The 144179-nt window shown below is 38.6% G+C and overlaps 2 protein-coding genes across 2 annotated transcripts; one reads left to right on the forward strand and one right to left on the reverse strand.

Annotated features, from left to right (window-relative positions):
• Nucleotides 1-9833: 9833 nt before the first annotated feature.
• Nucleotides 9834-36133, reverse strand: KIF18A (kinesin family member 18A). The gene is made up of 16 exons (XM_054390580.1): nt 35806-36133; nt 34969-35126; nt 33816-33920; nt 32695-32805; nt 29915-30112; nt 28505-28681; nt 27681-27755; nt 27317-27426; nt 25738-25900; nt 23958-24122; nt 22703-22824; nt 21164-21402; nt 14352-14835; nt 13797-13898; nt 11452-11561; nt 9834-9967 (listed from the first exon to the last, which is right to left on the reverse strand). Exons 1-16 carry the CDS (start codon nt 36131-36133, stop codon nt 9834-9836), a joined length of 2781 nt encoding a protein of 926 aa, XP_054246555.1.
• A 2901-nt stretch (nt 36134-39034) lies between these two features.
• On the forward strand, nt 39035-107711 carry METTL15 (methyltransferase like 15). The gene is made up of 5 exons (XM_054390744.1): nt 39035-39442; nt 72211-72347; nt 99514-99705; nt 101711-101889; nt 107163-107711. The coding sequence occupies exons 1-5, from the start codon at nt 39035-39037 to the stop codon at nt 107606-107608; spliced, it is 1362 nt and encodes a 453-aa protein (XP_054246719.1). The 3' UTR covers nt 107609-107711.
• Nucleotides 107712-144179: the final 36468 nt, after the last annotated feature.

Here is a 144179-nt window from a genome sequence, read left to right on the forward strand (position 1 = left end):
CGACCATTTCTTTTGTCCAGTCGTGTATCTACTCAAAGTTTGTTTTCCACTTTATACAGAGGCCTATGATCACTCTATCCAGAGTGAAAAGTGACAATGCTAGCTTACAACAGAAGATAGGGATATAGTTTAAGACTTATTTCTTCCCCCCCAGTTATCTTAATATGAAAAATTAGAAAGAAGAAATGTCCTCAAGCTGTGCCAAGAGAGGTTTAAATTGGTTATTAGGAAGAAGGTCTTTACTAAAAGGGTTATCAGGCATTGGAATGGCTTGCCCAAGGCAATTGTGGAACCCCTGTCCCTGGAGATATTAAAGAGTTCTGTAGGCGTAGTGCTTGGGGATATGATTTAGTCAAGGACTTGTCAGTGTCAAGCTAATGATTGGACTCAATGATCTTAAAGGGTTTTTCCAATCTGGGCAATTCTGTGATTCTGTGAACGAGCAGAAAACAATAATGGTTCATGAACCTAAACAGAGTCAGTATGACTGAAGTGTCTTTAAATGGATTTGCAAGCAAATAGAAGAAGGGGTATAAACGATCCTTTTTGAGAAAGGAGAAAAAGTACAATATATGAAGTTTTAAGAGAGTATTCAGACTGACTTCAAAGACAAAACTTTCCCCACCTATGAACCAGTTGTTATGCACATAGGAGTCAGTTTATTAAAAAAATATTTAATACTAACACTATATTTTATCATATTCAGTAGATATATCAGTGAGTTTCCACAGCCCCTGTGATTTATGGATGCAAGAATTGTGACAGAAATGCAGCTCTTAAAGTTTCCCAGTGGAATCTTCAGTGCTTAAAAATAGTTACTGTGTATTTCATTCTTCATTTCTTAATGTCTAGGTGAGTCTCAGATTAAATATCCTAAAGCAACCACACAATCTCCCTCTATCTTTCAAGACATCCAACATCCACATTCACTTTTCATTTCCTCTAATATGTTTGCAAGAGCAGAAGAGTGTCACAGAATGTTAGGAAGGCTAAGAAATGCATGATTTAAAGGTCAACAGGAGAGAAGAACTCTGTGACATAGATGAAAAAGCAAAGCCAGACTGTGAAATAAAAGTACATGAAAATCACTATTTCTAAGTCCTGTATCAATATGGGGATGCTTGTAGATTCTGTTCTTTAGTGGGTTATTATTTTGGTTTTTTAAGATTTGGTTTCCTTGTTCTTCTTCTCTTTCTCCAAAATGGGCAATACTAATTTACACAAAAACATCAGAGTGCTGAGATCAGAGGCTCTGTCACTTGGTGCCCACTATGGTTCCTAGAGCTATGGGTTGAGGGTAGAGTCTCACCTAAGATTTCAGATCTCAGAGAGATACCAGAAACAGGGATAAAAGATCAGAATCTTTAATCTGCTCTTCAGTAGTTTGTAATTTTAGAGACTATCTGGAGAGTAAATACAAGCTTCATGTAGGAGGCAATATCCAGCATGCTAAACTTCAAGGTCCTCAAGGAACAAGACTTACCTGCCAGGTGAACGTATTGCCAAAGAAATTCAAGGCTCTCCCTATCCCTGTGGACTACAGAGTGTCAGCAAGATCAGCCTCTTGGCACTAAGCACCTAAAACATTCAGGAAAAAAAAAAACACCTCAAAATTGCCATGCTAGAGTTGTAAGTCCAGTGAAACCAGACTCCTCCTCTTAGTAGCACCCTTCAGCAGATACTAAGGAAAGAAACAAACCCAAATATACTAATGACACTGAACTTACTGCCTCCCCCACCTGCTCATTGCTCTGAGTGCTTGCTGAACCGGTGTGTGTTGAAATAGCTCCCCATAACCATTCATCTTCCAGAGGTTAGCCTAATCACTTTTGAACTCCGAACTTTTGGCACTCGTCACTTTTTAAACTACAGAGCTTGCTGTCACAGAAATATGTTATACAGGAAAGAACTTTCTTCTGTTTTCAACCTGCCCTTTACTTCTTGTACAGTAAGAAACAGTGAATAATTGTTGTCTAGTCCGTTTTGCCATGACTCATTATTTCATGTGCCTTTATCATAAGTCCTCAATCACCTACTTTCCAGGCTGAAGTGTCCCAGTCTATTTAATCGTTCCTTGTATTCAGGCTGTTCAGTACTTTAATCACTCCTCTCATCCTTCTTTATACCTTTTGTAATTCTACTACATTTATTTGAAATGTGTAGGACAACACTGCAAGATGCAGACTTACCAAGGATTTAGACAATGATTTGTTCTCTATTCATTTACTTGCTATTTTGACCAAAGAGCTGATGTTCTAATGGTATTTTCACAATAACTCCAAGGTCTCTTTCCTGAGTCATAATTCTATTTGAGAACTCATCGTCGTGTATGTACAGTTTGGGTTGTTTTCCTTCTTGTGCATTATTTTGCATTCATTGACATTCAGTTTCATCTGTTATTTTATTGCCCAGCCTAGTAGCTGAGACGCTCCTACAACTCTACATAGTTAGTTTTTGTTTCAACTGCTTGAAGAACTCAGTATCAATAATTATCAGTTTACTTTAGAACTCCTTCCTGATATAATTTGTGAATATTAAACTCTATGTATCAAGCATATGAGGCTGTCTACTTCAGTCTCCTGCTCAAAGCAGGGTCAATACCTATTTTAGAAATTGTCACCCAAGGTTTTGTCTAGTTCTTGAAACCCCCCCAAGTACTGAGATTCCACAGCCACGTGGGCAACTTGTTCCAGCGATAAAGTATCCTCACCCTTAGAAATATCTCCAGTTTAATTTAGGACCATTGTTGCTGCTTCTTCCACACACACCTCAGCAGTCTTGTCCCTGGCTCCTTAACCTCCTCTGATGTATACAAGGCTCAAATGAGGCCTTCTGTTTGCAAGGCTAAAAGCAAATCCTGCTCCCTCAGCAGTGGTCTTGTATTCCAAACCTTCACCACACAGGTTGCAAAGATCATTTTGCTCGACAAAAAATGGCAGAACTGCCCTCAAGCAAGTGAGATGTAAACATTCTGCACCCCCCCACCCCCAAGCTGGTGGCCCCTGCATAAGTTGATTAGGGCACTATTGATCTCTTCATCCTCCAATGATAATTTATTCCTTGTTAAGAGAAGCTGGCAAGCAATTCTCATTTAACATAGCTCAGGAATTCCTCTAAGATTTGTACCTTCTTTAACATCTCTACCATGGCCTTCTCTTTTTGACTTCCCTTTTACTGAACCTCTATGAAACAAGTCCTTACACAGGTGGAAAGTATTTAACTTAACTTTTAGCAAATGATTCAAAAACTTGCGTATTTAAAGTTTCTCTGGTTTTCCGCATACAAACAGTTCGCACATTTTTATTTCCAATATGCAAAGGCACACATTTTGACTAAGGGTTTCTTTTATTTAGCTTTAAGTATTTGTTTCCCCATGAAAGCTGATTTGATAGATACCTCAAGGTGAACAGATTCAGCATTTATCATCCCCTTCCAGTTTATTTTTAAGCATTTACTTCAGGTTTAGTTTCCCCTTCCCCAGTTAAATACCTTAGTGACTACTCTGGGCTTTGCACTCTTATAGAGGCTGCTTGATAAAAGCACATTAGAAAGTGATGGATAAACTTTGAGGCATCACCTATGTGCTGCTCGGGTTGAGGCAGGTAAAGCATTGGTTTTGGCACCTAGGAGTGTAACCTGCATCATAGTCCCTCCTGATTTCATTTTATTTACTCACAGTTAAGTCTCTAATGACTACGCTGTTTCCTGCTTTGTAAAGACCGTTCCCCTGTAGGTCATTGTCTTGATGCAGGTTGGGATGAACAACAGGAATTTACCTGTCACATTTCAAGGCAAGTATGTTTCATGTTAATCATATGGTCAACTCACCCACTGATTTCCCTATCTTCAGAAAACAGAACCTCTACTGTCCAAAGTTCACTTATCTGAGTATCTTTTTTCCTTCCTTTAAAGACATCTAAGTAAATCAACCAACTGCTTCAATGAAAGGCAACGTACAACAGCCTCTAAGGACGTTCGCTTGCTAGGTTTGAAAACAGTATTTTCATCACCTTATCATAACACTTCCTGAAATATAACTACAGGTATTCAGTTAAAAACAATGCCAGCAATGAAGTAGGCTAAAAACTCGAATTACAAAATGAAAATTATTGTAAACACTTTTAAAGCTTGATTTACTCTACTGTAGCTTCTAATAAATGCTAGATTCAATCACTCCCGTGTAGAACTTAGATGCACAACAGTCATGCTACATAAAATCTTATGACCCAATATGTATAGCACAATTAAACTTAAAGCAACAGGGAAATCAGGAATGATTTTCCCAAGAGCACTACACAGCAGAGAAATAAAACGGGCCATTTACTGTTACACATCTATTAAGGCAGCTCTTGGAATTTCCTGCAGGGAAGACTACGTATTTTACACTTCCAGTGCATGAATTGTCTAAGAATATTTGCTTTCTCTAGTTGTTAGAACTAATTTGCTCATGCGTGTTCACAGAAATACATTCTTAAAGCACCAATCAAAATGAAAAATGAGGCCAGATGATTTTCAAGGTGCACCACTTTACACACACAAAAAAAAAATAGAGTTTATTAGCAATCTTAATCGTCTGTATAACCAGTAGCAATCTATAGATGTCGCTGGGTATAAGTTTGCACGAGTCTGTTTATTACCAGGGTAACAGAACTTGTTAACATTCTACACAAATCAATGGATTGGCTTTTAACACACCTAGGCAATTGGCACAAAGGTGCTGAAGCATAGCTGTGCAGGCTCACAGGCATGTTTAAAAGTAGTTACTCAAAAGAAACGGCTCAAATATTTGCTACTTCATAGACTCAATCATGAAAACCATGTTCTGCAAAACTGGTATGAAGATGCAACAAGTCCATTATAAATGGCTCAGTCTCTATAGCCTCACTGATAACAATATTGTTCTCATTTTTCTGTATCAAACTCTATGCCCAGCAACAAATATTCACAGCCTCCCAAGCCTATGCTTCAGAGTGGCCCTATAAATTCACTTTCCTGCAATGATAAAAAAAAGTAAACAATCACAATCCACGCTACATCCTACAGCCTTTGGATATTTTGCTAAGAATTTCCTAGAGGGACAAAAGCCTTTAACATCCTTTTCACACAGCAATTTGCTTTTCAGGAAAATCTCTGCCCATTTGGTCAGGGGAAATGTAAACCTCCAGGTAAAAGTCTGCAATAAAGTTTTTTTCTCAAAGTGATAATAATGAACTGTCCTGAAAGCCTTGCCAGGGACCAGAAAGATGTTACTAGGGCTCCCAGCTTGTAGTAACAGGGGTTCAACAAAACAAAGAGCAGCTGGATGACGTAAAACACAGGGATCCTTATTGATTGCAATTACTTTCAGAACAAAAAACTGGTATTGCTCCAGGGAGAACTAATAGTGGCTGTCCAGTACCTGAACAGAGCCCAGAGAAGGCTGCAGAGGAACTGTTTCCAAAGACATGCAGTGACAGGATGAAGGGCAATGGTTTGAAATGAGAGAAGAGATTTAGACTGGGTGGTAGGAACAAGATCTTTACCAGGAGGGTAGCAGAACACTGAAACAGGTTGCCCATGGAGGTAGTTGAGGTCCCATCCCTGGAGATATTCAAGGTCAGGCTCAATAAGGTTCTAAGCAACCTGATCTAGTGGAGGATGTCCTTGCTGTCTGCAGGGGAGTTGGACTAGATCACCTTTGGAGGTCCCTTCCAATCCAAATCATTCTATGATTCTATGACATACTCCTAATGACCACAGGAAAATGAACTTTTTTGGCTAAAGAAAGCCTGGACAACACGCCTCTGGGTGTACAATGTTGTGTTTAGGCATTGAGGGTTTCATGACTGCTTTAGTTTGATGGAAAAAACAATGATAATTCCAATATTGAGTATTTTCCAGGCAGAGTGTTCCAATGCTCCCCCTTGAGCTACACAAAGGCATTTATAACACTAACATGACAACTGCCATCTTAAAGCCAGTACTATTCAGACCCAATTTCACAGAAAGGGTATTATGGCAGCAACATATATACCTCCTCTTATTTTTAAAAGGCTTAAAATTTGTATTGCAAAATACACTGAGGAATATTCTAAAAAGGAAAAAAAAAGACTATTAAAAAAGAATTGATGTTAGAAGATATTTTTCTTCTCACCCTTCTCCAAGACACATTATACGTCATATCATGGCAATTTATCTGTCTCCAGATTCTCTGAGTTTCGTACTCTGGCACTTTAGCACATTAACTTTGCAACAGCTACAATAAGTGTACGAGGGACTGCTTTCCACAATGCTGATATGCAGCACTAAATCCATGAATGTTCTGTTCATTAGAGGCACAAACACCAGGCTCAAATTTCTGACTCAGGTTGTTTTAAGCAAGTTAGCTATCTGTACTAAACAAGAAATCAAGACAAGTCAAGATCAGTGGCTTCTGTTGCCATATATATGCTGAAACATACAGAAGTTAACATGTGTCTCACACAGCAAGTGTGATTCACTTGGTAACTATGAGGTATTAGGTAACCAGGACGTCAGACTCCAGAATAGTTAAGGAGCACATTTTCTTCAAGTGAATTTATTTTAAAACTACTGCTATATACTTTTTTTTTTTTACACTACAGATTAAATTGACCCACATAATTTGAATTCTTGATTCAGCCTGAGTCATGTTATGTTGTGCAATATTCTTTTACATCCCATCTGTCATGATTTAACACTGCATGGTACAGCAGTGTGAAATCAACGAAATGTATACCTCAGATAAATGTTATTGCTTCAGTTAGTAAAGGCAGACCAACAAGTAACAGGCAAAATACATTGGTGAGCAAATTAGAGTTAAATCACACCTCTGCTTTCCAAATACTCATTGCTTTCTACAGAAGAAACTGGCAATCTGACAAAAAACTTATTAGGCAGTGAGAAGTTCTGTGACAGCACTTTATGTGGAATGTGCTCTGAAACATCTCCTGCTTATGAAATGTAGCTATGTTTATAGTATGTAACAAAATAAATGCACAAAGAAGAGCAGAAGATTAATCAGTAGCAACCAGAAATATTAAAAACTTGCTTCAGTCTGGAAGCTTTTAATTTATGCTGCCTACAGCTGGTAAATACATACCTAGCTAAGAAAGTTGTAATCATCATCTGGTTAGCAGATAGGGACAGGAGTCACTTCTCATCCCACTGTGCTAATTTTCTCAACATACTTTTTTTTAGTCTCTGGAAGTGTTGCAATTTGATTGAATCAGTTCCGCTCAGGGGTACGGAAAACACATTAAGAAAAGATGAGATTTCATCAGTTCCATGTTTTGACTGAGTATCAAAACGTTGCATGCACAAGCTCATCTAAAACCCTTTCAGAATTGCTAGGATCATTTATGTGTAAATCTTATATGCCACAAGAGCAATGCAGACTATAGCTATATTTATAAGCCAAGCCCAACATTCTTCTTGCAGATGTGAAGCAGTATGAACAAAAGAAGCTCCCTGGGCACATTTTATATTAAATACTGAGGGTCTGAAAAAACCCTCATAAATAAAAATTGTATGGTGTCTACAATTTTAGCTGTACCAGGTGGCAAAACCACAACTTGATAAAATTAATTCCAAAAAACTTGCTTTTCGGATGCTTGGAACTCTGTTCATAAAAACCTCTTCCATAGCTAATGCTTCCTCAGTCCTCACTGCCATCAGCATGACCCCATGGTCACAACTTTACCTACACTCCCTTTAGAAAGCAGGTAGAGAATGCACTTTTATTCATCTCATTATCTAGCCATTCCTACTCCTTAAGGAATCATTCTTTCCTCTTTGAACTTCCCTGATGACGTCAGTCTTTGCTGTGCTGTCCACTGCTCCCACAAGTAGTCTGGCAAGCTTACACAAGCAGTTAACATTTCCTCCTTCACAAGCCTTCTGAAAAAACACCCCTCCAATATGTCAAGAATAAACATCTCCCCAAGCTATTAAATGTTGATATAAGTGGGAAACTTTAGATTAGATTATCAAAACCTAGAGGAAAAAAATGTATAGAACTATAAACATTTGGAATAGTGAAACAAATTTAGCAGCAAATATGATAAAAACTTTTAGATCCTGGAGTCCAGTTCCCTGCTATCACAGGAAACCTTGTAAAAGAATTATAAGCACCTGTGAAGAAGCTCTTTTAAGCCCATTACTATTGATGAAAGATACAAGATTCCTCTGCAGCATACTTCATGTTGCTCAATTTAATGGGTTGCAATCTCCTTGCTTCAGGCAGTTGTTTGACATCACTGGAATGAGTTATTAGATGAATTCTAGTTCTTAGTTTGGGGAAATTTTTTACACACTTACATTTGCACATTCCAAACACACCAGAATGTTCCTAAGGGTGGGCAGGCTGTCAAGGCTACAACGCTACTAAGTATAACCAGTTTGTCTCTGCTTATGGTTCATTTATAAGAAGATACAGTATGAACTGCATGTACTTATAACTATACTTCCCAAACTTGATTCAGATGGGGGGCTTTTTGTTTGTTTGTTCACCACCCCCTCCCCCCAAGAGAAGAGTGCATTGGTTTAAGCTGACTGAGCCTACTAGGAGGGACGAGGCAACCCCCCGCAGTGGCTCAGAGCAAGCTGGATCCTATATTCTACACCATGCTGATGTCATGCTCACTGTATGACAAGAAAAGGGTTGGCCAAGGTTTATGGGACTTGTAATGTATTCTATAGTTTATAAAGTTTCCTGTTCTGGGTTGTGTGTGTCCCTTCCCCAGCTCTGGGCTGGAGTTTGCCCCTTTTGTTCTGGTTTTGGCTGGCACACGGTGGCAGTGGTTCTCACTGTTTCCTCTGCTGTGCACACTGGTACCTTTTCCCCTTGTTTTTTTCCATTTTCCCTTTGTGTTATCTGATATCCCTGCAACAGAGCAGTAAATTGTTCTTATCTCAATTGACATTTCAACTTTCCTGGATCCTTTCCTCCTTGCCCACCCAGAGGGGGTAAATGCCTCTGTTGTAACTGGACTGCCAGGCTTCAGCTGCCAGCTGAGTTAAAAAAAGGACAAAAAGGCAAAAAAAGTAAGTTCTTTTTCTAGAAGTTCAATTCATATTATATTGCTCTTATTAAAACAAACACTTTATTAAAAGAAATTAATGTTCTTATGCTATTTACAATTGAGAGACAAACCAGCCAGGAACATTTACAACCAAGTGACAGACCAAGAAAAGAAAAGCCAAAAATCTAGATAAAAACACTTCATTAAAAAAATTTCTGTAGCTATTTGCCTGTCTCCTGGTACTTACATTAGTAATATCTATCCATAACATATCTTAGAATAAACTGGCATCCTAATGCTAAGTATGAAGCATTGTATTAACAGCTTTTTGACTTGCTTTTAAATGAAAAACAATGTTAACATTAGGAAATTTCAGTGAAAATAAACAATTTCCCTAACATTTGTATCTCAAAATTGTAAGACTGACTGCAATAAGCACCTAAAAATTACAGCACCACTGATCTCCTTGAAACACTTGCATATCTAAAGTATTAATCTGTTAGTCATAATCACAAGGAAATGCTCACCAAGATTAAGGCAGAAGCTATGCTCTGCACTGCTCCAGTCCAAAGTCCAAATGACATTTGTATATGAGCAAATGAATAAATAAAGACATTCATAGCCTTCAGCAAGAGACTAAAAAGAGCTCAGTTTATTTCACAAAATTCTTGTATTTCCAAAAAGTGGTTCTTCCTGAATTAGTGCATTACTGAGATACCTTTGATGCAAAACAATCCACAAGAGGAAAATGGATGCCTCCTTGTTCTCATTTGCTATCCATCAATCTTGCTTGAAATATGGATGAACTCAGAACTAAATTCTACTTTTTTTCTTGAAGACAGGAAGCAAAATTTTTTTTGATGTTCTTGCTATGTTTCCCTCAGAAAGGCTTTTAACTAAGTTTCCTGGCATATCCTGTTCTTGCTTCCAGCTCCTTGTTTTATTTCCTAGTGAAGAAAGAAATGTTACTACAAATAGGATACACTCATTCAATAAGCAAACAGAACTGGCATAACTAGATTCCCTTTCAGAGCATGTCTAACAATTTTTACACACATTTCTTGTCTCTATTGAAAACCCAATTTCAATATGCAAAAAATAAACACTCTCAGCTTAGTTACAGAGTGTGGTAATTGCTTAGGAAGTCCAATGATTGAACCCTCAATTGGCACAGACTACAAAAATGTAGAAATGTGAAAACTTATTACAGAACAGTATTGAAAAATGAGCACTGTCAGTAGAACAAGTTCTTTACCACGAGAGTGGTAAAACGCTGCAACAGCTTGCCCAGGGAGGTAGTTCAGATCCTATTCTTGGAGATATTTGTCCAGTTCTCAGCCCCTCAATTTAAGAAGGGCATTGATATACTTGAACGTGTCCAGAGAAGGGCAACGAGGCTGGGGAGAGGCCTTGAGCACAAGCCCTATGAGGAGAGGCTGAAGGAGCTGTGATTGTTTAGCCTGGAGAAGAGGAGGCTCAGGGGTGACCTTATTGCTGTCTACAACTACTTGAAGGGAGGTTGTAGCCAGGAGGGGGTTGGTCTCTTCTCCCAGGCAATCAGCACCAGAACAAGAGGACACAGTCTCAAGCTGTGCCAGGGGAGGTTTAGGCTTGAGGTGAGGAGAAAATTCTTCACAGAGAGTTGTTAGCCGTTGGAATGTTCTGCTCAGGGAGGTGGTGGAGTCACCATCCCTGGAGGTGTTCAAGAGGGGATTGGATGTGGCACTTGGTGCCATGGTTTAGTGGTCATGAGGTCTTGGGTGACAGGTTGGACTTTGACAATCCTTGAGGTCTTTTCCAACCTTATTGACTCTGTGATAATCAAGATCAGGTTGAACAAAGTTCTGAGCAACCTGAACTAGTGGAGGATGTCCCTGCTCACTGCAGGGGGCTGGAAGAGATGATCATCGGAGGTCCTTTCTGACTCAACACATTCTATGATGCTATTAGAGAAAGTTTTGTCTATTTAATCCAAAAGCATATTTTCCTTTTTGAGGTTTGGTCATATTTCATTCAAAAGCCTACGCTATAGGAGAATATAAAGTGCATCTTACGTTCAGTTAAGCTGATGAGAGGATTTTATTTCTTGATAAGCCACACTTGGCAAAGAAATTTGATAATAAAGATCGAATTTCTCAGCAAGAACACAAACAAGGGAGACTTTAAGGAAGACCTTAACTCCTGGGAAAATGCCCAACAAGCTTATAGTAATATTGAGTTTTGTTTAGATACCATCTAGATGACTACTTAAATGTTCAGGTTTAATTTTCTTTGATGAATAAATACATTATTCAAATGGATGGCTTGGTGCACTGACCAGAGCAACACATGCTGTTAAATTGACAAAACTTTTGAGTACCAAACTTAATTTTGGACCTCCTATACAAACAGTTGCCAATACAGTGTCATACATTGAAGTTGAGATGCTTACCTTCAACTTTGGGTACTCGCAAAGCTCTATGGCTTAACAAGACCTCTTGTCGACTGCGTTTGGCAGGAATAGGTTCGTGGGGGTTGCCTAACACAGTGTTGGAGGTAGAACTGGAAAACAAGTCAGAAAAGAGAGCTTGCTTTCAGAAAAAGTTATTATGCTATATTATAGTACTTAAGGCCTTGCAATGTAGAAATGCATTAAACTGTATTATCCAGTATTGGTGGTTCATAACTGAATGTACAGAATAAACTAATTTATTTATGATAGATATATATATGGATATTATTCTCCTTGTAAAAAATTTACTAGAACATTTCGATGTGAAACTAAAAACTAATGTTGCCACTTATGTTAAAAGGCAGGCCAATATGCCAGAGTTTTTTCAGAAACCACAGAAGGCAGCTGGATGGTCATTGCACACAAATAACACTAAGAAATCTTAACACATGCACAAAATCCTTGGAATGATGAAGCTATGTTTATGGAATAAATTACATTTTTTATTGCTACAATAATTTTTCTACAGCCTCCACCACAGTTAGAGAGGGATGGTTTCACAGGAGACAATGCTTTTTAGTTAAGCTGTAAGAAAGCTATTAGAGCCTCAAATTCATTAAGACAAAACCTATATTTTAAATCCTTTTTTGTGACGGACTTAAAACACAGTGAAAATTATGAACCTATCTGATCTCACCCTTTCGCACTTGCCTTGCCAACCTCCCCACTTCCATTCTAAGACAGCCCCATAAACAACTAAATTCTATTTATGTCTTAAGTTTCTACAGTTTTCCCACTCCTTTAATGATATTGTTTTATTCTCACTTTATAGTCCCTTAACTTACACTAGTTTTCTTAATAATGATGATCTGCCTAAAGGAAATAAATAGCAAGCAGTAAAGACTAAGACCTGCCTTGTGGCAGCCCTCAGATCTATTCACATGTGTCTTAGAAGAGAGTTTAGGCAAATAAGAATGTATTGCTGTTTAGTAAAAGCACCCTCTGTATTACAATTGACCTGTTATCTTATCCCTTGTCCTAGCAATGAGGCTGTTTCAATTTACATTTCTAATGCAGAGAACGCATGTGAAATCTGTATCTTTATTCTGCCATTATAAGATGATTGACTGGAGTGAACTTCTTCAAAGCAGAGAAAGAATGGAAAAGGGAGAAAAGAGATAAGAAAGGAGGTGCTATCCAAAATGCAAGAGCATATTCCTTTCCTCCTTCACAAATAAGCAGCTTTCATTCTTTCTCTTCACCACCAACTGCTAGACAAAGCCATAAAGAATTTTGGTTTACACAGTTTAGTCTGTGAGGCTGAAAAAAAATAACGCCCCTGAAAAGGAGTAAATGTGTTTCTCTTGTTGTGTTATTCTAACTTGAAAGTGGAAAATGGATGTTTGAGACATAGAAGGAACAAGATAAAAGAAGAAAAAAAGTAGTCTTTTAGGAAGAGATAAACATACTTAAGTTTAGAAATCATTACAGAGCAATTACATAAAAGGTACTCCTAAAGTCTGTCTTATTTCCCTCAAGATAAAATAAATGAGGCTCTGAAAGTTCCCATAATTCCCTAAAAAGAATCTAGAAAACTAGCTCAGTTTGAGAGAGCAGGTGATTTATTTTTCTAAATTCATAATCAACTATTTGAAACATTGAAAACGTGGGATGTCTCTTCTCACCCTGGAGTAATTCTACCAAAACGATAACTAATAACAGGAGCATGAAATTGGATCAGGTAAATCTGTGGTCTTTTAGGAAGGTTTTCTATTTCAAAGATGCTAATAAACAAAAAAAGTACTTAAGTTTCTTCTATGTTCTGCGATCTAGCTGTTGGAACTTGTTCCAGCAGACTATAAAACAGCAATAACCAAATGGAAGCTCTTCTCAGAGCAGACCACAAGAATGAAGTCATAATAACTAAGAGTGAAAATGAATTATCAGAAAGACAAAGACACTGGTCACATATATTGTTAAGTATTTTCTCCACTTTCTATTTTGGTAGTTTCTAATGTGTTCCAGCAAAGGCATAACATATTCCAACAAATTAGATTTTTAATTCATGATGGAATTTCTGTGTTCAGAATTGTGTGTCATCTTTCTATTTTGAGTAGACTGCAGATATGAAAGACTCGATAATAGTTTGCACTTGTTAAAACAGTGATTCTACTAACTTGCCGGGAAAAAAAAAGGAAAAAGATTTGTCAAAGATATTTGAGTCAGAACATCTCATATGTAGGTTTAGATGATTGAAGAGGTTTGAAATATAATCCTGAAACTAAAGTGACAATGGAAGAAGTTAATACAAACTCATCTGTATAGAAGAGGTAGTTTAACCTTACCCGGGAATCCTTCTTTTTCTCTCAGCAGCAGAAGTCATTGCCATATATGAGGGCTTCTCAAATACTGGAGTAAGATTTTTGTTTAATGTAGAGAGACCAAGTCTGAAAACAAAGAATTAGATTTTTGTCAAATCTGTTCTGGGTTCTTTTAACTGTAAATAAATATATCTTAAGCTGAAAACAATATCAGAAATGTATTAGCAATATTACTTCAAGTAGCTTTGCCAGACTTCCTGCATACATGGCAGCTTTAGTAAAGGCATCTCACAATGGCAAAGAGGTTAAGGTATCCATTTTACAGACAGGAAATGTAAGGCTTAGAGATAGTAACTTGCTTGTAGCATCACAAACATTTCAAAAGCACTGTGATAACCTTTCACCTATTGTCATTAACACACCACTAATTTCAAATTAAGCCTGAATTGAATTGGATGCCAATTGAAATTCAAGGTTTGAACCTCAAAATGTTGGGTTTGCAAACAAGAGGGACATCAAAGCTACAAACAGGACTGAATTCTTAGGGTAATATTCCTTGCCTATATAAATGGAAAATACCTTTGCAGAAGGGTGTTGCTGCATGGCTGTGATTCCTTCAGAGATAAATCAGTAGATGTTTCAGCTGTTTCATCTGTCAGTTCATAGAGGATCACTGTTGAGTTCATGTCAGCTCCACCATACTGTGAGATTGTGTCACACGTAGAGTCTGTAACACTCGGCTTTTTCACTGGCCTATCTGTATTACACACATCAACTTCCTGAAGGCCTGCAAGGTGTAAAGCCTTCTTCACCACAGTCTGTGTGCAGTCGCTTTGTTCTGGCTTTCTGCTAAACTCTGGTGTGTACACGATAGGGCGGACTTCCTTGGTAAGGGAATCCTCCAGATGGTGAAGGCTGGACAGCTTGGATGCAGCAGGACTTGGAATTGTGACTGGAGAGTCCATTAGCTTCCGCCGAGTTCTTTTCTGTTGTGGTACTGCACATTCTACTATTTGTTGTGTATTTTTATTTGTTTCTTGTGATGGTGTACCCAAAGTTGTACCTGTGCAGTACAGGAAGCAATGGTTAGCGTATTTAGCATATAAGCCTGCTTCAATGAAGACATATTTCTGATGGCAACAAATAAGAAACTTACTTATGAACCATATTCAATATGTACTTGGTGACACTATCAACAGCACACTTCATTCGTGTGCTTGCTCTTCAATTTTGGTTTCCTGAGAACAACACTATTCTTCCACTTAAAAGACTAATATTTCCTTCCCAAAAAAAAAAATCATTCCTAGTCATCAATAACTAAAAATTGAGGCCCAAACTTCCTCCTAAATAAGATACCTTATATTCTTAAGGTACACAAATAAAACATTATCCAAGGATTCAAATCTGGTGTTTGAAGTAACTATCCATTAAACATTTCAGGACACATTTTAAAATATTAATTTATTAGGTTTTCCTCCTGCTTCCATGCATCTGAAAGTGTGTGTTTCGGGAACACAGTGGTTAGAAGTCTATTTGTCTGTTGCATTAGGACAGGGAGGTTCCAGTTTCAGAAAGTTTGCTTACTGTAAGACACTGAGGTTTTGCTAATGTCCTAAAGTTACTAAGAAGGAAGTCTGATGAAGAAGCATTTCAGTGAGTGCCAAGTTTTAGAAGCTTCTCCAGGTCTAAATACTGGAAGCATTTTTAAATTAACTGTAAATGTGAGCATTTAAACCATGAACTAAATAGGTAAAGAACATGAAAGTCTTGCCAACATCAATAATTTGTTGAATTGCATCATAATGAACAGTAGGTCATACTGCAATACATTAATAAAAAGACAGTGGTAGCAAGTCTAAAGACGACAAATAAGGTGTTAGTAAAAATTATTTTTAAAGTCTACTTGATTCTGGAATTAAACTCACCATAAACTAAAGAAAAACAAAACTAGCTTTTCTTGGCAGTTCAGCACTAGAAATCACATAAAATATTGAAGAAGTGTCCCTTCTCATAGCTTTTTGTGAAAGTATTAAATTGCTTCTAACACAGTAAACAAGAAAGTAAACAAACACATCACCAGCAACATCATATTTAACTTAGTTTCACTAAATAAACAAAATGTGACAAAAACCCCAAGCAACACCCCAATGCCAGGCTAGCTTGTCATTATACACTATATATCTCTCTAAACAGTTATGATTTAATGTAAACAAGCACAGCAAGAAAAACATTTAAAACCACAAAATACAAGGAATGCCTCTGGTTTTATTTCCATCTCAGCAAGGAAGCAAGATATTGAAGCCAGTTACTAATTTGTGCAGGTGATTTCAATAGCTTACATTAAACAAAATGGGCTCAGGTAACAGTTGCCTCCAAACCACTATGCTTATAGATTTCAGGTGAGTTGAGGTAGAGGCTGAGGGAGCTGGGGTTGTTTGGCCTGGAGAAGAGGAGGCTCAGGGGTGACCTCATTGCTCTCTACAACTACCTGAAGGGAGGTTGTAGCCAGGCAGGGGTTGGTCTCTTCTCCCAGGCAACCAGCAGCAGAATGAGGGAACACAGTGTCAAGTTGTGCCAGGGGAGGTATAGGTTGGCTATTAGGAGGAAGTTCTTCACAGAGAGAGTGATTGCCCATTGGAATGGGCTGCCCAGGGAGGTGGTGGAGTTGCCATCCCTGGGGATGTTCAAGAAAAGACTGGATGGGGCACTTAGTGCCATGGTCTAGTTGATTGGATAGGGCTGGGTGATGGGTTGGACTGGATGATCTTGGAGATTTCTTCTAAGCTGGTTGATTCTATGATTAGTATTTTCTTTCCAGGAACTTATTTTCCATTACTCCCAAGGTTACTCTATTACTAAAAACATTGATATTTGGAGGCATACTTTGAATGGGGTTAGTTCTAATTGTTTGGGACAAGATAATAGCCAAGACTTCTCCTGTTCTGGAATTAATGTTAATACATACATAAGGGGATTATTTCTGGAAACTGTGCTAAATTAAGTCTACCAGGTTCTTCTGCTAAAGTGAAATCAAATATTAATGTATTTATTTCAATAAACATTTCTGGGCTACCAATGATTGATCCAATTCCAACACTAATTGTACATTTTCATTCTTTTAACAACTGACTCATGGAATTCCAAATTACAAATGAGGCTTAGGCAATGTGTTTCAGTTATTTAATATTCATGTGACCCCATGGCATCACTGTTATGGTCAGTTTCACAAGGAGCTGTGAACTGAAAAAGGCTAGAATACAGACTCTTCTTTTGAGTCCAGTGGCCAGATGTACTACTTTACACACTATGAGGGGAAAAATAAGATCTTAAGACATCAAGGGCAGCTTTGTTTACTTTCATGACAGGAAAAAAACCTGCTCATTAAGAGAAATCTTTCCCATGTACAAGACACATGCTTTTCCTGATTTAAATTAAGTCTTCACTGTTTACACAACTACTTCTCACTTTTTCCTGCCATGCAGAATAAGTTGTTGACTTTCAGACATTTGTGACAAGGAATAATGGATGCATTTTCTTTTTTTTTTTTTTCCTGTAAATCAATTCCATTCTCTCAATGGTAATGTACAGTAAGGCTTCCGGAAATGGGATGCCTGAAACCATGCCAGGAACTTTTCCATTCACAGAAATACTGACAAATACCAGTCAGAGCTCTCCACCCTTACTCTATGAATACTGTGTGACTCCACATTAAACTAACATTTGAGAACAGGGGGCTGAATACCTTTTTAAATGAACTTACATTGTTTTCATAGGTTATGCTTTAGCTGATACAAAGAATTGAGTCGTTCATGAGTTTGCACAAGCCTAATCTAATTTTTTAACATTTTTGCTTACAACAGCTAGGGGAAAAATGGTATTTCCTCTACAAAACAACAACTCTAAAATTAAGGTCAGAATAAATATGGGTGGATACCTAAACCTAAAAGTATATATTGATGAAACAACTGTTTAAAAAATACCTTCCTTATTAATATACAGTAGAAAGTATGGTTAACATGGGATTTATATAACATGTCTGAAGACTTCATGATAAAAAAAAGCAGAAATTCTGAAAAATCTTGTTTTCAATCATATTTTAAGTAACAGGTATCAAATTACCAAGGAAAAGTAATATTTTAAGCAGCATAATGTGAGTACCCTTAGTGGGATAAAATAGTTATGTACATATTTAAAAAATATTTTCACTTGAAAAATTTGAAATAAAGATAATTCAGATATTTTATTGCGGCTTAAATACCTTCCAATTGAATTTTAAAATTGCTGAAGTCGTCGTGGAAGGAGAACCCCATCAATTAACTGCAACCAGAACTTCAAGATGCTTTGCTTGTTACTGGATGTAGTGTGTTAGTGTGCACTGCCAAACAACTCTTAGATAAGCCACTTGTGATGAACAGCTGTGTTAAGAAGGCACTGTCTAAACAACCCAGAAGAGTTTTCCCTAATCTAAAAAAAGTGGTTTAGCTGCTTCAGCCTTTTGGGGACAGTGCTTAATCAGAAAAGTCATTCCTGTGACTTAAAGAAAATCCATCTGCAAAAATTAAAATTATCTCCAAAAAAGTTTCAAGTGCATTAACAGAGGTTGAAAAGCAATACATCATGTTTGTTACCAGCAGACCTAGTACACTGTCCACCTCTAAGATGCTCTAGACTTACATTTCATGAAAGAAACATTACACTGCCAACAATTGTCTACACTCTCCCCCAGATTATTTAGGAAAGAAATCTGAGACAGTAACACAAGGTGACATATTTATATTAAATGGGAGATTAGAAAAAAAAAAATACTGCTCCCAACTTATAGCATGAAAAACAAGAATCAAATCACAAGGAATGAAGCACATTGCTCTTTCCTGCTGACATGAAGTCGTGCAATTCAGTTGCATGTGAACCAGAAGTATTTTTTTCATATAAGCAATAATGACCAGTGTGTAGCACGTGGCTAACCTTTTGGTTTTTTTTTTTTTGTTTGTTTGTTTGTTTTGGTGCACAATATTTCTTTCCCAACATCTTGAACAAACGATAAATAATAAAATATCCATGGGCCAAAGGTGTGAGGGGATCTATATAAATCTTCTTTTGCATTTGTCCACAAAGTTCTTAGGTCAGCTCTTGCTAACGTTTGCAAGCGTGCTTCTGAGATGACTTTATGGAGAAGGAATTGGATTCTTGAATAATTTATTTTGTCTTTAAAGGAAAAAAATTACTGCATCCTTCCTATTTCTGATAAGGATGTTGCCCTTCATTTTCCCATGCTAATGTATTTTTTCTGATTTATATTTTTTTTAAATAGTTTATTACATGTTTTGCACAAGAGAGAGAGATTTCCATAACAGAATATCAGCTAATATTCAATATATTTTAAGTGAGTTCAACCAAATAATAGAAGAGCTACCTCACTGCATTTCTTTTGTGTTCAACAGAAAGAAAAAAAAAATTAAGTACTGGGAAGCAGATGACTTTTGTCCACCTTGCCCTCCAAGATGACTGTGTCAATACCAGTAGTAATTCAAGTTCAATAGTTTCATTTCATTTTTTATGAGCAGAATTGCTACTGTTCAATTTTAATGATAAAACTTTTAAGATAAGTAAGTAACTTAATACTGAATTAATTTTTAGAATTGTATTAGGGTAGAGCCTAGAGAAAAGAATAGTCTGAGGGGACTTTAGAACTGTCTTTTGATACTTGCAAGGATGCTACAGGAAGGCTGGAGAGAGACTGGTCATAAAATAATCTCTAGCAACAGGACAAGTGGAAATGGTTTGAAGCTGAGCAAGAGTAGGTTTAGACTGGATCTTAGGAAGAATTTCTTCAGTACAAGGGTGGTGAGACTCTGGAGTAGGTTGCCTAAGGACATTATGGATGGCTCCCCCATGGAATTGTTCAAGGCCATTTTAGATGAGGCCTTAAGCAGCTGAGTCTAGTTGAGAGGTGCCCTTGCCCATGGTATGGAAGTCAGAGTAGATAATCTCTAAGGTCCCTTCCAACCTAATCCATTCTATGATTTTAACTTCTTCCTTTCAATTCCAACTCAATTTCAAAGTTGACTGTCTAATGTCAAGATCTCAGTACTTCAGTACCTAGCAGCATATATTTTATTTTGTACTATTACTTATGTTTAGAAGTTTTTGTACAGCAATAGCTGCCTACTGAACATTAAGTTCAGTAAACACTAACAAGCAGTATTGAAGAAAAAAGCTGCTGAAGAAAAAACTTATTTTATGTTAGCTTAAGAACTTGAGCTGATAATGAGAGAAGATTCCTTGTGAAAATTAAAATCTTCATCAACTTATAGAAGCAATTTGGTAATATCTGCTACAATTGTCAACATATTTATACAACTGAAAAAAAAAAAGGCAAATGGAAAGGCCACACAAGATGAAGAGCATAAAAGCCTGAGAAGTGTCTTGTTAGAAATCACAACCTTTATAGGAAAGGTCACAAAATTTGGAGAAAAGTTGTTTCCACTGTGTTTTCTCCTGCAGAGAGGGGAAAACAGTGAAAGTAAAAGCTCTTACTTCCTTTTACAAAGAGCAAGCAAACTACTAAAAATATCACAAAATATGAAGCATGGCTGCATTGTTGTCTTGCATGTACACTTATGAGGAAAGGCTGAGAGACCTGGGGCTTTTTAGTCTACAGTGGAAAGGACTGAGAGGGGATCTAATAAATGTCTATAAATATGAAGGCTGGGTGTTAGGAAGGAATGGACAGCCCTTCACTTGCACTCTGTGAGATTCCTGGCCAGCCTGATCTAGTATGAGGTGTCCCTGCCCATGGCAGTGGGGTTGGAACTAGATGATCCTTGTGGTTCCTTCTAACCCTGACTGATTGTATGATTCTGTGTGCTAGGACAAGGGACAATGGATGTAAACTATAGCACAGAAAGTTCCACCTCAACATGAGGAAGAGCTTCTTTAAGAGTCACAGAGCACTGGAATAGGCCCTCCAGAGAGGTTGTGGAGTCTCCTTCTCTGGAGACTTTCAAGACCTGTCTGAATGGACTCCTGTGTGACCTGTGCTAGATTATATGGTTCTGTTATGGCAGGGGGTTAGACTTGAGGATCTCCAGAGGTCCCTTCCAACCCCTAATATCCTGTGATCCTGTATACAATACCAATCTCAAGTGAAAACTTCATTGCACATGTATTTTGAGTTCTTATGTTACAAGTGACTTTGCAATTGAAGAAGTAAGCTTATTTCCTATATTGAATTAAGAATGGTATATAACCTATACAAAGTAGGTCTAAGGCTCAGTTTTACATCTGGCTTCAGTGTTTACAGAAGTGTGCCTCTACTGTGTTCACAGATGACATGCAGCTTTTGCAGGAGAGAGTTAAAAGCATTTCCATCAGTGAAAAAATATACTTACCACACAGGGTGTTTTGTCTGGTCACAAGTTGTGGGAATGCAAACATAGTTGACAATTTTAGTTCACCATTCTGATTTTGTTCCTGCTCCTCAGTCTGGTCAGCCCAAACTACTGATTTTGGTCTTTGAATCAGCTGCTCAACCTCCCCAAATTCAGCTTCAGTTAAATTATTTGTCAGCCCATATTGTTTCAAAGTCAGGTATTGCTTGCGAAGAACTGGAAGCAAAGTATTTAGTACCCTGTAAAACAAGAGGCAAGAGAAACATGATTAAGTCATAACTGATCTGATCTTCACTAGCACTGTCATTATTAGCCCTTCTCTACTCCTCCCTCTAGTCCTGATGGGAAATTTACTTTATCTGGGGAGAAAATCATGATACCGAGAGGAAATACTCATGACTGTCCCTGCCCATGGCAGGGGGATTGGAACTAGATGATCTTTAAAGTCCCTCCCAACCAAACCAATTCTATGATTCTTCTCTTTTGCAAAAATCTCATCTTTTACCATAAGCAAGAATAGTTTTTCATTGGCATGTAAGCTCTTCACTCCCTCAAACACCACAGAAATACAGTCAGTGTATTTTGATTGAGTTCTGACTTTCTGAAATTAAGTATCAGATAAATTAAGAAGAATATAGACCAAATAATGTGGTTTAAACCAAGACTATCTTAATTGGCTATGCACAGAATCTTATTAGAAACCTAGTCCAAACAAATTTACACACGAGGATCTCCAAATAAAGCATGGACTACATTAAGACCCACTTACAACTGCAAATCAAAGTAACAAGTTTTGAAATTCCACCCAAACACTGGAATTCATTACCTAAGGTAGTCAGTTGCAAGACTGGACAGTAGGTTCAGTCAACAGGGAAAGGGTTATATACAGAAAAAGCCAAGGAAGCAACTTGAACTGCTAATGATGAAGATTTCAAAGTTTTATTCCTAGCTCTGCAAGTCTGAGCTTTTGTAATGTTTACAGTAAGAATATTTTCTCCCACGGAGAAAGAAAAGCTGGTTATTTAAGTTTAATACACTTATTTACTGAACAGATTTGCAATTACTTACCACTCCTTATGTCACACTCTGAAAGCTAGTCTCCAATGTTTTCTGGAGACTGATAACAAAAAGCAAGCTGATGCTCACCTGTAAATCCAGCTTTTTTTTTTCCCTAGTCTGACTAGCTACATAGGAGCTTAAGAGCAACAATTTTTGATATGGATAAATGAATGTCTATACTGCAAGAAATTGAAAGAACACAAGCTGATAAAAAGTCAATACTGCTGAAAAATTTGTAAGAAGTATGCAAAGAAGAAAATTAAATAGAAATAAGAAGCATTAGCAGTTTCTGTTAAAGTGGATACAGAATAAGATTTATGAAGTGATTATTTTATGCAAGAAAACACAATTCTAACCTTTAAAATGCTAAGAAAAAAAATCTTGCTTCTGTTTCAACTAAAGCTAAATTTTTTATATAAGTCTTCTGAAGTTACCAGTGTCAGAAGAGATGTTTCATGCCTGCTGTGAAACCATACTTACTTTTCAGTCTGCTTATAATGCTGGTCTTGAAGGGACACCAGAGACAATGTGTGCTCCAGCTGGGCTTTCAGATCCTTAACTTCTAGGTTTAAACGGCAACATTGCAGATCTTTAGAGAGTTCCTTGGGAAATGAGCAAGCAAGAACCAAACAAATAAACAATTAGAGAAACTATAGTGAGAAGCCAAAATTTAAACTAAAATTAATTCATCCAATAATCAAAAGTAAAGATGGAGTAGATCTATATTATTATAAGAAAGTAGAAAATTATGAATTGTTTGATTTTTTTATTTACATGCTTAAGTACTCTTTCTAGAATCCTTTAACCATTAGTGTGTGTGCTGCAATTATCATTAAGAATTCAAAAGGCACATATGTATGCTTATCTATGCATGCCCACAAATGTTTGCCTCTTTTACTATATACTTGCTCCATATCTGAATTTCAGTGACATTATCTGGGACAAGCCTTTGTTCTATTCAAGCACCTTCCTGAGATACCACTACCCTGTTTGACACATCTTAAAGCTAATGAAAAGTATCAACACATTTTAGCCATCCCAATAAAAACACAGGTATTGAAATGTGACTTGCATTATGGAAAATATCCCTCATGACACTTACTTAAGCTACCCAATTGCTGTCTGAAACTAAAAGACGGGGAGGAACAAGCCCTCAACATTCTTCTCCTTGTTCCTGCATAGGCCTTCATCCCTTCTCTTCTGCCAGCCCTGGTGCTTCTGAGGCTGCACTGAACTGACTACTTGCTAAAATATATAGACAATTTCACAAACTGTCATTTCTTTGCCCCTTCCTACTCTTCCTCAAGAATCCTCCAAAAAAGATGCGGGTGTTTTGCCAGACTAAGAATTAGGTTGTCACGCAGTTCAATGAGCACTGGGAGTTACTACAAAGGCAAGACTCAAAGTGCATAGCTGGGAGTAAGATCAAACCAGCAGCCATCTGAACTGCTCATCCATAGCATACTTGTCTCCCTTCTAGCACACATGGTTGTATGTGATAGCACACTTTCATTGCATAAACAATGAAGTGCTTATAGGACAGAAGAAAACAGAAAATAGCTAATACTAGAGTTTGAAACCAGAAAGCCTGGCAGAAATCATGAGCAAAATCAAGATGAAGGGTAGAGGGGGGAGGAAAAAAAAACCTAAAAAAACCCACAAATCAATTTTTCACTGCAGTCAGATGTTTCCTACAGTGCATGGAATTCACCCTAGAAGTAAAGAGGCATCTTACCTTTGGAATACTCCCATCTTGACTCAGAAGGCGCATTTCATTTTCAACACTATGCAGACAATTGGTGTTTTCCTCAAAATGTTGGACATGCTCTTCTTTCTTCTTCTGCATGTGTATGTGGTGGGTTCTAAGCATTGCAAGCCTCTGATCCCGCTTGCAAGTGGCCTAAAAAAAGCATCATTTAAGGGGTAAACTTTCAGACTATGTTCACAAACATCTATCTACTATCATACTTTTATATTCAACTGGCCATAAGTTGCAAACGTTTTGCATTTTCCCTCGGTTTACTGAAAGAGAAGTAGTACATGCTCCTTACAGGCATTACTGAACTGTATTTACATAATTTCAATTATTCCCCCCCCCCCCCAGAAGCCCTTCTAACAGAGCCAATAGTCATCTGTTTGCTCCTTTAAAGGATAATACACTGGAGTCAATTTCTGCTCTAGGCTATAGTTATCTCAAGCTGGAGAGACTGGAAAAACTACATGTGCACATACAAACATGTCTACATACAACACAGCCTAAGAGGCTTCTAGAAATTCAAATGTGAGCAGTCACTTTGAAAATCAAATGACTGGATTCCTAAAAAAAAAACAAAACCAAAAATGAACAAACAACCCAATTTGTTCCAAAGTAGTTGGAAGAGGGCATATAGGCACTTACAAGACAGTGACTCTGGATCCTTAATAAATCACGTCTGTAAGTGAAGTATGGGCATACCCAACCTTGAGTGCAGCACTGCTAATGTTCAAATAAGTTAAAAATCAGCTCCAACTTTTGCAAGAAGTAGAGTATATGAACATGTAACTCCTCATTATGAGTACAAATGCAGCTATGCTCCACTGTACCAGCACTTAAGTATGGCACAGACAGAAAATATTACTTTGGATTTTCTATGGCATACAAGAGAATTCTGGAACACATTAGTCACTTGAAATATCTTCATTAATGACATGCAAAAACAAGTGATATTTTCACTGACATTTATCTAAGGACCAAATTTCATGTGAATCACTTGGGGAAAAAAGAAAAAATAAGTCATATGGTGAACTCATTTCCAGCCAAATACAGTTACTGTGACTAAGCAAAATCAGCCTCACCTTCAACTTCATATATATAAAATATATATTCCTATAAGGCTACTTTTATCAGAAAAATTAAGATAATATCTAACCATGCTTACTTATTAGTTCCTGGGTTCTTCTAGAAAGACACAAACATTTAATATTGTACAACAATTGTTCATACTTGGCTGCTAAATTCTTCTCTTAAATTATATTACATTGCCTTGAATTTATTTCAGTTCATATGACTCTGGTCCTTAAGCAGCCATTGTCCTCATGACAACTGAAAACACTAATAAGAATCTGTCTTGTTTAGCACATGGTTCAAAAACTTTTCCTCATTAAAAAAAGGGATTAATCAGCTTGACAACAGCTTCAATGGCTGTACCATACAGATGTTAAATATACTCTGAACTGAGACAAGAGCACCATGAATCTAAATCTAGTTAGGTCTTAATTATGACAATCAAGCCTACATAAGGACAAGTTGAAATGTTTTCAGAATTAAGCATCAGTAAGCACATCAGTTTTATGTGCAGCGTGAAAAAAACCCAGCATGCCTGGCATTACTACTCCATTTTCTACATTAATGTTAGAAAATGTTATTTAAGGGATAATCAATGTGTCCCACTTCAACTGAACATTTAAGCAGAATTCATACATGAGTACACCAAAGCAAAGAGATGATACTTTGTATGACATCACAGAAAACTCACCCTTTCGACTCTTTCCTCAGAGCACAACAGTTGAACTTGCTCATGACACTGTTTCTGGTAATGTGTCTTCATTTCATTTTCTTTCAGTTTCATTTCCAACCTGAGGTATTCTTTTCTAATTTCCTCACGGTTCGCAAACAGATTTTTAAGGATTTCTTTGTATCTATTAGAACCAAAATAGAAGAATAATCAATTGATTACTTACTGAAGAATTTATGGCCATCTCTTTTACAAGGTGAACTTTGGATTCCAAGTTGAACATATAAATAACTATTAAAAAATAATATAAAGCAAGCAAAGTCTGTAACAGATGAGCACTAAACAAGGGGTCAGAACATGAAAGTGAAAACCTTATGTACTTGGGCTGGAAATGAGAAGTGACATTTTGAAGGGGTCCTACAAGAAGGCTGGAGAGGGACTGTTTCCAAAGGCCTGCAGATGAGGGGCAACGGCTTGAAATTACAGAAGAGGCAATTTAGATTGGATGTCAGGAATAAGTTCTTTAGTATGAGAGTGGTAGAACACTGCATCAGGCTGCCCAGGGAGGTTGAGGCCCCATCCCTGGAGGTATTCAAGGTGAGGCTCCACAGGACTCTGGGCAACCTGATTGAGTGGAGGATGTTCACTGCAGGGGACCTGGAGTTGATGACCTTTGCAGGTCCTTTCCAACCTAAGCCATTCTATCATGCCATTATGAATTATGATTCTATGAAGATGACATGGAATTCAGAAGAAAGACATCTGGAACTCCTTTGCACAAGTCTTACCTCAACCTCCAAAATACACTAGCTATATTCTCTATTACTTATACCAAGTTTAACAGGTCAGATTGCTGTTGCCATAGACACATGAGGTCTCCTTCAAGAAACCTGAATAAAACCAGCATGAAATATTCACTTTATGACTGAGATCCAGAAAGGATAAGTCAAGCTTGCATGTGTGCCTATGGAAAATCCAGAACATCAAAATCCAAACGTTCTCTGACCAATAAATTTTGGCATAGAACTTGTTCAGCATTTTGAGAACACGTTTTAGAGACCTTGCCCATGACCAATTCTTGACATGCATAGAATGAAATGAAGTGCAAATCACAGGAAACTAAAGTATATGTGCAAGAGTGCAAGAATATGCAGGAAAACTGTTGGAACTATCAACATGGCTTAAGAAACCTCTACTTCCTTTGAAAATTGAGTTTTAATAACCCAAATGAGAAGTTTGTGTAATCTGTGGAATAAGAATAAAATCCTCCAATTAAGACTATTATGTAGATAGATGTATTGCTGTTATAGTCAGCTTTTTCAGCTTTAATTGTATTGTATTTCTTCCTTACATAATACTCAAATATATTTAACACTACATTTTGTTACATTTGTAACTCTGTTTCAAGTACAGAGTATTTGTTTTGTTTCAAATCCACCAAGCTGTCCTGAAAAGAACTAGTAAGTTACACAAAACCACATTAGTCAAGTAAAGCAACATTAAAAATGAGGAAACCAATACTGAGAAGTTTTTTCCAAAAATGTTTCTACAAGTTAGAGAAATTGGAGTTTTGAAGTAAGAGGGCAATATGATTATTTACCTGTCTATTTCCACTTGCTGGCTGTTTGAAAGTGTTGCAGCATTACAACTTCCAGGAAGGCTTGCTTGTTTTTCTTCATATTCTCTCAGTTTCTCTTTCAACATTAGGATCTAAAACAAAACAGGTACCTTCTGGTTGGAATACAGACTTATACTTGTGTTTATGTCTTGAAAAGCTTTACAAATGGCAGTAGGTGATATTCTTCTTAGAAGACAAAGTATTTTTCTTGCCTCAGAAAGACTACGGGAGAATTAAAACAATATTGCCTTATAGGTTCAATCCCATAAACATTTTTCTGTGTTCAATCTTTCAAACTTTAACAAAATGTTGGGTGGTGTTTTGTTTTTTTTTTTTTTTTACATACCTCTTTCTTTTGTTCATTACAAATTTTAGCATAAGCTTCTATGTGACTGTCCAAACTAACCACATTGCTCCTCAGCTGTGAAAGAAAAGAAACAAGTTGAAAATCCTGACATGCACAACAAAAATATGACTATGAGCTTCTGCATACCCACAGCTATGACATTTTCCTTTACAGAACAACAAAAAGTAATTACATTAACACATGCAAGCACATTTTGCATTTATTCAAGCTAACTTTACTACTTAATGCATCTTGTGCATTTTTTTTAATAAAAAGTATTTTTAACTATGCACCAAAGGAGAATTGTAGTCAACCCCATATTATGTTAAAGAAATCACGAGCCACAATCCATAGGATTATGAAAAAACCCAGAGTAATAGAAAACAGAAGACAAGACACCCCAGAAACTTTTTCATTTGTCAGTATAATCTCACTGATCATCTTGGCTCTAACTGAATTATACCTGTTACAAACCTGGACTGACTTTGAACCACTGCTCAGCCATTTCTTTACTATGCTTCACAGTTCTGAGAAAACAATAGCAAAATACTGAAACTATCTGTGAATTCTACCAGCTGGTGATTATTTCTTAACTTGATGGTCCCCAAACAAACTTTTTCAACCTGGCAGCATGATCCCCTTAATGAAGCTATGTTGCTTTTAGGCCAGAACTAGTATCTACTACATATGTCACTCAAGATGACCATAAGAAGCAAGCAATTTTGAGACTGAAGTGAAGAAAATTATGATCATCTAAAAAAGTACTCTCCTTTTAATGCTACCTTATACTTGGACAAAAGATCAATAAACACCAACATACTCACAGAAGACTTAATGTCCTTTGCTCGGTTTGCATACTTCAGAGTATTGTAGGTGTCATCATAGAACATGGAAGATGGACTAACAGCAGCTATCATTATTGTTCGGCAATTCCCTCCCAGAGAGTCTTTCAACAATCGAGTAAGTTTGCTGTTTCGATATGGAATGTGCTGCTTCTTGCTCTAGAAAGAGCATTTAAATGGATTAGTCAACTGCACTTAAAATATTTACCTATCTGTATCCTACAAAAATACAACAATGCTACAAAACACAACAAACCGCTCTGGAACTTTTCCTTGACATAAACATGCAGATTTCAAATGGATTTAGTTCCAATTGGTTTAAATCTCTCTATAGTAAATGTATTAGCCAGGTTATTTACTGACATCGGAATATGTAACAACTATTTTTGTGATGTGGACAGCTAAGCTGGAAAAGCTGGACTGCATTAAATTATTTTCAGTTTACAGAACAATCAAGGTTGGAAAGGATCTCTCAAGATCCAGCTAGTCCAATCCCTCTGCTCAAAGCATGGTCAGAGTGAGCTGCCAAGGACTAAAACCATCTGGATTTTCCAAGGATGGGGATTCCACAGTCTTTGCAAGCAACCCAAAGCCTAACTTTTTTTCAATTGAATCTATAGAATCTTCATATTATGGTACAGTTAGGTGACCAGAACCCAAATCCCACACCAAATCAGTCATTGTAAAGAATCTTACTCATGTTCATGGTACAAATTCTGCCTCCCACTTCAACACAATGGTAAGAATGTGAAGCACCATGAAGAGAAATAAAAGCTCTACTCATTTCACCCAGGGAAAATTGCTAGATGACCAGAAAGACAAAAAGGGTTTAGTTGTAGGCCATGGACTTTGACAAAACCTTCTGAACTTCTGCAGTTCTCCCACACAACTGTTACCAATCCTTCCCTTTGAGCTGGTGAGTCAGATCAGGAGATCTGTGAGCACGACGTAAGGGTGTGGTGGGAGACGTGTGTGTATGCATGCAAGAGCACAAAACCCCAAATTCAGAGAGATGTTTTCTCTTATACAAGCCACCTCCTCCTCTAACATTAAAGGGCATAAACCTCTGCAAAATTTTTTTTTTCCCTTGTAAGGCTATATACTCATGGAAGCTTCTTCACATATACATGATTCTGAAGAAGGTAATAAAAAAACGCAGGTAAATTAATCTTTTACACTATCCTTTGGTAGTTGCACTTTATTGAGAACTTTTTTCCATTGGGACTGTCTTTCAGCTATCAGAGAGGATGGTGGAGACATAAGTAAACTTAAACAGAAGTTGATGATGAGAGAAGCATCAGTGCAATTACCATTTCTCAACGAGAGCTTACCATTTAAAGCAAGCTCTCAGAACGCTAGGAGGTGAAGAGTGCACAGAAAAGCAGCACATACCTTTGGATCTGCCAAGGCATTAATGACATTTCCGAGAGCTAGGAGGGAGCGGTTGATGTTTGTTCCTTCCCTAAAACGAGCCCCCTTGGCATTTGTCGCACTGGCACGTTCAGACCCTGCCAGGTCAATGAGAGACATTTTGGCGATGCGAACGTTCTGAGTAATGCTAGCTGTTTTATCTTGCTGCCTCAGATAAATCTACAACAACAACAAAAATAATTAAGTAACCACTAACCAGTCCATTGTTGCTCTAGCCTTAATTTCACAGTATAACTACTTCTAGGAATTCTCATTGGAATCCTTCTCAGAATCCAAGTTGAATCTTTCAGTGCATATCTAACACTCAACAGGTAGTTTGGCCTAATGGAAAATAGCAAATCCATTTGTGACACCTCAAACTCACCTGTTCCAGGTGTTAGTAGGGAAAAAGCAGCAGAGTAGTTGCACTAGTTTTGGCTGCCATGGAGACAATTTTCTGCACAGCAGCCCACATGGTGCTTTCAGATTTGAGAGTGCCAATAAGCCAGTTTTAGCTTTTACTGAACAGCTGTTGTGCAGTGTCCAGGCAGTGAGTAAGAGTTTGCAAGGGGACAACTGGAACGTCTAACCACAGGTGACCAAGTTTCTCCAAAGCAGCCCTTGCTTGAGGATTGGTCAGGCATCAGTCTGCTGGTAGCAAGTGATTGCTTGCTCTTCGCTCCCTTAAGCGAACCACAAGGTATTTCTCTCTCATTTTTACCCTTTTGTTTCTTTCCTTCACTGTGATGCAGGCTGGGGCTCACAACAGTGGCAAGACTGGTGAGCTTCAAATGAATTTCACAGCTGAAGTATCTCTCAATTCTTCTGCACTCAAGGTGTGAAATGCTATTGCATTTCAAACTGAAAAATGGTGTTCTTTCTTAAAGGCACCTTTAACAGTGGCCATAAAGGGCTAAATCTTGAAAAAGGCTGAACTTTCAGTAATTTAGGCTTCACTATCATCAACAGAGGAAAGCAATACTCATTTTCTGCTGTGAAAACAAACTACTCCAGGGTCTTTTGGAAAGCTGAGACACTTGCAACCCCTTGTTCCCTTTCATCCCTTTTTTCCTAAAATTTTCACAGTACAGGACATAGAGATAAGGAACTAAATACTTTTGCTTCCTTTTGCTTGTGAAGGTATTTCTTCAAGCTTATGAGGAAGCAGGCAGAGCATGCTTCACATAGAATTCTGGTTATCCTTTAATGGCTTTTACTTCATACATAAATTTCCCTTTCTTTTGTGCTGAGTGCCCTGGCCACATGTAGGGCTAAGGGTTATTGATGCTTTCATGAATGCACTTTCGGACACTAAACCGATTGACTAATGAAGACAGTATCTCAGCAGTTCTGTAGCTTTAAGCTTTGTGCATGAGAAATGAAGCCTTCATAGTAATTTGTAACAGAATAAAAGTTTACAAGTATTGGGAGCAAATAAAACACTTATGACTTGCCACAAAAGGTATCTATACCAAGCAGATGTATTTCTGTGTCGAACAATGCATGGTAAATTCTGCTGTACTATTTCTAGAACATTAATCAAAAAAGTCACTTACCTTGGTAAAATGGTTATGTGAAGCTGGTAGTGGTCTAACAGAACCCAGTAACTATCATTAGTGAAGGAGGGAAAAGTGGAGTAGAGGGACAGCCAGTGTACATTGCATGACTCAAGCTTTCATAAAAATTCAAAAGATACAGGAAATGCCCCAAAGCAGAATCTTTCCTATTTTTTTGTCCGTCAGCAGAACGCTTTCAATAGAACTGTGAGGCAACTGGGATTTTACTTTCAGATGCAGTAATTGCCTGACCTAGATAGAGATTTCAAACCTAAGACAGATGGTACAGTAAGGCAAAATTTTCATTTGGAAAATCAGCTCACAATAACCTGGGCCAAGATTTTCACTACTTTGAGTAACTTCCAGAAGACATCTTGCTCCAAACTTAACAAGAACCAAGGCCAACATAAGAGATAACTGATCTCTATAAACAAGAGCAACTCTTTAGCAGAAAACTTAAAAATTAAGAGGAATCAAATGAGCAAGTGGGATTTCTCATCATGTATATCTGTGAAGCCAAAGAGGCAATAAAGGAAAAGCAGGTGAGGCAGAATCATAAAATGGTTTGGGTTGGAAGGGACCTCCACAGATGATCTAGCCCAACCCCTTCTACTAGATCAGGTTGCTCAGAGTCTCACCAAGCCTGACCATGAGCATCTCCAGGGATGGGGCCTCAACTACCTCCTTGGGCAACCTGCCCCAGAGTTCCAACACTCTCATGGTAAAGAACTTGTTGCTAACATCCAATCTAAATCTGCTCTCTCCCATTTCAAACCATTGCCCTTCATCCTATCACAGCAGGTCTTTGGAAACAGTTCCTCTTGCAGCCTTCTTGTGGGCCCCTTGTGAAGGCCACTACTACGTCTCCCTGGAGCCTTCTCTTCTCCGGGCTGAACAGTATCACAGCTTCATGGAATCTAAGGATCCACTCCAAGAAAACCAACACTATGGTCGCAAATTTGCTTAGCTTCAATGAGTACTCAACAGAATTTAGTTAAAAACTTCCAGCTGCCTTCATTAGACCAACCTAGTTAGCAACAGTGATATTCTGTTAAAGCACTACATACTGATGCAGCATTTGGATTAAGCATTTATTTACTCACACATTTTTTCTAATTAAATTATATAATTCTTTCCTTCTCAAGCATAAAGTCACTTCTGCAAAAAAAAATGCTTAAACCCCATTGACTTTTAAATGCATCTTACCTGAAAAATGGCATGGGACCGGGAAGAGGAAGCATTTACATCTGTGGGATGCTGTGTTCTATTTTTATTTCCATAATCCAACATTTGAAGGATTTCCTCTGCTGATTTAGGCTTTAATAGTAGAGCACAAGATAAATGCATGTTTTGGTGGGGTTTTTAATTTTTCATCAATTATAGGAGATTCTACAATGATTCTAAAATACATTAACATTCATCTTTAAAAGAAATAAAGAAACATAATATTTTAGTTACCTAGAAATAAGAGAATTTCCTGCTTTGGAATTGAGGCACTTCAAACAAACCTTCTCAGTTAAACAATGCATTGAGGTACAAAATGCAAGCCCTTAAGAACTACAGAAATTTAAATCAGAATTTTTCTTTTTAGTAAAGAATTTTAGCTAATCTGCAAAGGTTCTCCATAGCTAGGAGTCACTTAAGATTGACTGACATATTTTTACTTGCACTAATGCGTGAAACAGCATTCTTTTTTTTTTTTAACCCACAAGACCCAAGTTTTGGGAAGGATGGTGTTCACAGAGGGAGCCAAACTAGTAACACTATTTCCTGTTGAATGCTATTGAACCTAAAAGCTGGAAATTACGTAGAATGAAAGGTATAGTAAAAAGGTGCAAGGAAATAGATCCACAGAAGCTGATTTTCAGACTGGAAAACTAAGTTCTGCCATGGACTCTGCCAAATACTTGCTATACTGGCATGGAGAAGTAATTTAACATGAACCTTTTCAAACATGGTTATTTAAAACCAACCCTCGAGATATTGCAGTCTCTATGATGGCACTGAAAGAAGTGAACTTCTTCACTAAATGCTGAAATGTCTTAGCCAAACCCCCAAACCTTCCAAAACCTGAAGATGATAATCAAACCAACAGTGCCCTTTACAATAATAAGAAATTAATGCTTTTATCCATTTGTATCAATATTATGATTTTCTTCCACAACATGCTTCTGAATAAATAATTAGGTTTGCAAGTTAAAGCACTTGTGACTGTGGTCAGGAAAAAGCCTACTAGAAAGTTACATACAACTTTCTGTAGATAAATGAGAACTTCTGTTTTCCTAAACATTGTGAGGCTTCCTGAATTCCAATTTTTCTTTACATACCTGATGTAACGTTAGCCCTTGAACTACCACCCCTTTTTGGTCATCTTCACGAACAGCCAGAGGTCCTGAGTTTACCAACAGATCACGGATCTGTTCATTGTAGACCTTCAAAAGGCAATTTAAAATCATTTAATAAAATTATCCTACCATACCTGACAAGAGTAAGCTTAACTAACCAGAAATCGGTCTTCTCTAATATTTAAGACAAAGCAAAATGTTCATTCTGTGGAATTTTTGACACCTTTCATATCTGAGCTTGAAATACTCAGTAAATACAATTTGCTTTAGTAGCCATTGAAGTGGGATTTAGTTCTTCCTAGAAAATAACCTTTATTAAAACAGAATGTTTACTTGGTTTACAAGAAAAACTTTTGCAGCAGTCACTAATCTGTTTACTGTTTATTACACTTCATAAATCAGAGAGAATTCTTAATCCTAATGTGCTACTGTTAAAACTCTTAAATATCTTGTCTATGAACACACTTGAAATGACACATGGCAAAGCAAACTTTTCATTCCCTCCTTCCTCCCCTCCCTCAAATATCAACTTTTCTTCCACTAAGACTTTGAGGGAGCTAGAAGTAAAAATTTTACTACTACTGTCAAAACAGCTACTTATAAACCAGAACTGCAATGCAAAAAAGTTAAAGCAGGGAGTGAAAAGTGAGAAAACCAAAAAGAAATACTTGTAAAGAGGTAACCAATGTTATAGCAGTTCTAATTCAAGTAGCTGTACTGAAGCTCAGTTATGTAAAATAACCTGAAAATATTAAAAAAAAAATGAAGAGGGCTTAGATATAATTTTGTTGTGCAGTTTCACAGTGCTTGTAGGATTTTATTGCAAGGTCCTTTAAATATAGCCCTGAAAAGATATTTTTCTGGTACACATCTACACACGTTCAGTGGGATGTAACTGATCAGCAAGACAGAAATCATTAGAATTCTTTATGAATATACTAAAAGAGACTGTCCTTTTGGGGCAGCCTTCTGTAAAATTGTAGCAGGTGCCTTTAAGTAACACCCAATGGGTTAAGTACAGTTAATTTCCATTTCTATTAGGGACAGTTTGTGAAGTCCCAGGAGAAGACAAAATCAGCTTGTCTTTATCAAAGTATGCCTTATTAAAAGCCACATACCAACTGCAGAAACTCACCTCTAAATAAGAGACAGCAATATTGCATATCTTATCTTCTTTTATTTGATTTATGCAATTATAAAGTGCCATCATGGTTAAATACATCACTCCAGGATCTTCAGGGGAGCCTAACATTGTATAAGTCTTTCCAGCTCCCGTTGCACCATAAGCAAGCACTGAGTTTTCAGGAAAAAAAACAAACAAGAAGGCAACAACAACACACAGAGATGTAATTCATATCAGTAAGTTAATCAGAAACACATGGACATTCACACATTCCTGTCCTTCTGCACAGCTGTTTTCATAAACAGATCAAGTTTCTTACTTAGGCTTTACTTCTTACAGCTGTAATCAAACACTAATTAAAAGAAAAAAGTTACATTTATTTTCAAGTTTTCAGTTCGAAATTTGTTCACTATCAATTCACATGAAAGTATTATTTGCTTACACTCATATCTCCCAACTATCAGCTTATTGCAGGTAGGTATTTAATTTCCTCACTGCATTTGCCAATTTAAAAGCCAAGCTGTCTTTAAGAGAGTTCAGAAGGCAAGTGTCTCACAACACAGCTGCTTCCGGTTCAATAACTCTTCCCACAGGACTCCCCCCATAAAAATGTATATTTCAGATAAAACTATGACATCTGCTATAACCCTAACATGAACTCATTTGAAAAATAGAGCAGATAGCTAACTTCCATACACTAAGACATCAGCGTCTCTTATCTATAAAATCAAAACGTTTTACTTACACATCAGCCTTCAAGACCTCAGCAGCAATCCGATAGATATAGTGGTAGAAATTTTGAGGAATTTAGTAAAGTTTTCTAATTGAAGAAATTAAAAGGCAAGTTACCTGTGCAGTTATATCCATTTAAGAAGCCGTCAATGACACTTTTTGTAGTATTCTCAAAAACTTCCAGCTGAGATGAACTTTCAGCAAAAACAGCATCAAACATAAATTTAAGATCTTTGCTTTTTCTTTTATTAATATCCCTATGAGCTGGTTTCTTCCTATGAAAAAAGCTAACTTCTTCCTCCTTCGGATCAAAAACCAATACATGCTGATCAACAACACGAACAACCTTGCTGAAGTTGCCATTTTTCTCCTTTTGAGACTCTGGACGCACACGGACCACCACTTTGACGTGATTACAGACATCATCTTCCTTTGCAGCAGACATAACAATGCCCCTTTTGTCTCTCTTCTTCACTTCCGGGGCTCTTTCAGATCAAGCAGATTAATCTTTTCTGCAATGGCAAAAGCCTTATATTTAAAATATAACCTTTCAAATAATTCATGCCTCTAATTGGGACTAACACCTTGCACTTGTTGTGGATCTATCTATCCTTTGTCAGTTAGCCCTCTGGACTATTAAACAACAGCACAACTTTAGACGGTGCTATAACTGGCCTGAAAAGGCTGTCCTACCAAGTACAACTTTAGGAAAATTAAGTAGCATTTCCTTCGAAAAATTTCAAGCTTATAACAAAGATTTAAGCTACTAATTCATCAAGTGCCTTTTCTTTATTTCCTCCAGTAACTAACAAAGACTTTTTTCTCTTTTCAAAGCAAGCTTGCAAGTGAGTTACCAGGTTTCTGCAGACCGAAGTGAGCTGTTTTTCTTGTCTTTCAGTTAAACGCAGAGTTGCGGCCTATCTGCTTTGAGCTACCGGTTTAGCCACCCTGCCTTTCAGTTTAGAAAGACAAAGGGGGATTTGCCTCAGCACAATTTGCACGAATAACAGGCACGCATCCCACAGATATTAAAATAAGATTTCTTTCTAATGGGCCATCCTTACTGATAACTGAAGGTCGCTCGATCTTAACAACGGACAGTAACCTTCATAGTAAACGCGCTTGGTGACACTTCTTTAGCCTCAACACACATTTTCTCTCCCTCAGTTCCCCGCCACGTTCTCAGCCACTGGCGTAAGGAACACACAGCCACAGCTAGGCCGTACCGCGGAAGACACACAAAGACAGATGAGCAGAAAACGAGAGGGGTGCCAAAGCCTAGCTCAAACCTGCCTTCACGACCCGCTCCTCATCCCACCACAGAGAACTCTCTCTTCCGTAAACCATGGCCGAGGCCATGCCCCAGTGAAAATCCATCCTGGGTCGCCACTCACCCGCCCGCTGCGCCTGCACAAACCGCTCTTTGCCGCGGCCGCCAAATTCAAATACAAGCGCTCGCCCCCCCACGCGCTTTCTCATTGGCCACCGCCTCGTTTCGTCATCAGCGCGACGGCGCCGACGGTAAGCGCGTGGGGTGTAACGGTCGCGCCGGCTCAGCTGCAGTTGGGGCCTGGTGGCCTCACCTGGGTCGTGGCGTTCCGCAGGCCGCGCTCGCCCATAAGGCTCATTCCCACTTACACCTCGTGGAGGCTGTAGGCAGTTGTTGCTGGGGAGTGGGGGTATCTCCGGAGTGGTTGGCCTCGCCAGGGTGAAGCGGAAGTAGAAGGTCCCCTACAACTGGGCGGTGTTTTCTACTTTTCTGAGTCTGTTGCAGAGGGAGTTGAGGCGGGGGGCGGCCTATGTGGAGGGGAGGTGCGGTAAGGTGCGTGTGGGGAGGACGGTGTTGAGAGTAGGAGTTGGGGGGCAGTGGCTGAGCCTGAGATGAGGGTTCCTTTCTCCTGGGCCTGACGGGCAGCTTCAACCCCGGCAGTAGTCTGTTTCTTGTCGGCCTGGCCTGAGTGGGGTGCGGGGAGTAGCCTTAAGACTCTTTTCTCCTGCCTCACCACTTTGGGCTGCTTGCCGCTTCATGGTTCGCTTCCGCTAAAGCGCGTTATGGAGTCGCGTTTTTGTTCTGGCTTTACTGTTTGCTGCACTGCAAGTTCTGTTCTGGAGGCGGCTGCTTCTAACCGTGTCCGAATGCTATTGAAGATGTGTGCTGTAAGAAAGTACGCTCTACTAAGGGGAAAAAAAAATCTGGGGGGTGTATAATGAGATTGGTTGTAAAGAAAGTGTGTTCCTGGTGTTAAATGTCTCCTGGGCTTATACCAGTGCAGAACAGTGTGAGCAGGATGGTGATGGTTGGTCTTCATCCCGTTCATGAAGTATCTTCTGTGGAGTTACTGTGGTTCGTTGCAAAACCTCAGGGCTTTAGTGTGTCTGTGTAAGGTTAGAGAGAAATGCACTTTCAGATTTGAGGCAAGGGGAAATACTGGCAAGATGGGGCTTAAATCATCAGGAGAAAAACTTCCCAGAGGTGAGGAGTTCACATGCTCTTACCCATGCAGACAAAATGTATGAAGCTTTTGGTTATGTAAATCCAAGCAAAGCAGTAATAAAAATCTGATGGTTAAAATAAAGTTTATCTTCTATTAATGACATAAATGAAATATGAATTTTTTCAAATTTTGCAATTTGCCTCCATGGCTGGAATGAGTGGGGTGCAGTATTAAACGGGGTCTTGACTCTGTAAGTGAAGATACAAATCCTTATCATCTTTGCTACATTTTCAATTCTTTTTTCTTTATGGAAGGCAAAAATTTGCTGAAGTCATGCAGCCTTCTACTACTAGGTTAGTGACTTGATTTTGGAGTCTTTTGGGCAGAGGAAAAAATCAGTTCTCTGTGTAGTTAAAAGACAAGCTACGTAGCTAACCACTTTGATGCTTCTAGGGTTTTGAGTATTATTTCAGTTATACTCTGGGGATTTCTTGCCTCTGGCTGTGCTTGGTGTAATGCATGATGAAAACCACGTTTTTACTACAGATGTAACATGAAGTTATAATACTGTTTTTAATACAACTGCGGTATTTGATTTGTCTATTTCTATTTTAACTAGAAATATGGAAAACTTGGCATCCAAAGCATTGCTGTTCAGAGCAGCTGTCTCATGTTTGGCAAAACAAAGGGGAACAATGTGAAAGTAAAGTTACCCTTTTGGTTGTGTTCGGATTTGGTTCATCATTTAACATTAGCATCTCTGAGACACTAATGCTATCAGAGTTGTGGCAGTGAAAAGGAAAAGAAAGTGTTCGTTATGAAAAGGAAACTATTGTTGCTTGAATATGGTTGATTGTTAGATAACATTTAAATTCTGAAAGCAAAGTAAGAGATTGTCACTTTTTGCTAGCATGTCTATAAAACTGCCCATCTTGCACTGTGTAATGCTTTGCTTACATCGTTTCTGCATTATTTTTTTAAACAAGCCTACTGTTATAAATATTTACTTTGAAGTAATTACCAACATCTGTTTTTATAGGTTGATCAACTCCAAAATGTTATCTCAGTGTCTCTGCCAAGTTTACAAATGTTTGTTTCTGCGCAATTTAAAACTGAAATCAATAAACGTGACTACTTTGCCCAGAAGGATCCATTCTTCAGCAAAAAAGCTTTCTGACTCTGAGGTAAAAGAACAAACTCTCCACAAATGTGAAACTGAAGATTTGCCTCAAAGGACAGAAAACAGTAATGTTGGAAGATTGCACATACCAGTGATGCTGGAGGAGGTTGTTAATTTTTTATCCCCCCAGCCAGGCCAGGTGAGTTAAATGATAGACATTTGTGATTCAGTAGCAGAAAAAAATTGTGCAATGTAGGAATAACTTTTCTTTACAGGAATAAAGGGATGCTGTTTAAGAATCGATTATGCATTTTAAAGGCTCTGAATTGTTTTGCAATTAAGGCTTTGTATTCAAGATCCTAACAATCTGCCAACTGCCTGAATCTTTGAATAAGCATTTGCTACAACTGTAGTAAGAATTTGAATAATCTTTTGCTTTTGTGCTTGTCTCTTTGGCCTTTGTGTATTTCTAGAGTTGTGTTAAGTACTAAGAGTAGCAGGGAGTTCTCATTTATGGTTATGTCCTTAACGTGTGAAGACCTCTATTCCTTTTGTAGAAGAGGTAGTAAGTATGTAGGCTTTAAAAGCCGTCACTGTCATGCCTTCTTCTGAGGCAGTTACTTCCATGGTTTCACTTTGTTTGAGGCACTATCTTTCCTTGGGATATGCTTATACAGTAGTTATAGAATGGCATTGTGTAGTACCAAAAACAGCTAAGCATCAATGATGTGGAAGTATTACAAATGGTTTTAGTTGCCTGCAATACTGTGAGTAGATTCCTCTTGGTATCTGGATTAGCCTAGATTTCTCTACACTGCAGTGTTGATGTCTTAGGTTGTACTGGTATATGCCATCTAAGTCTACTGTTGCATACTCCTTTAACAAAAGTGATACAGAGTGAAATAGTTTTCATCTGAGGGATCTTAAATATGATGGTGCATCAAAAAGATTTCTTACACAAGTACTTCAATGATTTTCACATTTGAGATGCTTTCATCTACGATTTTAGTGCTTTTGTATGCTAGCTTCATTGCATCTTACTAATTTAGGCTTATGAATATGTATTTTTATTACAAAGACTGATGCATAAAGAGGTAGAAAGTTCAAAGCGTGTGTATGTTTATTTTCACTCAGACAGCATCCTTCAAGAGAGGCAAAGTGATATAGTGAGCTTGAGGTGAAGTCAGGGAACAAAAAAATTGGAGTCAAACCTTGTTGCATTGCCTTCTGTCAGCTTCTTTAATCGGGAAGATAATGTATCATTTTAAGTGTTTTGAAATTCAAAGAGTCCAAGTAGTGTAATACACACATCACTCTTACATGTATCCTGCTGTTGAGGATACCTAAACTAGTGAAGTACGTAAGGAATTTCAAGGTCAGATTTCATTCAGATGTCAGAACAATGATGAAAGTTTCACATCGTAAGTAAACATAAAATACGATGCTGTACGCAAAATATTTTTTCGGTTGTGATACTATTGCGTTTGCTGATGTAAAAGAATCCCAAAAGTTATTTGGCAACGGAACCTGCAAAATAAATTCTGTTTATGGTTATAAACTATGGAGAGTAACTATTGTTCTCCATGAAGACTTTTTGACAATTTAAATATTTATGAATGTAAAATAGTTAATTATTGGGGTAGGATTTTTTTTAGGTCTGCATATACATGGTTTTGTGGATTGCTGAGTTAGTGGTGAACCAGTAATGACAAATCTAAGCAGAACTGTGTTAGCCTGAACAGAAGCATTTATAATCTGGTTAACCTGTCTGGCACAACTGAAAATGAAAACAGCACTTCCCTTCTTTTTTTAAAAGGCAGAGTAAATGTATATTGGCAGCACTTGCTGAAGCCAAGTTTTGAAAATAAGTAGTGTGCAAAAGGCTGTCATGTGTTAACTGAGTCTTGCTAAAGTAAGCATCAGTGAAATTTAGAATACAGATTCAGATTGTTTCTCAGCGATGTGAATGGTGGTACAGTTTGTTAACATGGATGAAGAACTGAGTCTGTCATACCAATTTACGTTTTTAAAGTTATGATTGGGCAGTCCATGAACACTTCCTTTATTATGTGGGCAGGGAAAGTAATCTTCTGATCTTGGATTTTGTTTTTCTACTTTTTTCCTGCACACATGAAGATTTCCTTTAGTCAGCTTTAACACAGTTATGATCTTTGTTCTAAAAAAGATGATTTAGGCCTCTATTTCTTGTTGTGTCCTAAGACAAGGAGTCGCCAATATAAAGAAAATCCAATTAGAAAGACATGATTCTTCCTATGGCTTTGGTCAGTCAATGGGATTTTAATTTTACTGATAGAGGTTCCTGAGAAAATACATGTTACTGAAGAGTGAGTCACAGATGAGATAAAGATGTTAGTACCTTCCTACTGAATATTAGTCGCTCCTCCTGGAATGTCTGCATCAGTGGACAAGGGAAAAGCTATAGATATCATCTATCTGAAATTTTTTAAAGCCTTTTACACAGTCCCTCCCAACATCCTTGTCTCTCAGTTGGAGAGAGATAGATTTGTTGAGTGGACAGTTCAATGGACAAAGAATTGGTTTACATTGACAGTGGTCAAACACTGACACGAGTTGCAGAGAGGTGATAGGTGCCCCATTTGTGGAAACATTGCTGGTTAGGTTGGACCTGATCTAGTTGCAGGTATCCCAGCTCAGTGGAGGAAGTTGGACAGGATGATCTTTAAAGGTCTCTTCCCACCCAAACATTCTGTGATTCTTGTGCACTGTGTCCTTTGTGGAATTTGTTTGTCAGGGGTTTAAGCAATTAGTATTTCCACTTACCTTTGAATCTTCTTTTTATTGCCTCAGAGCTTGTTTTCTACAAAGTCCCTGTAGTAGTCTTGTCTTTGAAGCATGTTGTACAAATTAGTTTTTACTGATCTACCTCACTTCTCCTCAATGAAAGTCTGTTGCAGTAAATCCACACACAAGCAATTTCCTCTTTAAGTTTACTGTATTGACTAAACTACATTTTAGTCTTCTGAGTCTGCTAATGTTCTTCACGTATACTTTACCAGTGTTTCTGTGGTTGTCTGGACAGCTTGAATTTTCTGTGTTCTCTTAAACTTTAAAGGTAGCAAAGAACCAAAGGTATTTTCAGAATGAATAGCTTTGGACATCCAAAATATTTTTTTCCCAATTTGCATCGTACTTTTTGCTTTGCAACAGTCACTTGCCTCCTAACTAGGGATGTGGATCTCTTCCACATCATATGGCTATTGTGATATGAAAAAGAATTTTATTACTGAGTTCTAGTATGAATGCCATGGGATGAAACCTTGAAATTGTAATTATTCTTACAGATGTCTTAAAATAAAGGTTCTTACAGATTACAGAGCTGTAGTAAACTATTCTGATAGTACTGCAGTGCTAACAGCCCACTTACATATATAATATTTAGACTGCACCTAGAACAAAAAGAGCTGTACCCAACTCAGTTTTTATGGGGAAGCCTTTAATCTGATGAGATCTATAGCTTTCTGTTAATTGCAGTCTAGAACAAACTAAAATAAAAATATAGTAAGCTCTAGGAATATTACTTGGTTTAAGATAGTTCTCGAAGTTTTTTAAAAATTAAAGGGTCAAATTTGAGGTAAGAAAGAATGAATGAGACCATTTCCTTTTCTCCAGTGTTTAAATGATTCACCAGAAACAGAGTTAATATCAGATGATTTCATTATATTAATTTGTGTCTAAAGAAAAAGAAAGCAGTTAATTTTCTCCAGCCAGATTTTTTTGAGTGAGCTGGGACTTCTTGCAGAGAGACCCTCCTTGATTCTTCATAAAATTATTCAGATTATTTTTGCAATCTTATTTTCATTGAAGTGAGTATCCTGTTTGTCTTAGAAATTATGTGTGATACCTAGCTTCTTGAAAGAGACATATTAAAAACATCCTACTTTGCCACAAGCTTTTCTTTCATGTACATAGTTCATTGTTCTTGGGATAGCTACTATTTTCCTGCACCGAAATGTTAAATGATTATTTTTCGGCTGAGAGAGTATGAGCTTGGTCTTCCAAAATAACAATAAGATGTTGCTGATAGTCAAGGATTGGTCTTTTGCTTGAGCTCCACAGTTAGTGTGAAGACAGTAACCATTCACCTCCTGAAGTTCTGTTGCTGCTGTTGGATGCTGCTGATCTGGTGCATCCTTTTTTCCTTCTTTTTCTCTGAACTAGTAGTTGAGTAATAGACGGCATGCAAAGGAAGCTGAAGTAGACCACTGCTGTGCAAAACCGGAGTCTTTTGCTCTGAAATTGTCTTTAGTTTCTTTACATCCTTGTCATATGTCAATTCCTTTTCTTTTCTGCCTTATACTGAGTAAGGTCTTAAGGACAAAGTTAACCTTTCTCTGTACAGCCCCCCCGCAGAGTGGACTTCTGTTTCGTGAGAAGAGTTTCCAAGGATCGTGGTGTATAAATAGTTCTCTGGCTATGCCGGTGTATTTATCGTAAGATTTCCAAAGCCATCTATAAGTAGTTGATAGCTGGAACAACCCATTTATGCTAAAGACTCTCAAAATCCAAGTTTCCTGCAGAATGTCCAATATAAACAGGAGTTGAAAAGGGACCTGAAAAAAATAATTGTGAGTTTCAAGTCATATGAGATATTTTGTAGGATGCAACCAAAATACCAAGCTTGGCATGGAATATTAATTACATCATGAGGTAAATGCTGAAATAATTGTTTGGGGAAAAAAGCACAACACTCTATGGACATAACTTTTTTTACCATTTTAGCCTATTTTCTACTGGACTTGTAAAATGGGAGTAGATGCCATAAAGCCAGTGATTTATTTAGTGTTCTTTATTGTAGAAACAACTTCAGGTTTTTTTGTGGAAGCATGCTGAAAATAGTTTTCCATATGCAAAATGTGTGGTCAATTTTACTGTGGCAGCAGCACAGTGATTTATGTGGTGATTGATAAAGACAAGGCCAGTTGTAAAGGAGGAAGAAAGATCCTGGAAGAGGCAATAAATGAACATAGAGAAATTCTGAAAATACTCTGGGAATTACAGAACACAATTTTCTGTGATACTTAAGTGTTTCTGGGGGGTGTTGAGAGTTACTTCAACATCCTTCATGGGGAGGAAGTTCTTCCTAATGTATCAGCGCTAGTGAGGCCACACCTTGAGTCCTGGGTTCAGTTTTGGGGCCATCACTGCAACAAAGATATTGAGATGCTCTAATAGGTGCAGAGGAGGGCAACAAATCTGGTGAAGGGTCTGGAGAGCAGGTCTTGTGAGGAGCGTCTGAGGGAATAGGGGTTATTCACTCTGGAGAAATGGATGCATGCTAAGGGGAGACCTTCACTGAAAGGATTCCATAGGCTTGTGAGGAGGTGATAGGGTTCCCATCCCTGGAGGTGTTGAAGGGACATGGTTTGGTACCAAACTTGGGAGAGTTCGATGGTGATTGAACTCAATGATCTTGAAGATCTTTTCCAACTGAAACAATTCTGTAATTTTTATGATCATGGAATTCCTGTGTACCCTTTCATTCCCCTTTGTCTTGCCTGATTGCCTGGTTGTGTGTATTGTGAGTTTATGGAATAGACTAGCCAGGTTTCAGATCACAGCTGTGTAGGGACATGTGTCGTAAAATGTGGGTAGAATGCATATGTGTGCCAAGTTTATTCATTTTCTGTGGTGTAATAGAAAACTTTTTAGCTGGAATCTCATCCAATAGAGAGCACTGTTTAACATATTTGGCTAAAATCATACTTTAAAAGGGATTTTTAGGGTGAAGTTAGTGTGTGAAGGTAGTGCATGAAAATAGAAGTCATGTTCCATGTGCTTTCAAAAATAATCTTTGGTTAAGATATGCACAGGATAGTCCCTCAAATATCTATTATTATTTAAAGTAATAATATTATCTCTCTTTCTGATGGTAGTGTTTACATGGGGATTTGGTTAAGTTCCATTTGCTTAAGTTCCTTAACTTAACTAAGACAAACAGTCCAAATAAAAATGTCTCAAGTTAGGAGAAGTGTTATTTGACTGTGTGAAGCCAGCAAATGTCATACAAGTTGTACAGTATCTGCCTCTGGATGAGTTCCATCACTAGGTGAGAGAAAGAAGGGGACAAGGAAGAAAACAAGACAGGAGATGGTGCTAATGACCAGTTTGTCAGTTAAGAGAAAGCCCAGTCGTGCTCTGAAGCATCTGGAATTTTCTGCTTTGATGTCTTTAGTGGGCTCCCCAAATATACAGGGATCATACATGCACTAATAAGAGCTGAATTAAGCCGCATATGATTTATCTTAGAACACTGCATAACTGTTGTCTCTTTTGAAGATGGTACTGCTGTGTGGTACCAGGAAATGAAAAATGCTCAGGTATTGGATGTGAATGATGGCAAGATACAAATGAGACATAGGGAAGAAGTCCCTTCAGATTTTACTGTTTTGTACGTCAAGGTTTTGCTTGTTATAGAGAAACTAACTAAGACACTTGGACGGAGGGAAAGAGTAAATTCCTGGCTATAAGCTGCACAGGAAGAATCTTTTGGTTGTAATTTGGTTGGACATCTGCCTGACCACCTCTTCTTCCCACCTGCAGCATGGCTCTCAGGAGGCATGGCTAAATGTTACCATCAGCCACAGCAACAAGGCAGCTCTCACCAACTTCTTCTGCGTCTTTCTCTATTGCAATAGAGGGGAAGCCTGCAGCTGCTATCCAAAGAAACCAGCAAGGGAAGCTGGTCTGCCTACTGAGAACTACTCTGCACCAGATTTCATTTTATTGTAATACTGGGTTAGCTCACTGTTATCACTCTATCACATAACAAATGACAGTGCTTCAGGAGACTATTTAAGATGTTGTGTTATAATAAAGCAAGATTCAATGCTTTTGGGTGACTCAGCTTGTAATGACGCTGTATATGCTCTCCTTTTCTGTTGTGACAGCATTAGTCTTTGCACCTCTTGGGGAAAACTAATAAAATTTGCCAGAAAGTAATCTGAGCCCTTTAAATTTTAACTTGAGTGAGCCTGTGATCACAGAAAGGGTGATAATTAATATATGTAGCCACTCATTTCCTCCCCATCTAGTACTGTGTGTCTTATTTAGTCAACCTTTTGGCTAAGCTTTCTTATTAAATATTTGAATTTCAGTTTGCAAACAGGAATACAGATTTTCTCTACCACGCAAAATGTTACCAGGAGTATAAGATCACAATAAGAATATGTTTTATTTTCCTTACTTTTCTTGGTGTTTTTTTCTTTTTTAAGGTAGTCTTGTTGCGAGTAGCTTTGCAGAGACTTGTTCAGCATAAAGAGGTAATTAAAAGGTTAAACTAACTATCAGATTTGATGTTTAAAGTTAATGGGTAGTTGAAGTCATTGAAATGTATGATCTGATTTTTTTATTAATTTATTGGTTTAGAATATTTTTTCTTCTTCCTAGAGTTTCTGAGCACATCGTCTTGTATTCCAGTGGTGTTTGCCAGTGCTCAGCAGCTTGGGAAAATACTTTTCTAATAGTTGTGTTTTCAACACTGAAATCAATTAGTACTGTTTCAGGCTCCTTCTTTATAAAAAGGTCTGTTGCCTGATGTCTAACTGCTGTAGGCTCTTGACAGCCAAGACTTAGCAGAAACATGTACATGGTGTTTTTGGGATGGCTAACCATAAATATTAAAGACTGGATTAGATTTTTCATTTGAGACTTTGTAAAATTTTTATTACATCTTAAATATCTCCTCACTTATAATTGAGGAAAAAAGTTTCTTCTGAGGTAGCTGAGGAAATGGTCTCTGTCTTACTAAGTCTAGTGATTAGCTGAAGTCATTCAGACATTGAAAGTTTAATTTCCTATGGAAATGTTAATAATGGTGTGCTTGAGTCATAATGTCATTAAATCTAATTCCAGACAACATTACTCTTAGGAGAATGAGTAAAGTAAATAATGCATACTGAAGTGAGGCCTGCTGGAGCTGTCTAAAAGCAGGTGACAGAGGCAGGTGGTGGTGGTTTTTGTTTGCTTTTCTTACCTCTGATCTGAGAACAAAGAGGGAAAAGGGCTCATCTTTGTTCTGTTGCATGGAAAAAAAATGTTCTCCCAGTAAGCTTTTTGGCTGTTTCAGTCAGTTAGGTGAAAGGCAGTGTTCAGCTGCCAGGGTTCACGCTATGCTGGAAGTGCTGCTTGGCGTAGAGCAGAGCAGAGGGTCTGGGACACAGCTCCCTTTGCTTCCGGTGTGGTCTACCAGTGACTGGGCTTTTGCCAGACTTCTGTGGAGGACCAGCAATCGATGACTGAGAAAGCCTCCCTGTGTTACAAGATAAACTGGGGATGTGGAATATTCCAGTATATTCCATAGAATCGAGATCACAAGTTAAGGTGTGCAGTTGTGATTCTTTTGTGGCCTTTGCTGATTTTATACAAGAGGTAAAAAGGCTACTTAAACATTTTAATGCAAAAAAATGTTCCAAAGTAAAGAAAGGAGTATCTTGCCTAGAGAAATACTGCTGTTACTTAGCTGTAATCAGAAAATGGAACCCTTGTGAAGAAATTATATTTGAAATTAATTTTGAGGCTATTGAGTGATTATGATTGATGGATGCTTCAAAATATCATTCATAAGAATCTTTTTTTTTCTCCTCTGTGTGGAATGATGTAGAGATGGTTGATAGAGAAATGCTTGAATATGCAAACCTAGTCAGTGATCTTCCAGATACTGCAGCTGTATACTGGCTTAATTTAGTGGTATCCACTGTGGGTGTACTGATGAAAAATGGGTAATAATGGTTGCATTAGGGTTGAATTTTTGAATATACTGCTGCTGGAAAATAATTTTATATTGTACTTAATGCGTTATATGAGAAGGTTGTTTTCCTACAAAATGCCAACTATTTATCTGGGTTTTGTTTTGTAATACAGATTGTTAAACTTGGAGTGTAAACAACTTTTTTATAATATTATCTCAAAAGTGCTTTTGGAAAAAATGACAGTCCACCTATCAGACTGCAGCTTTTACATGTGGTAGCTTTTTGCAGAGCTGATAGGACAGAACTTTTGCTTGTTTTTGCCTTGTAGTGTATTTACTTCTTTCTCTTCTTTCTAGTAAACACTAGAAAAGAATAGTTTGTATGGTGTAGTATGTTACCATTAGCAAAAATACAGAACTGTAAGATTATTTTTTTTTTTCAGTTCTCTTTATTTTCTGGATGGTGATGTCATAAGGCATAAAACCTTTTAATCCTTTTATCATATTTTAATTGACAAGTTGAGCTCTTGCATACTTGAACAACGTTTGAATGGGAGTTGTGCTTCTCTAGATCCATGGCTTAATCTATACAGTGTAGCAGCTCATACTTTTCATGGCAGTATCACCTGTTGATAATAGGTGCAAAAATCTGGGAAGCTTGTTTACCTTGCATATGTTTTCAAGGTTTGGAAGCTTGCTGCAGGGAACTTGGGATGATTGCTTTGCTCTACAGGGCAACCTCAACAACTTTTTGCTACAGATGGTTTTTATTTTCCAGAAGTTCTTTTTCTTTTTTTTTTTTTTAACTTCTTTGTTATTGTTAAATAATTTTTTATTATAATATGGCAGTATTTAGTTACAGACTGAAGCTGAGATGAGATTAGAATATATAGTCATCTTTCATTTTTGGAGTTCCTTGTGGAATTAACAGAATGCAAATACAGATTTCAATTTTTTTCAGAATGTGAGGTAGGAGCTGCAGAGTATCTAGTTGTCTGTGTGCAGTGTTTGGTTCTCTAGGTTTGTGATAATATTTGTCCCTTGTGTGAGCAGGAGTTAGTAAACAATTTATCAAAATCAAAATAGGTGCTTTTAATTTCAAACCCAGATATGTCTGATTTACCATATGAAACTGAACGTCTGTGTAAAATATTTTTAATTCTCATTAGAGGGAAGAAAGGTTACTGGTACGCTGAAGTCTAATGCTTCTTACTAAATTGCAATAGTATAAAGTTATCTTGATAAAAGTGTGAAAATATTTTGGACTGGTTTTGACCTCACATTTTCTTAGTTCTGGGATGCATTGTCTTATTTGCATGTGAATAGTAGCAAAGTGTATGTTTCAACATGTTTGGGTTTTTTTTTTCCAGCTGTGACTTTGAGTGTACACAGTTTTTAAATTTATTTGGAGAAATATTAAAACCCTTCCAGCATTTCTCTACAAGTAGATTTCTTTACTAACAAATCTTCGTTGTGATCCCACAAGTAACCAAGTTTTATAGTGTGGCTTACCGTGCCAATGTTTTTTAAAAATCCATTTTATTTAAAATGATGTTAAAAGCCTTGCCTTTTGGCAGGCATATAAAACAAGTATGCCTTTTTAATTTGTGTGTGTTTAACAGGAATCAAAGGCAAATTCTGAGGTAGTTGCGCAAAAATAAAAAGATGGTAATTTCTCTGCGTGGTTGATCTATGCATGCATTAGATAGAATATAGTGATAGATGTGATAAACAGATTTGAGATAAATGGGGAGGATGCAGGAGCCTTACCCATTGTAAACTATGTGTTGAGTCAACCAAAGAAACAGCTCTTAGGACTGAGAAATATAATAATTTATAGTTCTAGTTATATGCTATGGAATTATTCAGGGGTAGGTAGTTAGGCTTTGTGTCTCATTATGAGTCTTGTAGTTGGCACTGGTGAGGCCCCACCTCAAGTATTGTGTTCAGTTTTGGCCACCTCTACAAGAGGTGCTGGAGCAAGTGCAGAGGAGGGCAACGAAGCTGGGGAAGGGCCTGGAGAATAAATCTTATGAAGAGCAACTGAAGGAGCTGAGGAGGTTGTTTAGTTTGAAAAAGGAGGCTGAGGGGAGACCTCATCACTCTCTACAACTACCTGAAAGGATGTTGTAGAGATGTTGGTACTTGTCTCTTCTCACAGGTAATTAGTGATAGAACAAGATGGAATGGTCTCAAGCTGTAACAGGATAGGTTTAGGCTGGACATTAGATTAAAAAAAAATCAGAGAAAGAGTGGTCAGGCATTGGTGCTGCCTAGGGAGGTGGTTGAGTCGCCAACCTTGGATGTGTTTAAAGGTCATTCGGATGTGGCGCTTGGGGATATTTAGGGATGAACTTTGTAGAGTAGGGTTATTGGTTGGACTTGATGATCCTGAGGGTCTTTTCCAACCTGAACATTTCTGTGATTCTGTCAAGTCCTTGTTAAATGGCTGTGAGAAGCTGCACATCTTTTGGTGTACATGGGGAATGTTCTTTCAGAAGATGTCACTTCTAGAAGAGCAGAAAGGAAAAAGTTTTGTGGAAACTTTGTTTCCTCAGTGATAATTCTGTTACTTGCTAGTATTTTGGTGACTGAATTTTTTTCTGAGGAAAAGACCTCAGATTGGTAACACTTTTAATCCATATTTTGGTTCTAGTTAAAATAGTTGTAGATTTCTGATATTTCTAGAAATATGATCTCATTAACCATTTTATAAGTTTGGACAGATGCCACTGTGTAAAACAAGTGATGCTGCTGTTGCGAAGTCTGAAGTGAGTGCACACTGCATGTTTTGTTTGAGTACAAAGGGTTTATCTCTTCTTTTCACTGCAGAATTTTGTAGATGAGTATCTTTTTAGTCAGATAGAATCCAGACCTCTTTGGTGGCCTTGAATTTATAAGCAAACAATTATTCTGGGACTCCTGGTGTGTGTTAGAAAGGACACGGTTAGTAGGTTGAGAGAGGTTCTCTTGCCCTTCTACTCTGCCTTGCTGAGGCCACATCTGGACTATTGTGTCCCAGTTCTAGTCCCCTCAGTTCAAGAAGGACCTCAGGAAGCTGCTTGACAGAGTCCAGCACAGAGCCACAAAGATCCTGAAGGGAGTGAAACATCTCCCTTGTGAGGAAAGGCTGAGGGAGCTGGGGCTCTTTAGCTTGGAGGAGAGGAGACTGAGGGGCGACCTCATTCACATTTATAAAGATGTGAAGGGCAGTGTCGGGAGGACAGACCCAGGCTCTGCTCAGTGATAGGACAAGGGACAAGGAGTACAAGCTGGAGCAGAGAAAGTTCCATGTGAACATAAGGAAAAACTTTTTCCCTGTGAAAGTGACAGAGTCTTGGAGCAGGATGCCCAGAGAGGTTGTGGAGTCTCCTCTGGAGACATTGAAAACCTGCCTAGATGCACTCTGCACCTGCTATGTGATGCTGCTCTGGCAGGGGCGTTGGACTGGATGATCTTTCAAGGCCCCTTCTTTGAAAGGGACTGTGATTTCATGAACATTCTGTGATCCAGGGAAGGTATAAGACAACAAAGTGACGTATTGGAAATTGCTTCTTCATAGAAGGTGAACTACTTATTTCTAAAGTATTAAACTCTTGGCCCCACCTAGTGATCACTGGTGTGGGGTTTTTCCTCAATACTATAGTACTTGTACCTTCTTTAGAAAGCTTTCTAGTGTACACATGCTTTAAAACGCTATTAGGCTTCCTTTGTATTGCGTAGATCGGTGTGTTTCATTGTAATATTTTCAAGAGTTAACAAAATACTTGCAGATTCATCTGGATTATTTTATTATGGTGAGATGGTCAGGTTGAATTTCCTTTTTTCAATTCTCAAGTGAAGAATCTGCTTTTGGGAGAATGTATTGATTGTCCCTGCTTGAAGCAGGTGGATCATACTGCAGTGCACAGACTGAATTTCTTCAGGCTAAGCCAGGAGATGGATTCTGAGAGTGCACATTGTGCTTTGACTGTCAAGAAATATTCAGCCTGAAGAACCAAAGTAGAAATGGTCTTACATGCACTGGCATGCGTGTAAGATCTCAGACAAAATGGTTGGGGCTGAGGGAGCTGGACTGTTTAGCCTGGAGAAGAGGAGGCTCAGGGGTGACCTCATTGCTGTCTACAACTACCTGAAGGGAGGTTGTAGCCAGGAGGGGGTTGGTCTCTTCTCCCAGGCAACCAACACCAGAACAAGAGGACACAGTCTCAAGCTGTGCCAGGGAAGGTTTAAGCTGGGGGTGAGGAGAAAGTTCTTCACAGAGAGAGTGGTTGGCCATTGGAATGGGCTGCCCAGGGAGGTGGTGGAGTCACCATCCCTGGAGGTATTCAGGAGGGGATTGGACGTGGCACTTGGTGACATGGTTTAGATAGTCATGAGGTGTAGGGTGACAGGTTGGACTCCATGATCTTTGAGGTCTCTTTCAACCTTCTTGATTGTATGATTCTATGATTCTACCCTTTGAGAATCTTCTGCTGGCCTCCTAAGGTAGGCGTAGCCAGAGAGAGTGCTACTTTATAGGACAGCTGTGAAAATAAATTCTGTGTAATGAAGTTGAATGAATGAATTTGTCTATGAAAATAATTTGTGAAGAACTCAAATTTTATAGGGCTATAATTCGAGAGACAAAAATCTGAATTCAAAGTGGAGTTTGAATAGTCAACAGCCTGTAAGACATGTCCATGTGTAAGATCAAAACACTGTGCTTCTCAGGAGGTCACTGTATGGAGCAGATAGAATCGGTAACATGACCTCATTTTCCTGGATGTAAAACTCAGGAACTGTGTGGGTTCAGCAGGTCTCAGACTGCACTGCACATCCTGCTACCTGGCTATACATTCTTGCTTTCTAGTTCTGCTGACTGTGCAGTCATGCAGTGAGCTCTCACCAAAATTGTCAATTTACTTGCAGCTGATTTTCAAGAGAGGAAATTGAGCTGATCCAACCCATAAAACTAGTGGGCCGCTGTGCAGCTAGAGCTGAAGATGAGAGTGAGCAGCTGGGTGTTTTGAGGAACAGTGAGATGTTTACATTGGTTTGTACATATGTACTTGTAGGGCTTCTCAACGAATTGCCTGTCTTGGGTCTGGACAACTCATTTTTTTTCTGTGATTTCTCCCTCTGCATTGTCACTAATAGAGTGGAATCTGAGAGAGCAAGCAAGACTGATTTCCTTTTCTGAGATCCTGGGCTTGGTACCTGAGGTAACATAGCCTGAGCATTCACTAAGTGCAACTGGAAGAGAAGTCTTGCTTTTAAATGGAACATATTTTTGGACGTCCATGAGAATAGAAATAGAAGAGATTTTCACCCTCAATTATCCTCCCATTACTTTTATTTCAGAACTTGAGAATGCCATTACTGCTTACTGCAATGGTAGAATCGTTGTTCCTGAACAGGGAAATGGCTGATGACTTTTTGTCATTTTTTTCCCCACCCTCCTCATGAGCTGACAACCTTCTGACATAAAAAATTTCAATCTCCAATTGTTAAAATCAGTCAGGACTCCTAGTGACAGAAAACAGGATCTTTCAATGAAAAGTGAAATAATGCTACTTGGGCAGCTTATAAAAAAACAAAACAAAACCAAAAAAACAAACATTTAAAATCTGCTGTTTCAGCTTCAAGCTACCCAAAGCATTACTTGTAGTCTCAGTTTTTGAGATATTTATCTGAAATGGAGTTAGAACAATGCTCCTGAAATTCTCCTTCATAAACCCATTAGAGCAGTTGTGTCAGTACATAGTTTTGGTCATCTAAATTGAAAACAAGACTTTTGCTAAGAAGGTCAAGGAAACTACTTCCCTTTTGATCTTGCATGCTTGTGGGTGCCTGGATAGTTCTGTAAGAAAAGTTTTACTGGATGAGTCAGTGCACTGAGTCATAGGCAGCATGAAGCCTGTAGTGTTCTAGACTAATTGGTAACAGTCTCAAATTTAATTAAAGCACAGTTGTCAACTCTGTGTTACTGATTGACATCCCACTGAAGTATTTTGTTTTTAGCAACATAACATTAATTGTTCTTTGCTGTTAGAATTTGTGCATTTGAAGATCTTGTTTCTGGCCATTGCCATTATCTTTTACCATCCCCTTTATGATGTAATAGTACTCACTTTGAATTTTTTTTCCCTGTTGGATCACATATTTGGTAATTATGCCTTTTACAATGCCCATGGATTTATAGATGTTTAGAGTCCTTTGAGAATTGTTTTCTTTCTCTCAAGTTTCCTTCATTAAGAACTGTCCTGTTAGCACTGTTTTTTCACTTCTTTTAAATGTCTGTAAGTATAATGCAAAAATTCTTAAAAATTAAACTTTAAAAATCAATATTTTTTGTGTTGATGTGCAGGTTACTTTTTTATTTAGCTCTGATTTCTAATGTTTGTCTTCTATTGTGAACCCCCTTTTACAATAACAAATGGCTTTTCTTTATCCTAGCGCCTGCTCATCATCCCCACATCATGACAGTGGTTTCCAGCCTTTCTCCCTCCTCTTCTTCAGTTCCTTTGTGTGTTTGTTTCTTTGTGGTATGACTTGAGACTGCAGACAGCTACCTGGAGGCCAGGAAGGAACAGGACATGTCTTGAAGCTATCTGTATTCTGTTAAGAGAAAGACAAACCTCAGGGACTTGGGAGGAAAGCAAGGTTTGATTTTAGTGGGGTTTTTTTATCATTTGCATTATTAAAAAAAAAAAAAAACAAACCTTGCTGACTTTGTGTGGGATTCCTGCTTGCTCCAGCTGAGAATTGAGGAGTGAAAACTTGAATGGAGCTTGGCTCTCTTTGCAACTGAGCTTCTGATTTTTAAAATCTAAGATGGTATTTTTGAACTTCCAGAAATTCTCTGCTACTTCTATATGTGATAAATACTAAAGCTAGGATGGTGAAGAAGTGTTTCTCTAGAGACTTGAGGAGGTAGAAGATGTTTTGATTATATATTCTTTTTCTCTTAAACAGTTTTTCCTCTCTCTTGAGCTCTTTAGATCAAAAGATTATAAATCATCAGTAGCAGAGTACTGATTCACATCAGAAGTATACCTGACCAGGTGTCCAATCTCTGTCAGTGCCCAACAGCAGCTGTTAATGGAAGGCAAAGAGAAGGGGGAAGCAGAAAATGATTGTTTTTCTACCTTGCATTACCTTTAGTTCTCTGACAAATAGTTTAAGAACATCCTTGAGGCAGGGGATGGAAATAGGAGAATCCGTGGATGTATTCATGTAATATTGATGATGTAATCTTTTTTCAATTTTTGTCTCTCTAAAAATAGTGTTAAATATTAGCCTTTTCCCCATGACATAATATCCCTATCTTCAATATTTGCAAGAAAGACACTTTTAAAAAGTTTTCTTGGTGCCTGATAGTATCATCAGGTTCCCTGAACTCTTGTATTTTGAGATAAGTGAATCATACCATCTGCTACAGCTGTATAAAAGCACCGCTAATAGTACTCCACAGAAAATTGTTGGAGCCTTCAGATGTTGTATTGGACAAGAAGGATGTGCCCTAAGGGACTCCTTTTCCACGTTTCCTGTCTTCTTGTCCTCATCTAACCCCAGTTTCATATAAAGCAGCAGTGATGGAAGGTGTTCTCTTCTCTCCTGAAACAATTGTTTAGCTCTGAACTTTCCTGATATTCTTGTTTTTCTGGATTGTAGATTTCCTTCATAGCAACTTGCTCCTAGGAATGTAAGGTTTACTGATGCGATTGATCCACTACCTTCTTTCTTTCTATAGGATTTCCTGCTGTATGCATTTTCCTTTGTCATCTGGTTGAGAGGTGTTCTCTAGTTGAGAGGCATCCCTGCCCATGGCAGGGAGGTTGGCTTAGATGATCTTTCTTCCAGCCTAAGCTGTTCTGTGATTCTGTGATCTTTACCTTGATTATCTAACTTCTTTCCTTTTCTAGCAGTTCTTCAGTTTTCCCCAGTTGTAGGTTTATTCTCCATCCAAGTAGCTATTCATTTGTTTTTTCATAAGTGTTTTAACCCCCTACATTTTAAAATAGCTTTATGGCTGTAACTTTTTCATGTAGGTATTTGTTCTGTTTTACCAGTTTGTGAAATTGCTTAGATATTGTGAATGTGGTCACCAAAATAATAAATATCCTAGAAACAAACAATAAAATGAATTCTTTAAGAGAAAAATGCAACAAATTTCAAAACATGTTTTCAAGTTGGAAGATCTAAAGAAAAGCTTCCACCCAGCTTCCAGTCATTCAGGAGAATAAACCTCTGCTTGGAGCTGTCCAGTTTCTAGACAGGATAAACTCAGGTAAAAATCTTCCATTTCAGCTGGACTTTCCTTGCTTTATGCAGAAGATTTAGGAAAATATTTCTGTGCTGGAGACTTGTAGCTTGGATTTTAAACTAAGCAGTTTGGGAACTGCTGTGTTCTGGTTTGTACAGTAGTACTAAGTAGTGATAGGACAAGAAGAAATGGGTTTAAGTTGTGCCAGGGGAGGTTTAGGAAAAGCTTTGCTGAGAGAGTGGAGTGGCATTGGAACAGGCTGCCCAGGGAGGTGGTAGTCACCATCCCTGGAGGTGTTCAAGTAGCTGTAGATGCGGCGCTGCAGGGTATGGTTTAGTGGTCATGGTAGTTTGGTTGTGATTGGACCTGATTATCTTAAAGGTCTTTTCCAACCTTAAGGGTTCTATGATTCAGTGATAAAGGTGTTTGATTTAATTCTTTTGTGAAGTGTTAATGTCTCTTCCTTGGACAAACACGTTGGTCATACAATCTCAGTTACAGAGTTAAAAGTGGTGATAGTTTCCTATTTTTTTCTCATCCTGTTTCCCACACACCATTTGTACATAATGAAGCACATTCATTTGTTTTTCAACTTGTGCTTGAGACTTCAGTGTGTTAGGCTATTTCTGGACAGAATCATTCTGTCCAGAGTTTGGAGTACTAGAAATAAAGAAATGAGATTTCTGGCCTGTTGATGGGATTTCTGCATTTCAGCACAGAAGTCTGGGACATCCTACCAATAGCGGGATTTTTATTAGCTTTAGATAGAGGAAGTATTCAGGAAGGCTTACATATACTAATTAAAAGAGTAGTTTTTTTTTAATTCTGTGGGACAATGTTTTCTTCATAACACAAGCAAATCACTAATGGTGATAATCTCTATTAATTTTCTTCTGTAATTTAGTAAAACATTTAAGTGAAATACTTAGAGGTTGTCTTCTATGTGCGTTAACATACTGCATGTTGCATCAGTGCTATGGCCTTGCTGTGGTAGATGGATTACTTGTAAAACATTACTTGAAATTTCAATCAGATTAATTTGTTCTTCCAGGCAGGTGAGGAAAAATAAAATCTTTAAAGAAGCATCAGAAACACTAGTTAGTTTTAGGAGTCTTTGTTAGTCTCTTGGCTGCTGGCAGGGATAATAATTAAAGAATTAAGATGTCGTTTCAGCAAATGTTATGCAAAAATTCTGTCTTGTTGACCTGACACTGAGTGGGCAAGAGTGCTCAGAACCTGATGGAGCTGGCATTTAGAAAATCTAGATGATAAATTTGAACACCTACTGCAGCATGAAACAAGATGCCAATTTTAGAGTAATTTCAGAGCTCATAATAGTTAAAATAACTTAAACAGTCCAATAAATACACTTGAAACATACTCTTAACCTCATTTTTAATGGTTTGTGACAAATTTTCCTAAGTGGTTTAGAAATGTCTTTGTTTTTTTCTCAGCGAGTCAAATTGTTTGCATCAATGTTATGTTTCAGTTTGAGTGGTGTATTAAAATATATAAATATTAAAAGCAAGAGAGTGAATACAAGGCTCAAGTTACCAAAATCAACCATGTAAGTATTAAGTTATTTTAGGAGCTAGAACTCACTCACAGTTGCTAGTTACCACATCAAACTATATTGAAAAATGTTTGTATGATAATTTTGAAACACCTTTTGAGTAAAAGGATACAAATCTAAATGATGGTGCGGCCAATTTGTTTTGGTCAGCTGTTCTGCGTTACTACCAATTAATGAAGCACCTGAGGCTTGAACATCATGGATGGTTATGCCTGTAAGCAGACACTTGTGAGAACATGCCATCATTGAATGTGTCTGTACCTATCATGCTTCAAAAATTATATCTGCTTGAGATGGTTGCCATATACATTCCTACCCTGGTTAAGGAAGTTGTAGGATGTAAGATAACAGTAGTGAATAGTTTTCTGATGATAAAACTGATCCAATCAGTTAACATGTCAAACCAATTTTTCACAGAAAAGTGAAAGGAAGAAGAATGTGATGAAACCCCTGGAGATGAATACCTTTTGGTGAAACAAATCATCATCATAGAATCATCATAGAAAGGCTTGGGTTGGAAGGGACCTTAGAGATTGTTTAGGCCACCCTCCCCACCATGGGCAAGGACACCTCTCATCTAGACATGGCTGCTCAAGGCCTGATCCAACCTGCCCCTGAACACCCCTAGGGAAGAAGCATTCACAATCTCCCTGAGCAACCTATTCTGCAGTCTCACCACTCTCATACTGAAGAACTTCTTCCCCTGGGCTCAGTCTGACAGCTGTGTGTCCTTCTTATGATAGGGACACCAGAACTGGACACAGTATTTGAGGTGGGGGTCTCACGACAGCTCAGTAAAGGGGCAGAATCACCTCTCATGAGCTGCTGGCCATGTTCCTCTTCATGCAGCCTAGCAGGACGCTATTTTCCTTCTGAACTGCATGATGCCCTGCCTGCTCATGGTGGGCTTCTCATCAATCTATACCCAAATGTAGCAAATGTTACATCCCAGCATGTGCCTGAAGTGTCATTGTACCAGCAAAGTGAAGGTCAGGTTGTCTGCATGCAGGACACTGCAAGCATGTGGATGCAATGGTAGGCAGTTATAATGTTTGTATGTTCATGTCTGGAAGAGCTCAACAGTACTGACTGTGAGAGCTAGATCCAAAGAGAGTGTTTGGTGGCTCAGATTCTCCTTGTGGAAGAGGTGATTCAAAATTTTACCGACTTTTAAATTTTCTTTGTGCAACTAATTTTTGGATGGGAATATAGGATAAAACTGACAACTGTGAAACTAACAGACTCGTCTAGATGCACACATTGTTTCTGAGACAGCTAAGCACTCTAGGCATGCTCATTAAACCCATGAATAGTCTTTTGGAGGTAACTGAAACTGTCGGAAGATAAACATGTGTTTAATTACTTTGCTCCAAGGGAGATGGCTACTAATGTGTGTAATTACATGGGATTGTTACTGTTATCTGTATGCCTTTTCTAACTAGCACACTCATTTGCTTGATCTTGTCTTAATAAGTTCGTTTGAAAAGAACTGGTTTGTATGTGTGTACAGTTCATAACTACAAAGGCGTTTTGCTATTGGTAATTCCTTTGGTCTCTAATAAATTATGGCGTACAAACATCATTGTGGCAAAACTGAGTAAAACAAATTGTTTGCAGACAATAACTAACAAAGGGAAACAAGAAAGTTTTCTGTGCTTACACTTGTCTTGTGATTAAAGCTGGTTTATTTCCTGTGTTTTTGTAAGGATTTTTAAAACAGTTTTTGACACAGTGTGCATTGCTTTTGGCATGTTTTAAATTAATGCTGTTTTAGGACAGATTGATTCAGCTACTGTGTGTATCTAATATGTGTAATTCAGTCAGACATAGTTGCTCTTTGCTTCTTGTTTCAGGCAGTAACATCTAAGCAAGGGAAGCCAAATGGGCTCCTGGTTTTGTAACATGCTGCCACAGGTAGTATTTACTTTGTAAACAAGGAGTGTTGTCAGAAATGGAAGAGCTTGATACTCTGCCTCATTCCAGCTTTTGGCTTATGATAGTATCTGTGCTGTCATGATGAAATGCAAGCAATTAGTTTAACAACTTCAATATAAAATAGAGCTTGTTATGTTCTTAATGCACTCGTTGATTCTTTGTGCAATTAACAGCTGAAAGTCTTCTAAAAAAAACCCAAACACCTCCTGCCTCCCCTGATTTAAGTTAGTGCTGCTATTGTGTGATTGTCAGCATCATGTTGTATTAAAATATACAAGTAATACAACTGAGAATCCTTTTTATAAATTTATTTCCTTAAAAAGGAAGTAAAAGGATGCTTGTTCAGACTACACATTGTGGATACGTGTTCTTTTTCAGTGACTTGTGTCAAAACTTCACACATGTTTTATTACTATGATTACATGTTCCCAATTAAGACTCCTTATACTACTATTGGATCAGCTGCAGAGTTTTCACAAGAGATTGCAAGTTCCTGGTGTTCAATTATATGCTCTGAAGGGCAGAGTGAATGTCTTCTCTGATCAATGAATTGCATCAAAACTGTGTAGCTTTACAAGGATTTTATGCTCATTATTTTTGCCAGTGTGAGTGACAGGTTTGTTCTCAGGGTCCGTATTATGTTTTGATTGCTGTATTAATGTAATAAAGAGTCTTAAGGTAAATGATAAGTCATGCTGCTCTCACTAGGAGTTTAAACTCAGATTTGTGGTAGGAAATTAATCTGGTTTTAATTGCCCATGAGTCTGAAGTATGTTCCTTTTTGTAAAGCTGATCTCACATAAATATAAATCAGTAACTGCCTGTTCTTTAATTATGTATTAGTGTATTGTACCTGCATATTAGATGAGGCTATGAGCATCTCCAGTTACGGTGTATTGCAGGTCATTAAATCTTCTCTGCTCTATGAAGCTTAGTAGCACTGCATTTCTATTACTGGAAGATATCCTATGTGTTTGTTGCTTGGTTTAGAGTGGCTATGTTTAGCTGCAGTAAGACAGTCACTTTGTAAGTTACCCCTTAGGGATTTTTGACAATGTATAAAACAATTACTATAAAATACAATGTAAAGTTACAAAAATAATTTCAGAAAGAATTATTTCATTGTGAATAATTAAGATATTTTAATGTGAAATGAAAATGTTTCATTGTTTGCATTTCATAAATACATGGCTGAATTCTACCATGATCCAAAAATGTTTTATTAATATCATGAGATGACTAATGTAACCTGCATTCTCAGTAGCAGTGTCTCTGCTTCCGTTGCCACTTTTCACTTGACCTTTTCCCGCTTCATGCAGAGATTTTCTGCTAGAAGTAATGTAAAATTTCTAGAAAATACACTGAAAAAATGTTGGGAGCAAGTGATTTGCAGAAAATATTTTTGTTAGATAAAGGTTGTCAGTCATAAGGCTTAGGGGTACAAAAGCTGTCTGCTCTTTATAACTACATTTGTGAACTGTAAGGATAAACTTAAGTAATACTGTTGTGGCCATACTGCAACTAATGTTGTGCTGTAAAGTAGGAATTTGAGCCAGCACAGTTGCCTCTGTTTCAAAAAAGCAATGTAAACAAAGCTGATGGTCTAATCCTAGAATATGATTTGTTGTGATATTTATGCTTAGCTCTGTATTAATTTATTCAATTTTGTGACTTGTTTGGATACTGGTAAATCTTCAAATAACTGGAAGAAGGTCCAGTTGATCAACAACACAAAACTATGACGTGCAAAAATAGCATAATGCCATGCCAAATATTTTAATAAGTCACAATATTAGCAGACATAATTAGCATCCAGTGCAAGATATGGGACTTCTACCAAGGTTTGGAGATAGCAGAATTGATTTGGCTCTAAGATTCTGCTAGTCTACAGCACAGTGTTTCATTGCTACAGACTTGACCATGCATCCTCTGCAGTGTTCTGTGCTGTGAAGCAGAATATCCCTTTTTATAGCATTTAGTTTACCTTCTTGCAGGGTCTAAAGGAGTTATTATCAGGATGTTGTTGTTATTATCATGACTGTGTTAGGGAAACAAATGCTTCTTGATAGGTTATCAGGAACTCATGTAATAAGAGTATGAATCTGTGGCACAGTTGTTCAAAATTTGCTTCTAATGATTTGTTCTACACATCGACCCAACCATCTGCAAATAGAAAAGCATCTAAATTACAAGATACCTGTGGCAGCTCTGTGCACTGCATCCCTTTCCAGCATTGTACTGAGCTGCTCATATCCTGAGCAGGAAGCAAATAGCTGGCAGGTGTGACCTTCTCAAAGAAGTGCTGATCCTGGAGCTGCACTAATGCAGCCTGGGTTCACTGCTATCAAAAAGAAAAGCTGACAGCATGTCATGTTTTACTGAACATGCCCCAAGCCCACAGTTCTAAAGTGCTGCTGTGTCTGAAAAAGACGAAAGGTAACACAGTGAAGCTGAAGGATAATGTTATGTATTGAGCCTGTTGAGTAAAACGTATAAATAACCTGATTTTGCTTTGCAAACGTTTTTGCTTCTAAAGAAGTGAAGGAGAAATAGCTATAGATTATATGTTTTGTTTGCAAGTCACCTGAGCCCCAGTATCCTAAAGAACAGAATATTCTGTTAGTCATACTGCTTTCCTTCTGCTTAATTCCATGGAGAGAGTGGTGTATTAAAAAAGAGAACCACCCCAAAGCACTTCAATTTTGTAGATTGTAATAATTGGAAACGAGAAATGAAAGGGCCAAGGTGGTAGGACAAACATCATGGTGTTTTCTGGGTGTCTATTATGGCAAAGGCTTCAATGATATGGTGACATTAGTCTGAGTGTTTAAATGCGCCCCATGTGTTTGCAGTTTTATCCCACACCATAGTGGTGTGGATTTGTCTGGGGAAGGGAGTGTATGGGAACATTATGATTGGAAGATTTTAATTTTTGTTTGTTTGTTTCCTAAAAATTTGTGAAATGAAACTTCAGTTGTATATTTTATAGAAAACGGTGCTTCATGATGTTGGCTGACTGGCCCTTCCTAAAAATCACAAATGTCATGTTACTTTGGGTTTCTGCATGTATAATTAAAACTTAGCTTTTGGAGGATGAGTTTCAGAAACCTATTTTTAATATGTTCAGATAGGAGTTATAGAGAATGTCATTAAGGAGAAAGAAAGAAGAGAACTTGCTGAGTTGGTTATTGGAAAAAATGTTAATAAGCTCCTTGCATGAATAATGTTAAAAACAAATTGAAGATTATTCTCAGATCACTGCCTTTTGACTTCCTCTAAGAGAAGAATAATGCATTTGAAAAGGTGTAATTTTTTTTAAAATATCCATTAGTCAGTAGGGAATATTATATGAAATAATATATTAAATGTTATTATATGAAATAATATTATATTGAAATGCTATTATATGACGTAAAACCCGAGGAAAAATAAAGAGTTCAGATTTTTATGATGTTGGAGGTAAGTTACTTTTCCTAATAAATCTTTCATTCATAATGTAGCTGAATTGGTACAATATTTGATCTTATATTTATAATTCAGCCAAAGGTGAACAATAAAGTGATATAAATTTTAAAGGACTTCTTTTTTTTTTTTCTTCTGCAGAACGCCATGCGTTTTGGTTTGGTTGGGCTATTTTGGGGTGTTTTTTATTGTGGGGTTTTACATTTATTGCTATGGTGTGCTAAACCCCAAATTGAACATAGATTGACATTGTTGTTTTCATATAATGGTACAACTACCTGAAAGATTGTTACTAATAATTAGTATTCATAATATTACAAAAAATCTGTAGTTATCTAATGAGAACATTTGTGAGATTTCTACACCCTGTAGGTTTTTAAGCATGTTAGTCTGACCAGAGTTGTAAACTGAGTCCAGCCATGAACTTCAGTTGACAGGAAAAAGACTCCATATGTCTTTCAGACGAAAAGTGATCCGACTTCCATTAGTCTCTTTCAAATAGATTGTTTGTCACCATAATAAGATGTTCTAAAGCCAACACCAATATTTTGGATTGTTCTGTGTAACTGAGCTGGTGTAAATGACTTTACCTGTGTGTGACTTTGCACTGGCACTAAAATTAATAGGTTTGGGGTTTTCTTTATATATGTGTTAATTTAAATTATGTTTTTAAAGAAATGCTTTTAATTTTGATTCTGACATTGATGTTTTCACAGTAACCTAAAGGAAATGGTTCAAAGTTCCTATTGAATCATGTTCTTGTATTTGCTGCACATCATGAACATCATAATTTGGTCAAAAGTAATTGTAAGAATAACTGAAAATGCAAAATAATACCTGAAATGTACTCTCTGAGAGATTTCAGATTGCTTCCTTTTTGTCTCTTAGTAGTGTCTTTTAAATTCTTGTAAAATTGAAGTTTAGCTTCCTGGTGGTTATTATCGTTTCCTGGACATGTGTTAACAGTCTTAAATTTGTCTTTTCCATTATATTTTGTCATAAGCATGATCTGTGAAAACTACTTCAACAGATGTTGATGTGTGGCTTCGAAAGTGATGAGCTGCAGAACAAAGATTTTTCTGTATGTACCTCAATATCTTGTAGGCTCATGTTAGAAGTTTTGCTGCTCTTGCAAAATCTAGTCTTAATTTCTTTGAGAGAGGTTACAGTCCATGTGGGAAAGAAGGGGACAGCATGATTGTCTGCTTTTACATAAAATATATTTGCAAAATATATCTAGTGGATTAAAAGGCTGTGGGAAGTGTCAATGTTGAACATGTGATAAGTGTTCAGGAGAAATGTGGATGTTTTGCTGTATAGTAAAGAAATATTAAAAAGTATGGTTGCCTTGCCTTTTTGGTTCCTCTGTCCAGTGTTTCAAAAGAAGACTTTCAGAATTATTGTCTTCTGAGAGCTCTTTGGGATAATCTGTTCTGCCATAATTTGATTCAAAATCATAAGTTTGTGAAAATATTGATAAACATAGAATCATCATAGATGGCTAAGGTTGGAAGGGACCTTAGATATCATCTAGTCCAGCCTCCCCTTTGCCATGGGCAGAAACACCTCTCAACTAGTCTTGGCTGCTCAAAGACTCATCCAGCCTGGCCTTGAACACCCCAGGGAGGAGGCATCCACAACCTCCCTGGGCAACCCATTCCACCCTTATGCTGAAGAACTTCTTCCTAAGATCCAGTCTAAACCTACTCTCCCTCAGCTTAAAACCATTCTCTTTTGTCCTGTCTCTAGACACCCTTATCAGAAGTCCCTCTCCAGCTTTCCTGTAGGATCTCTTCAGGTGTTGGAAGGCAGCTCTAAGGTCCCCCTGGGCAGCAGTAGGCTTGAGTTGTACATGCTTAGGAGGTGACATGGAGAAAGAAGCTGGCAGAGATGTGCTGTTTATGTCCTTGCCTTGGTGAACAATTTCAGCAGCGAATGAGATTCAAATCAGATAGAAACACAGCATTTCTTTTTTGCTTTGTTCTAACACTTGCTGCACAGAACAGATTTTTCCACTCATTGAGCTTCTTAGGAAAACATCTGAATTAGGGCATAATGTCATCTCAGGCTAATTATCTTTTCTGTTGATTAAAAACCACATTCTGTAACTAGTGTGAGAATACTTTAAATGGTGTTTTTTCTCAGGAATTGCTTAACTAGTTTATGTGAAACCAACTCCTGGCCATGATGAAGCTCTGGGGCAAGCTAACTTTATAGAGCACCATGGTATGTAACTGTTGAGCTACTGCTGTCTGAATTAATTTTCATGGTACAGTATAGAATGTAGATTAATGTTCCTGAAACAGAAGCGTTAACTTCAGTATCTGGAGGTAGTTGTAAATTTGGACCAAATGGGTTAGTATACTTCTATTGGTTTAGCTAATTTTGTCATTACTATGTCTTATATAAAATTACTCAACAGCATTTTTTAACTGTTCATTAGCATGCATGCACCAATGTGAAAAGTTATCTGTAGAGGCCCTCTGATCTTTGTATCTCCTGTAAGTTAAAAAGGGTAATAGAAAAGATTTATTTTCTCTGCTCCTAAAATAATCATGTAGTGTATTGCTATGTGTTGCAACATGGAGAGTTTATTTCAATTAGAATAGGTTTGTTTATTTAGTTTTTAATTTTTTGTAACTCAGCCCATTTAGACAATTGGAATTAAGGCACTTGGATATGTTCATAAATTCATAGTTTTCTGCTGTGTGTAGTGATGTCGTAAAGCATTTTTGTGAAGTAAAAGAGAAGTGAAATTGAAAAAAAACAAAACCCCTCCACAAGCACTGATGCTTTTTTACTGTATCTCGGATTGTTGGAATACTTGATTAAAAGACCTAAATGAAATGTTTGTAACTGAATTCTGGTAGGTGTTATAGATTTCACAGAAACATAGCCTTTTCTTCTGCCTCCTCTCATATTGACCAAACATATTTTGGGATGAAAAATATTGCTTGTACCCTGAAGTTGTTGCACAACAAAAAGTTGTAATCGGTCTTCTATTGAAATCCAGAAGATGAGTTAGAATAGGATGAGCCATTGGTTCTCATTAATTACTACTATTAGCTAGGAAGGAGAAGACTGCAAATCAGAACAGTTCTAAAATTAAGGTATCTTTTTTTTTAATGGTAGTTTTTCCTGCTGTTAGCAATTGGTATATGTGTGTGTGGTTATGCGTGCACTAGCTGTGTTCTCATTGACAGTCTGCGGGGTCAGGGCTGTGATGGTTGCACCTAGGGGTTCCCTTTCTTTCTCCATACATACCAATCAGCATTCGTTATGCTTCTGTGTATAGAGGGTGGATATGGAGCAAGCTGTGGTTTGGGGAAGGCTGCCTTCTGGAATTGTTGAACCCTGTCTCCTAAGAGAAGCTCACTTGTGTTCAGTTCTGAGCCCTTCAGTTCAAGAAAGACCTTAGGGAACTGCTTGAAAAAGTCCAGTGCAGAGACACAGATGATGAAGAGAGCCTTACAAGGAAAGGCTGAAGGAGCTGGGTCTCTTTAGCTTGGAGCAGAGGAGACTGAGGGGTGGCCTCATTCATGATTATAAAGATATGAAGGGCAGTGCTGGCAGGATGGAGCCAGGCTCTGCTCAGTGTTGTCCAGTGACAGGATAAGGGGTAGTGGGTGCAATCTGGAGCAGAGGAGGTTCCATGTGAACATAAGGAACGTTTTCCCTGTGAGAGTGACAGAGCCCTGGAACACACTGCCCAGAGAGGTCGTGGATTCTCCCTCTCTGGAGACATTCAAAATGTGCCTGGATGCTTTCCTGTGTGACCTACTCTTGGTGATGCTGCTCTGCCAGGGGGGTTGGACTCTGTGATCTTTTGAGGTTATTCTGTGATTCTGTGTTCTGGGATCTTGGGCATTCTCAGTGCAGCCTGTTGGCTGGAAAGCAAATTGAAGTCTCTTTGGATCACCATCTTCCTCCATAGCATTCACTTTGTGTTGTGGTTTAACAGCATCTCTACTTCTAGAAGCTTGGAGGGAAATACGTTGAAGTCTGGATGTATTTTTCCTTCCTCAGCATCACTTTTTAGATTTGTACTTCTGATTAATTTTCAGTCTGTGTTTATTGAAACTATCACTTCTGTAGGTTGGTATTAACAAAGGTCAGCACTGTGCATTAATTTTTAATTTTGAGCGGGTGGATTTTGAGCTTTGCAGAAGGGAAGGAAAAAGAGGACAGAACTGGAAGAGACTCTTGCCTTTCCCCACTATGAACCTTAAAATATGTGCATGAACAATAAGTGCTTTAAGAAGCATTTACTCTAGTAATTATTTTTAAAAGGTCTATATTAATTCATCCCTTTGCAGTGATGGATGGTGAAAAATGTGGTCCCAAAAGCATGCAGCAGAGCAGCTATTTCTTGGAAAAAACCATCACAGCTAAGAAAAGATTCCTATAGAATTCCTTGTTACTGCTCTCCACTTCAACTCAATTTGTTATTCTTCTTACGTGTTTATGAAATAGTTCAGTGTATTAAAATGGTAAGCTGTGGTAAATTCAAGATGTTTGAACAAGAGGTCAGTTATATTTATAATTTAATGCGCTTAGAGCTGATGGTTGAAAAATAAGGAGGAGTGGGAAACAAGTTGTGTTGTGACAATGAACAATTTCTGTTGTGAATAACAAGGAAATTCAGACAAGTTCAGAGAACATGACTCATCGCAGAAACACCAGGAGAACGAAGAAGCAAAATGCGTCTTGCAATGTGTGGATTTTGTTTATATTACTCTTCTGTTCCTGGGATTTATCTGGTTTGTTTTTTTTTTTTTTCCCCACAAAGCAATGGAATAGATACAAATAAAATAAAAGTAAGTATTTAGATACCTACCAGCAGTGCTTGGCAATGCAATAATAAATTATTGTTAGCCTTAACAAACATCTTAATTTAAAGTGCAAGTGTACTAGAAGTACTAGAAGCTTGACCTTCTTTGCGTTTGCTAAACCCACTAGGACTCATTTCGGTTACGGAAACTGTACTATTGTGACAAATGGTGGCTTGTCATCCCACTAAGAAATATCAGGGAAACCTGCCCTGAAACATCAGGGAACTCTGCCCTGGTGAGGCCCCACCTGGACTATTGTGTCCAGTTGTGGGCTCTCCACTTCTAGAGTGGCAGGGATCTACTTGAGAGAGTCCAGCGGAGAGCTACAAGGATGATTGAGGGACTGGAGCACTGCCTTGGGCTTTTTAGGCTGGAGAGGAGAAGACCGAGAGGGGATCTAATCAATCTCTATAAATATCTGAGGGCTGGGTGTCAGGAAGGAAGGGACAGCCTCTTCTCACTTGCACCCTGTGATAGAACAAGGGGCAATGGATGTGAACTGCAGCATAGGAAGTTCCACCTCAACAAAAGGAAGAACTTCTTTACTGTAAGGGTCACAGAGCACTGGAACAGGCTCCCCAGAGATGTTGTGGAGTCTCTTCTCTGGAGATTTTCAAGGCCTGTCTGGATTCATTCCTCTGTGACCTGAGCTAGGTTCTATGGTCCTGCTCTGGCAGGGGGGTTGAACTCAGTATCTCCAGAGGTCCCTTCCAACCTCTAACATCCTGTGATCCTGTAACAGTAGTGCTGTGACCTAGTCATGATTGGCTTTGGATACACTGGTGGATGGCAGCTTTAGTAGCACAAAAATGTGCCATTATTCTCATAACTGTTTTTGTGAACTTGCTTTCAAACATCCAGTATAGCAATATGTCAAAATTATTTTTAGTTTGATGTTTAAGTTGCATGAAATGGTCTTTCTCCTTCTTCTTTCTTCAAGCAGTAGATGCCAGGCATTTTTTTTTTTTTCTTCTCATGAGCTGCAAAGTTAGGCAGGGTAGATTTCATGCTGGGTAGTTGTTTTTCCCTATTTCTTTACAGAGTTTGTTTCAAATAAATCGATAGTCTGGTGGGGTTTTTTTTTGTTTCAAGCTTGGGACAAATACCTTATGCAAGCCCTGAGAAGGTGCTAATTCTGTAATTTTTACTCTAACTTCTGGTTGTTCTTCTGAAAGATGGAACACAGAGGGTGAGGGACTGGTAGGACTGAGACTCTGCTTTCAGCTGTGGCAGCAGGGGTTGAGAATATATTTCCCTTCTCTGCCTCTGACAAGAAAGGTTTATCCCTTTTGAAGCCCAGTTTTGGGTAGAAATTCCTTCATCAGGCATATATCACTGTTAAACTATTGGCATATAATATTGATGTGGTACTATCAAAGTATGTAGTTTTTCCAAGTTAACTTTTGTTCTGCTATTTTAAGCTTTTCATACTGTTTTCTATTCTGAAAATAGCACTACTCTTCTCTTGGATTTTTGCATGTCAGTAAGTATGTCCTTCCTATTGGCTAAAAGAGGTGACTGGGTAGGATTCTCTTCCATGCTTTTGGCTTACTAGCAACATTTTCACTTTTAGGGAAACTCTGTAATGTTGTTAAACAGTAAAGGGAAAATAATCAGAATCACAGAGTTGTTTGGGCTGGATAAGACCTCTAAGATCGAGTCCAACCATCAGCCTAAGACTACTGTGTCCTGAAGTGCTATGTGCACGTGTTTATCTGCTGAGCAAAATCTGCTCCCTGCCAGGCTGTAATACAATGACTGCTAGAATGGGACCTTCACCAAAGTGCTCTGTGGCACAGATTATGAGTGCTAAGTGATAAGATGAGCACTGTTTAATTTGTGGAGTGCTTGGGATGCAGGTAGTAGGTAACTGCAAAGGCTGTGGGGTGTTCTGGAGTAAACTTCATTAGATGAGGAACATGATGACAAGCAGAATTGCAGATTACTTCAATCATAGTAAAATGAAGTGCCTGAAAGGTATTTATTAGGAGATAGCTTGTCAGTGAAAAGTCTTGTATACAAAAATGAGGAAGATGAACTCTTTGTAACTCTCCAAGTATTTTAGAGCTAGTTGTAAAATGAAGGCTATAAAGTTTTTGTTTGTTGCTATCCGTATGTCATGAAAGAGCCAAATGTTTTCTAAAACATACCGTCATAAACTGATTATAAAATTCCCAGGGGGGACTCTGATGGGGTATCATAACTTAACAATGGAATGGTGAGTCACTGCAAGAGAAATTCATGTAATAATCTTTTCCGGTATTTATAGGACCAGGAGGATAAAATGTCATTTAATTTTATTTGATTAAAAACTACTAGGCAAGAGAGAAAGAGGAAGAAAAAAAACCAAAGCATCTTTCCTTTATTTCAAGCATGAAAGATGGATGGATTATATAAAAAACATATTATGAAGCAGTGTAGTAAAGTGATTAATTTCAAATCAGATAAATGCTCCAAAATGGTTGTGTTTAACTGAAGGTGTTATTTTTTTCAGGTTCTGGTTGCAAAGTATTGTTTTTGAGTGGAACAAGGAATCTGTTTGAGTTCTTGCTTGCTAGTTTAGGCATATGTATCTGTGCAGTTCAAAGATTATCCATCCAAGAGACACTTTTATATTCGTAGTTTTCCTTTAAGAGAGAGAATACAATATTTTCGAATTAGTCTGATAGCCCACTGAATAGCCAGTACTGGATTTTTACAAGGATAGTACAAATAACAGTGAAATGCAAAAAAACCCCAAACTCAATGGCCCCTCTATCATGAGAGATGTTCTCCAATCAACAGTGAGTTTTTGATTGCAAGAATGTGAAATTTACACTTATTTTCAGGAGCTTTGAGTTCTGTGAGATTTGCTTTAGGGATTTCAATGCTCAGTTTTACTCACCTTGTGCTGAATCTGTACCTATGTATATTTTAGAGTGCATTCAAAGTTGCTTGAATGTGTTGTCATTTTTAGCCCAGAAGACTGGAGAGGATGCTGTGTCTGCCTGATATTGCTAAAAGTCTTCCAGGCTTATTCAGTACATAAAAAAACCAACAAAACAAAGCAAACCCAGATATGATTTATATTCATGGGTAGTGAGTATTCTTCAGAAGCAAGGAAATAATTCTTTATCAAAGGGTGTAGCTCCATGTATAGAGTATGCCACATCAACAATTAAAATAGAATTGCAGTTAAGGTGGATATTCCTTTTGCTATTCTGTGTGCTATTCTGTAATGATGGTAGAAAAGATAGAGCAGAGTTGTGCTTCAGTGTATTTTGATAGCCTAAATACATAGCATTGTCCCTGCACAGTGAACCGAAAATCAAAGGTACTGTGTCTTGAAAACTTTTATTTTCTGTGCTAGCTAGGTAAGCCCCACTCAGCATATATGTGCCTGTGCTGCCATCACACTTTGATCTGTGGTATAAAACTAGGAGAGTGTCATTTTTTTAATTGATAGACAATACATCAGTCTTCCTTTTAGACATGTTCTTTACAAAGCAGATGGTGCTGCTTGTTTCCTCTAGTCCCGCACCCTGTGTATCTTTGTATCCATGAAATTGAGCAAGTCCAAACAAAGCTGTCAAACAAGTGGCTTTCCTCTAAATTCAGATTGTAAGGAAACGCCAAGAGTACAAAGCTGCAGTTGGTTGTACCAAATGATTGTCCTTTTGTTCTGAAAGGGTTGTCAGGGAGAGGTTGCCACCCCTGAAAAGAGTATTCTGACATGATTGCAGTTCTGCACAAAACAGGAATATGTGTCCAAAAGGACATCGTGACCGTAGTCAATGGTATGTTTTCCCCCAGCATATGAGATTAGCAAAAGAAGCTTTGAATGCAATATCTGAGGGGGGATGTCAAGATGAAGGTGTCAGTCTCTTTTGGGTGGTGCCCAGTGATAGGGCAGGGAACAACAGGTACAAGCTAGACCACAGGAGGTTCCACTTCAACGTGAGGAGACGCTTCTTTATGGTGAGGGTGATGGAGCACTGGAACAGGCTGCCCAGAGAGGTTGTGGAGTCACCTCTGGAGGCTTTCAAAACGTGCCTGGATGCGTTACTGTGCAACCTGCCCTAGGTGATCCTGCTTTGGCAGGAGGATTGGAGTAGATGATCTCCTGGGTCCCTTCCAACCCCTACCATCCTGTTATTCTGTGATTTCATGACTGTTCTGAGGTAAAGCTTTTGTCTTTTTCACTCAACAGCAATTCCTTGATATGACGTTTGGAGCCGGAGGTCACACCACAGCTCTTCTCCAGAAAGCCAGCGCCATCACGGTTTATGCACTAGACAGGGACCCCACAGCTTATCAAATAGCTCAGCAGCTTGCAGAATCCTACCCGTAAGTTGTCTACTCCTGTCTTAAATGTGGTCAAGATAAAGTTGATGCTGTGCTATTATATACACACTTCAGTATCTTTTTGTACCTTTAATATGCAGTTTTTCATGGCTTATTTTAGAATAGCTTTATGTGCTGTGTATATACCCTGTTGAATAGGAGATCAAGTTCAGTTTATTTCTGAGGGTTTATATGCAAGTTCCCCTGAGGTTTTTGGACTTAAATGCATATTCTGTACTCTGGTAATTTTGGGTATACATCAAGTAGCCAATTTTGTATTTAAATTTGTTTTTAAAGATTCATGTGCTCTACTTGCTTTGAGATGGTTCTGATGGCAGAGTTGTACAAAAGCATATGCTTTGTAAATAGTCCACAAAAAAAAAAAAAAAGAATAATATACTTTTAAGTAAGGAGGTAATTTAAATATGTCTTATGAATAGTTGTACTTAAAAAAAATAAAAGTAATTGTGATTCAGTGTTGGATTTGCTAAATGTTTCGCCACTTGCTTCAGAAACTATTGAACAGTTTAGTAGTCTACTATTTTTGTGTAAAGCTCATGCTTCAATTTTCTTTTTTAAGCAGAGTGCTGAATTTGCTAAATGAACAATTGTTAAATGCACATTTTAGAGCTTTTTTAGTTATAGTAAGTTCTTACTCCTCTATTAAAGATATATCCCAGTCAGAGCATTGGCCTTCTGCTCTGGCGGTTGTTTTTTCAGCTCTTCTCTTCAATGTTGCTGTTTTAGGAGAGGTTACTCGATTTGCTGAAGTGCTTGAGTTCATCTGGAGCAGACAGAACAAGGGGGTGAAAAAGGTTACTTTGCAACCTGAACCATTAAAATTTGATTCCCCCTACATCTGAAGCTGTAACTGCAATAGGAAATTGAAACTGAATAGGAACAACTGAATTTTCAGTTGTCATTTTGTTTCTACTTAGACTATTGTACCTGTTAATTTTGGGGGGGGGGGTGGGGGGGTGTTAAGTTCCAGAATGTCAACTACATGACGAATCAGGAGTCTTGCAGTAGCATTTGCAGTAGTCCAGCCTAACCATAAAAACCTCCAGTTCTAAATATTCAGTGTTAATTACCAGTGCTTATTTTGGTTAGGTAACTTCAATACTCTTAATAAAATCATACCGTTCCAACTGTTACTCATTATGAGGCTTCATTTTTAAAGCATCCTGTATCTTAAGTCACTGAGTTACAAGATTATTAAACCTCAAGCTGCAGAACTATGCCCAAAGATATGGTTGGAAGAGACAAGTATGGCTAAATTAGGGGATTTTTTCTATATACAGAACCAATAAATGAAGCTCTTCTTGTACTTAGCCAGAAGACAGCTGGCGTAATAAGTCACTGAATGAGAACACTAAGGAAAAATACATTTGAGGTTTGTATTTTAAACGTCTCTTTGCTTCTTGGTAGTGATTTTGTCAGAATTCAAAGAGGGTAGAGTTCCAACTGCAAATTTTGCATTCATTTAGCCTCTCTGTTTATTATTTTTAAAATTTAAAATATGTAGTGCTGCTTTAATAAGGAGAAAATGGGTCAGGGCCTGTTAGATATTCAGTGTGTGGGTGGGAATCCTTTGACGTGCTTTCTGGGGAAGCCTCTAACTTGGGAATTGCTGCTGAGAATCCAGGAGAACAAGATAAAAATTCAGTCAGTAGCAATATATATTACAAGTAAACCCTTTCACACCCACTGAAAGGGAGATGTTAGAGAGGTGGCTGAAATCTGGCAATCAACCAGCATCATTGCAGGCTTCTAAGTATGAGAAACCTATGCAAAAGGGCCAATATGTTCTTTATAATTCTCTGAGCAGAATAAGGAATTGTGCTCCAAAAGTAAGGATGGAATGGCCAGCTGAGTGTTGTATCTTCTGGGGAATACAGAATTTATTTTATTTAGTTCTAGGGAAAACAGAACATCTTTTTATTCTGTTTTATTGATGTTTATAGGATATTTGAAAAACACAACTATATTAATAAGATTATCAGCCATGGACAATAACACAGGGCACAATCCAGAGAATACCTTAGATCTTTTCATTCTGTGTGTCTGTTCATATAAGCAGAATGCATTCAGCTCAAACTTCAGGTGGAAGTAGTCATGGGTGTATGAACACCTTCTAAGCATCCTCAAAATGCAGCATAATTTAAGACCAGGTATGCAAAGAGTAAGTACCTCCTTAGAAAGGAGATGAAAGAGAAATGATGCACAAATCCCAGTGTTCCTTTAAAACAATATGTAGCTTAGTATTAACAAGATGTAGCTGGGAGAAAGCCATGAAGGTGGTAACATAAGATGATGGAGAATCTGAGCATACTGATTGAAAAGCCAACCAGTCTTCACATGTCAGCCTGATGCTTGAGAAGATTGCATGAGTTGGGTGCAACAGGAAGTGATCCTGCTTCCCTGAGTTATTCCTGCTTCCCTTGATTCCTTTTCATACTCCTGAGATATTGCAAGGTCGGGCAGTCAGTGTGGTTATCTACACATGAATTTGAATCATCTTAGACATCTTTAGACAATGGAGTTCTAGGCCAAGCAGCTGAATTACATTCCAGCTGGAGAAAATACAGCTTATAGACCACAGATAGCAATCAGGAAAGGAAGAAATATTCTGCTGAATGTTGTTGTTCTTCCATTACAGTTTTTCATCAGTGTTTCTAGGAATACTATAAAATGCTAACTGTTCTTCCAGAGGGAAGAGAGAGCAGAACCTTGTCTTTTCTAAAACAAAGAATTCTCCATGCTTAAGGGTGAGGAGCTGAAAAAAATTTGACTTTTTTCAGTACGGATGTCTGGCCTGTCAATTTATTTTCAAGGACATTGTCTATACATCCTAGCTCAACTTCTTGAGGAATGCAGTGCCAAGTTGCTTTAACCAGCAGTCATTTCAGACATGTCCATTATATTGTTGTTGGGTTTGGGGTTTTCTTTTGTTTGTTTGTTTTGTTTTGTTTGTTTTTTAATTCATTTATCAGCGTGGTATAAAAGTGCTCAAAACATCTTTAAAGTTTAATGTTGTAGCTCTTACGTACAGAGTGTTTCTGAGGACAGTTCTGTGAAGGCTAATCTGGGTTGTATTTTTTTTTCTAAAAGGAACAAATGTCTTTAGTTTTTAAAGTAAATAATTATGATGCTGAAATAATCTTTGAATTTCCATCATCCATAAAGGAGGCACTGGCTTTTCCTTTTAGCCAGTTTTCCATTTTCTTGGTTTTGATAAGGAAGTTTCTCCTAGGTGTTTAGGAGACTTAGATACTTTTACATTACTTTCATAACCATTAAATTACTAAAATACAAGTAAAACATTTTCTGTTTGTTGAACTTCAAATCTAATTATAAATGTTTAATAAAAATCAATGCAAAAAGAATTTAGAAATGCCTTCTACAAGCATTTAAAGTATTTTTTTGGTAGTTGAACAGTTGAGTTCTGGGTATATTTTCATTATAATAACAAACCAGTTTGGTGTTTATAAAAATAATGAGCATTTTGGAAAGGAAAGAGATAAAGTACTCCTTTCAGTGTATTTATTTTTATTTTTTCACAACAGCAAAACTCAAGCTTCTGCCTTTTTCTTTCCAGTGAGAGGGAGGAAGGGAACAGAAGAGAACATAGGTTTTAATCTGAAGTTTTTTTACACCTGGCAGCTAATTGTCTGCAGATCTTTTTATCTTGTTGAGAAGGTGGTATCTTCATATCTGTCAGCAACAGTAGGATATTAGTTTGCCGTTTGTCAAGAGCTGTAACTCTGCACAAGAGGACAAAAACTATATAGTACTCCTCCTTGTATCACACAATAAAGGGAAAAGTCTATTATCTCAGTATGTAGCTTATAATTCTTGACAGCAGAAGATTCCAGCACTTTCAATTGAAGGTGGAGAGGATATAAATGTGTGGACAAAAGGTGCTTGTCACTTACAAAGAGAAGGTCAGGACTTGTTGGTATTAACGCCAGACTTGTCCTTTCCTAAGTAACTAAAATAAAAGGTGGTAGTTTCCAGTTCCTAACTTTATTTCTTCCAGTTTTATCAAAAGGCAAAAATGAAAACACTTGTCAGCACACACTCAATATAAAACACATAAATACGTATAGGGAAGTTGAGTTCAGATGATTTCTCTGATCAGCTCCTTGTACTTCAAATACTATTATTCCTATCTTAGATACATTAGGACTATGCATGTAAGTGACAGGCTATAAAAATGAATTACTTTGACTACATAATTTTATTTTTTTCTTGTCATAATAATAAACATCATTTGCATTTTAATTTGATTTTGGCCTTTGTGACTCAGCTGTTCCAAGTGTTGTGCAGAATATTCAAAGGACTGAAAGTAAAATCAGACAGTTAATTGCTGGCTTTGTATTTGGATGCCTGAAAAATACAGCAACTTAACTTGATCAAGCAGCAAAACTTTGGGTAGAGAGATTTCTGTGGAGATGATGTGTAACTTGGAATGGAAATTACCTGTGGCCTTGTCACCACTGAATGGTGCAGGTGTTTGAGTAAAAGTGATCTTAACTCTTGACACACATTGATAAGAAATGATAAAAATATGTCTCGACAGCAGATGTAGTATCGATGCTGTTCACTAGACAGTTTTACAGTGATTATGAGAATCATAGAATGGTCTGGATTGGAAGGTCATCTAGTCCAGCCCCTCTCTGTCATTAAGCAGGGGCATCCTCAACTACATCAGGTTGCCTGGAGCCCTGTTGAGCCTCACCTTAAGTATCTCCAGGAATGGGGCCCCAACCATCTCCCTCGGCAGCCTGTTCTGGTGTCCCACTGCCCTCACAGTAATGAACCGGTTCCTAACATTCAATCTAAATCTGCTTTTCTCTAGTTTGAAGCCATTGCCTCTCATCCTATCGCTACAGGTCTTTGTAAACAGTCGTTCTCCATCCTTCTTGTAGGCCCCCTTCAGATACTGGAAGGCTGCTATTAGGTCTCCCCGGAGCCTCCTCTTTTCCAGGCTGAACAGCCCCAGCTCCCTCAGCCTGTCTTTGTAGCAGAGGTACTCCAACCCCCTGATCATTTTTGTGATCCTCCTCTGGACCCACTGAAAGGCTGCTGAAGTTGAATTTTTTTAAACACAAGTCAGGCAAACAGAACCCAGTTCCTTCCAATAATGATATGCAGATTAGCCATTCATCTTCTAGGTGATCTGTGCCACCTGCTAGTCTGGGAAGGGAAAGAAGAGAAGAAGGGAAAGCACTTCCTTCCCCCAAGCCATTGTGTCGTTATGTCTGGGGGAGCACTGTTCATTTTTTTGAATTCCACTGATTTCATGGGGACCTGAAAACTGCCCCTTTGCCCCTGTTTTTATAAGAAACAGATCCTTTGTTCTTCCCTGTTGCAGTGCTGCATCCAGTCACAACCTGTTACAGGTTTAACACATCTCTGAAGCGCTTTAGTCAAACTCTTTGAATATTTTAAGCTCGAATGACAATTTCAGTAGAGCTTTATATGAAAAAATGTGCACCCTTTAACTATAACCAGAATGTTCTCAGTGTTTTGGCTTTCTGACGTCTTTCTGTCCCATAATCAACTTTAAGAGGTACTGCAGGTGGCTTGGAGGTAGAGTGAGTTAACGATTAATAAGGATTTCCGCAGCTTTTTGCGTCACTTTTTATTTCCGAATCATTTGCTAACAAGTCACCTAAGGGCTTAAAATCGACCAGGACAATAAACAGCAGGAGCCTGTGGTGAAATTGATGCTGATGAACACAGAAAATAAATTACAGAAGTCAAAATAAGTATTATTTTATTGGTTGCACTTGATACTATAACAAAGTGTTTTATTGTAAGGAATACAAAGAACCCATTCAAATAATGATTTTCCTCTTGTAATTTTATGTAGATCCTAAACTTCCCTCTTTATGTTTAATGCAGTGATGATTCAGTTTATCAAATGTTGCTGCCTGTTTGTTTTTTGTTCCTCCAGAACATTCACTCACATGGATATTAGTCTTAATATATCATTTTTGGACAAGAGTGGTGAGATTCTGGAATAGGCTGCCCAGGGAGGTTGTGGATGCCTTTTACCTGGAGGTGGTCAAGGCCAGATTGGATGAGACCTTAAGCAGCTAAGTCTAGTTGAGAGTTGTCCCTGCCATGATGGGGAGGTTGGAGTAGATGTCATTACATCAGGAAGGTATGAAGGTGCAAGTCTCTTTTGGGTGGTGCCCATGGCAAGGAACAATGGATCCAAGATACAAAACAGAGGTTCCACCTCAACACAATGAGACACTTCTTTATGGTGAGGGTGGTGGAGCCCTGGAGTGAGCTGCCCAGGGAGGTTGTGGAGTCTCCTTCTCTGGAGACTTTCAAAACCTGCCTGGATGTGTTCCTGTGTGGCCTGTTTAAAATGCAATGGTTAGTCAATAGCGGCAGAAAGAAAAACGACATTAGGAAGTTGTGTGTGCTGAATATGGAAAGTAAAATAGTCGCCTTTAATGAGAGGATTAAAATCTCCCCTATCTTTGTAAAAGAAATTTACTGTTCACACTCAATTGTGCTTTGAAAGGGCAGTTGTTGCTTGTTGCCTCTTTGGTGTTTGGGGGGGGTTGTTTGTTTTTTAGCATTTTCTGATACTCACTAAAGGGAAATATGTACTGGACGTTTAGGGCTGTTCTGCAGGTGGAAAAAAAAAATCCCATGCTTGCAATGTATACTAGAATATAATTTACTATTTAAAAGGTACTTGCAGGCAAATTTTACTTCCAGTACCTTTCTTCCACTCAGGATCAATACTGAAAATGGAGCAGACAACTCAGCAGTGAAAACATAGTAAGCTATTTTTTGACACATCTTAGGTACTCATGACAATCAATATGTAATAATTTTTGGGGGCTGTGACTTTTTTTCTTTTAAATTCAGATTGGTACTAATTGTCCTAATGCTCTTTTGAAAGGAACAAGAGTTAAATGCTGATGTTGGTATCATTTTGAGTTGTTACTTTTTCTTATCTGACTCTGTGTTTAAATGATCACATAGAAACTGAGCTTCTTAAACTTCATAACAAAAGATTGGTAAACTCTGCAGGGGCCACAGACAAACTAGATTTATTTTGGCTGCATGTTTTATTACAGCAACATCTTGAGCATTTTTCTTTAACCATGAAGAAAAGAGTTTTGTGTCTGCAGACATGGAGAGCATGGTACGAATATTTAAATTACTTAGCTCACATTCTGATCTCTGATGTGGAAATAATGCCTCTTCTCCCAGGAATACTTAAAGAGATGCTCAAGACAGGAATGATTTGAGATGAACAAGACTTGCTATTCAAGTGAAAGAGATTTATTAGTCACTACACGAATAGTTGACAAGCTCTGCCCAAGCTGACTGCTGAAGGGAAGAGGACCATCGTGGAGGATGGAGTAGCTTTCTTCATTAGGGTAGCACCATGGACCCTGACCTCTGTGAGGAGTAATGAGAGGAGAAGTCTTTTTCACTTCTAGTCAGAGTATGCTAACACTCCCACCTCCAGTCTAAGCACTTTGTAAGCTACAGTTGAACCATCTACAAAATTAGGAGACAGCCGTTTTCAGCAGTTTATAACCTGATTAAAGGAGGATGCCTCCCATGTGGCAATCTTTGAAAAGCATATCCCCAGAGACAAATCTCTGGACAAGGCCTAGGGGACCTGTGGTCTCCTCCATAGCAAGTCTCAGAGTGACAGAGTAGAGAACTGACCTGCTTTTATCTCCCAAATCCTCATCACAGTTGTCTCATGGAGTTGTCGCACCAATTTCTATTCTAGAACTGTGAGATGCTGGCTGTGCTCAATTAAGTGACCATAAAATTTTGGCGGAACAGCATATTTCTTTTAACTTCATTTTTGGACCTGATAGAGCCTCTTTTGTGTAAGTCCCTTAGCGTTTCAGTTGTCCTGAAAAGGAAAATGTTGCCATTTACGGTTATATTTTGGTGAGGTTGCAGATTTAGAATGGAAAAGATAAGTAATGCTTAATGTTACCATTTGATCAGGATGGTTTAGTCTTATCTGTGAGAAACCTAGATAACAGTTTGGAGAACCTGCTCTCAAATCAGTCTTACATAGCTAATCACAGAATTGTCAGGGTTGAAAGGGACCTCAAGCATCATCCAGTTCCAACCCCCCTGCTATGGGCTTTCCACTACATCGGGTTGCCCAGAGCCACATCCAGCCTGGCCTTTTAAAATCTTTTAGTGATGGGGCTTCCACCCTCTCTTTGGGCAACCTGTTCCAGTGTCTCAGTACCCTTATGGTGAAGAACTTCCCAATGTCTAATGTACATCTCCCCTCTTCTATCTTGGTTCCATTTCCCCTAGTCATATCACTACCCAATGTCCTAAAACAGTCCCTCCCCAGCTTTCTTGTAGCCCCCTTCAGATACTGGAAGGCCACAATAACGTCTCCTCAGAGCCTTCTCTTCCCCAACTCTCTGTCTGTCCTCACAGGAGAGGTGCTCCAGCCCTGTGATCATCCTTGTGGCCTTCCTCTGGACTTGTTCCAGCATGTCCAGATCTTTCTTGTAATAGTCATGTGTGTTACTGTGAGAACATTGTCCAATCCTTTCCCTATGGATGCAGCCATAGTTTGCACAGCTAAACCTCTTTGCATGTAGGTGTAACTGGAGGGATTCGGGTATTGAGCTCCACACAGGCACCACAGTTCTCTCCACTGTCTGGGTGGCTGCATTACAGAACCTGTAAACAGACAGATTTTGCATCTTAGACAATATTCAATGTAAAGAGAGTGTTTTGCTAAATAGTTGCTCTATAGAGTGAATGGAGATAAAAGGGAAAGCCACTTGCTACTTTGTGTGTTTATTAGAGAGGGAATCAAAGATTTATCTCTATGCAGATTTTTACAACTTGAATTTTACTACATGTCTTCTGGGTAAAGGTACTATAAATGTTTAAAAAAATGTCACTTTCACTCAAATTTGCTTACTCTGATTTTAGCCATATGTTTTGAAAACCAAAAGAGAATACTATCTGCCTTGTTTTACCTTCTCAAATCTAATGAAGAGGATATTATGAGGTAGAAAAATACTATTTTTATGCCATCTATCACCTTTGTTAACATTTTATTAGACATAAGTCATGTAGTTGCATAGTGACAATATGGTTCACCGTGTATTCTATTTTTGTAACTTTATTTAAAACTGACATGTAACTTGCTGTACCCGAAACCCCAAGTGAGCCAGTTATTGGAGTGTAACAAAGTTTTGACGTCAGAAGTGCTATTTATTCCACTGGCAGCCATTAGCAATGCATTACCCTTTGGCACTCGTGTTTTCAGAAACATGGTTAAATTTTTATGACCGGTTCTGGCCAATTAGGATTCTTTCTCAAGATAGAAATAAGGGAAGAGATCTTTTTACAACTTACTAAATGTAGCTTTCCAAAAAACACCAGCCTAAAAATACGAATTACTGCACACAGAGTTTGCAAGACGTACTATTGAGCCACGCTTGAGATGGACTGCTTGCTGTACGTGTGTATGGGAGGCAGGGGTTAAGCTGGGCTGCCTTGTGAAATGCATGAGCCCTTGGATTAGAATTTAATGTAATTACAGCTGAGTCATGCTTCTAGAGCAGTCTGGTAGCTTCTGTAGGATGTGAGAGGGCCTCAGGACTTAAGGTAGAAAGAATTAGGGAGATACAGGGGATGTGGAGGAAAACTGGGTGGAGGGGGTGGGCTTGGCAAAACCAAACATCTTGTTGATAGATTTTTAGTAGAGGTTTCTGTTGTTGGCTTCTTCCCCAAAACCTGAAACCTCAGCAACACCAACCTGCCGAGCGTTTGCATCCTGCATGCACTGCATACAGAATGTGATGGAACAGCTGCCTCAGAGGTTGCTATAGAATCTGATTCCTGGTGGTTGGTTTAGGATGGCTGGCTGCGGTTTGGCAATAAGAAATGTCATTGTCTACAAACAGATGCATTTTCCTTCTGTGTCATTGTTGAGATTCTTCTCCTGGGGGCTTGGTAATATGCACTGTAAATTCAGGTGTGACTGGAGTCACCTGTCTGCAGAAGCTCCAAGGCACCTGTTTGTACATGTTGCTTTACTGGTGTGCTGCAGATTTGTTTTGGAGGGAATGATTTTTTTGTATAAGAAGATTTTTCCATTCCTGGAAATATTCTCAGCTTTTGTCATAGGCTGTTTCTGCAAAATTGCTTCTCTTGAAGTCTCCAACCTTTATTATGATAGGCCAAGTTTTACATATTGTATAAATGGCCATGGTTGCAAACTAGAGTTCCTTATCTTTGGCATCCACATCCTAAATTTCCATGTAAGTAGAAGTACCAGGTGTTTGCATTATGTATAATACAGTTATAATATGGTTTTCAGGTAATTGCAGGGAACACCCATCTCTTGAGCAGGTCCACACATTAATTTCAGATGTTTTTTTATTTGTTTAGCATTCACCATTTTGTAGGGAACTAGATTAAACTAGAGATGCAAGAAACACAAGTGATTATTTATTTGAAGTCCAGTTGGTGAGACAGTGGAAATGGAAAGCTTGTTGTGAAGAACTGAGGTATATCTACAACTCAGCATTTCAACTCAAACTGCAGTTTGAGAAAGCTGAAGTGTAATTAGCTTCAGAGGCTGATCTCCATTTGTGCAAAATTGTGATATTTCAGTGATTTCATATCACTTGGATGGGATTTGTTTGTAATGAACATGAACATATTTACCTAGATCTCTATTTGTATTGATGTAGTGGAGAAGAAGCATGGCTCCTAACTGGGTAAATAGTTGATTATATTAGTAAATGAGAAATAATAGCAAGAAATAAGTGTCTTAAGAAGTCTTTCCTCTGGAAAACAGGAAGAGCTTTTGAAGCCGTATTTTTCATGATGGACACCCATTCATTGTTCAGAGAACATGGAAATTATAATCTCTTGAGAATATAAGATTGCATTGATTCTTTGTGGGGAAGAATATGGAAGAGAGCAGGAAATTCAGGAACATAAGGACAATTGGAGAAATACAGCAATTGAAGGATAAAAAGCAGTCTAGAACTGCAAGAAAAATGGAGCATCAGAAAAATACCTAAAAGTAGAGTGATTTGAATAATTCCTGATTGAAGGGAATAGGATATATTTAAGAGCAATAATATGAGTCAGAGGTGAAATGAATGGAAAAGATGTAAATGTGGAATGTGACAGGCAAAATAGCAATCAGAAGTATTGGCTGACTATTCAACACCAGTAGTTCAAATATACGAGGAACTCAGGGATTGCCGAGAAGCTTTAGAGGAATCCTCAGAGTATGTCTTCAGGATATCCAGTTCGAGGTAGAAGTATTGAGTGAAAAATTTTGCTTTTTTGTTGAGAGGGGAAAAGCCTCAAACTGCTACGTGGTTGTGCATTTCTGTCTTGCTTCCCTTTTCACTCTACAGCAGGAGTTTGTATGTCATCTCTTACAGTTGCCATGGAAAGTACCATGGCTTTACACCTCTCTGTCCACTTCAGCATGAAATCGATTGGTGAAAACACTTTTAATTGTGCTTGCTCCTCTGAGCAGTCTGGAGCCTCCTGGAAATTTCCCCCTCTTGTGAGTTTGGGGTTTTTCGGGTAACATCTGTGTTCAAGCTTTGAGCGAAAATTTTCAGTTGTTCATTTGAAATAGGAAATAGTTGTCTGTGCCTGATTACACAGGAACTAATGTAACATCTCCTGTCATGTTTGGCCAGCCAAGATTTTCTGAAAAAAATCCTGTGCACTTTTTGTGCATGCAGGGGAGGAAACAGGGATGATTTAAGTCCTGTGGGTAATGACTTTTGGTTCTTAGGAAGCAGTATAACACACACAAAAAAAGCAATGTAGGTAATTTGTTATACTCTTTGAAAAACAAAACCAAATAATAATTATTTGGATGCTTAACTTTATATATGTATTTTATATAAACTGCAGTTTACTAGAGGGGACGATCTATTTTTTTATGTTTCTGCATAGAGAGGGTGGATATGGACTGAGCGGAGGTTTTGGGAAGGCTGCCTTCTGCAAGTGTTGAGCACTATCTCCTAACAGAGGCCCATTTGTGTCCAGTTCTGAGCCCCTCAATTCGAGAACGACCTCAGGAAACTGCTTGAAAGAGTCCAGTGCAGAGACACAGAGGCGATGGAGTGGAACATCTCCCTTATGAGGAAAGGCTGAGGGAGCTGGGGCTGTTTAGGTTGGAGAAGAGGGGACTGAGGGGTGACCTCATTCATGTTTATGAAGATGTGAAGGACAGTGTTGGGAGGATGGATCCAGGCTCTGCTCAGTCATGTCCAGTGATAGGACAAGAGGCAATGGGTGCAAGCCGGAGCAGAGGGGGTTCCATGTGAACATAAGGAAAACATTTTCCCTGTGAAAGTGACAGAGCCCTGGAACAGGTTACCCAGAGAGGTTGTGGAGTCTCCTTCTCTGGGGACATTGAAAACCTGTCTGGATGCACTCCTGTGTGACCTGTTCTAGTTGATTCTGCTCTGGCAGGGGTGCCGGACTCGATCTTTCAAGGTCCTTCCCACTCCTAACCTTCTGTGCCTGAAGATACTTTGGCATTCATGATACTGAAGGAAGGAGAGTCAAAGATGCAATCTAAAGCAGAAAGTTTTCTGTATCTCCAGTATCTGGTTTATCAAAGCAGAACACCACCTTGCTAATAAATAGACTGAGAAGACTTGGCACTATGATCTCTGCCTTTCTGAAATTGTACTTGGGAGGCTGTTGACTGAAAGGAGAGGAGAGAAGGGCATGAAGGGAGAATTTCTGCCTATATTTCTAGCACAAAGAAACAAATCTGATAAAAGAATGAACCCCCTGATGCAGTCTTAGAACTACCAGGAAAAAAAGACGAAAGAGAATGGAATGATAGACACAAAAACTGAATCAGTCACTTTTTCTGAGACTTGAAATCAGATGTTACCAACTGTAAATTTAAATGCAGATTTCCTGATTAAAATAAAACAACTTCAACTTTTAATGACTAAAAAAAAACCCCAAAAAACAAAGAAAGTAAATCTTGGAGGTTAGAAACATGGGTTGTAAGTAATGTCATGAAATTACCTGGTTGAGTTTTCTCGATTTAAACCAAACCCAAATATACTTCTGGAATTTCTTTTCCTCTTCTTAGAAACTTCTTAAATAACTTGAATTGCACAAATTATCTGTCTGGGTGGTTTTGTGTAGTTTATACACAGATTTTTTTTTTTCTGGTGTCTAGTTTAGAGCTGCTTTGCTGCCACTTCAGTTAAGTATTCCTTGAGTTGCTCTCACCCAGCATGCAGAGTGACTGAATACTGACGTCTTTTTAACAGCTTCTCAGAGAGATGCATCCTGATCCCTTCCACCCTTCTTTTATTCAGAAAGCAAAACCAAACCAAACTACAGCTTTCAGTATTTCTGTATGACTCATGTGTTCTGGCCACCTTTTTTGTTGGTCCCTGGATCTTGTTCGATTTGTTGACTACTTCTTTAAGCACTCTCTGTAATAACATCATACTCTAATGCAGAGTATTTTTGCTGTCTGATGTGCTCCAGGTTTGGTGTGGTATTTTTGGGTTGGATTGTTTGGGGGGGGGTGGCGGTGTGTTTAGAATTATGCTCATTTACCATCTGTGTTTTTTCAGCTCAAAGCCATCTTGATCTTTAAAAAGAGTATTACTGTTCTGTCAGTATAGAAAGAATGACTTGTACCAGGCCCAGGATTGGTGAAAGTCCTGTTGGGTTACCATCCAATTGGACTGTGGACTGGATGTGTTTTAAACTACAGAGATTTTCACCATAACTTCCTAGTTTCCTATAAAGTTCTGTGGAACAGTCAAGGTCTAGTACTTTCTGTATAGTTTTGTTGTTTCATTTTTGATGCTTTGTTTATTTTGTTTTATTTTGGGGGGTTTGTTTGTTTTGGGTTTGTTTTGATTTTTTTTTTTCCTTGTACATTGGTTCTTCAGTAACCTCAAAATAGAGGTCATGAATGCCCCAAGCCTGTCAATGTTTAAGGCCATTTGAACCATGCCCTTAGTTTTGTACTTTAACCTTTGGCCAGGCCTGATGTGGCCAGACAAGTTAGACTTAGGTGATCCCTTCCAGCTGAAAATGATTCTATTATTCTTCTGTTTTCAAGGTGTTCTATAAAGTGAGCCAGGTACTGCCTGGAAACATGAGCCCATGTAATGATGGAATCTTTTATCTGATTCCAAAATCCACAGTCATAAGCCATGGATGCAATAGCAGTTGTAGTGCTTTTGACCAAGATCTATACTTGTTTAGCAATCCTTGCTGTTGAATACTCTTATTCCTAGGACTGAATGCTCTGTAGCACTTGGAGCACATTAAATGCTCATCTTCATTTTTAGACTCTTTGGACAAGAATTCAGATTGTGTGCACTGAAGCCACTCTGATGCAAACTGAAGTGCAGTAATTAACCAGAAGGCTAAGGCTCATTTCTGTCCTGTCTAAAACCCTTGTGTGTCATTGCCGTACACAAAGGCTCCTGACAAGGGGTCTTGGAGTAGCAGTCTCATAGATATGAGGTAAGTCTGGATCCAGATCCTCAGGTTCATCAGCAGAAATCTTCTCATTGTAGTGAATATACTGCAAAGAAGATACATAAATATACAGAAGATATGGCAGACCCTTAGTGTGCAGAATGTCATTCTGCTTTTCTGTTTTCTTCACTGTAGATAAGACTGTAGTGTCAGAGTGACCCACCACAAGGTGATATCAGACAAACAAGCAATAAAGAAAAATGGTGAGGAGTGTATTTTAAGAAGACCCTGTGATTTAAACCTTTTAGACATGATTTAAGCCTTTGCCTAAGTTGATTTGCTCAGCTTCATAAGAAAAATGATGCAAAATAACTGTAAATGAAAATGTAATGAAAATGAATATGCTTTTTATTCCTCCATCTAATAAATTCAGAACTCTCTGATCATCTTTTCAGCAGACACCATCTTCCATAACATTTTATTCATTATTGTGTATCAGATAACTCACTGGTTTTGTGGACAGAAGCAGCGTGACATCAGAACTGCTTTACATGAGTTAAGTCAATCCAAACACCTGAATATTGAGCAGTCAGACTCATGGAGGAAGCTCTTTGGGCAATAGGCTCTGGATCCTTTTTGTAAGACAGAACAGTATCTCTAGGATCACTTGAGGATTACTTTGATAAATCAAATCCAGCTCCATGCTTTGTAATAAATATGATCACCGTGCTGTGAATATAACATAAAAGTAATTGGTATTGCAGGGGGCGTGTGGTGGTGGAATTTCCTTCCCTGAGTTGATGGCAGTGTTTTGCACAGTAAAACTGGAGGTATGCTTGGCCTCCTGTTAATGAGTTCTGCTGGGTAGTTCTATTGAATTCTATTTGATTTGATTTGCTATTTCCTTATTGGAAATACTGTGCCTTTCAAGTTTCTTTTATAGAAGTTTTTCAAACCGAGTTATGCTTAACGCTACGGCACACCACCTCGTAGGGAAGAGTATGCTCCAGGTAATACATTACACTGCTGAAATGAAATAGTCGAGTTCTTTAGGATTTTCCCATGGGAGATTTGCAACCTTACCAGAGCACATTGTAGGAACACCAGTGGAGCCATCTAGTGTCTTTTGAAGAGTGTAACAGATTGCCCATGGGTTTGCCATGCCAAGGGAAAATACATACAAAATAAAAGGGTATTTTTAAATTTTCCTTTGAAGTGCTGCTGTTTGTAGTTTTGCTGTTGTCAGTAGTCCAGCTTGTGATCAGGAACAGAAGTGTATCTGTATAGTAACAAAAAATGGAACTTTATTTAGGTGAGAATTATGGGACTCAGTGCATTAGATGTGAAAGCTGATCATCCTCACTCCTTCCTTCACAGAATGCTAGGAGTGGGAAGGGATCTTGAAAGATCATCTAGTCCAAGCCCCTTGCCAGAGCAGGAGCACCTAGAGTAGATTACACAGGAATGCATCCAGGCAGGTTTTGAGTGTCTCCAGAGAAGAAGACTCTACAACCTCCCAGGGAGCCTATTCTGGGTGTAGCACCTAGGACTGGCCTCATTGCACCTCTCTTACAAAGACAGGCTGAGAGAGTTGGCGTTGGTCAGCCTGGAGAACAAAAACCTCCGGGGAGACCTTAGATCAGCCTTTAGTACCTGAAGGGGGCTACAGGAGAGCTGGGAAGGGACTTTTTACAAGGGCTTTGTAGAACTGGGACAAGGGGCAATGATTTTAAACCAGGGCAGGGTGGAAGAACTTAGGAAGACCTTCACTACGAGGGTAGTGGAACGCTGGAACAGATTGCCCAGGGATGTGGTTTTGGTGGAGGCCCCATCCCTGAGGACATTCAAGGTCAGGCTTGATGGGGCTTTGATCAGTCTGATCTAATTGTGGGTGTCTCTGCTCACTGCAAGGATGGTTGGACTACATGGCCTCTAGAGGTCCCTTCCAGCCCATTGCACTGATTCTGTGATGATTCTGTGATGAACGCAAAAGGAGTATGGTTGCAAATGGAGAGCAGTGAAACTGCATTTACTGATAGTTCCAAAGAGAAACCATATCATAACTGAAAAAACAGTTGTTTAGAGAATGAGCACAAGTGCTGAGCTGTAAACCAGCTTGTGTTTACAGTTTGATTTTTAATTCTTTCATGTCATCAGGTAACGATGAACAATTATTTTATATCCTGCCAAGAATACACCGTCAAAAACTTTGTGTCTTGTGTTATTACCCTGATATGGAAAATTAACCTGCTTGAAGTAAACAGGTAAATGATTCAGGACTATTCGTTTAGCTTTCTGTGTGCCAAAACACAGCTCAGGATTAATGTTCTGGAGGTGTGGCAAAATACACTTGTTTTATAATTGAACTAAATACATGGTTGCTGTATGTTAATTTCAAGTTTATGTTTATAATTCTGGAGGAAAATTAAAAACAGAATCAGTGATCTCTAGTGTCCTTGTGAAGACCTGAATAATTTAAAAACCTTTACCAGCTTTATGAACAAGTAGCACTAAAACTTTTCACATGCCTGAGGGGTTGCCATATAGTTGGAGTCCTTTGGAGTTTCTGGAATGCAAGTCAAAAGGCAGGAAATTCCGGTTAGATGTTAGGGGGGAAAATATTGCCATAAGGGTGGTGGTGTTGGAATTGTTTGCCTGGAGAGCTTGTGGTATCTCTGTCTTTAGAAGTGTTCAAGGCTCAACTGGACTTGGCTTTGAGCAACCTCATCTAATTGAGGGAGTCCAACGGAGGGCTACAAAGATGATTAAGGGACTGGAGCACTGCCTTCTGAGGAAAGGCTGAAGGACCTGGGGCTTCTTAGTCTGGAGAGGGGAAGACTGAGAGGGGATCTAATCCATGTCTATAAATATGAGGGCTGGGTGTCAGGAAGGAAGGGACAGCCTTTTCTCACTTGTGCCCTGTGATAGGACAACAGGCAATGGATATAAACTACAGCACAGGAAGTTCCACCTCAACATGAGGAAGAACTTTACTGTAAGGGTCACAGAGCAGTAGAACAGGCTGCCCAGAGAGGTTGTGGAGTCTCTTCTCTGGAGACCTTCAAGCCCCATCTGGATGCGTTCGTGTGTGACTTGCACTAGATTCTATGGCCCTGCTCTGCCAGGGGGTCTGGACTTGAAGATCTCCAGAGGTTCCTTCCAACCCCTAATGTTCTTTGATCCTGTAATTAGATCTGCACTGACCAGGTGATTGGGATAGAAGACCTCTGGAGGTCTTTTTTTGACAAATTATTCTCAGTTTCTGTGATACTTGGGTTAAAAGATGACACATCAAAAGATGTTCTCCATAATAATCTGAACATCTGTGGATCAAATGGGTTCTTGCATAATTCCAGCTTTGGAAAGCTTCAGTTTTTATGCCTACATAGACTGTACTTACCCTCTGAAGCATGTAAAGATCATGTTTGTATTTTCTAGCATCTCAAAGGGTGTTCAGCTTCACCTGTCATTATTTTACTTATAAGACCTTAGCCTCTAATAAAGGCAGTAATGGAAAAGAAAGTGTTAGACTACTTGAGCAATCAGCAACTATTTGAATACAGATGGAAAAACTGGTCATAAACATACAGAAATGGGGACTATGAAGTCACAAGCCATAGAGCAGAATGTAAGAACCTTTTCAGATGAGCCGGTTCTTTATTCTTAACATAGTTAAAATACCACTGGAATAAGTTGGTTTGGATTTTGGGGTTGGGTTCTTTTTTTTTTTTTTTTTGGTTTAGATTATTGCAGAACTCTCCTTTTTTAATCACAATAATGCTTTTATAGTATTTTATTTCACTCTGTGGGAAAATAGATACTGAACTTTTCCTGCAATAATCAAAAGTTGTTGACCTTGGGATCCTAATTATCCTTTCGTAGCAGTAAATAGGTTTGGGAGTTGCTTTTTTTCTTCTGAATTTAAAAAAAAAAAAGCTAGACTTCATTTCACCTGAGAGCAGTGTCTTTTTGGAGTTTGCTGTTAGAAAATAGCAGTTTCCAGTCAATAGTGGTGTGATATTTGGTTGAAATATTCTAGGCAATCACTTTGGGAAAAATTAAGAGGAAAGAAGCTTTTTCAGTGCCAGTGATGTATTTCTACATTGAGTTTAGGTTTTCTAAAAAGAAAAGGAATGGTTTATACCTAAGGGCTATGTTATTCTTAGGTTGGAGTATGTTTATGCACATGTAAAAAGTGTAATGTGTATATGTCTGGATAAGTTTAAGTAAACATTTTGGGGGTGAACTTTACAAAGGAGGGTTACAATAGCTGTTCAAATATAAACATGCTGTAAGAGACTTCTAGCTCATTGAATCCCATAGCCTGGTATTACAAGCCACTGCATAATTTAATCTCCTTCACTGTGCTCTATCTTTAAAGTAATGAGGAGTTCTATATACAGTGCTCCAGCTCTTCCAGAGTCTAATTTTTCATTATATGAAACTTTCTTTAAATTTCCGGATTCAAGTAGTTACCTAATTTAATTGTAGTTGCATAAAATTAACTAATAGTTGATTAATATCTATTAGCTCTTTTCTGTCTCTGGCATTTAAAATACTTGGTGGGGAATATGAACATCTATTCTTGGCTCTCATTTCTGTATGCAAAACAAGGGTGGGGCTTTTTTTTTATACTTCCATTGCATAATATTAGCTCTTACTTCTTCTAGTCATCCTGTTAGAGCTTCTCTGTGCCTCTTCCTTTCAAGTAACACTCCCAGAATGTCATACAAAGCTCTGGATGAAGGCTTACCATTAACACTTTTTCTAATGGAAGGACTTCTGACTTGTCCATCCTAGGATTTGTTTCTCTTTTCATGGCTATGTTCGTACTACTGTTTACTGTTTGGTTTATAGTCAAATAAAACTTCACTTTCCTTTTCTTCACAGTAATGCCCACATAATGGTCTTCCAACCCAAAGAATCATAGAATTGTTTCAGCTGGAAAACACCTCTAAAACCATGCATGGCTTTCTTGTAGCACTTCCCTATTTGATGCCACATGTGATGCTGTTCATCTGATCACATTTCTTCCTGGTCATTTCCTTATGAATGTTGTCATCCTTTAGTGGGGTACTTCAACCAAATGTAACTGGACTGCCATTGCCTCTTAGAATCATAAAATGCATTAGGTTGAAAGTAACCCTTGAAAGGTCATCTTGTCCAATCTCCCTCCAGTGAGCAGGGACATCTCCAATGAGATTAGGTTGCTCAGGGCTCCATCAAGTTTGACCTTGAATGTCTCCAGGGATGGGGTCTCCACCACCTCTCTGGGCAATCTCTTCCAGTATTTCACTACCCTCATTGTAAAGAACTTCTTCCTGATGTCCAGCCTAAATCTACCCTGCTCTAGTTTAAAGCCATTGTCCCTCAATCTATCCCTACAAGTCCTTCTAAAGAGTCCCTCCTGAGCTTTCTTGTAGGTCCTGTCCAGTCTGAACAGCTGCAACTCTCTTGGCCTCATAGGAGAGGTGTTCCAGCCCTCTGATCATTTTGGTGTCCCTCCTCTGGACCCACTCCAGCAAGTTCATATCCTTCCTGTGTTTGAGGCCCGAGCTGGACACAGTACTCCAGGTGAGGTCTCACTAGGGCAAAGTGGCAGAATCACCTCTCTTTGTCTGCTGGCTATGCTTCTGTTGATGCAGCACAGGATGCCATTGGCCTTCTGGGCTGCAAGTGCACATTGCTGGCTCATGTCCAGTTTCTCATCCACCAGCCACCCCCCCAGCATGTGGTGAGGACCTCTGAAGATCATTGATTCCAACCCCTCTGACAAAGTAGGATCACCTAGGGCAGGTCACACAGGAACACATCCAGACAGGTCTTGAAAGTCTCTAGAGGAGGAGACTCCATAGCCTTTCTGGGCAGCAGACAGTAATTAAAATTATCTAAATAAGGCAGTAAATTGGTTGCATAATTGCTGGTGATTGTTGTCTAGGCTACATTATCTAATATGGCAAAAATGAAGACTTACTCTGAAGAACTGCAAAACCTTACAAGGCAGGCAGATGAAAAGACATCTAGTTAAGTAGAAAGTGCTGCATGGCAAAATCTGTCAGGTTCACTTATGCAGTGATGGGCTATGAGCTGATCAGTCAGTAATGAAATACTGGGCTTAAAATATGTAGTTCTATGAAAATTTAATGCTGGATGGTCACTGGTGGTTAGAAGAGCATGCTAAAAACTACTAGGAAAGGAAAGTGAGATCTGACTATTGAATGTTAGCCTGCCATCTACACCCGTGATATGATTGTATTTTTAATTTTATGCACAGTTTGTGTTCCCTTTTCTCCCTGAAACAAGCAAAGATACAGAAGAGCAAAGCTTTGTGGCTTCTGTAATTTCTAGCTGAGTGATGCCCTTACTTCACTTCTGCCCTTATTTGCATTCCTCTTGTGTTCTGCTTCTTGTATTTCTCCTTCCCAGAATTAGAAGTGTATAACTGGGAGATGTGACACTGTCCAAGTGATGGGCAGACAGCTTAATGCTTAAGGTGGGAGTCAGTTAGGAAAATAGACATTCTCTTATACAAGACAGCCCAGATAAAAAAGGCAGGAGGAAAGAAAAATTTACTTGTTTTATTTGTAATGAATTCTTGATGCCAGATGTATTCATCCTGAGTATTCTAAGCTCTAAATATCATGTCAAACAAAAAAATAGTTTGTCAAAGAAAATAAAAATCCTGTAGAGCTTTATCAAGCCATTGCAAGACTGTCAGCTGCTTAATAATTAAGAAAATGAAAAAAGCTTCTGGTGCTCCTATTGTTTTTCCATCTATTATGTCATAGTACTGCCGCTGAGTGTCAAGGTCTAGACTCACATTTTGTTAACAAGGCAGAGGTTATGCAAATATATTCCAAGTATCAGTAGGGGCAGGTCTGTCAAAGCAACAATTATGCACAATCCTGAGCAAGCTCTCTCCCTGAATAGAGCAGAATTGGTGATGTGGAAAAGTATTGTGTAAATTTGCTTTGTTAGCTAAAGAAAATTTAACAATAGTTTCATTTATTATTTGGCTCTGCGAGGAGGAAAGAGAGATGCTTTTTACATGCTGTATGTCTGTGTTTTTGTAACAGCCTTACAGCGTGTAAATCAAATCATAATAGGAGTCATTTAAAAACAACTGAACTGTGTGAGTTGTAGGTGGGAGTAGCCTTTTGACAGCTCGTTGTGTGCTGCTTTTTAAATCATCAGTGTACATTCTGTTCATGTTTTATATGCAGATAAATAAATCAATAAATTGAAGTTTTTATTTAGCTAATGAAATAATACCCTTGGAAGTGGGATAAGCTGTAAGTCTTGGCAACTGACTAAAGATTATTTTGCACTTTCTTCATAATCCTTTATTTATGAGCAGATCACTCTGAATTGCTAAGATTGTGAGTTGAAATGAGAAAGCACTGGACACCAATAATTTAACTTTGATAAAAAAATAATTTACTTAGAACTGAGATTCTGGTAGGTGTAAAAATTCCTTCTTCATTAATATCCATGTTATACAGAGAATATTTAATTGTTGATTTAGGTAAGGTAGAAACCTGTTCAGACAGCACAGAAGAAGATGATGTAGAGAGGGAAAGCAGTTAATAGAACAAGTGTGTATTTTCTCTTCATTGAACATACAGAGAGGTAAGTTCTTGTCTTTTGAAACTGGAATATTTAACACATGGCATTTTGGTCATAAATACATACCTGATCACAACTGATTAGTAATTGATCAGTAAAGCTGTTTGAATGATAAATCTGTTTGGTTGCCTTGTCCCCAGTCTGAAACGCTGAATATGATTTCAGGTATCTCTAAGACTGAGCATTAACACTGAAAAAGATGATGTGATCTGCTCATGTCCTACATTTCAACCTTCAGTTCATCCTCTCTCATCCTATCACAACAAGCCCTTAAAAAAGTCCCTTCCCAGCCTTTTTTGCAGGGCCCCCTCAGGTACTGGAAGGCCACTCTAAGATCTCCCCAGAGACCTTATTCTCCCCAGGATGAACAACCCCAACTCTTGTCACCTGTCCCTGCAGGGGACATACCTTATTTCCCCATAAACTTGGCACTACTTTAATCTTCAGGTACTTGTCCATGGGTACATGGTATGTAAAGTTCTACCAATTCATAAAGACTTAAATGACATTTCTATGATATAAACCTGAAATTTGAAAAAATAAACTTCTATGAAAATGGCTTTTCTCGAACACTTCTTCCTGTTTCCAAGTCTTTGTTAATCAGAGGCTGAGATTTGGGGTTGTGGTTTTGTAGCATAAAACCCAACTTAGACTGCACTGATGATTCTTAAACAGATGCATGGGCTTTTTCCAGAGTTCCATTTAATTTTTTATAAAGCTGAGAATGACAAGGTTTGTTTGTCAGTTGATAGATATTACAGTTTGGGCTTTCTTTCCTTTGCAAATGTGAAACTCTTGCCAATTTCCCATTTGTCAAAGGTAATCTAAAATATTTTACAGAATATCCCCAGGTACAGTTTTTGGGCCTGGTGTGGCACTGAGGCATACTAACACCCTCAGCAATTTCCAGGAAAGGGTGCTGAAACTTCCAGGGATTTATGACTGGAGTACTTCATGTTTTGCTTCTGGATGTGCCTGGTGCGATGCAGCCCCTAGTGAAAGCTGCTGGTGTTTGGCAGCTGCTGAGTGACATAGGTGGACTGAGTCACTGACATCAAGCCAGTTCTGTACCAATATCCTCATTAGGGTTGGTGCTAATTGGCACCCCTGTTTGACAGTCTCAGTGGAGTTACTGAATCAAACACCACCAGATTTGTTCCCTCATTTGATGTACATTGGTAAGAGTTAGCTGAAAAACTTGTTTTTCTAGTTCTCTCAAAGAAGCCATTTATTCCAGGTGAGTAGAAGGTAGTTTTAACTGTTGACAAGGGATCATCATCACTTCCTGACTTTCTGTGTGTTCATACATAGAATTTGTAAGGGAAGCATTGGTGAAAGATCAAGTACTGTTATATATACATAAAAAATGAAGCACCATGAAAGCATAATTGTACTCTTCTGTGAAATTACTTGAATGATTGATGTCACAGCAACCCCTGTGACAATGGAGAGCAACAGATAAGGGAAAAGGTTTCCTCTGTTTATTATGTAGAAGCTATATTCATGCTTTACTTTTTTTTTCCTGTGTGCATCCTTCTCAGTTGAGTCAAATAAAGAAATGTTTTTATAAAGCATTGTAGAGTATCAGAGGTTAACTGAAAGCAGAAGAGCCTGAAATGCATTAGGGGAGGTCAAACTTTTTTTCATTCTGCTCTTCCATGTAATTGAGAAGTGTGAGTCCAGTGCTGTCTGCTAGAATCTCTATGCTGTGTGTCATAGGATAGTATAATAAATACTGGGCTCTGACCTCAGCAAAGGATCCTGAACCCAAGGTTCTGTGTTATTCTCCAACTGTACAAGAATTCTGCAAGCTCTTGAGGCTGTTGCACAACAAAATCTATTACAACCTTTAAACACTTATGTAGCAGCTGAAATGACTTTGGATTTGGGGGTTTTTGTTTTGGTTTTACTTTAGGGGGGGGAGGTTGAGTGGTGGGGTGGGTTTTTTTTTTTTTAGGTTTTGGGGGGTGTTTTGGGGGGTTTTGTTTCTTTTTTTTTTCTTATTTGTTTTCTTATTTGGTTTGGTGTTGGGCTTTTTTTGTTTGGTCTGTGTTTTGTTTTGGTTTTAATGGGCTAGATGTCCATGTTCCCAGTGTTCCTTTGAAATCTCAAATACTTTTTTCCTGGAGAATGTCAAAATTAATAAAGAAGAAGTGAGCGTGTTGACTTTTCTGAGAAGCCAGGGGTTGCTTGGCTTACAGCATTTGGGAACGTATTAAACATTAGCATGCTATTACCATGCACACACACAAACCCAACAAGAGTTAAAGTATGACAGGGATTCTCTGCTTTTTATTTCCTCAGAACATAATCTGAAATTGGCTTAGCTTTCTGCATAGTGTCATCACCATCATCATTGTTACTGTCCTATCCAACAAGAGTTGATAGTTCTGTTTCCTTTCATAAGGTCATAAATCTTTCATAGCTGTGTACTTGATTAACTGAAATGTATGACCTACCCAAGATGCTGTTTCTTCTAGTCCACAAAGAAACAGGAAATCAATGAACTGCCCTGAGCATTTTAATACAGTCATTATAATCTCATGAAAAGCATCTGCTTTTAGTAAAGATTTCTAGTCACCAAGGTACCTGTCTCCACTATTGATACACAGAATACATAGCAAACATACACAGAAGCTGGAATTTCACACAGTTGAAAGGCTGACATCAAAATGTAAATCTAATTCTTTTTCAGTCTTTTGGAGGTTTTTATTTGCAAACTCCAAAACACTTTCCAGCTGAAGCACCTCTCTGCCAAAGTGTAAGCTTCAGCTTCCTTCAGATATCCTTCTGTTTCAATTACATTTTCCGAATCACAATGGGTTGGCTGACCACAAATTAAAGGCCAATGTCCCAAAGAATTTAACTGTCTGCGTGCTTAGGACTTGTTTAGAAATTTGATCACAGTTCTTTAATGACTTACAAATACAGTTCAGAATAATTTGTCAGATTGGTAGTGCAGTACAGCACTAGGTCATAGAATCATGAAGGTTGGAAAAGCCCTTTAAGATCGAGTCCAACCATAACCCAACTACCATGACCACTGAACTGTCATCTGAAGCACCACATCTACAGCTTCTTGAACACCTCCAGGGATGGTGACTCCAGCACCTCCCTAGGCAGCCTGTTCCAATGCCTCACTACTCTCTCAATAATGAAGTTTTTCCTAATGTCCAATCCCTGGTACAACTTAAATCCCTTTCCTCTTCTCCTGTGGCTGGTAGCTGCTGGTATGGGTTACTGCCTGCTGGGGGAACTAGACGATGGCAACTGATAACTTTTTCCAGGTCTCGTTTATTTTCATCTCCCACACGTGGAATTTTGAAGTTCATTTGTTTGCACAAGTTGTAAAGTTAGAAACGCTGCCCAGTTGGATGAAGTGTACAGATTTACAAGAAAATTCCTCTTATTATGTTGAGGGGAAATACAATCTCACTGCTAGAACTATATAGCTTAAATTGCCTTCAATATGTTGAGTGGATGGTTGTGCTTTTCAGGAACTGTCAGTTCCTATTAAGCTGAAGAGTTGTATTTAATGATGTGCTAGACAGTATTCAATTAAAAAACGTGTTTGTGTGATCGTGATATCCCTCATGAAATCTGTTCATTCAAGGTATTTCCCAGTTTTTGTGCTTTATTAAATAGGTTTCATTCACTCTGCACTAATGAGGGTACCATTGTGTAGCTAAATGTTTTTCCATATGATTATGCTCACAACTTCCTCCTTATAATGGACCTTGTTCTCTTTTTTGGGGGTTAATCTTGGTAGCATTATCCCACTCCAGCTGGACGACTGGAGTTGACTAAATTGTGTTATAGTTGTCCTGATGTTAAACTGTCTAGAAAGAAGGGTTAGACTTAAGCTGATGTTTTGAAAAAGTTCTGTTCTCAAAATTACTGTAATGGTGAAGTGTCAAATGACAAATGGGCAGCTGCCTTGTTGTGGCTGAAATGCTTAAAGGAGTTGCTCTCTCCATTCATGCACTGCTGCCCATATAACTTAGAAAAAATTCTATGAGTTAGCCTGGTCGACCTTGTGATAATTGAAATGCTGATCAGTGGAAATGAAGAGCAATTACCCAAACTAATCAAAATTCATGTTGGTTAATCTTTTTAAATCTGTGAAATTCATTGAGATTTTGAAAGGTCGATAAAATAAGTTATTTAGTTGTAAGTCACCTTATGTATAAGCAAGAATCAAAAGGTTCTTGACCAGGTTTAGACATCCAAGAAAGCATAGGGCACCTCAGAGAGGTGTCTCATCTACTCCCTTGTCATGACACTTTCCTTTCCTAATATGGAAATACTAAGCAAGAACTACCTTAAATCTAAGAAAGAAGAATGCTAAACGTTTAAAAAAAACCACAAAACCACCAATCAAAAACAGCAACGACAACAAAAAAAACCATCAACAAAAAAAGCCATCAACAAAAAAAATCAACATGTAAAACTCTACCCTCCCCAGTGATGAGATGCCTGAATCAAAACTACCCTGGAATATTTCATCAGTTTATAATCCAACATGGCTCATTTGCCCAATTATTTTCAAAACAGCAAATACCACTCAAAAGAAAGGTGTTTGTCCCATGGCAGGGCAGCCACCCAGGTATTAACCACAAGGCTACACAGTAATGTTCCATCTTGTGGCTTTCTTCTCTGGGTCCAAGAACCACTTGTTCTTTCCATGCTGGCCTCACTTGACTAAGGGCCTTGCTTGGCACAGGAGGTACCTTGGTGGTTAGGATATTCCCACTGAATCTAGAGGGTATCCCTTTGAGTTCTCATGCATTGAAAAAATGAAATTTTAGTAAGGTTGTTGTTTCTTTGAGTTCAAGCAGGAAGGGAGTTAAAGAAACTTAAGCAGCCACTGTTGGGTGGGTTGGACCAGGTTCAGTATTGATATATGAAAAGTACTTAAACTATCACTTGATGAATAGCCCTATTGCTGCTGAGACAAGTGAGCACTACTGTCCAGTTTCTGCTATAAAAGGGAAAGTCACTGCACTGCTATAATTAAAGTTGAGGCTATTTCTTTATTTTCTTACAGGAACCAGATTCACGCTCTTCTAGGACAGTTTAGCCAGGCAGAGGCTTTGTTACTTTCTGCTGGAGTTGAGACAGGCACGCTAGATGGAGTTCTCTTGGATGCTGGCTGTTCTTCTATGCAATTTGATACACCTGAAAGAGGTTTTTCCCTGCAAAAGGACGGACCTTTGGATATGAGGATGGATAATGACAGGTACTCATTAATAATATATTTCTCCCTGAAACTCAAAAACTTTGTGCTTAGCAACCCCCTGCATTTCATTTCACCTTAAGCTGAAGAATTCTCATAATCAAGCCACATCTAATTTTGCACAAGTAGACTGTCTTTCTGGCCATGAAGCTCTTGTCCATCCCAATACTTAGAAGACTGGTTAATGTCTTTTCCTTCTTTGAAATAAGATGAAAGTTCCAGTAATGAGTAATTAAATCAATAATATTTGTGTTGCCTATACCATTAAAATTTTGGAGTGTATGATATATGGTCATGGGGACATCTCATCTGTCTTCCCCCTGTTACTTCTGCAGTTTCTCAGACTATACTTGCCCTGCAGGCTCACAACCCCATACTGCTGTCCCTTCTTCTGCCTCACTCACTATTTGTAGAACCTTCACTTGAGCACGTTTAGGTGCTCCCTCAGGAAAGGGGCAAGCTCCTTCTGCTCTGCAATGGCTATCTGACCCAATTACATCTCCAAAAGTAAAATCCCATCCTTGATATTTGCCAGTGAAAATCAGAAAGCAACATTGCTCTTAGCACAGTAGCATGATGTTGTCTTCCATTTATCATAAGCTTTCCTTAGCAATATTACAAGCCTGCTTTCACATTGTGTAGGAGGCACATCATGCTTACTTAATTGCCAAACTGACAATTACTTAATAAATCACTGCTATTTAATTTACTAGAATTAGTGTTCAGTACATTCAAGAGCCTGAAAAATCAATGATGGAATGACAATTTCTACTTATAAAGGAGTTTTCATCTTCAGACATTCTTACGTGTTGCTGTAGCATTGTGCTTTTTATGTGAACAATCAAAGATCTCTGTTGTATAGATGCCAGCAGTAATTGCATAATGCATTGCTGGGAGAATGAAAATATTTGCTGTGTGTTTTGATGAACCTGTAGTCTTAAGAATTGCCATTTGATCTTTATTGCTCACACAGAGCTGATGGGAAGCCTCAGCTTCTAAGGAATTCTATTGACACGTTAATGTTGAGTCTTAACACAGTAAATTTCAGGATACTCACTTTTGCTATTTTTGTGTAAAAATCTCACATAATTCTCCTGGGATTCAGCCCTCACATTTCAAGAACCTGAACTCCAGGCTTCTATTTGCATCATGAGAATCCATACATGGAAGAGGAGCATAGGAACAAAGGATACCTGTGGCATAACAAAAGCCTTGCACTAGGGTTGTTGCTATGATACTACTTGCCTCTGATTTCTAAGTTTTGTTAGCTTTTGTAAGATCCTGCAGGAGAGTAATAAATGCCAGAAAAAATATTCTGCACGTTCATGTTTTTCTGTGGGTTTCCATTAGCAAACCCATATATGATGCTCATAAAATAACTTGAGGAATTTCAATAGCAAAGTAACAGAGATTTAAAAATAAATCAATGTATGACCTGTAAGGTTTATATTGTAGTAATTCCTGCCTTTTGTAGTATTAAGTAACTTCTTTCTCCCAAAAGAGTATTTTGATATAAATTCTTATGCCTTTTAATGAAAAGTAAAGTTAAACTTGTTTTCATGAGCAATTGTTTCCATAGCAGAGATCCTTGAAATCAGTTCTGAGTAGAAAACAACATGTACTGCAAGGTGACTAAAATGAAGCCATAAAGGGCAAGTTTATGTTCTAAAGCTGACTAAATAAAAAGTCACCCAGCAGTTCCGTTTTAATACGGGGCTGAAAAGTATTTATTCTTGCCAACTCATTAAGCATAGTTTATGATACTGCTTGGGAGTTTCATCTCTTCTAATTGATGTTGAGGAACAAACTCCATTTAAAGTAGGAAGGAAAAGGATTTAAAAGGTGCCAGCTATGCCTGTTTTCATAGGGTTGCTGTCTCTCATTCGAAAACCTCAAAGGCACTTGTATGCAGGGTGTGTGTTTGACTTTATGTCTCAATGCTATGAAGCTTCACCTCTTGTCAATGAAAACTGACGTCAGTGAACTAATTGGCTGCTCTCGTGCGTAGGTACCCTGACATGCCCACTGCTGCTGATGTTGTGAACGCTTTAGATCAACAGGCGCTTGCGTCCATCCTGAGAACATATGGGGAGGAGAGGCACGCCAGGAAAATCGCTTCAGCCATCGTTCAGGCACGCAGCATATACCCCATCACCAGAACTCAGCAGCTTGCAGGCATTGTTGCAGGTACCCTCATTAATTCTTCACAGTGGCTGAGGAGAAAAAATATTAATCCCTGAAGTCCCAGAGGGATCTATTTGTACTTGAAATCATGCAGGATCTAATCCTGCCTGTTCTGCTCTGATGTCAGCTCTATTTTTATTTTTTTTTTTGAGCTCCCACTTTTTATATTGTAGCTCGACGATTAGTTTAATAATAGATTTTACATGAGGTGATTTATCATTCTGCCAACCAAGTTCAAAACCAGAATGACAGCAGCCTAGGGAATACTTCTTCCCAGCTATTGATAAGCCTTCAAAAAATCTGAGATGTCATATACCTCTCTCAGTTTTAAATTTTTACATTTTAACATTTTGAGGAGAAGTACCATAGCAGTTTCCAGTTGTGAATGAAATTAGATCATTTTTGTCTCCTTAAAGAAACAGGGAGCAAAAAGCAAAGCAATACTTTGCTTGCTTCACCTTGTGAATGCCAACTAGATCAGCCTGAAGCGACTATTGAAACACTTCATCTTACTTGCTCTTCACTGTAAACAACTTGAACAAAATGTGGTTAGGCAGGAACTGTGATCACATCAAGAACCTTCATGTTTGTGTTCTCAAGTGAAGATGTTCGCAGGAAAACGTAAGACACAAATCCTGTTCAGGAACACTGTGATAAGAAATGTTACCCAAGAAATGAAAATTAACGTGTCTCGTTGCGAATAATTCTAACCTACTGTCTCCTTTGAATACAGACTTTTAAAAGGGCCATTCAAATTTAACATTTGCTAAAGAGCAGTGTTAAATGTTGTGTCAGTATCCTGAAGATGTTAAAAAAAAAAAAGTATCCCTAAAATACTATAATATTAAAACTGAAAATTCAGGGCACTTACAAACAAATTAAAGGTTTGGAGTTGTATAAATCAGGATACTTGAGCGAAATCGAAGCAGTCAGTTCAAAACTGAAAAACTGAACAGTCAATTGAGGCCCAGAGTTTAGGACCTGAAGACACTGCTTGGATTATGAGCCCCTGCTGTAAATAGTGAATGTGGGGAACATTCAATCCAAAAAAACCCAAGGAAGTAAAACACTGTGAGGCTTTTATAAAACTTCAAGAGTTACATTTTTGGCAGGCATTGTTATCAACACCACAAACTAAATGTTCTTTTTTTGTCATGAGACACATGCTTTTTAAAGAATTGTTGGTTAAAAGTGTACCATGATTGAGACTGAGGCAACCATATTGCTATGCTAAAGATTATAAAAACTGTAAACAAGCAACTCTGAACTTTACAAATAATTTTGAGCACTAGCTAGAACTAAGAAAATGAACAAAGGAATATGATTTAAGATCACTTCATGGTCTTAGGGATGTGGTTTAGTTGGTGGACTTGGCAGTGTTACATGAACAGTTGGATTTGATGATCTTAATCTTTTCTAACCTAAACAATTATATGATTCAATGTTTAATGGGTCACATGTGAGTCATCTCGTAATGGTCACTTCGTGTGACAACAAGAAGGAATTTTTGTTCTCACTTCAAAGCCTTTGCTAAAGTGCAGCTTGGTACATGAATCAGGCATGCATCAGACAGTGTCCATGTTTTGTGCACTTTTTTTAAGAATTCAGGTAGCTGACATTGTTTTAGGACTGTCACACTGATCCCTCTTTGGATAGAACTCCTTCCATTTTTTATTTAATTCCTCCAGTAAAGGAGCACAACTGGGGATCCCATTAGTATTTTAAGTGATTATACCTTAAGAAAACATCTGGTAACTATAATGTATTTTGTGTAGTTTATCTCCTATCACCCTTATATGTTCTTAGGCAAAATGGCATCTGTGAAGCTATTGAGGTAAGGCAGACCTAAAGTGCCAGAGACCACAGCTACAGGATTGCCTGATGGCGCAGCACAAATAAACCCTGACTAATCCAGGACTTTACCAGAGTAAAATCTATGACCTATTAGCTAAATGTCAAGTCCTTTAAAAACCAAAATATTCATCTGAGTAATAAAATCTTGCGTTTTATATTTTGCAGGTTCAGTACAAGTATGATTATCTTTCCAGAACAGGTCCAAATTTTTTTTTTGCCTAGTACAGGATCCAGAAAAAAAGCAAAACATTTAACTACTGAAGCTGGATATTTAGGTGTCCTTCTTTGCTGGTGTCCATGTCAGAGAAGTCATGTTTAGTCTGTATTTCTTTCACATGCTATAGATTACTATGGCTTTAGATTTCCTAGAGCTCTAATGTTTTGTGTTAAGACCCAGCTGATAACCAGAATCCCAGTGAATCTAGATTTGGACTAGCCTGAAAATGGAAAATTTCATTTCTATTTCTGAAGTGACTAGACTTCTGGTCTTTTTCCTACCACCCCTCCAAAAGGTTAGAACCTTTATGAATGTTGCTAATTTTTTGAGAGATGAGTGAAAGATGTAATTGGACAACAACCAAGCAAACATAACAGCTCCTCAACAGTTACAGATGTTTCTAAAGATTGTATTAGCAAGAGGTGTAATTGTAAGGTGTAGCTGAAAAAAAAAACCACACTGGAAATAGATTTGTATGTCAAGATGGCCTACAACAGCTTGGGACTAATTCAGGTATCCAAGTGATTTCTTGCTCTCCTTTGTTCTAATTTCAAGGAAATAATTCTGTTTCTTGAAATAGGTTTGGAAAGTTCTCTCTCTACATACCGTGCCAATGAATAAGGTCCTACAAAAATAAAACTAGAGAAAGCTTGTCTTCTTTGTTTTATTATTCTCTAAACATTATCCAAAAAGGCTTCAGATCCATTTAAGTGAGATCTCTGTGAGCTGGGGAGTCTACAGTTTACATGGGGAAAAAAAGTTTTCTATTCTGTCATGCAGGCATCATCTCTCCTTGCAGCACACTCAAACTCCACTCACTATTTATAATTTTTTTTTTAAACAGCTATCTGCAAAGGACTAAAGATCAGTAATTCTCAGTTGAAGGTCTGTGAATAGATGTATGGAAGTCGATTTAGAAGCACTTCCTCATGACTTCTGTTGTAGCTCCTTGAGTTGTTAGGAAACAGTAGGTTTAAGATGATCAAAGGGTTAGAGAACCTCTCCTATGGAGACAGGCTGAGAGAGTTGGGGCTGTTCAGCCTGGAGAAGAAAAGGCTCTGGGAACATCTAATAGTGGCCTTCCAGTAACTGAAGGGGCCCTCCAAGAAAGGTAGAAAAGTGCTTTTTAAAAGGGCTTGTAGTGACAGGATGAGACCGAATGGATAGAAGCTTGAGCAGAGCGAATTTAGGCTGGAGATTAGGAAAAAATTCTTTACAGTGAGGGTGGTGAGACCCTGGAGCAGGTTGCCCAGGGAGGTTGTGGATGCCCCCTCCCTGGAAGTGTTCATGGCCAAGCTTGATGAGGCCTTGAGCAACCTGGTCTGGTAGAAGGTGTCCACCCATAGGTAGGGTGGTTTGACCTAGATAAATTTTAAGGTCCCTTCCAACAGAAACTGTTCTATAAATCTATGTGCAGGAAAATGCTTTAAAATAGTGACGTCTGTAGAATGTAATTTTAAGACATGGTTTTAATACAACTGATAGGTCTATTTTTATTTCTTTGCAGTGGGTAATGTACCTTGTTATCTATTAGTTTATTTAAAATTTAATTCTTCTCAGTGTTATTTGGAGACGTAATATGTTAACAGATCATTTTGAGATCATGCAGTCATTTGGACTTGAGAAGAATTGATGAGCTTCTGAAGAAGTTTGCAAAGTTTAAAAAGAACTTTCCTGGGTAAAGCCAGTCTCATTCAGATTGGTTCACATTTATAGACATTAATTATCATTTTGGAATTTGTAATATTGCCTGAATTTCAGATGGGTGAGAATGAACACTGTACTGAGGGAGCCTAGACAAAAGGACATTAGTTGCGTCACAGAAACTTATTAAATGTGATGCTAATTCAACAGACAGATTCCTGCAAACAGGTGCACAATCTGAATTAATTTTTAAACTCTCCCACTCTCATACACTCTGGGGACTTTCATAGTTCATATTGACAGGCACAGCAAGAGGCTAAATTCATTCACTGGCTTGAAAATTTCAATACATTCCAACATGAGAATCCATTAGGGTTTTTTGAAGGTGTAAGTAGCATCAGGGCATCCCAAAACTCAAAATGATAATTTCTCTCATTGGGATTTCAAACTAGTCATCTAGCCAGAAGCATGGTGTTTTTTATGAATGAAATTCATTTCACAAGCTTCCCATACAGATTTTTTAAATATTTTTGTACATTGTACAGCCTGTTACCAGGAAGGATTTTCTTTTAGTGTCATGGTAATTGGAGGAGGCTGGGCAAGAGATTTTGTGCCTCAACAGAAAGCACAAGTAGATTTTTATTGAACTATACTAGAGGACTAAGAGTGGGGTAAGAAAGGTTTTCACCCCTGCAGTGTAGTAGATCAATATCTACTGCCTTCATTAAAAAGGTGAAGGCCAGTGTGACACAAATCCCCACCACAGATTGCATGCATTAGTCAGTCCCAGTCTCTGAAGGCAGTCTTTGATCTTGGAAATAGTTTGATTTTGGTTTTAGCTTGAGGGGGTTTGGTCCATGAAGCTGTAGAGTGGCCACATTTCTCTGCCAGTTTCCCGAATGCAGGTATTCTGTACTCTTATATATGCCTGGCAGTGCTCTTTGTGCATGTTCAGCTCAAGTGTGTAAGGTTGTATGATGTCTACAGAATATATCTGGAATTTAATTTGTTCTTCTTTGATGTGTGGTACATTAATTCACAGTAAAAAATGAACGTCCCTGTTCATCCTCACAAAAGATTACAGCACACAGGACAAATAGAAGAACTTTTCAGAGACCTGTTAGTGTACACTCCCAGTCATGCTGGTAGCCTGAGTAGCTGATTTCTGTGTTGCAATTGCAAAGTAGCTGTGGTTGTGATCAGACCACAACAATCTGGGCAGATAGCAAGTTGTCATGTCTATTTAGATTTTTCAAAACCAAATTTCAAGTAGATCTTTATATCATAAGCCAGGTTGGATGAGGCCTTGAGCGACCTGGTCTAGTGGAAGGTGTCCCTGCCCATGGCACTCAAATTCAGCTGCAGTTTAATAGGGTTTGCTTTCAGAAATGTGAATTCAGAGCAGAAAATAAAGATGCGTTGTACAGAAGGAAGCTCACCACTCAGGGTTCGGGTGTAAGTTTGCTTTCCTCTCAAGTCATCATGCAGGAGTGGATTAATGTCAGGATTGCTGTGTGGAATCACTAAGATATTAACACATGCCTTTTAAAATTGATGACAGGTGCTTTTCCACCATCAGCACTGTACGCACGAAGGGACTTGCTTCAGAGACCTGCACATGTTGCTACCAAAACTTTTCAAGGCCTGCGAATATTTGTGAATGATGAGCTCCACGAACTGTTTTTAGGGCTGAAGACAGCTGAGAAGTTTCTAAAACCGGGAGGTCGCCTTGTAGCTGTCTCCTTTCATTCCCTGGAAGATCGCATTATCAAACGTTTTCTTCATGGAATAGACATGACAGAAAAGTACAATCTTAGCTCAAGACAGAAGATAAGACAAGCCCTGAGAAATGCCTCCAAAAAAGAAGATGCACAAGAATCTCCTCATGGGAAATCCAACTCAAATTGGATTTTTATACAGAAAAAAGTTCTTACACCCCAGCCCAAGGATATTCAAGCAAACCCACGAGGAAGATCAGCCAAGCTAAGAGCTGCTATTAAAAAATAAGTTAAAAAAAAATGTGTGTATGTGGTCCTTACATTTTGTTTTCTAGAAGATTAACTGGACAGAATGTATCAAAATGAACAAAATAAAATGAAGGTTGTTAGAAAACATTTCTTTCTTACCTTTGTGCTTTTTAATTAGGATCTAGTGTAGGGCATCAAAAGGCAATGTAAATGTGGGTAAGTGGCTGTCAGCAATTACACAAGAAAAGACACCTTCTTAAAAAGGACATCAAAACCCAAGTTTATAAATTTTCCAGGTTTGATGTCTTTGTAGTATTTCCTTTTAGACTAAATTCAAACAGTCTAAATTCAGTAGCTGACTGAGACAGACACATTTTTAAGGGGGTGGATTTTGCACACCTGACTTCGATGGCTGGTTTAGCCTAGAGTAAGTTTGAACTAACCTAAGAATTCATGGTATATAAATCTCTGTATCTGAACTGATTTGTAGCATGGATGCCTGTGGGACAAGTGTTTGTTCTTAAATAAATTGATATCTGTATATAATGTTCTGTCCAGGAATTTGTTACCCTTTTAGTAAAATGAGTAAATACTTCTGAGTGATCACCTGGATATTTAATGTTTATGGTTTGTAAATAATAAATATTATCTTGGGGAAAAAAGATACTTCAAAACCACTGCTTGCCCTTGGACACTACAGGTAAGCAGTCAGATTTCTACTTGATCATTTGAATTTCTTCCTGTGACACTGACTTCTGTTCATGGATCCATCAGAACTTTCAGGTGTTGCTAGAATTCTAACTGCCCCTCACAAAGGAGTATGGTGGGTCTTCTGAAGTACTCTCCTTTGCTGGTGATCATTTACTACGAGGTGCTGCTTATGTAAGTATTGAATAGTTTTATAAAAAGCCCACTGTAACACCAATTTATTTGGATGCTGTACTAGGAAGTAAAACATGTAGCAATTCCTGTTGTAGTAAGTATATATGAATTCAATCTAGCTTTGGCTTTGTCTTTAAAAGATCATTGTTTTCCTGATTTTTATTGTATGTTAAAAAGCTACCAGAAAATAGTGTGAGTTTCAGCTTCTTTGACCTCTGACTCATCTCTTCAGGACAAAAAGTCCTTATTTGGTTAATCAAATTGGTAGCAGGATTTAATTTGTGATGAACGTAACACTTGGCTGGTAGAATAAAAAATCCAGTTTCTGGCTCTGAGCTAAATGATGACTACACTAGCTTCTGAAAGAGAACTGACTGGATCATTCTAGACTTGATTTGCATCAAGCATCCTCTCTATGTTGATGTAAGTTATTACTTTGCAAGAGATTTTTTTGGGTTATATTGACAGAAACAAGTTAAAATTTAGGTTAGCTGTTTATGATACAGAATATATTCAAATACTGCAATATTACACAGAGTCACAGAATCACAGAATGGTAGGGGTTGGAAAAGACTTCCAGAGATCATCAAGTCCAACCCTACTGCCACAGCAGGATCACCCAGGGCAGGCTGCACAGGAACACATCCAAGAAGGTTTTGAAAGTCTGTAGAGGAGACTCTACAACCTCTCTGGGCAGCCTGTTCCAGCGCCTCATGACCCTCATCATAAAGAAGTGTCTCCTCGTGTTGAGGTGGAACCTCCTGTGTTCCAGCTTGTACCTGTTGTTCCTTGTCCTGTCACTGGGCACCACCCAAAAGAGCCTGGCACCTTCATCTGGACACCCACCCCTCAGATATGTATAGGCATTGGTAAGATTCCCTTTCAGCCTTCTCTTCTCCAGACTGGACAGCCCAAGGGCTCTCAGTCTCTCCTCAGAAGAGGGATGTTCAAGTCCCCAAATCATCCTCGTTGGACTCTTTCCAGCAGATCCCTGTCTCTCTTGAACTGGGGACCCAAAACTGGACAGAGTATTGCAGGTGTGGTCTCACCAGGGCAGAGTAGACACTTGACTGATGGGCATTTTATACTTCCCTGAAATCTCAGTATTTTCCCACTGGTTTCATTATACATGCTATTAAATATTAAATAAAACATTCCGCTTCAAATAATATTACTTACTGTTGACATCTTGGAGACAACAGGCTGTACCTTAAATAGACATTTTTTTTCATCCAAACATTAAATATGAATAGCTAATGTTATTTTTAGCTAAGATTCCATACTGAAATACACTCCAATTGCAGGTTGGAAAAATTGTGCCTGCAGCACAGGCTTAGAAGAGTTGAGTGCCATGCTGTGCATTGTTCAGGAGCACACTTCAGGAAAAAGACCATCCAATTAAAGCAGAAGTTTCCTAGCAGTATCCCAGAAATTATGTGAAAGCATTAAAATGCTTTTTACTTACAATGATCTTTAAAATCCATGCTTCTTTACACCTAATTTCAAAGGCACATTTGCCTGTCGTAGTTGAACTATCATCTGTCAGTTTTTCTAAATAGACTCCCTCAGTTGGGGAAAGTAGGGAACTTGTCTTCATTTTTAGGTTGGAGCTGCACAGCCATGGCAGTGCATCAGTCATTGAGCTCTTCTCTTCAGAGGATCTGTTTCTCTCCTGCAGGGGTTTCCTTACTTTCAGCTTTGAACTTGTGGTATAGAAAGTCCTGGAATTTTAACCTCTGCTTGCCTGAATAAACCACCCACACCTGGTTTTCACAGGACAGGGGTAGCCCTGTCCTCCCATCCCCCATCCCTTGTTCCTTCTAAACCAGTACAGAAAACTACACAGATGTCCTGTGACTAGGATGTTTATTGTACAAATACAGTGCTTCCAGAAAATATCATTGTGAACTAGAAGCACAATTAGCTCCACTTATAACCCGTGAGGGGGCCTATCATCATTATTTCCCTGTTGGTTCCTAAGGAAAAAGAATCAGCGTCGTTGTTTCGGAATGCAAAGGATTAACCATCCTGCTTTCAAGTAATATGAGGAATTAATATCTGTCTGCAGGGTTTTTTTAAATTATTACAATAGTGTAATTTCACACTAGTCTCTTCTAGTCACTCAGTCACTGCTGAGATTGCCAGTCTGAAATGTCAGGTTCTGTATGGCTGTATTGAGGTATTTGGTGGATGGAAGTTGGAAGGAGGGGAATCCTAAGGTAGTATGGATAGGGAAAATACTGGCTTCAGTAAACACTATTAGCAAGTGGTTCTTCTAGTAGCAAATATTGTATCAGAGTTTTTGGATGCTGCTTTCTAGAGTGGCATTTCTGTGATTATTAATGACTCATATAATTGCTCTAATATTACTCTTTGTATTGGAGAAGTCATGGTTTTAATTAGAGAGTTTGTGCTCCTAAATAGTGTAACAGCAGTGTGAGGGAGGAAGCAGGAGGAGCTGTGCCCCGAGGTAAGGTGATGTGCAGGGGAGGAGTGATGGCAATAAGCAGTGTTAGACACAGATTGTTGGTGATTTTATTTGATTAATCTACATATTTTAAAATAACTTGGATATCAGCCTTGACTCATTGTGTAGAGTATCACTGGTGAAAAATGAGGTGAATTGAAATAAACAGAGAAGTAATAAACTCATAAGCCCATTTGTTTCTGCTCATCTTACTTAACATCTTTCCCTTTAGCAAGAGTAACAAGGGGGTTCAGATCTGACTCTTGTGCCCCCAAATCTCCTAAGGGCTATTTGGTAGGTTTAGAACCCTATACACCAGGTTTACAGGCACTGCTCTTTGAAGTATGGGAGCCAATCTATATATCCATACTTTCTTTATATGTTTTTGATTGTTGTTTTTTGGTGGTGGTGGTGGTTTGTTTTCTTTCTTTTTTTTTTTTCTTTTTTCTGTCTTTAAGCAATTGCTTAAAACTAGTATGTAATATGCTTATATTTATAAGTTAATCAGAAGTATCAGATGTGAAGGCCATTTTACACCTGAGGTATACTGGAATTAAAGCAGGATTTCTGGATTAGTGAAGACTGTAGTGCTACAGTGAATCTTGCAAACTTCAATTAATGTAGAACTTCTTCCCTTTCTCTTCTCCCACCCCCTGTGGAAGACAGAGAAAAATGTTTCATTAGAAAATGAGAAATAAGCAGTAGAGTTGAACAACTTGGGGGAAAAAAAAATTATGAAGCCTGTGTCCAGTTTCAACCAAAAGTCATTTGCATTTTTCTATTAATTTTTTCCATTCATTGCCTAATTTTACCTTTTTGGGAATGAGCAGGAGTAGTGCTCAGCCTCTGTCCATGGATGTAGAGTGTGATAACAGTGGGCAGATCGACGTACTTTCAAATCCAGCTTTGTATATTTTTCTCTCTGTGTCCTTTGCAGTTAGAATTGTGTTTCTGAAGCCTCTGTAAGCTTATCCCAGGGTGAGTAAGAGGGGAGGGCTTTTCTCTTCCAGCCAACTGTACTTCTTGGCTATCCTATTTAATACTTCGTGGTGTGGTTTGCTGATGACGTGCCGTGTTTTTCAGTGTTGCATCCCTAAGGAAAAGAAGAATCCAGGGGAAATCCAAGACAAAAAAACAGAGCCAGTGGTCAGTTGCCTGAATCTTACTTGTCCTTACATAGCTAAAAAAATGGCTTTTTTTTTTTTTCATTTGACCATGATCTTTAGGCGAATTGCATTTTCCCTGAGGCTTTTAAAGCTGAACTTGATTGGTTAGAATAGTCAAAACCAAACTGGTGTTTGAAAAAAAATGGATTTTTACATTTGCAAATTTAAACCTGACACCTTGTTTATAGCTGTCTCTTTAAAGACTAAAACTGGAGATACAGCTCCCTCTGTCTGTCCTGGGAATATCTCTGCTTGGTTCCTTTTGGAGTGCACCTGCAAACTATTCTAGTTAGGAGCATGCTTGATGGCAACATGACTATACAAGGTTAAAACGTGGATAACTTTTGCAGGTCAGTGGTTTAAATTATGCTGCCTGGAGCTGCTTTTAAAAGAGCAAAAAGTGAGTCCTATTCTTACCTGAAAATACTTCAATCAAAATAGCTAACTCAAAAGACAGAAAAGCAAACTTGCATAGTAAGTTTCTCAAAATTTGTTGTTAGAATAAAACAGATATTTATTAAAAACTCTGTTTTTTAGTGCTGATACAATTTTACAGGCATATTGCTGGCAAATGTGCTTCATGTTTTTATTGATCTTAAAAAAGCCCAAATTTTTGTGCTGGTGGAAAAATCTGCATAAACAGGAAAACATTAGGGGCTATGATAGATACTGGGATGAAAATAAATAAATGATCCTGTATAAATCACATCTTAGATTTCATACATATTAGAATACCTGAGTAAAAAGTCAGGATTTGGTGTGCTGCGTTGTCATTTGTTCACATGCCACAGCAGTTTGAGTCTGTGGATGTAATTCTGACCAAGAAAATGCAATCTGCTTTTCAGTTTTAGCTTGTCTGTGGTTTATATTTCCTTTGAATGTGGAATGCCACTAGATTTCAGAATAAGTCTCTGCTAGGTTTATAGAATCATAGAACATCAAAGTTGGAAAAGACGTATAAGATCATCAAGTCCAACCATAACCCAGCACTAAACTGTATCCTGAAGTATCACATCTACAGCTTCTTGAAAACCTCCAGGGATGGTGACTCCACCACCTCCCTGGGCAGCCTGTTATGAAGTTACTAGCATTTTATATCAGCTGTAACTATACTAATAGCAAGGTTATATCACAAGTTTAGTAACTATAAAAAAAAAAAAACAAAACTTTGAAACATCATGATAGAACTTGTACACAAAAATGTGTGGAAGCTTAGTAATAACTTAGTCATCAACAATTCAGGCTAGAAAAGTTTTTTAGCTTGAACTATAAGCTTGTTGCCACACAGCTTTCCTGTAAATGGTATATGTGTGTGTGTGTATATATATATATATATGTATGTATATTGTCTGGGTTTTTTTTTTTTTAATCAGAAGTAGTTTCATGCTTAAAGAACATCTCTCACAGACTTTGCAGAGAACTGAAATAAGACATATTGACAGTTCTGGCTGATAAGTATCTGAAAATAAAGACATCATAAGAACTGTTTTGTAATATAGTGCAAAATTTCTATTCTCAAGAGTAATGACGCACGCCTGCCTGTCAATACATGCACAGTCTGAGAGCCTAATCTTGCAGCCATTATTTATGGGGAGAGCTTTGTTATACACAGATGTTATCCACAAAATGTCCTGTTTCTCAAAGTCATGACAGAAGTGGGAGTGGAAGCCTTGGTAGGCAGTGCAAGCTGATAGAAAGAGCAGAGGTAAGTCTGGTGTAGACTGGTAGGTGAATCTCTGGGAGCAGAAGGGACTTGACACTCTGCAAAACAAACTTCACTGAGTATGGGCCAGGCCAGGTTACTCATACTGTAATGCTGTATTAACCAGCTTAAAGGATCACAGAATGTTAGGGGTTGGAAGGCACCTTGAAGGATCATTAGTCCAATCCCCCCTGCCAGAGCAGGATCACCTAGAGTAGTTCACACAGAAATGCATCCAAGTGGGATTTGAGTATCTCCAGAGAAGTCCTTGATGTGGAGTCAGGTCTACTCATGTGTTTCACCATGGCTCAACAGTGGTGCCAGTGGGTTTCAGGAGTCTGAAGTTAAGAAAATGGAAATCTAAAAATTATATGATAAAATGAAGGTAAGGAAATGACAATTAAAAACACTTCTTGGAATTGAAGCTTGTGTATAACTTTTATACTGTCTGTCTTGGGGAGGACAGGGGGGGATGACACAAAAATGGAGAGGAAAGGAAGTTTGATCTCTACTCTTGCTGCCTCTACTAAAGGTAGTAAAAAGCGTGCTTGCATTGGTTTAAAAAAGATGGGCTGAGGACCTAAACCACACACATACTGTATTTATCACTGTTTATCAATCTATTGGAAACTAACAGGTGATGTGAAGTTATAAAACAGTAGATTAATTAAATGTGCTTGGCAAATACCCTGTCATATAGCTGTACTGTGCTTCACAGGATCTAAAAGGAAGATAATTAAGGGATGATGAGGCGTGTGTCACATTAGCCTTCACACCAGGACCCTGCCAGTTTTTCTTGTGTAAGTCTAGAGTAAACACCCCAGCAGTGGGTGCACCCTGCACACCTGGGCAGGAGCACTGCTGTAGCTGATAGTCTGATGACTGATGTGCAGATTCACATCTGAGCCCCCCCTTAAAATGTGACAGTATCTTACTTTTTAGATGGTGTCTAAAAAGTTCCTGACTAATTAGTAGCTGATGCTTTATTAGTAGCCCTCTAGTTATCTGGAAAACAATGTATTGCAAGCTGAATTCGGGGGGGTATTTGTGGTTGCTACTTCACCTTGGTAACTTTATTTTCCCCTCAGGGCAAGCTGGCTATTGTTCCTTGAAAATTAAGTGAAACTTTCCTGGAATCAGCAGCAGCAGACAACATTTTTTCTTTGAGACAAAAATTAATGAATGGATTTAATTGCAGTGACCATTAGATCAAATTATATCCCAACAGGAGCACAGTCCTCTATAAATACTGCATTGCCCAACAGTTCAGTAATTCAGCAGCATATCCCCAATCCTCCTTTGCAGTTTAGCCTCTTCTGTACTTATAGTTGGCAAATATATTACTCAGTCTATCCAAGTCATAGCTTAGTTTTCAGGATTCTGTGCCATGTGAGCAGGCTTTGTATATCAAAAAAGACTATCAAGTACTTAATTTTCCTGGGAAAGGGTGACTGATTCTTGTCATCAAGTACAGCTTATGCCAAGAAAATATTTTAGTTTTTCTTTTCTGTCCTGGGGTTGGGGTTTTTTTGTGTGTTTGGGGATTTTTTTTAACTTTTTACTTTGATGAGGATATATAGATCTAATCACTTCTGCTATCTTTTTTCCTTTGAAATAATTAATTGTCTGTGTTAAGGGTACAGAATTATTGTTGACTACTGAATAGAGCTATTGACTGACATGTTCTCTCCCACACAGCATATCCCCTGAACTGACCTTACTCCAGATTGCTTCCTATAGTCTGCAGAACAACAGGCATTCCTCAGCATGCATTCACATTTTCTCCCTCTGAATGTAATAATGAAGTTATTCTATAACTTTGCTTAATTAAGGGTTTTTTAAGTGAAACTTACACTTGGGATTTTACTTGCTTTTTGCATGTGAATATTACAAAATCTTTGTTTAAGCCACTGCATCAGATTCAGTGCTGACAACACTGATTACCTTTGTAGTTAATGATGTCCCAAGTTTTCCCATGGGCATGAGAGTCTCAGCTTTCCTGAAACATTAAAATCAATTTCCAGCCTTCATGGATTCAGAGAAATATATGAATTGAAGCCCTTTATCTTTTCCTTAAGTATATCTGATAGCCAAAAGTAATTTTTGTAAAAAATATTTTCTTTATTTTTTTTTTTAGAATAGCCATGTCATTTGTGGAGCCTTCTATATTTTCAACATTTTGATCCCTTTCCTTATTCCCCCTACCCTCCATTTGCCACTCATCTGTATCAGGGAGGTGAGGCTCTGGAATAGGTTGCCCAGGGAGGTTGTGGATGCTCTTCTTCCCTGGGGGTGTTCAGTTCCAGGCTGGATGAAGCCTTGAGCAGCCAAGTCTAGTTGAGAGGTGTTGCTGCCCGTGGTGAGGAGTAGATGATCTCTGAGGTCCTTTCTAACCTGAGCCATTCTGTGATTCTGCATGCAGCAGAGCCTACAGGACTGGCTCTGTTCTTGTCACCTTGCTTGCATGCCAGCATTCTTCTGTTACCTCAGTTATTGTAGGAACCATTAATTTTCACTTTACAAGGAACTGTTATTATACCATGTAATGCAGTTCATGCATAGAACACATCTGGGTGCACTGTCACACAGCTGGCTGCTGGGAGAATGCATGTTCCCTGCAGAGGTTACTTCCTCCAGTCCATTTCAGATGCTCTTGGTCTTTCATTTTTTTTGCACAATTGTCTTTTGTTGAGCACTGCCTGCTGGAAAGCTGCAATACTAGTTACTGTCTTAGGAGTACAACAGGCAGGAATCAGATAGCTTTGTTTTTAAATTAAGGCATAGAATTTGAGAACACAGGATAATATTTAGGCCTCCTCCTTAATATCTTCCAAACCAAAATCTGAGCCAAATTGTTTGTATTAGTTGGCTTATATCTTCAGTATCGAGGAATCCAAGGCATGACACAGTTAAGAACATGAGATTGCACTGGTTTGAAGTGGAAGAAAAGGGAGCTTCCTGCTGCTTACTGCTTATGTGTGATGTATCCCCTAATCAGGTCATCTCTTAAACCTCTCTTAAACTGGAACCTCTACAAATGGGTCCTTGGAAGTATTTCTTATGCTTTATGTCCAACTAAGGTAACAGATTGTTTTATTAACTTCATGAAGGAAAATATTAATAAATACAGCTTTGTAAAGAGAGTCTTTCACAATAAGCAGTTTCCTTAGTCTTGATAACCACAGTCAATGGATTTCCAGAAAAGCTTCCTGGGTGATGGGAGGCACCCTGCTGGAATGAGACTGCCAGTGCCTCAGGAAGCCAAAAGTTTGGGGTCCTCATCCTGTCCCTAAAGCAATATTGTGTGACACACCAGTAAGATCAGAGAATCAACCAGGTTGGAAGAGACCTCCAAGATCATCCAGTCCAACCTATCACCCAGCCCTACCCAATTAACTAGACCATGGCACCAAGTGCCCCATCCAGTCTTCTCTTGAACATCTCCAGTGATGGTGACTCCACCACCTCCCTGGGCAGCCCATTCCAATGGGCAATCACTCTCTCTGTGAAGAACTTCCTTCTAATATCCAACCTATGCCTCCCCTGGCACAACTTGAGACTGTGTCCTCTTGTTCTGGTGCTGGCTGCCTGGGAGAAGAGACCAACCCCTACCTGGCTACAACCTCCCTTCAGGTAGTTGTAGAGAGCAATGAGGTCACCCCTGAGCTTCCTCTTCTCCAGGCTAAATACCCCCAGCTCCCTCAGCCTCTCCTCATAGGGTTTGTGTTCCAGGCCCCTCACCAGCTTTGTTGCCCTTCTCTGGACACGTTCCAGTACCTCAACATCTCGTGTTTGAATGTGGCTGAGTCTGGCTGTTGACTGTCAAATCTGCAAGGATTGTTCAATGATATTAAGACACTGAGGAGTATCTCCAGTGGTACACAGCACAATTGGTGATTGTGTAATTTAAAGTTGCCTTGGGTAATGATAAAGATTGAGGGTTATTATTGGAGATGGAGAATCATTTTATCACCCTCAAAAAGAGTACTGCACGTGGCTTTTCTTGGGCAGGTTAAATTGGAGGGGTATATCTTCTGCAATGGGGAGAAATGTTTAATTTGAAAGATAGTTCTTTGGGAATATAATTTTCAGTGATTAAAGATGAGATATAACTCAAATTGCCTGAGTCATGCTTCTATTTTTTTCCCCACAAATTATGCTGCACTGGTGAGCAGTTAGCTGTTATATGGGGTCTGACCCAGTGTTAAATCTAGCAGCTTAAAATGCTCTAAGGCTTTAAAGTGTCATCATGAGAAAACTTGAAAATCATTAGAATGTGTGACTGGTACCCAGTTGCTGCCTTTAATAATTGTTATTAGCTCCATTTGCATTCACCACAGCCACTGGTTCCTTTCCAAAGTCCAAGGAGGGAATTGTAGCTGACTGCTTGTCTTGGCAGTGTGTGCCCTAACAGCTTTTTATGGCAAGAAGGGACAATGCCATAAAAATGTCACATTCCTTAGCTCAGCAAACTGCTTAGGTAAGGTGTCTGTAGGCAGGAGGAGTTGTTATATGCCTGGGTGTTGCATGAAATGCAGAATTTACATTGAAAGGGAATCGTGGCTTTGCTGTGTTTTGCCTTAAATGCACACTCTCCTTCATGACTTGCTGTGAATTTGTTCTAAACCTCTGATTTAGTAAAAGCTGTGTGGATAACATCTAGCCTTGGAAATGAAAGTAATTTAGTCAAACCAGAATGGTTCAACCTTGTGGAGTGAAATTTATTAGCTTGAAAGTGTGTGAAAGTGGCTACCTTGCATTTGGGCAGAGTGACCCTGTCTATCACACTACCCTGTTCTCAGGTACTAACCCCAGCCTGGGGCAGCTGGGGATTTTATTGGTGATAATCTACTTAATAGCATGTCATCTGACTTGCAAGCATGTTAAACAGTCCTCAAATACCAGCTCATGTTATGTCTTTGTTTTCCTTACAATGTCTGCAAATGTCATAACTTTTTTTCTTTTTCACCCTGTCCTTCTTTCTAGAATTATTTAAAACTGCTGTGATGAGCAGCAGTGGGAGCACATTAGTCAAGCTGTGTTAAACTAATTCAAAAACAAGGTTGACAAGTACAATATTGGAAAAGAATATAGTTTTGGGGATTTTCTCAGGCCACAAGGCTAAAGACTGGTAGAAGCCTGTACTCTTTCATGGGAAATGGCAACACAGTGAATCTCCAGCAGCGTGCCAACAACTACTTGTCATTTCTTCTGAGTTTAATCTACTGATGGATTCATCATCTGTGGCAGATGTCTGTAAATACACAAATCTATTGATCTAGGGCTCATTTTTCTGCAGAAATGTAGCTGGCAAGGGTGTTTTTCTCCTCTGTACTGAGTGTAAAACATGTTGCCTTATCTATCTATCTAGAGAGAGTTACAGGGGGGTTTGGAGCATTATTGAATGGCAGAGGTTAACAGGCTGGGAAGGCATGCTTTCCACATTAGCCTTGCTTCTTTCCTATCATCTACGCTCATCAATAAATAAATAAGTTAATTAAAAAGCTGCTTCCAAGGGACAGAGTACAAATCCTTAAGATCTATCAAAATCTCAGTAAAAGATTTAGCCACTGGCTTAAAAAAATCCACATAGGATTACGGATGGACAGAAGCCCTCAGCTTTGATGGTTTTTACCATTATAATGAGCTGCAGTGGTAACCCAGCAGTGCAATTCCCTGCCAGAAGTTATTTGGCCAGTGGGCCATGTACAAGGCTCACTCTGCAGGAAAGGTAAAGTGAAAATCCTATTTACAAAAATGCCCAAAATTTCAAATACATATACATATTTCCTCATAATCCTAATATCCTGGAAATGGTCCAAATCATCATATTATGTATGAAAAAGTATTCCAAAGCTAATTAAATGCACAGAGGAAATTGTTTTTGATGTTCAACCAGGAGTTTATGAAGCATAAGTATGTGACTGCTTGCAGAAATGAGCCTATTATTTAATATTTTAGTAAATTATTTAATGCATTTTGCCATGTACAGTTTTATGACCACTCCTTTCCGTGTTTCAGGCTGCCTGTGACTGCACTGTTCACCCAGGCATCCTCTAGTTCTCATCTGTCACCACCGCCTTGCTTGGCTGGCATAGCTGTTGGGGGAGCTGCTCTCCTGAGCTTTCTGTGACAGTTCATGTTTCTGTGCGAGCAGGTAGATGGGTGCTAAGTGCCTCTTTCAGGAGGCTGATGTGGATTGTCTTCTGTGTTGGAGAGTAAGTGGTCAGACACTGAATAATGCAGAAGGGGAGTTGTGCTTTAAGCGCTTGCAGCTCTCTAGAGCGGTGGCAGGAGATGGCTCTGCAAGGCAAGCCCCAGTGAGCAGGCAACATGGGGCACCAGGCTCGTCCTGTGTCCTCTGCTTAAAAAGAAGGTGGGGAGCTTTGCTCAGTGAAACTTGAGAACAAAGCAACCTTCCCTGAGAACAAAGCAGCATTCTACTATTAGAAATAACTAATTCTGCCATTTTGCTTGCAAAACACAAGTCAAAATCTGTTAGATATTTTGTTTGTGGTTGTTCCTTATTTGACTTCTCTGCAGAGAAACAAAAAACTTTGTCATGGTCAACACAGGTCTTTGAAAGGGACCTGTGAATAAAAACCTCTTTTTTTTTTTTTTCTTCCCTATAGCTGTGCAAATTAATAAATGAAGGTAATTACGGATATCTCTAGGTGTGGTTTTATCATGTTAAGTGTTGTTTGCAGCCAGAGGGGTGCTTGTGTTCAAGTACAGCCCAACACTGTGGGGGACCTTAATGAAATAATCTTTGCTGTCTCTGTGTAGCTGGCTACAGTGATTCTCACAATCCACAAAAATGCATTTTGTTAACAATGAATTAGAAAAGGAAAGAATGTTTATTTCCCATTAAACTTCACTCACCTGTGACTGAAAAATACCCAAAAGCTTAAAATTTAAAAAAATATTTTCAGATTAAATATTTTCATTGGACATTATCTGGTCATTCAGGATGTTTAAGCCTACATAATAAATGAAAACAAGCTCATGAGAACAGCTGTGAGGAAGTCATCACTGCTCTCTTCACAAGAGTCAGCACACACTCATTAATAGAAGAGCTTAATCTTGTCTGCTTAGTTTCTTTAATTAACAAAAAAAAAAAAAAAGAGGAGGAGGGAAAGGGAAGCAGTAGCAACCACAGAAGAGTGGGTGATTGGTTCCTATTATTTTTCTTTTTAATATGAACATAAGCCCTACAGCTTTGTGATTCAGTTTTATAATTTCCTTCCATTTAACCTAAGTGACTGTTGTGGGAAAGATTCCTTTCCTTGAAGATTACTTCATGAGTGGGTTTAATATGTTCCTGCAGAAATATATTATTGTTTTCTCTTATGATCCTGGCAGAGTTTCATTAATTCTATCTTGTTTTCTTTACCTTTTCCAAGACTTAAAAAATAACAGTGTTATCACCTGTCTGCTTTCTGTAAAGTTCCAGGTATCCTTATTTAAAAGCATTAAGTCTGTATTTAAAAACAGAGTTGTGGTTCCTCTGCCTATATAAACACATCCTTGCCTTCCCATTAATAACGATCCATCTGCTGTGGATATTTCCAGTACACTGTTATGAGGTTCTTCCTCTTATCAAAAAGGAAGTGCAGCCTTTAGATTGAGGAAAAACCTGTGGAAAGGCAAGCCCTTGCTAGAAGTGGTACAGTTTATTCCACAGAACCAAAGGCAGCAGAGAATTAAGTGATTTGCTGTGTTGTCCATGTCACTGGTTATTTGGTGTTCCCAAAGACCTAAACTGGGAATACAGTACTGTGAGATTGTTACTAAACTATGAATGGATTAATATGAAAGCAAGTTCAGTGCTGACCAGACTGGAGTGGTCAGAGGGTAGAACAGCAACCTGGCAGGGCTCCAGGTTCCTTTCCCAGCTCAATGCTGCCTCCCTGGCGAGTCAATTAGTCAGGCATCTTCTGGTATGAATGATACAAACCGGATGCCTAAATCCATATTTCATAAATTGTTTGGCTTTATGGAAATGCACCACAGCAGCATTTCAACTGAACTGAAATAGCAAATATAGTTTTTTTTTTTTTTTTAATTCCCTTGCATTCTCATGTTTGTTAGGGGAAAGAGGAGGCTTCTCTTGCACTTCATTGTCTTAATTAAATGAGAGTCACAGTTTTTAGTCATTTCTGACCAGGGAAAAATGGGTCATGAATATGCACAGAGTCACATATTTATGTAGCTATTTATGAATATGTAAATATTGAGCATCATCTGAATGGCCTGCATATAGAGAGCTGACTAACAACAAAGCTTCGTTAGTATAATTACAATATAGCTCCTACTGCAAAATTGTCATTGCACCAGCATTGCCTCCAAATGGGTTCACAGTTCTAACTCAGTCTTTATTAGCATGCTACTTTGTCTATAAAATAAAACATTCACTGCAATTCTAATAAAATTCTAGTTTATGTGAGTATTAAATACCTTCTGTTGAGTGAAGTATCAATTAAGCAATGAATTGTGAACTCATGTAATTTGTTTGAAATGGTGCTAATTACCACTGTAAGGTCTTTATTGATGCTGAAGTCTTTAGATGTAGACTGAAGGGATAAACACCTCATGTTACACAGATCAGCTTTCACATGGTAGCATCTTTCAGTTGCTGCTTACCAACAGCCAAAGTATTTATTCTCAAATTCTCTTTCCCCTATGTAAATCCTATCCCTCTCTTCATGTTACTGAAATAATGTACAGCTTGTTGGAAACTACCTTACTCCTGCTGAGAATATTACCCCTCTTCAAAATGATGACCATTGGAAAATGCAAAACATTTTAAGTCAAAATGCTGAAGGAAAATGATAGCTTGTGTGTCTGAGAAGAAAGCTCTTCCCCCCTGCCTTTTTCCCCAGATTTTAAATAGAAGCAAAGAAAATTCCACTTTTTGCAAATCCATTTTGCATCTGTACACACCTGACATCTTAGTGTTTGACCCACAAGTGCCCATCACAAAAAAATGGTGATATTTTAATACAAATACTTAGAACATGGAAAGAGCAAGAGGGAGGAGAATTTGGAGTGGTTTGGAGGAGAAAAAATTGAATACATGGATTTTAAGATAAGGGTGAATGTAATGGAAAACTTCTCTGTTAGCACACAGTCCTGCAGAGAAGATGTGGAGGTAGCTGCCAACCAGACTTGATGAAGAAATTACAACTCTCACATAAGAAATTACTCTGGACTGGCAGGGGAATGAACTGAAAGAGTCAATTTCTCATTTTAGGTCACCTCATTATGTGGGTGCTCTGGTACTTCTGTTTGATAAATGAGTAGTTGGTGGTGGAAGTGTTGACAGAGTCACCTACTTTTTCCCTGCCGGTTTTGTTAGTTTTTCTTTTCTGGAAATGGTGAGAAGTACCATAACAGTTTTCTTCTCAGATAGCCTCAACTACCTCCCTGAGTACCTGTTCCAGTGTTCCACCACCCTCATGGTAAAAAACTTCTTGCTAAAGTCCAATCTAAATCTGCTCTTCTCTAATTTCAAACCATCACCCCTCATCCTATCACTGCAGGCCTTTGCAAACAGTCCCTTTGCAGCCTTCTTGTAGCCTCCTTCAGGTACTGGAGGCTGCTATTAGGTCTCCCTAGAGCCTTCTCTTCTCCAGGCTCCTCTTCCGTCTTTGTGGGGGCATGTTGCTTTATATAATGCTGTTTTTGTAGTGTATATAGCACAGCAGAAGTAGCAAGGAGGCCTGAGTTGGTTTTGAATTTTCTCCTATAATTCTGCAGTGTTTACAGGTGAGTGATAGTGCAGAGGGACGTTCTGGGCTGTAGCAAACTGTCAAAGAAAAGTTCCATGTTCTTGTCTCAAAAGACCCCACTTCTTTTGGACCTGCAGAGAGCTGTTTGGCTGTGACACTGCTGCTGAAGAGTGTGTTGAGTCACACATCACAAAGGCAGGTTTTGTCCTCTCCTGGCTGACTAGGCTTGTATCAATTATTCTTTCCTCCTCTTTTACTTAATGATACACCAACTCTTTCTACAAAGTGTGCATGACTCAAGGCTTCTCTGTGTTGTTACCCCTGAACTATTCTTCTCTTTCTGAATCACAACTTGGAGGCTTGGAAGGATTTATTAGAAGAGATGTTTGGGAAGACCAAATTGTACAGTACCTGTAAGATATAAGGTTAGGTTCTTAAAATAGCAGTTTGGTTTAGACAGTTTTGTTATTAATACATTGAAGAGTCAATCTGAAAAGTTTTAGGGATTAACCTTGAAACCCAAAGTCCGAAGTTTCTGTTGAACCTCTTGGAATCCCAAAAGAAATTTGAGATTTACATGGGGTCTTTGCCTTCTTAGTTGTCCATAAACAGTGTATTAAGCCTTCCATTCATGATCATAGAACGGTCTGGGTTGGAAGGGACCTCTGAAAGTCATCTAGTCCACTCCCCTCTGCAGTATGCAGGGACATCCTCAACTAGGTCCTGTTGTCCAGAACCCTGTTGAGCCTCACTTTGAATATCTCCAGGGATGGGGCCCCAACCACCTTCTCAGGCAACCTGTTCCAGTGTTCAATCCCCCTCATGGTGCATAACCTCTTCCTAACATTCAATCTAAATCCATTCTTCTCTAGTTTGAAGCCATTGCCTCTCATCCTATCACTGCAGGCCTTTGTAAACAGTCTCTCTCCACCCTTCTGGTACTCCTTCAGGTACTGGAAGGCTGCTGTTAGGTCTCCCCGGAGCCTCCTCTATCCCAGGCTGAACAGCCCCAGCTCCCTGAGCCTGTCCTTGTAGCAGAGGTGTTCCCTGATCGTTTTTGTGGTCGTCCTCTGGACCTGCTCCCTCAGCTTTGTGTCCTTCCTGTATTGAGGGCTCCAGACCTGGACACATTACTCCAGGTGTGAGGTCTCACCAGGGCAGCGTAAAGTGGCAGAATGCAACATTTCTGATCAAAACCAATCAGTTGGAGTGAAATAAAAGAAAAGCTGGATTTTTGAAGTTTATTGTTTGTGGGGATTTTTAAATTTATTTATTTACAAAAGTTTAAAAAAAAAAAAAAAAAAGGAATGAAGCACTCTGGAAATCCCTACATACTCTTATCTTCCTTTCTAGATGTTTAAATACCAGGCTCTTTTCTGGAGTTTTGTTAGCAAAAGCTGCTTCTTCTATCAACAAATAAGATTAAAAAGTAATGTGACTCACCTGAACTTTTAAATAACAGATTTGAAACTTGTATCAGCCTACACTGCTTGTGTGTAACAAAGTATTTTCCTTAAAGTTCTTGTTTTCTTGTCCTAGAAAGATAGTTTTAATGGCATAAAATAAGGAAAGAAAGGGAAAAAAAAAAAAAAAAACAAACCCAAAATGAAGAAAATCAGCAACATGTAGGGTTACTGTCAGCTTAGATGCTGAACCCTTGAACAAAAGGATTTAGAAAGAAGGATCTGATCAGGTTTTTTATTTTATCCATCAGGAGACTCAAATTTTCAGGGTCTAAAAGCAACATTAATGCTGACATTTTTACAATAGAATGCATAGAACCTTGTTAATATTTTTTTTTCTTTAAATAATAACACAGACTTAAGAATTTGTTATCAATCATATCAAGTCATAAAAGCCCTTTACATCTTCACAAGGAATGGATAGAGCTGGCACTATGTTGCATTTAAAGTAGACCTTAAAAGCCATATTCCCCAAGTTTCCAGGTTTTTCCTCCTGGCTTAATGTCAAGACCACCTTTGTAGCCACTCAGCTTTGATGTTTCAGAGTCAAACACATGAGAAGACCATTTGTTTGGAAGTGAGAGTATGTCTGTGATGAGGTTATGTATCACCCAGCTGCTGCCTTGTAACCTGCCTGTGCTTGTGTCCATAGAAAAGCTGGCCCAGAATCCTTCCTAGACACTGTAGGCAATTTGAAGTTGGAGTTGGCTATGAGAGCAGCATGGCTTTAGAGACATAAATCACCCTGGGTGTCCTCCAGACTACTTCCAGAACTGGTCAGCTGTAGTTTGGTAGTGATAAATGTATATAAAAAGAACATCCATTTGAGGAGTAATGATGTATGTGGAACTCCTCTTTTGGCAGTAATGGGGGGAAATTATGTTTAGCTGTTATCTGTGGCTGTGTTTCAGGACACTCCCCATGTCTGCTTAAATCCTTTCACAGGTCAGCTCAGATAAAAGGGGCATCCACCTGTCTAATAATCTAACATCAACTGTCAGTGGAATATATCTGGAGTTGCTGGGGATCTCAGCCTGATTAGCTGGAGGCAGGTGCACAAGGCTGAAGAAATGCTGATAACTGGTGAACATAACTGTGCACTGTTGTGTTGAAAAGGCAAGACTGAAATAGTGAGGTCGTAGTGACTTAAATCCTCTAGATGATGGAGAAAACAAAGTCTGATTGTGACATGGATGTTGAGAACAGGAGAATAGGAGGGGAAAAGGTATGAAAAAGCTACCAAATAATCTGCACTGTTTGTACTTCTGTTTGAGCAATTACTTCATGCATTGCTTTGGCTCTTTTTCCAAGGAAAAACCCATCACTGCTGGGATGCAAAAATAACAGGACAGCAGTAGCTTTAAATCTGTGTGCACTCAGAAGGCTGAGAACCTGGGGCTGGTTTGTGTTGCTCATGTTCTGTAAATTTGTATTTTATGATAGCATTTTGAAGTCTTGGTTCCTGTCAGATTTTGGGGGCTTTGAATTGCCTTAAGTAACTAGGACACAGGCATTCCTGAGACTCTACAGACTAACCAGCCAAGGAGTAAAAATTATTTCTGATACACATATCTAAGCCTCATTTAATTTTAATCTATGCTTCCATGGAATTATTTATTTTTGGAATGTAAGACTTCTGTGTTAAAAAAATGAAAACCAAACCAAATCAAACCAAAACCTCCCAAACCCCTATAAAATAGTTGTAAAAAATTCTATTGGCAAAACATGAAACTCTTCGTTTTGGAGGTGTAAAAATAAAATACCTGAGTTTCTTTGTGTCAATTATATTTCTAGTGGTTTTACTAACATTCCTACTGCTGTAAAATTTTTTCCTGAGCTTACATATAGCAGAGACTACAAGAAGGCAAAAATTTCACTATGGTTTCTGACAGTAGCTGTCAGTCATAGTAATATGCCCAGAGTAGAGCATTTCTTTCACAGGAAGGCTTGCTCACACGGAGGGATGACTAAGGGTACAGAAATGTGCACAAACATGTAATACTACACTAAAAGAGAATATTCTGCTTTGAATTCATCCCTTCAGTGAGATCTAGAGGCATGCAGTCACCCAAAAGGCTGCTGCAGTGTGTAAGAAAAGTGAACCAACCATTCAAGAACTCTCCAGCCCTAGGCAAGACTGAATCCAGGTACTGCCTTCACAAACACATACCTCAAAAGCCCAAAGAGGCTGAGAAAATGCTGGCTGATTAAAAACCCCTCAAGTTACCTGTTACTGAGTGCACTGATTAGGGGTGGTGTCAGCGTGGATTGAGCTCCTGCTGGCTGTACTAGAGCCTTGTGAGGAAGATTCTAAAGATAAATAGGATGTTCACAGGCTTCTATGGTACTTTTAAAGAAAGCATCAACTAATTGTGTTACACTAAGGATTCAGCTCCGTGTGTGTTTGTGTAATCCTGCACCAATGGATTGCCCAGTTTTATCTTGTCCCCTCTCTCTGCTTAGGACCAGCTCCTGTAGCCTTGCTAATTGGAAACCTCTTGCATGTGTTTTCAGTGTTTTGTGCTTTCTTACGTGATGATGTTCTGTAGGTAACAGGAACATGCTGTCCTCTGGGTGGTCTATACCTTGAGCCTGCTGCTGTACTCCTGAGAGCCTGGCTTTGCCTAGGATCTCCCTGTCACGGTACAGCACAGACAGTCTGCATCTTTCTCTGAATGCTTTGCAGTTCTCTCCAGACACTTTGGGCAGTGAACTGATCAAGTTCTTTTACTCAATTTCAATTCAAAAAGAAGAATATCTTTTGTGTTATGTCATATTAACCACATTTCATATCAATGGCACAATATTAAAATAATTAGTGTCACGAAGTTGTTAACCTCTTTACAGGATTTGCAGCTCCTCAAGGGCAAGGTGTTATGCAAAGGCAGAGACCTCTTGATATTGATACTTCCACATAGGGCAGAATTTATTTTCAGATTTCAAAGTTAATCTTCACTGTGTCCTCCTTAAGCCAACTCTTTTTCCTTACAGGTTTTTGGTTTGTTTGGGTTTTTGTTTTTGTTTGGGGTTTTTTAAAGTCATTATTTATTTCCTTTTCAAATGATAATCACTTTCATGTCATCATATTCCATTCTGTTGGATGCATCCATATCTGTATGTCTGATAGTGCTGCAAAACATTGTTCTCAGTATTTTGTAACTGTCTATTCACTTTCAGAAACTTTCACTGCAATGTGGCCCATCTGTTGGTATTGAGCTAATAAATTATATTTTTATAATGAAATTATCTTTCTGTTTTCTTTTTCTATTGTTTTCCATTTAGGCACAACTAAATCATTTATGATTTATGACATCAAGTGCTGATTTTTCCTTTCAGAAATACTGATTCCAAGCAATTGTTTGAAAATATATAATTTCTACTACCTGTGAAAAATTATTAAAAGTGAAACAATTTTAATAATTGAATTCACATGTCATTATTCATCCCGAATACTTGCTTTTGTATTTTCTTCAAAAATTTGAGAACAAGGTTCCCATGTGGTGAAGGCATTTGAGCATTGCTCTGGAAAACTGAATTCCTTTTAAGGCAGATTTTTCAGTGCAGTATGGAAAAATTGTTTAATCTCTTTCCATCTCTTCTTTGCAGCCTCTGGAACCAAGCCTGTATGAGTTTTACCTCTGTCTGTAAAATTAGTAATAGTTTGTGAATAAGAAAAAAAAAAAATATCCACTTTTTCTCAGTAGATTGCTGGGGATTACTCAGTGAATATTAGGCAATAGACTGGAGAAACTTCTTTACAGTGAGGGTGACAGAGCATTGGACAGGCTGCCCAGAGAGGCTGTGGAGTCTCCTTCTCTGGACACATTCAAAACCTGCCTGGATGCTTTCCTGTGTGGACTACTGATCTTGTTTTGGCAGGGAGGTTGGACCTGATGATCTCTGGAGGTCCCTTCCAACCTCTAATATACTGTGATACTGTGAAGACAGGAATGCACTTTTACACCTCAGGGTGCTGAGGAACACCCTGAGGTGGGCAAGAGCATTCCTTTCTTCATGACCATGCTGGCTTTAGCAGACAGGCGAAGCTTTGTCTTTTGTGATGCAAAGATGCATGTGACATGGGAAGATCTAAGTGCCAGCAAATGTGGAATTTTATCTCATGTCAGTATTTTCACATTAATTTTATGTTGGGCCAATATAGAGAGAGTGTCTACTGTTGGTCTTGATGTGGGTAGGTATCTCATGGCTGGCTACTGAATTAAGTATATTCCCTTTAGGCAAGCCTGAAAATCAAACATAATGAATTCTCACAAAAAGAGATGTAAGCAGTATGAAAACATTACAATAAAGATAAACATCCTGAAGGTTAAGTTCTTTCCAGGAATTTGTTCCAGGTGTGCCAAAGGTACCTTCTCACAGACAATCTGTAAAAATGTGCAGGCTTTACCATGGGGCTTCCTTCCCTGTTTGCTTTTGATTATTGGTCTTAGAACAAGGTGTGCTTAGGTGTTTGGTGTCCTTGCAAAAACTGACCTGATCCAAAGCAGCATTTCACTTCTACAGGTATTGGCAAGCAAAGATATGGACAATTCTGGGGGAATTCATTAAACAGGGACATGTTAGTTTACAGGTTTAATCCATACGATATTTGTTGGCTGCCATACAGACAATGACAGGCAGCCAACACACTATTCAGTGGACTTTTCCATCCATCTGTTTATCCATCTGTTACTTGCAAAATAGATTGCTTTTTAATTAAAAAAAAAAAAGTATTGTTCTAGCAGGCCAGTGAGGTAAAGATATATTGATGTACATAACTCATTGTAACAGGACCACCTGAAACAGCCAGCAGTAGTATCTTGATATGAAATAATAGTAGTAACTGCTGTGCCTCTGACCCTCACACCAATACACGTCACTAAAACTCATAGTGGACAAGTGGAATTTCATCATTTGAGGGAGAGAAAAGGAAGAGGGTGGCTTTTTCATCATCTTCTCAAAGGATGTACTTCTCAGCACACCCCGAGTTGGGAAGATGAATGCAGTAAAAAAAAAAAAAAAAAAAAAAGTAACTCTGATTTTAGTCAGGTTGGAGATATTAATTTGTGCACCATGTTGACAGAGTAAAATCACGTCCAAAAGTGAGTCAAGTTACTAATCTTTGGTCAGGTGCTTAAAAACTTCATCCATATTATGGAAGCTGGTTTTATACAGCAGTTTGCTGCAGGCTACAGTTTTAAACATTGCTATTGGATTGATTTAAAATGTGTTATTCCTCAGTAACAAAAAAACCAAACCAAGAAGCACCAGGAATATGCTTTTGAAGGTGAAAATAAACTCTGAAGTCGATAACTTCACAGAGATACTAGCTATACAAACAGCATAGGGGCACAGCACACCACTGATATCACTAGAAGCACATGACTTTAATTTATCTGAAAGCATTCATAGTAGTTTACCAAAGTGCATCAATTTTTAATATTTCCTTAAGGGAGTTTATTCACCATTTTCACATAATTATAAATAATCTAGTTAGGAGACAAAGACACTGTGGAAATTTCCCCCCTACTTTCTCTTCTGGGATATCAGTAAGATTGTGTGTGTGTAGCACAACGGGACGTTCTGTAAAGAGGGAACTTGAAAAGCAGTTTTAAATCTGGAAAACACATCTTATTTTCCACAGCACAGAAGGAATGCTGTGGAAAAAAAATAGAAGGCAAGGAAAGAAAAAAAAAGAGCATTGGAACATCATTTACTAAAGGCCTGTGGTGAACACAGTGTTCATTTTCCTAGAAAATAATCAGCAAGTAGAGAATTTTAAAGTATTGCAGCCCAGGTCTTTCCAAACATGTACTGTGGGCATTCAGAATAAACATTGTGGGATGAATATAATGAAATAAATCTGGAAAGTTTTTTGCAAAATACAAGGAAAGTCTCTCCTGGCACAAGTTTAAACTTCTAAGCAAGTCTAAGTAATGTGGGGGAATAATTTGTATGCTACATGGCTGAGAAAGAAAACTCCAACAACATGTATGCAGAAGGAACGTAAAATAAAGTCACATGGCAGCATACAGGAATTTTCTGTGCTAGTTCCTCATGCTGATATGATTGATGTGCAACATGTGCAAGATAACAACCTACCCAAAACAGGCAAGCTCTGGCTCATTTGGGCAATAAGGCCAAAAAGGTTTAAAAAAAAACCCCTCATACTTATTCTGAGCCCAAAGTAGCTAAAGAGTAATTCATATGGCCACGCTTTCTAAATTATTATTCTGACTACTTCCTCAATAACAAGTTGTCAAAATTCCACTCTTCTGAGAACTTCTTGATCCTCAGAAGTTACCAAGAAAGTTGTAAGCAGAGAAGCATAAGGCACTGGACAGCCCTCAAGTGTTCTATGAAATGTGAAAGAAATTATTTCTATTGCTGCAGAGCAGAGGAGTGAACCCCAGCAGTGTTTGCTCTCATTAAGATCTCCTTCAGAAATATGGAAGGAATTCACTCACACCCTTCTTTGCTTGCAGTTGCATTTTGACTTTAAAGAGGAACTTAGTGCCATGGTTTAGTTGATTAGATGGTGTTGGGTGATAGGTTGGACTTGATGATCTCAAAGGTCTTTTCCAATCTGGTTAATTCTGTGATTCAGTGAATAATCAGGTGAGCATACTACTTCCTGCACAGGCTGCTTCAAGGCTTAGTAAATATTCTTTGGTGAGTCTTCTTTAGGCCAGGTTACTTCATGAATATTCATTGACTTTAGGGTATGTTAAATAATTGTACTTCCTTGGATGTCATCTGCAGTAATTTTAGGGATAGCTAAAAATGAGTGGAATCAAGCGTTAGACATTCACTTGGGATGTAAATAATAAAATATATAATTCAGAGTTCTAAAGAAATATTGCTGCCTCTAGAAAAAAACAACCCTCTTATCCTGATAAAAAGCTCACATCCTCTCACTGTCCTCATCATGCTCTGGACTAGGAAGGATGGCAAACTAGAGAATGGGTATTTTCATCTGCTGCCTAGGAAAGATTATGGAGGACTCATCAAAGCCAAGACTAGGGGATTCACTCTTCCAGGTGTCCTGCAGGATCTGCTTCTTTGCCTGGGTTGTTTGCTTAGTTACAAGTGTCATGACTGCTCATCTTTTTCTCCTGGTTGGTATTTTCCATCTGTACCTGTTGATTTTATTGGTGTATATGTATTGCAATGATTTTAAGTAACACTTCCTAAAACGGAATAGTCCTAAAAATGTCTGTAATTACTCTCTGTGCATGGAGTAAGAGAGGTCACATAACATTGTACAGCAGCTGGGGCACTGCTCCATAGAGGGATTTACTTCCATCATGCTGCTCAAAACTGACACCCACCTCCACTTTTAGGACCCTACCACATCAGATCCATAAAGTTCCATGGGCAGAAATTTGTGTAAATTAAGAGAAATGCCTCACAGTCAGTAAGGTACATAACCCTGGAATCGTACTGCTGACTTCCACTGAAAAAGTATGAAATAACATGTAATGAGATCCAAAAGCAAATGTCAGAGAAGTTCAAGCTTGAAAGCTTTTAGAAGTCCAGGAACCAATCTTTCAGCTTGTCTTCTGGTTACTTTTCATCAGCCAGCACCTGGATCTCCCTTAGCCCTAAACCTCTATGATATTAATAGTTGGCCTTTGCTCTCTAGTTGTTCATTTATTCCACTTGCTGTCTAAGAAAAATGCATACAACCCTTTATCTTATGTGCTTGTCTTAAGGGAATTCCAGAAGGGTGTTGGCAAAATTCAAGAAACGCACAAGAATTGGGTTAGGAAACCAATTATGCTGTCACTGAGAGGTGAGGAGTTTTTCAGTTGCCAAATGTGAATTATTGTTTAGGATTTCAACATGACTGTTTCTGCTTCCCTTCGGTGATGGTGGTTTTGAGTCAAACTGGGAAAGGAGAGATACAAAGCTAGCTCCTTACTGCACAGACCTGCTTTATGTTAGAGATACATTTACAAAGCCATTTGTCTCCTGGAAGTGAGATACCAGAGAAATCGTCACATGTAGAATACCACTGTGTGAAATCTTGTGAGACAGATCTGATCTGCAAGGTAACAAGAATGCTAATTAATCACACAAATCAGTTCAGTCACTGCATGCATCTCTGATTTCTCATGCGTTCCAGGATGGTGGAACAGCAGTAAAAGTAGGTCTACAGCCTGCTCTGGGACTAGGTACTTTTTTTTTGTCCCTTTCAGAAAAGAAATTACCTTGGCTTTTGCTGCTATCATGAGATTTGGCAATCTCATGTCTAATTTTATTAATTTAAAAACATTGGTAAACTGGAATTATGCTTCATATGAATGTGGTACTTGAAATTGGTTTTTTTATTTGGTTCTGGTCATACTGCTGATAGATGAATTAAGAGGGAAGAAGAAAAACCAATTATATTCGTGTTTTGCCAGCGTCTCATTGGGTGGTTATGTGTAGAGAGGAAAGAAAGGTAGTATGAAACAGAGATTTCAACTTTATTGTGGCAGAACTGCATCCACTTGAAGTCATGATGATTCATTTTTTGTAGAAGATCTATTTTTAGTTGGCCTGAATTATATGGAGATTAAAGAGAATCATTAGCATAAAATTCCCCTTGAAGCTTCTGCAGTTGGTATAGCACAAAAGACTTTGATAAGATTTCTTCAGCCTAGATAACTTTGGAGGAATCCCTAAGTGTGCACAAAAGGCGAATTGGTAACCATACAAAAGCTTTTGTGGGTCAGTGATCTATTCCTCTGAGCACAATGCAGCTTTTCATACAGCCTGCACTCCAAAATAAGGCCTGTTAGAAATAGCAGCATCAGAAGAAAGAAATTGAGAGGTACAGAGGGAGAGGGGGGTGCATTTATAGCTGTGGAGGGAACACATCTTAAGGAAAAGCACTGAGGTTGGGTTTTGCTGTTTGCTCTGCTCTCTCAGCACAGAATGAATGCTTATTTCACCCCATTCCATCTATCCAGGCTGTTGTTTCTTGTGTAAAAATGCATGCAGCTAGTGGGATTGCTTCTTGAGCGTATAGATTGGAAAGGAAGGTGACCAGCTGCATTCAGTTGCAGACACTATGAGCATTTCTCTTTGTTAATTAACATGTCATATAGCAACAAGGCTCTGAAGACATTTGCTAAGTTGCAACAAGCATGAAATGCAGTGATCATGGCACGATACGTAATTGTTACAAAGTTCTTTAAGAAGTACAATTTGCTCATGAAATGGCATTCCTGGAAGGGTCAGTGTTTGCCGTCAGAGGCAAAAATGTCTTTGGTGGGGAAATCCAAATGGTGCTAAAGTTGAGTTTTGGAAGAAAAAAAGCTTAACTTCAAACTTTAGAACTCAGGAATAAAAACATAAATAGGTGAACTCCATAATTTGCTGGAACATAAACCTGCAAAAGTGTATTGTATGTGCTCCCTTAATACAGGGAAATCTAATGTCTCGGTATATATTATCATATCTCAGCTTGGCCTGATGGCATATAGGTTGTTAAATGAAAGTTATATCATGGTAACAATAGTTGCTCCACAAAAATCCTCTCTAGAATGCCCTTATCATATTGTCCTGAAAAGATACCTGCTTCCTTCTTGAGTTCTTGAATAAAATACATTTGCTATTAAAGGGCAGGAATAAAAATAAAAGTGGCATCAAACACCAATCAGGAGGACTATGAATTCATAAGTCTGAGTTTTCATTACAAAAGAGCTAAGTTTCACTGGAAAATTATGTATGTGGAAAAAAATACTTAGGCAAAGAATAAATCCTTTGCAGTAATTCTCCCTTTTACTGGAGAGACTGTTAATATGTCTTTTCCCACTGTGCACAAGCAGCAAACAAAAATAAGGGTCACAGCTTTAAGAAGAGTTTGTAGTATTTGTTAGACTGAGCAAAATGTCACAATATGTAGTTTTCCAGAAGAAGCAAACAGCCTGTTAAATCCTGGATGAATAAAGCATGTTTTCAAACTGCTACAGATTTTTGTCTTTTTGGAACCATTACAGCAGTGCTTGGACTTGTGGCTCTGATTAGGTGAAGATAATCAGACTGTAAGTTTTAGTGGGACTAAAATTTGCCCCATGGTGCTAAACCAAGTTTGGTTTGAAAACTGCTTTATGCAAAGAAAGAGACCCACCAGCTGCAAAACAGGTGGTAACCCACCAGGGGCAGGTATGTATGAAATCATGGCTCTATTTGGATTGCAGTGAAAGAAAAAAAAAAAGAAAGGATAAAAGGCAGAACAGCTGACTCAGAGGAGCAGCCTCCTGACATTTTATTAGGGCTTTAATAAATTACATTCTGTTTAGACTATAGGCATAGTGGAGATCCCAAATGTTGAACATACAATATCGGCCTCACAGCCATGTATATGCCAGCTCAATGTGTTAAACAATTCTTACTATAGTTAAGACACAGTTTTGCATGATGTATTTATATAATTTATGTATATACAGCTTTTATTGCTTCAGTAAGAGGAACTAATATTGTTACTGTACTGCAGGATCTGGTAGACTTGCCTTTCAGTCCCCAGTTGCTCCATTGTGAAACCCAATGTCATTGGTCTCTTTGGAGAACTCGAGACTGAAGAACGAGCTGGAACAACCTGCCCTCCTGTATCATCTCAGAGAATAATAGAAGGCTGCCAGCAACAAAACTGAAGTTATTTCAGGTATTTTATGAGTTCTAGACTGAAAAGTAAGTTTAATAGAAGGCAGTATTTTTCCTGTATGTTTGTTTACTGCCATGTTAATGAAAGGAGAGAGCATTGCATGTGGCCTTTTTACAAGAGCTTTTATCTGGACCTCAAATATTTAGTGTATAGCTAGCATTGCACAAAGTAGGGTTTTATGATTTATAGGCAGTGCCAAGATATAAATCCTGTCCAACAGTAATAGGGAATATTTCCCAGCACTGAAACTTGATTGCCTGTTCTGTTTCCTGTTAGAATACTCTTTGCCTCTTTTGTTTGGCCTGGCCAGACATTTTTTTTCCTGATAATTTCTTGGACATGAGGTAGCTGGCATGGGCCAGGGATCATTCCCAACCAACAGCTGGAAACAATCCAAGTTTTAGAAAAAAATAATTTAATCTTATAAAAGCAGAAAGATTTTTTTCAGGGATCATGGAGACAGAGAACAAGCCCTGATAATACTTAGATTAGTTATTGAAATCTCTTGGGTAAGTCTCCCTTTTAAGTGCTCTCAGCACTTCTGGGATTGGACAGTTTTGCCAAATAGGAAATACAAGTGCTTTGTTTTGACTTGAAACACTTTCCATAACTATGTTTTTTTTAAAATGGAAGTAACATCTGTGTTTAAAATCTATCTTGTGGCAGATAATGTAAAAATGACCTTGGCCCTGAATGTGAAAGGGGCTGGGAAGCTGGCTGAATGCTATGCTAATAACACAGCTCATGTTCTGTGTGAAGAGGGAAATAAACAACTCTTCAATGAGCAGTTTTGAGGCTAGAGTTATTTGAATACGTTTTCTGAATGACACAAGGCTGAACTCATGAAAGTCAGATCCAATCCAGCTGAGGAGAAGAAGCAAAAGTCCAGCTGAGAATCCTGCTATTCACTGATAATAAAGATGCTGAAAAGATATGAACCTTCTGAAGTCCAGGTACCCCAGGGAAGGCAAAAACAATTGAAAATGAGGCAACAGAGAAAAGAAATGTTTCCACCTGTTAAAGCCTGTTGTTGATAACAGAAGTTTGCTAGTAAAATTTTTTTGTACATTTGTATTTCATTGTTTTCATCATATATTTGACCTGGGGAGCTACTTCTTGCATCTCACTGTCACAGTGATTCATTTTGTTATATCTTACTGTTTTATTAAAAATTAACAGCTACCAGCTGGGAACAAAGCCACAAAGTTGTGAAGAACCTGTTGATGCCAAGGGAAATCCAAGGACAAGATGTTGCTCACTTCAGTAGACATTGAATCTTAAGATGGTAAGGGGCACACTGACTGTTCTTGGTGCTTCAGCTGTGAATTACTAAAACTATATTCTACTTCTGCTTTGGAATCTGTATTTATCACTTCAGATCTCTCCTATTTGCATGTGGCTAAGCTTGTTTAAAACTTGGGGAGAATAATTATGGTAAGTTCAAACTATGGGAACAGGGGTTATATTAATTTGTCAGTTGATTCACTGGAGCTTTACAGCAACATGTAATTCTGCAAACAAAATTTAGTTCTAAGGTATAAGAGGGTCTTTTAATAATCCTCTATAAGGATATAGTTGCCATTCATTTTTCATGACAAATTCCCTGTTCAAAAAAAACTTTGCAAAACCCACTGCTTTATCTTCACAAATGCTTGATCCAGCACTTGTCCAAATGCAATGAATAACACAGTTTCATAGGCAGTTAGGTGCAAGCCCCATAGAACTAGTACATTCTATGTGCAGGGAAAAAAAGGCTGTGCAGGATGTTTTATCTAGAGCCTTATATTTAAAAAGAAAAGAAATTTTTGTTACTTCCTGGTGTTCTAGCTGAAAACAAGCAGCAATAAATCTTCTTTGATGTACAGTTGTAACAACTCTCCATCCCTTCTGTGTCCTGTGCACAGCACCACACCAGCATTACAGCCTGAGAAGTGTCCTCAACTCTGGTACTTCAGGAGCAAGATTAATGGAGCTAGCTGAAAGAAAGGCTATGAGCAGGAATGCACTGCTCTAATCTTAGAGTGTATTCAGGGCAGGATTTGGAGAATGGACATTTGCTTTCAATTTATCCTTCCTTCTTCAGAAGGGAGCACACAGCAATCTCCTTCTACACAGCCTTCTTAGAGATCACCATGACCACCTCATGGCTCTAGTGAGTGAGACAAAGGGCAGATTATGATGATTAAGGCACTGCATGTATGTGTAGCAAAACACTAGAGACTGAAGAGGATTTTCTTTCACAGCAGGATTTTTTAGTAGCTGATGTTGCTTATGAGTATCATAGAATTTGCAATTAATTATGCTTCATAAAGAATGGCTTCAGACTGCCTAACAGATTCCTTGGTAATTTGCCAAGAAAATTACTGAAGGTTTTGGGTTTTGGTGCATTTCCAGGTATCAGCTCTTGGGAATGGATGGTTGTGTTTTCATTCATTTATAGATAGCTTGTGGTACTGTGACAATATTGTGAGCTCTGTACTTTTGTCTATGTAAATGTTAGGAATGGAAATATAATTTGATGGAGTTGACTCATGTTTTTCTCATTTGATACAGCTCTACCTTTTTTTTTCCTAAAACAGCAAATTAGTATTTGCGATGCACTTACTGCCTGCAAAACTTTTGTTTTGAGGGCAAAGACGAGTGACAAGCTCAAAAAGTTCCACTGAAATGGTGTTTGTGTGTTATTTTTAGAAAAGCTGTGGAAGTAAAGGAAATTTATAGGCCCTATTGCTGCTTATAAAAGATTTGTGGTACGTATCTCCATCAAATCCTAAACCCTTCAAATTCTGTTTTATGAGAGTAATAAATAAATCGTGTGATGAGTAACAGAATGTTGCTTCCTGGTTGCACAGAAGTGTAGCTTATTGAAAGGCTCTCCAGTGGTGGCCAGAACTTCGTGTTCACTGTAGTATGTTATTTGGGTACTTGCTGCAGTCCTTTCTTCAATGAATTCTTAGTGTGCAAACTATGAAAGGCCACTGTCTGTTACCTGTGCATATAGCAAGTGGTGCTATGGTTACAATTTCTACTTTGGTTATACAGCTTGAAGACTATTAGGGGTAGAAATAGTACCATCAGGTAACTAATACATTCATTTAGAACTGCGTAATTAATTGCACCTTAACTCTGTTTGATTATTGGACACCATTGTGTATCTGAAAGCTATTAAATTCTTTATAGGACAATGTATACAAGTTACCCTCTGAATGTTTTCTGAGGACAGACCTGTGAAGTTTTTCTGCCTACTCAGATTCTGGCTTTACAAATTTCTATTTTTCAAGCCAGGAAATGCACTCACAGTTTGTATATAATAAACTTTTGCAGATGTAAATGCTACATTTTTAATGGGCTGAAATGTATATCCACACACTTTTGGTGTACCTCTTTTTCAGTTCAGGGTTAAGCAAAAAAAAAAAAAAAAAAAAAAAAAAAAAGCTGTCTTTACCAGGTTTATATTCCACTTTAGTACTTTCTTTCTCACAACAAATCTCATCCTACGCCAGTGTAGTTCTATGCACACCTGTTACTGCTAGGCCTTTTGCAGTCTAGCAATTGCAGCCAAGAATACAGATCAAGATGAAATTCCATCTACTGTATTTTAAATGAGTATGTAGTAGAATCACAATGTGTCTAAAGTCCAAGATCTCAGATGAATCATTTGAGAAGGCAGTGAGGATAGACCACTGAAGCATGATGATATAAAAAAACTTAATAAGCAACCATCAACAATGAAAATGCAAAAAAAACCCCAAATCTTTGAGCAATAGAGAAACAGTTAATGCAGAAGCTGAGGAAGAGTAAAGGCTGGGATTTTCCTTCTCATTTGTTTTCTTATTTCCTTTCTTATAGTTGCAGTGCAAAGAGATAGGGATTATAGGCAGAGAAAAGAGGAAAAGTGAAACAGGTATTTCCTCCCAAAAGGGAGACAACCATAGTCAACCAACCAGCAACAGCCTCTTCATTTTGCCACCTACCTAATCATCACGAGCTGAGAGTACTGGCTTCAAAATGGGACTTAGTGGTGAAGAGGGACTTGAAAGAGACCTAGGAGGAGGTAGATGAGGATGAAAGTACACAGGTACTTGAGGGAAAGCAAATAAGCAGTTACCAGAAGATGGTATCACAGGGAAAATAGAGGTGAACGGCCTTGGGAATGCAGGGGAAAAAGGGTTAGTGACAAAGCTGTTGATTCCTGTAGCTTTGGGAAAAAATGTTATGGGCTGGATTGTGAAATACAGCTCTACCTTCCCTTGTCTGACTGAAACTACAAACATAACTAAATGGTGTGTGTAATTGACTAATTAATGCATGTCCTCTTCTCATCTAAGAATATTTTTTGGAATGTAGTGCAAATGCGGGAATTAGATTTATTTCAATGGTCAGGGATAAAGCTTTTTCAGAGATGTAACTGTGGTCCAAATTACTTAGTTCTGGTTATTCACCACACCTGTCATTTTTCTCTCCATCAGTTGAGAGATTTTAAAAAATACTACCACCATTTCATATTTTTTCTGCCCTGAGTTTCACTGGATGCTGAAATAGCCAATCTTCTGTTCAGCTATTCCTTTTTATTTTCTTTCCTTCACTAGCATTATCATATCTATTATGTTAGCATGTAGGCATATTTATTTATAGAAGTGGAGTACTGGCAGCAAAGGCTCTGAGAGTCCTCCAAATAGATGTTTGCACACTGTAGAGTAGTAAGTAGCAGTAAGATGGTCACAGACAGGAAGAGCCAAACATGTAATGTGCTTAATTTAAGACCAAGCATGGACCCCATTTTCATTTGTCATTCTAGGTCCTCATTTTCATGCTGCATTCAATGACTGTAGAGATTCTCCACCACTAGATTTTTAATTAAGGGCCACTAGATTTTTAATTAAGGGCCCAGACTTTGGAACACTATGATATATATAGGAGAGAGGAATACCTGAAATGAAGGCCTTGTTTAAGCTGATTTTTTTTTTTTGCTGATCTGATAGGAAGCCTTTTCCCCCACACACTAAATGGAAAGTTACAGGTCAATTACAGCAGCAGCTAAACTTTAGAGACTGAAGCGTGCCTAGCACAGAAAGAACCTTGCAATGTCTTAGTAGTATTTTGTACATCCCAGTGAGCATGTGCAGGAGGAAAATGAGGAAAGTAGGAGGCAGCTCTCAGATCCCACTCCCTCAAAGCAAGCATCATGAATTCAAAGCATACCGACTCCTCAAAAGAGATAAAAATGTTCACCCTAGATTTGCCTTTCTTTGTGACCTGATTCCTGGAAATTGGAGTTGCTTTTGCTCTCCATTTGTTTGTCTGAAGTAGCGCATGCTGAAGAACTTAAAAGATGTATTTGGAAGACTGATTACAGTGAAAAAAATTAATACCAGCTGCAGTATTAAACAGCTTAGTTCAAGTGGGTTTTATGGTGTTGGCATGCATCGTTGTAAAAATCTGTTTTCACGTCCAGATTTCTAATGCTCAAATTACCAGAGCTACAGAAAATGTATGTCTCAGTTCCAAAGTTGAGTGTCTATTCTGGATTGAATGCTGCATTTTACTTTTTTTTCAAAGAAAAATTTGCTGGGTAGTGTGTTACCCTGATGGCCCTTAAATGTCTAGGATGCTCTAAAGTGAAGTGCTGAGCTAAAACCCATTAAAACGTTCTTTTAATTCATGTTGACATTAGTTTTTAACCCTGTAAATAGCTCCATGCAGTCACAGCATCAATTCCAGAGCTTAAATGCTCTGACAATGGCTTTAAGAAAGATGGTCAGATTAATTTCTTATCAGACTGAGTTGATTCAGCGTAAGGAATGGGAACTATCTGATGTATTTTACAGATCAAAGCTAATTCTACATCGACACACACGCGCTTGAGTAGGCGCATCTGTGTGACAGCTAAATTATAGGAGTGCTTTACACACACATTATCTTGTCACAACATAAGAACATCCTACTGTGCTAAAATACCTCTTCCAGAGGAAACATGTAATTTTCCCATATTGCCGGGGAGGATGCTAAACAGCCTCTTTCTTTTTACAGTGGTTTTGTTTTAGAGGTGAGTTGCTTATTTAAAAAGAATTATTTTAAGGATTTTTATGCTTGTATGTATTAGGAAAAGTGAATGCTTCTGGATTGTGCCACCAGAATGAAGATTGTGTTTGTATGTTTGGGAAAACTTTGGCAACAGCTTTGTTGCACAAATTTCACATTCCCTAACAGCTGATACTGTCCAGTTTAAGACTAGGGTTAGGTCAACTCAGGCTTTTGAAAACTTAATCTTTATTAAACTAAGGTGCTCTAGCTGATCTTAACTTCTCTCAGCTTTCCATGAAACAGTTCAGTATATAGGGCCTGGACTTGTAACAAGGTGTTTTTAGCAACTGAACTGAGACTGGGGCTGTCTGTGTCAGGGCTTATTTGATTTTCAGTCCATTTCAAAGGAAAAGGAGAATTGCAAAAGTATAATAATTTACTTCAAAAGCTCTTGAAACAGTTTCCCTGTAGTATAAATTTGTGGTTCTTATTTCAGGATTCTGCTTCTGAAGACAAAAAAAAAAAAAAAAAAAAAAAGGTTAAAATACTTATTTTCAACAGCTACATGCTCCTACAGGTAAACGTACTCATCATCAGTAACAACATCTTTTAAAGCCTGACATTTTCCTTATTTTAATGCACATATTCTTTTTAAACAACATCTTTTTATTCTTCTCCTTCTGATTGGAAGTCTTTGGCTCATTTATCACCACCTGAAAAGTGCTGTTCACTGCTTATTGGCAGTCTTTTGCCATATGTACCATGTGCTCACTGCTGGGCTGAGGGGCCATCCCCCTCCCTGTGCAGGTGGCCCCCTCCCAGTGCCATACCGACTCCCACTGGTGTCTGTCAAGGTCTTGCCCTCTCCATACCGACAAATTGCTACTCAGACCAAGTTGTAAATAGCCAGGAGGGCTCTGCAGAGGGACCTTGACAGGCTGGTCAGAGGGGCAGAGTCCAATGGCATGAGATTCAACACATCCAAGTGCCTGGTTCTATACATTGGCCACAATAATCCCATGCAGCGCTACAGGCTGGGGACAGAGTGGCTGGAGGGCAGCCAGGCAGAAAGGGACCTGGGGGTACTGGTCGACAGTAGGCTGAACATGAGCCAGCAGTGTGCCCAGGTGGCCAAGAAGGCCAATGGCATCCTGGTCTGTATCAGGAATAGTGTGCCCACCTGGAGCAGGGAAGTCATTCTGCCCTGTGCTCAGCACTGGTTAGACCACACCTTGAGTACTGTGTCCAGTTCTGGGCTCCTCAGTTTGAGAAAGATGTTGAGGTGCTGGAACGTGTCCAGAGAAGGGCAACAAAGCTGGGGAGGGGTCTGGAGCACAGCCCTATGAGGAAAGGCTGAGGGAGCTGGGGGTGTTTAGCCTGGAGAAGAGGAGGCTCAGGGGAGACCTCATTGCTGTGTACAACTACCTGAAGGGAGGTTGTAGCCAGGAGGGGGTTGGTCTCTTCTCCCAGGCAACCAGTGACAGGACGAGGGGACACAGTCTCAAGCTGCACTAGGGGAGGTTTAGGCTGGATGTTAGGAAGAAATTCTTCACAGAAAGAGTGGTTAGCCACTGGAATGGGCTGCCCAGGGAGGTGGTGGAGTCACCGTCCCTGGAGGTGTTTAAAATAAGACTGGATGAGGCACTTAGTGCCATGGTTTAGTTGATTAGATGGTGTTGGGTGATAGGTTGGACTAGATAGAATCATAGAATCAAGAAGGTTGGAAGGGACCTCAAGGATCATTGAGTCCAACCTGTCACCCTACACCTCATGACTATCTAAACCATGGCACCAAGTGCCACGTCCAATCCCCCCTTGAACACCTCCAGGGATGGTGACTCCACCACCTCCCTGGGCAGCCCATTCCAATGGCCAACCACTCTCTCTGTGAAGAACTTTCTCCTCACCTCCAGCCTAAACCTCCCCTGGCGCAGCTTGAGACTGTGTCCTCTTGTTCTGGTGCTGGTTGCCTGGGAGAAGAGACCAACCCCCTCCTGGCTACAGCCTCCCTTCAGGTAGTTGTAGACAGCAATGAGGTCTCCCCTGAGCCTCCTCTTCTCCAGGCTAAACAGTCCCAGCTCCCTCAGCCTCTCCTCATAGGGCTTGTGCTCAAGGCCTCTCACCAGCCTCGTTGCCCTTCTCTGGCCATGCTCCAGCAATTCAACATCTTTCCTAAACTGAGGGGCCCAGAACTGGACACAGTACTCAAGGTGTGGCCTAACCAGTGCTGTGTACAGGGGTACAATGACCTCCCTGCTCCTGCTGGCCACACTATGCCTGATGTAGGCCAGGATGCCATTGGCTCTCTTGGCCACCTGGGCACACTGCTGGCTCATGTTCAGGCACCTGTCAATCAGTACCCCCAGGTCCCTTTCCACCTGGCTTCTCTCCAGCCACTCTGACCCCTGCCTGTAGCTCTGCATGGGGTTGTTGTGGCCAAAGTGCAGCACCCGGCACTTGGATTTGTTGAATGCCATCATGTTGGACTCTGCCCATCTGTCCAGCCTGTCAAGGTCCCTCTG

The sequence above is a fragment of the Indicator indicator genome, chromosome 21 (assembly GCF_027791375.1).
Source record: "Indicator indicator isolate 239-I01 chromosome 21, UM_Iind_1.1, whole genome shotgun sequence".
In the NCBI taxonomy this organism is placed as follows: domain Eukaryota; kingdom Metazoa; phylum Chordata; class Aves; order Piciformes; family Indicatoridae; genus Indicator; species Indicator indicator.

What these genes read in the sequence shown, in the direction of transcription:
- KIF18A (XM_054390580.1), bottom strand. Translation starts at nt 36,133, where the DNA reads ATGTCTGCTGCAAAGGAAGATGATGTCTGTAATCACGTCAAAGTGGTG. An exon ending in AAGGGCTAACGTTACATCAG is followed by an intron (nt 32,806 to 33,815) that starts GTATGTAAAGAA and finishes CTACTATTAAAG; the next exon opens with CCTAAATCAGCAGAGGAAAT. An exon ending in CAGACAAAACACCCTGTGTG is followed by an intron (nt 14,836 to 21,163) that starts GTAAGTATATTT and finishes TGTACTGCACAG; the next exon opens with GTACAACTTTGGGTACACCA.
- METTL15 (XM_054390744.1), top strand. Translation starts at nt 39,035, where the DNA reads ATGTCTATAAAACTGCCCATCTTGCACTGTGTAATGCTTTGCTTACAT. An exon ending in ATGAGGATGGATAATGACAG is followed by an intron (nt 99,706 to 101,710) that starts GTACTCATTAAT and finishes TCTCGTGCGTAG; the next exon opens with GTACCCTGACATGCCCACTG. An exon ending in GCTTGCAGGCATTGTTGCAG is followed by an intron (nt 101,890 to 107,162) that starts GTACCCTCATTA and finishes AATTGATGACAG; the next exon opens with GTGCTTTTCCACCATCAGCA.